At 41.8% G+C, this 144,179-nt stretch overlaps 4 protein-coding genes across 15 annotated transcripts; all 4 read right to left on the bottom strand.

Annotated features, from left to right (window-relative positions):
- Positions 1-15,058: 15,058 nt before the first annotated feature.
- On the bottom strand, positions 15,059-18,211 carry LOC307064968 (serine/threonine-protein phosphatase 6 regulatory subunit 2-like; the record flags this gene model as incomplete). Its single annotated transcript, XM_079721686.1, is given in 8 exon segments — positions 15,059-15,358; positions 15,438-15,458; positions 15,461-16,446; positions 16,449-16,523; positions 16,526-17,617; positions 17,840-18,070; positions 18,073-18,106; positions 18,110-18,211. Coding segments are annotated over 8 exon segments (2,841 nt in total).
- Positions 18,212-27,955: 9,744 nt separating this feature from the next.
- ECM1 (extracellular matrix protein 1) lies at positions 27,956-33,766 on the bottom strand (the record flags this gene model as incomplete). Of its 2 annotated transcripts, none has more annotated exons than XM_079697135.1 (10): positions 27,956-28,431; positions 28,864-28,951; positions 29,121-29,341; positions 29,856-30,230; positions 30,499-30,821; positions 31,932-32,012; positions 32,107-32,184; positions 32,290-32,391; positions 32,472-32,534; positions 33,697-33,766. In XM_079697135.1, 10 exons carry the CDS (start codon positions 33,764-33,766, stop codon positions 28,201-28,203), a joined length of 1,632 nt encoding a protein of 543 aa, XP_079553261.1. In that variant the 3' UTR covers positions 27,956-28,200. The 2 variants fall into 2 exon arrangements, with proteins under 2 accessions (XP_079553261.1, XP_079553262.1); XM_079697136.1 differs by lacking the exon at positions 32,107-32,184 and adding an exon at positions 31,169-31,225.
- A 580-nt stretch (positions 33,767-34,346) lies between these two features.
- Positions 34,347-45,560, bottom strand: TARS2 (threonyl-tRNA synthetase 2, mitochondrial; the record flags this gene model as incomplete). The annotated part of the gene is given in 19 exon segments (XM_079724930.1): positions 34,347-34,720; positions 35,717-35,831; positions 36,343-36,415; positions 36,586-36,687; positions 36,899-36,999; positions 38,698-38,775; positions 38,958-39,095; positions 39,313-39,475; positions 39,954-40,171; positions 40,474-40,572; positions 40,763-40,909; positions 42,095-42,173; positions 42,427-42,491; positions 42,610-42,727; positions 43,509-43,633; positions 44,537-44,660; positions 44,972-45,168; positions 45,434-45,466; positions 45,468-45,560. Coding segments are annotated over 19 exon segments (2,217 nt in total). The 3' UTR covers positions 34,347-34,571.
- Positions 45,561-46,796: 1,236 nt separating this feature from the next.
- Positions 46,797-136,029, bottom strand: RPRD2 (regulation of nuclear pre-mRNA domain containing 2; the record flags this gene model as incomplete). Of its 11 annotated transcripts, none has more annotated exons than XM_079697008.1 (12): positions 46,797-46,890; positions 54,447-57,207; positions 60,650-60,850; positions 63,055-63,315; positions 64,571-64,853; positions 75,297-75,472; positions 76,937-77,063; positions 77,656-77,708; positions 79,230-79,307; positions 80,170-80,270; positions 99,233-99,362; positions 135,825-136,029. In XM_079697008.1, 12 exons carry the CDS (start codon positions 136,027-136,029, stop codon positions 46,797-46,799), a joined length of 4,470 nt encoding a protein of 1,489 aa, XP_079553134.1. The 11 variants fall into 11 exon arrangements, with proteins under 11 accessions (XP_079553134.1, XP_079553137.1, XP_079553139.1 ...); XM_079697015.1 differs by lacking the exon at positions 46,797-46,890 and having other exon boundaries at positions 55,797-55,885; positions 56,026-57,207; XM_079697018.1 differs by lacking the exon at positions 46,797-46,890 and having other exon boundaries at positions 55,797-55,885; positions 56,788-57,207.
- Between the last annotated feature and the right edge of the window lie 8,150 nt (positions 136,030-144,179).

The raw sequence follows: 144,179 nt of genomic DNA, 5'->3' as shown, positions 1-144,179 counted from the left end.
CACTAACTCATTTAATCTTTGCAACAGCTCTCTGAGATAAGGAACTGTGATTATCATTCCCATCTGATAAGAAACTGAGGAGCTAAGTGGCATAGCCCAGGCCTCTGACCCTGGAGTCTACACATCTACCACTGTGCCATGCCACCTCTCGTTAATAAGCAGGGCTGTGACTACCCATCAGTCAAGCCCTGATTGACACAGTGGATCCACACAGTGGCTCACGGCTAGGAGCTAACCCCAAGTCAGTGGTTCTTGCCTTTCTGGATCACAGACCCTTTTGAGAATCTGGTGGAAACTATAGACACTTCCCCAGAAAAATGCACAAGCGCGCACACACACACACACACACACACACACACACTTTAGGAAATTTACACATCCCCCTCATAAGCCTTTCCATGGCAAGTGGGAGATGGGGACAGACCTCTGCAGTGAGTGCTGCAGCCAAGGGATATTCTCCAGTTTGGAATGAAAGGGCAGGCCTTTTGAGTTCTACAAGGTTTAATCTATTGAGAGATTAAATAAATTAAATAAAATTCCATATCTACTTTTACTTACTTTACCAGAGACCAGAACAGAAGGCAGCCTGTCCTGAGAGCCCCCATCTTTGGATCAATCTAATTACCCAACTTCTTTCCCACACCCAGACAGCTGACCACTGCTGGAGGAAATCTCGTAATTCTGCCGACTGATGCCAATGCACATACACGGTTTCTAATCCCAGTTGGGTCTTTAGCACTACTTGGCAACTCTTACTTTTCCCAGATGAACATTCATACCCAGTTCTCACGATGGTCATTCCAACCCTCTGTAAGGATCCTTTTTTTTTTTTTTTCTGGCTGTGTCACGGGCTTTCTCTAGTTGCGGCGAGCAGGGGCTACTCTTCATGGAGGTGCGCGGGCTTCTCATTGCGGTGGCTTCTCTTGTTGCGGAGCACAGGCTGTAGGCATGCGGGCTTCAGTAGTTGCAGGATGCGGGCTCAGTAGCTGTGGCTTGCAGGATCTAGAGCGCAGGCTCAGTAGTTGTGGCGCACGGGCTTAGTTGCTCTGCGGCATGTGGGATCTTCCCGGGCCAGGGCTTGAACCCGTGTCCCCTGAATTGGCAGGTGGATTCTTAACAACTGCACCACCAGGGAAGCCCTGTATTGATTCTTTGAGCTTTAAGAGTTTTTGTCTGTTAGAAGAAGAACAGTTGCACAAATTTAAATTCACATCCTCCAGGGTTTTTATCTAGTTTCTCCCTCCACTTGTGCTCTTGATGCTTTTATTTGTCTACTTGGATAGTTATTTATTTATAAGAGGCTGCCATGCCTGGCACTGGGCTGGGCTCTAGGACACCTACCATGGTCTCTATTCTCATAGAGCTTACAGCCCAGAGAGAGACTATCATTCAACAGATATTAGAAATATGATGAGGGGCACTAAAGGGAAAGTAGAGTATATTATTGAATGTATTGATCTGGAGGTTTCAGAAAGTCTTCCCTGAGGAAATGTTATTTAAACCTGAGTGTCGAAGGATGATATGTCAATTAGGAACACTTTGGACTGCACATAACAGAAAACCTGACTAACAGTGAAACCATAAGAATATTTCAGAAGCTTGGAAGCAAAGGGTTCCAGGATTTTTAAGTGGCTCCACAATATAAAAAACCATGAGTTGGCACTTCTGCAATTTTCTTGGCTTTTCCCTCAGTCGTAAGAGGGGTGCCACAGACTCAAGTGTGACTTCCTTCCATAACATCACCCCAAAGCACAATAAAGAGAAAGGGCTCTGGTTCCCGATCAGCTCTCTTTTAAAAGGGCACAAAAATTCATCCACAAGTTCTCAGGAATTTTCCTCTTGTGTCTTTTTATTCCCTCAGAAGTGGGTCATATGCCCACCTCAGGCATAGAAGAAGGGGGTTACCATGATTGACCTAGCCCAATTATGATTCATCCTATAGCACAGTGAAGATATTGCTGCCTATTGGATCCCTCAAATGAGGGTCAAAGGGACCAACAGTTCTGGATATGGAAGCCTAGATAGTTCAGACAAACCCTCATACCAATAAAACCAAACCAAACCAAAACAAAAACTTTACAAAGTCATCTTAAAAGCATCGGAGAAATAAGGAGATTTGAAGAATTGCTGAATTGAGATGCTGAGATACTGAAGAGCATGAGAAAGTGAAGTGAAACCTTCCCTAAAGGCTGCTTATGCCTTGGGGTTCTTGTTTTGGAAAAGGCTGAGCTGCAATACTGGCAGCCTCAAGGGGCTAGGGTGAAAATTTCAGACTTATGTGGTTCCAGATTGCTAGTGCCCTCAGGAGCTGGCAAAATAAGTTCTGTTTAGTGGAGATGATATTATCTTGAGCCTCAAGGAATTTCTATAAATAATTTCTCAAAAACTATGTCCAGCACACAGATATAACCCAAGGGTATAAAACAGCATAAATAAGAATAGGGGGACTTCCCTGGTTGTCCAGTGGCAAAGAATCTGCCTTACAATGCAGGGGACGTGGGTTCCATCCCTGGCTAGGGAACTAAGATTCCACATGCTGCGGGGCAACTAAGCCTGCGTGCCGCAACTATTGAGCTCACGCACCTCAACTAGAGCCCGTGTGCTGCAAACTACAGAGCCCATGCGCCACAACACCTGGAACCTGTGCGCCACAACTAAAGAAGAGAAAAACCCGCATACCATAACTAGAGAGAAGCCCGCGCACCACAATGAAGAGCCCATGCACTGCAACTAAGGCCTGACACAGCCAAAAATAAATAAAATAAATAAATAATAAATAAAATCTAAAAAAAAAAAAATAGAACAATAGGTACCATAGATAATAGAGAGGCAGATGCCACTATATCTTTCACTTCCTAGCCTCAGAAGTGACATACCATCAATTCTGCCATGCTTGTTGGTCACATAAACAACATGAGAGAGGGACTACACAAGGGTGTGAACACCAGTAGGCAAGGGTCAGTGGGGACCATCCTGGAGGCTGCCTGCCACAATCAAGAACCACACAAGGTCAGGATGCCCTCAATCTCTGCTTCCCATCAGTGTTTTTTTGGAGTCTATCCAGGGGAGTAAAAAAGAAAAATAAATAAAAGACAAGAGGATTAGAAGGAAGAAACAAAACTATTGATACTCATAGTGGTTGTGATTGTGTGCATAGAAAATCCCAAAGACTCTACAGTTAAGGCACATCTTCTTTCCCTCCCACAGTCACTTCTGGGATGCCAGCGCCTAAGATCACATCCTGCAGTTCACGAGCCAGTTCCACTGCCAGTTCCACTGAAGGGGAGTTACAATCCACGGCAGATGTACAAGGTTGCCCTGAAAAAGTTGAAGCCAATCAACAGAGACAGGAAAGGATAAATCTCCAGATTTTTTTTAAAAAAGTCTAAACAATATAAAAAACGAGGAAAAGCAAAAGAGAGAGTTAAATAAGAAAACAAACAAACAAACCAATAATGGTATGTAAAGAATACCTCAAAGAAAAGGGAGGAGGAGGAGGAAGAGAGGAAGACTTACTAGAGAAAACAAGGAGGGTTTTGGTGCAGCCTTGGGTGCACAGGAGATAGGAAGTCACGTCTGGGACATTTTACATCAGGTTTATCAGTGGTCCTTGTATCAATACTAACCCTCAAAATAGTTTGTAAATGACTTTGTAAATGTATATTTTCAGTAGCCCTGGAAACATTAGGTTTTTTTTTTTAATCTTTTTTTTTTATTAGTTTCTGCTTTATAACAAAGTGAATCAGTCATACATATACATCTGTTCCCACATCCCTTCCCTCATGCATCTCCCTCCCTCCCACCCTCCCCATCCCACCCCTCCAGGCGGTCACAAAGCACCGAGCTGATCTCCCTGTGCTCTGCGGCTGCTTCCCACTATCTATCTACCTTACGTTTGGTAGTGTATATATGTCCATGCCTCTCTTTCGCTTTGTCACAGCTTACCCTTCCCCCTCCCCATATCCTCAAGTCCATTCTCAAGTAGGTCTGTGTCTTTATTCCCGTTTTACCCCTAGGTTCTTCATGACATTTTTTTTTTAATTCCATATATATGTGTTAGCATACAGTATTTGTCTTTCTCTTTCTGACTTACTTCACTCGTATGACAGACTCTAGGTCTATCCACCTCATTACAAATAGCTCAGTTTCGTTTCTTTTTATGGCTGAGTAATATTCCATTGTATATATGTGCCACATCTTCTTTATCCATTCATCCGATGATGGACACTTAGGTTGTTTCCAGCTCCGGGCTATTGTGAATAGAGCTGCAATGAACATTTTGGTACATGTCTCTTTTTGAATTATGGTTTTCTCAGGGTATATGCCTAGTAGTGGGATTGCTGGGTCATATGGTAGTTCTATTTTTAGTTTTTTAAGGAACCTCCATACTGTTCTCCATAGTGGCTGTACCAATTCACATTCCCACCAGCAGTGCAAGAGTGTTCCCTTTTCTCCACACCCTCTCCAGCATTTATTGTTTCTAGATTTCTTGATGATGGCCATTCTGACTGGTGTGAGATGATATCTCATTGTAGTTTTGATTTGCATTTCTCTAATGATTAATGATGTTGAGCATTCTTTCATGTGTTTGTTGGCAGTCTGTATATCTTCTTTGGAGAAATGCCTATTTAAGTCTTCTGCCCATTTTTGGATTGGGTTGTTTGTTTTTTTGCTATTGAGCTGCATGAGCTGCTTATAAATTTTGGAGATTAATCCTTTGTCAGTTGCTTCATTTGCAAATATTTTCTCCCATTCTGAGGGTTGTCTTTTGGTCTTGTTTATGGTTTCCTTGGCTGTGCAAAAGCTTTGAAGTTTCATTAGGTCCCATTTGTTTATCTTTGTTTTTATTTCCATTTCTCTAGGAGGTGGGTCCAAAAGGATCTTGCTGTGATTTATGTCATAGAGTGTTCTACCTATGTTTTCCTCTAAGAGTTTGATAGTTTCTGGCCTTACATTTAGGTCTTTAATCCATTTTGAGCTTATTTTTGTGTATGGTGTTAGGGAATGATCTAATCTCAAACTTTTACATGTCCCTGTCCAGTTTTCCCAGCACCACTTATTGAAGAGGCTGTCCTTTCTCCACTGTACATTCCTGCCTCCTTTATCAAAGATAAGTTGGCCATATGTGCGTGGGTTTACCTCTGGGCTTTCTATCCTGATCCACTGATCTATCTTTCTGTTTTTATGCCAGTACCACACTGTCTTAATTACTGTAGCTTTGTAGTATAGTCTGAAGTCAGGGAGCCTGATTCCTCCAGCTCCGTTTTTCGTTCTCAAGATTGCTTTGGCTATTCGGGGTCTTTTGTTTTTCCAAACAAATTTTGAAATTTTTTGTTCTAGTTCTGTGAAAAATGCCAGTTGTAGTTTGATAGGGATTGCATTGAATCTGTAGATTGCTTTGGGTAGTAGAGTCATTTTCACAATATTGATTCTTCCAATCCAGGAGCATGGTATATCTCTCCATCTATTTGTATCCTCTTTAATTTCTTTCATCAGTGTCTTATAATTTTCTGCATACAGGTCTTTTGTCTCCTTAGGTAGGTTTATTCCTAGATATTTTATTCTTTTTGTTGCAATGGTAAATGGGAGTGTTTTCTTGATTTCATTTTCAGATTTTTCATCATTACTGTACAGGAATGCCAGAGATTTCTGTACATTAATTTTGTATCCTGCTACTTTACCAAATTCATTGATTAGCTCTAGTAGTTTTTCGGTAGCATCTTTAGGATTCTCTATGTATAGTATCATGTCATCTGCAAACAGTGACAGCTTTACTTCTTCTTTTCCAATTTGTATTCATTTCCTTTTCTTCTCTGATTGCTGTGGCTAAAACTTCCAAAACTATGTTGAATAAGAGTGGTGAGAGTGGGCAACCTTGTCTTGTTCCTGATCTTAGTGGAAATGGTTTCAGTTTTTCACCATTGAGGACAATGTTGGCTGTGGGTTTGTCATATATGGCCTTTATTATGTTGAGGAAAGTTCCCTCTATGCCTACTTTCTGCAGGGTTTTTATCATAAGTGGGTGTTGAATTTTGTCGAAAGCTTTCTCTGCATCTATTGAGATGATCATATGGTTTTTCTCCTTCAACTTGTTAATATGGTGTATCACATTGATTGATTTGCGTATATTGAAGAATCCTTGCATTCCTGGAATAAACCCCACTTGATCATGGTGCATGATCCTTTTAATGTGCTGTTGGATTCTGTTTGCTAGTATTTTGTTGAGGATTTTTGCATCTATGTTCATCAGTGATATTGGCCTGTAGTTTTCTTTCTTTGTGACATCCTTGCCTGGTTTTGGTATCAAGGTGATGGTGGCCTCGTAGAATGAGTTTGGGAGTGTTCCTTCCTCTGATATTGTTTGGAAGAGTTTGAGAAGGATGGGTGTTAGCTCTTCTCTAAATGTTTGATAGAATTCGCCTGTGAAGCCATCTGGTCCTGGGCTTTTGTTTGATGGAAGATTTTTAATCACAGTTTCAATTTCAGTGCTTGTGATTGGTCTATTCATATTTTCTATTTCTTCCTGAGTCAGTCTTGGCAGGTTGTGCATTTCTAAGAATTTGTCCATTTCTTCCAGGTTGTCCATTTTATTGGCATAGAGTTGCTTATAGTAATCTCTCATGATCTTTTGTATTTCTGCAGTGTCAGTTGTTACTTCTCCTTTTTCATTTCTAATTCTATTGATTTGAGTCTTCTCCCTTCTTTTCTTGATGAGTCTGGCTAATGGTTTGTCAATTTTGTTTATCTTCTCAAAGAACCAGCTTTTAGTTTGGTTGATCTTTGCTATCGTTTCCTTCATTTCTTTTTCATTTATTTCTGATCTGATCTTTATGATTTCTTTCCTTCTGCTAACTTTGGGGGTTTTTTGTTCTTCTTTCTCTAATTGCTTTAGGTGCAGGGTCAGGTTGTTTACTCGAAATGTTTCCTGTTTCTTAAGGTGGGATTGTATTGCTATAAACTTCCCTCTTAGAACTGCTTTTGCTGCGTCCCATAGGTTTTGGGTCGTCGTGTCTCCATTTGCATTTGTTTCTAGGTATTTTTTAATTTCCTCTTTGATTTCTTCAGTGATCACTTCGTTATTGAGTAGTGTATTGTTTAGCCTCCATGTGTTTGTATTTTTTACAGATCTTTTCCTGTAATTGATGTCTAGTCTCATAGCATTGTGGTCGGAAAAGATACTTGATACAATTTCAATTTTCTTAAATTTACCAAGGCTTGATTTGTGACCCAAGATATGATCTATCCTGGAGAATGTTCCATGAGCACTTGAGAAAAATGTGTATTCTGTTGTTTTTGGATGGAATGTCCTATAAATATCAACTAAGTCCATCTTGTTTAATGTATCATTTAAAGCTTGTGCTTCCTTATTTATTTTCATTTTGGATGATCTGTCCATTGGTGAAAGTGGGGTGTTAGAGTCCCCTACTATGATTGCGTTACTGTCGATTTCCCCTTTTATGGCTGTTAGTATTTGCCTTATGTATTGAGGTGCTCCTATGTTGGGTGCATAAATATTTACAATTGTTATATCTTCTTCTTGGATCGATCCCTTTATCGTTATGTAGTGTCCTTCTTTGTCTCTTCTAATAGTCTTTATTTTAAAGTCTATTTTGTCTGATATAAGAATTGCTACTCCAGCTTTCTTTTGATTTCCATTTGCATGGAATATCTTTTTCCATCCCCTTACTTTCAATCTGTATGTGTCTCTAGGTCTGAAGTGGGTCTCTTGTAGACAGCATATATATGGGTCTTGTTTTTGTATCCATTCAGCCACTCTGTGTCTTTTGGTGGGAGCATTTAGTCCATTTACTTTTAAGGTAATTATTGATATGTATGTTCCTATTCCCATTTCCTTAATTGCTTTGGGTTCGTTATTGTAGGTATATTCCTTCTGTTGTGTTTCTTGCCTAGAGAAGTTCCTTTAGCATTTGTTGTAAAGCTGGTTTGGTGGTGCTGAACTCTCTCAGCTTTTGCTTGTCTGTAAACGTTTTAATTTCTCCATCAAATCTGAATGAGATCCTTGCTGGGTAGAGTAATCTTGGTTGCAGGTTTCTCTCCTTCATCACTTTAATTATGTCCTGCCACTCCCTTCTGGTTTGTAGAGTTTCTGCTGAGAGATCAGCTGTTAACCTGATGGGGATTCCCTTGTGTGTTATTTGTTGTTTTTCCCTTGCTGCTTTTAATATGATTTCTTTGTGTTTAATTTTTGACAGTTTGATTAATATGTGTCTTGGCGTATTTCTCCTTGGATTTATTCTGTATGGGACTCTCTGTGCCTCCTGGACTTGATTAACTATTTCCTTTCCCATATTAGGGAAGTTTTCAACTATAATCTCTTCAAATATTTTCTCAGTCCCTTTCTTTTTCTCTTCTTCTTCTGGAACCCCTATAATTCGAATGTTGGTGCGTTTAATGTTGTCCCAGAGGTCTCTGAGACTGTCCTCTGTTCTTTTCATTCTTTTTCCTTTATTTTGCTCTGCATCAGTTATTTCCACTATTTTATCTTCCACCTCACTTATCCGTTCTTCTGCCTCAGTTATTCTGCTATTGATCCCATCTAGAGTATTTTTCATTTCATTTATTGTGTTTTTAATCGATGCTTGATTCATCTTTAGTTCTTCTAGGTCCTTGTTAACTGTTTCTTGCATTTTGTCTATTCTATTTCCAAGATAATGGATCTTGGAAATAGAATCTTGGATCAGCTTTACTATCATTATTCTGAATTCTTTTTCAGGTAGACTGCCTATTACCTCTTCATTTGTTAGGTCTGGTAGGTTTTTATCTTGCTCCTTCACCTGCTGTGTGTTTTTCTGTCTTCTCATTTTGCTTATGTTACTGTGTTTGGGGTCTCCTTTTTGCAGGCTGCAGATTCGTAGTTCCCGTTGTTTTTGGTGTCTGTCCCCAGTGGCTAAGGTTGTTTCAGTAGGTTGTGTAGGCTTCCTGGTGGGGGGGACTAATGCCTGTGTTCTGGTGGTTGAGGCTCGATCTTGTCTTTCTGGTGGACAGGTCCACGTCTGGTGGTGTGTTTTGGGGGGCCTATGGCCTTATTATGTTTTTAGGTAGCCTCTCTGCTAATGGGTGGGGTTGTGTTCCTGCCTTGCTAGTTGCTTGGCATAGGGTGACCAGCACTGTAGCTTGCTGGTCGTTGACTGAAGCTGGGTGCTGGTGTTGAGAAGGAGATCTCTGGGAGATTTTCGCTGCTTGATATTATGTGGAGCTGGGAGGTCTCTTGTGGACCCGTGTCCTGAAGTTGGCTCTCCCACTTCAGAGGCACAGCACTGACTCCTGGCTGCAGCACCAAGAGCCTTTCATCCACCCGGCTCAGAATAACAGTGAGAAAAATTAGAAAGAAAGAATTAGTAGAAGAAAGAAAGAGAGAGGGAAAGAAAGGAAGAAGGGAAGAAAGGAAGGAAGGAAGAAAGAAAGAAAGGAGGGGGGGAGGGAGGAAGGATGGAAAGAAAGAAGGAAAGAAAGGAGGGAGGGAGGGAGGAATGAAAGCAAAAGGAAGAGTGAATGGAAGAAGGGAGGGAGGGAGGGAGGAAGGAAAGAAAGAAAGAAAGACAGGAGGGAGGGAGGGAGGAAGGAAAGAAAAAGAAAGTGGAAAGAAGAAGGGTGGGAGGGAGGGAGGGAGGAAAGAAAAAGAAAGAAGGAAAGGAGGAGCGGAGGGAGGGAGGGAGGAAGGGAAGGTAGGAAAAAAAGAAAGAGCAGGTAAAGTAAAATAGAATAAGGTATGAAATATAGTAGCGTTATTAAAATTAAAAAGTAATTATTGAAAAAAAAAAAAAGGACCGATAGAACCCTGGGACATATGGTGGAAGCAAAGCTATACAGAGAGAATCTTACACAGAAGATTACACATACACATTCACAAAAAGAGAGAAGGGGGAAAAATCAAAAATCTTGCTCTCCAAGTCCACCTCCTCAATTTGGGATAATTCGTTGTAAAAAGAGGAAAAGGGCGAGAAGTCTGAAATCTTGCTAAGTCCACCTCCTTAATTTGGGATAATTCGTTGTAAAAAGAGGAAAAAGGGGGGAAAGTCTTAAATCTTGTCCTCAAAGTCCACTTCCTCAATTTGGGATGATTCGCTGTCCATTCATGCACTCCACAGACGCAGGGCACATCAAATGGACCGTGGAGCTTTAATCTGCTGCCTCTGAGGCTGCACAGAGAGATTTCCCTGTCTCTGCTCTCACAACTCCCAGGTCTCAGCCTTGGACCTGGCCCCGCCTCTGCGCGGAGGTCGCCGGAGGGTGTCCATTCTTCGCTCAGACAGGACGGGTTTAAAGGAGCCGCTGATTCGGGGGCTCTGGCTCACTCAGGCAGAGGGGAGGGAGGGGCGCACAGGCGGCAGAGGCCGGCGTGACGTTGCAGCAGCCCGTGGCGCTCCGTGCGCTTTCCCGGGAAAGCCGTCCCCGGGTCCCGGGACCCCGGCAGTGGCGGGGTGCACAGGCCCCCCGGAAGGCGGGGCGGACAGTGACCCGCGCTCGCACACAGGCCCCGCGGCGGCGGCGGCGGCGGCGGCGGCGGCGGCGGCGGCGGCGGCGGCGGCGGCGGCGGCGGCGGCGGCGGCGGCGGCGGCGGCGGCGGCGGCGGCGGCGGCGGCGGCGGCGGCAGCCCCAGCGTCCCATGCCCGTCTCCGAGGTCCGCACCTTACCCGCGGCTCGCGCCTGTCTCCGGCGCTTCCCCAAGCAGCCCTCTTAATGCCCTCTCCTCGCGCACCAGGAAACAAAAGGGAAAAAAGTCTCTTGCCTCTTCGGTAGCTCCAGACCCTTTCCCCGGACTCCCTCCGGGCTAGCCGTGGTGCACTAACCCCTTCAGGCTCTCTTCCTGCCGCCAGCCCCAGTCCTCTCCCTGAGCTCTGACTGAAAGCCGATACCCGAGCCTCAGCTCCCAGCCCCGCCCGCCCCGGCGGCCGAGCAGACAAGCCTCTCGGCCTGGTGTGTGCCTGAGGGCACCGATCCTCTGTGCCAGAATCTCTCCGCTTTGCCCTCCACACCCCTGTTGCTGTGCTCTCCTCCGCTACTCCGAAGCCTTCCCCCTCCGCCACCTGCAGTCTCCGCCCGCGAAGGGGCTTGTAGTGTGTGGAAACCTTCCCTCCTTCACGGCTCCCTCCCACTGGTGTAGGTCCCGTCCCTATCCTATTGTCTCTGTTTATTCTTTTTTTCTTTTGCCCTACCCAGGTATGTGGGGAGTTTCTTGCCTTTTGGGGGGTCTGAGGTCTTCTGTCAGCGTTCAGTAGGTGTTCTGTAGGAGTTGTTCCACGTGTAGATGAATTTCTGATGTATCTGTGGGGAGGAAGGTGATCTCCGCGTCTTACTCTTCCGCCATCTTCCTCCGGGTCCAACATTAGGTTTTTTAGTAGCTAAAAACAAATTTTCAAGAGGGAGGAAATTCTACCTCACCTCATTATTTTTTACAAATTTAGATAAATGTAAACGCATGTGTGTGTGTGTGTGTGTGTGTGTGTTTTCAGTACGTGGGCCTCTCACTGTCGTGGCCTCTCCCGTTGTGGAGCACAGGCTCCGGACGCGCAGGCTCAGCGTCCATGGCTCACGGGCCCAGCCGCTCCGCGGCATGTGGGATCTTCCCGGACTGGGGCACGAACCCGTGTTTCCTGCATCGGCAGGCGGACGCCCAACCACTGTGCCACCAGGGAAGCCCTGTGTGTGTGTTTTAAATGAGGCTGTTGATATCTCTGCACAACCATAAATTAGTGGCATATCAAATTAAGGGAGACAGGGCTTCCTTGGTGGTGCAGTGGTTGAGAGTCCGCCTGCCGATGCCGGGGACACGGGTTCGTGCCCCGGTCTGGGAAGATCCCACATGCCCCGGAGTGGCTAGGCCCGTGAGCTATGGCCGCTGAGCCTGAGCATCCGGAGTCTGTGCTCCGCAATGGGAGAGGCCACAACAGTGAGAGGCCCGCGTACCGCAAAAAAAAAAAAAAAAAAAAATTAAGGGAGACATATCACCTTGACTGCAAACTTAACATTCCATAGGCAGGGAAGGGGAGTAGTTTCTATAATGGATAAATACATTTTGGTGAAATACAAAGCATAAATCAATGGCAATTTGGAATCATAATTATGTATTTAACATGTCTTAAGTATTTTAAATGGTCTATCTTCTATACCCATGTTTAAAAAAATAACTTTAGGGACTTCCTTGGTGGTGCAATGGTTAAGAATCCACCTGTCAATGCAGGGGACACGGGTTCGATCCCTGGTCCGGGAAGATCCCCCATGCCGCGGAGCAACTAAGCCTGTGTGCCACAACTCTTGAGCCTGCGCTCTAGAGCCCGCGAGCCACAACTACTGAAGCCCGCACTCCGTAGGGCCTGCATGCCACAGCTGCTGAGCCAGCGTGCTGCAACTACTGAAGGCCCTGTGCCTAGAGCCCGTGCTCCACGACGAGAAGCCACCGCAATGAGAAGCCCGCGCACCGCAACGAAGACCCAATGCAGCCAAAATAAATAAATAAACAATAAATTTAAAAAGTAACTTTATTAAAGCCTATTCTGCATATAATTTAATTCACCTTTTTCAAGTGTACAATTCAATGACATTTTTAAAAGTTTACCAAGTTGGGTAACCACCACCATAAATCAGTTTAAAAATATTTTCAGGAATTCCCTGGCGGTCCAGTGGTTAGGACTCTGTGCTTTCACTGCTGAGGGCCTGGGTTCAACCCCTGGTTGGGGAACTAAGATCCCACAAGCCGTGTGGTGTGGCCAAAAAAAATTTTTTTTTCATCACTCTAATAGGATCCCTCATGGCACATTTACTCTTTTTTTTTTTTTTTTTTTTACGCGGGCCTCTCACTGTTGTGGCCTCTCCCGTTGCGGAGCACAGGCTCCAGACGTGCAGGCTCAGCGGCCATGGCTCACGGGCCCAGCCGCTCCGTGGCATGTGGGATCTTCCCAGACCAGGGCACGAACCCGTGTCCCCTGCATCGGCAGGCAGACTCTCAACCACTGCGCCACCAGGGAAGCCCTGGCACGTTTACTCTTAATCCTGTTCTCCCACTCCTACCCCAGGCAACCACTAATCTACTCTTTGTCTCTATAGCTTTGCCTTCTCTGGATAGTTCCTATACATAGAATCATACAATATGAGGTCTCTTGTGTTTGACTTCTTTCACTGAGCATGCTTTTTGATGTTCATCCATGCCATAACATGTATTTTGTTCCTTTTAATTGTTGAATTGTATTCCATTGTATGGACATACCAGATTTTATCTATCCATTCTCCAGTTGATGGACATTTAGGATGTTTCCAATTTGGTTTCCTTTTTAGCTATTACATTATGGAATAATATTGCTAGGAACATTTGTGTGCAAGTCCTTATGTGGATATATATATGTTTTCATAGCTCTTGGGAGGACACCAAAGAGTGGAATTGCTGGGTCATATGGTAAATATATTTCAACCTTTTGAGAAACTTCCAGTTTTCTGAAGTGACTGTACCATTTTTTATTCCCATCAGGAATGTCTAAGGCTTCCTGTTTTAACACAACCTTGCCAACATTTGTTTTTATCTGTCTTTTGTTTTGGTGTGTGTTTTCTTTGGCCGACACGCGGGCACGAGGGATCTTAGTTCCCCGACCAGGGATCAAACCCCCGCCCCCTGCAGTGGAAGCGTGGAGTCTTAACCACTGGACCACCAGGGAAGTCCTTCTGTCTTTTTTTTGTTTTTAATGAATTTATTTATTTATTATTTATTTATCTGTGGCTTTGTTGGGTCTTCATTGCTGTGCGTCAGCTTTCTCTAGCTGCGGCGAGCAGGGGTTACTCTTTGTTGCAGTGCGCGGGCTTCTCATTACAGTGGCTTCTCTTGTTGCAGAGCACATGCTCTAGGCACAAGGGCTTCAGTAGTTGTGACTTGTGGGCTCTAGAGCGCAGGCTCAGTAGTTGTGGCGCACAGGCTTAGTTGCTCCATGTCATGTGGGATATTCCTGGACCAGGGATCGAACCAGTGTCCCTGCAATGGCAGGCAGATTCTTAACCACTGCAGCACCAGGGGAGTCTCTGTCTTTTTGATTATAGCCATTTTAGTGGGTGTGAAATGGTACCTCACCGTGGTTCTGATTTGCATGTCCCTAATCACGAATGATATTGAGCATCTTGTCATATGCTTATTAACGGGTTTTGTATCTTCCTATGTGAAATGTCTATTTAAATCTTTTGCCCATAGTTTGATTGGATTGTTTGTTTCTTAGTACTGAGGTGTAAGAGTTTGGCTATTCTCTTCTGGATATACACCATGCTGTCCTTTTTTTTTTTTTTAATTATTTTTTTTTTCGGTGAGAATAACAACTTTTATTGGGAGTTGTGGGATCTGGGTGCCCTGTCAGATTATCAGAACAGTAACATGAGATAACTCTGCACACCCCCAGGACAGCTTGTCCCTGCCCTCCACGGCAGGTGCAGGGTTAGCCCCCCACCCCCAGGCACTGCTGGGCCCTCCGCACCCCGTCCTGCAGCCCGTGGCCAGCTCCTGCCAGGCGCCCCCACTGCCCACTGCGGAGGGAAGCCTGGGACACCCTGCCAGGCTGCGGGGGGCTCGTTTTATTTTTAAGTCAGTCAAGTTTGCAGCCCGGCTCAAGGCCAGCTCCCAGGGCCACCAGGCAGCTAAAACCCTGTCTGGCCAGCCCAGCTCCAGACCAACATTTGTCCCCAGAGCCTCGGAGACCCTCTCCTGCGCTGGATAAAAAGTGCAAACATGTGGCTCTATCTGCGTTTTTTAAATAATGGATAAAAACAGGCTCAGAGCCTGTGGCGCCCAGCCCAGCCCTCGGTCCTCGCAGCGTCTGGAGTCACGGCCCCCCCCAGGCAGAGCCCCCGTCTGAGGCCTTATTGCTGTGCATGAGGCTGGACCCTCGAGGCCCACCCAGAGTCAGGCAGGAGAAATGCAGGCTGGGCCGTCTGACTGGTTCCAACTGCCAGCTTTACCAATGCAGCATTTATTTTTAAATTAAATTAAATTAAATTAAAAAACACGAAGTGCGTCACCAGGTAGTTTTCTTGGCTGGGGCGCCAAAGCTGGGTGGCAGCAGCAGCATCACATAAGGCCATTTAAGGCAGCTCCTGCAGGCAGCGGCCCGTCAGTCTGCCTGTCCTTTGTCACTGTCCCTAGGGCAGCTGCCGTGGAGACAGCTGGGCCAGCTGGGGCTGCAGTGGTGACGGCCACAGCCAGCACAGGAGAGACTGCCAGGGTGGCCAGGGAGGGACCGGTGTTGCTTGGTACTGTGGTGGCTGCCATGGCAGCCTCAGGAAGGACGGCCACGACCGGGGCAGAGGTCACTTCCACAGGCTCAAGGGAGGCCAGATCTGGAGGCGTGCTGGTGGCGCACTCAGTCCACTCTGTGGGCCACACAGGGCCCAGGGCCCTTCCCTGGACACCTCACAGGCCACATCTGTCCACAACACTCCCGCCCACACCTGGGGACTGACACGGGAGGCAGGGGGCGGCCTCCTGACCGGGACCCATACTAACAGCCTCCGAGGCAACAGCCGCCATCTGCTTGTCCTCACAGCTCTTGGAGGCCACCAGGGGCGCCTTCCTGGTAACACATGCATTCCAGGCACCCGGAGTGGTCGGGCCAAGGGTTCTCTCTGGGCCCTGGTTCAGGCCACCCTGGGCATCACCATGACCTCTGTCCACCGGGGAGCTGCACCTGGGCCCCGACTCAGAGCAGCAGAAAGGCTGGAAGCCAGCAAACTTGGCCCAGCCTTTCTCCTCTGGAGCCAAGGCACTGGGGGAGCTGGCCACCCACACACTGGAACCCACGCCCATCGCCACTGCCGGTGCTGGGACTGAGGCCATGGAATTCTCCGGCTCATCAAACACCGTCCACGGGGCACCTGCTTCTGAGCCACCCTCAACACGAGGACCTTCCTTCTGGGCGGCAGCCCAAGGGGCACCCGCCCGAGCCGTGTCCCTGTCTGCTCTCGAGCTCTCCTCCCCACCCTGGCCTCGGCGCTCCGGGTCGTCCTTCCGGAAGCTCTCTGAAGCATGAGGGCCCCCAAACCTGGCTCTGGTCACTTGGGCCACACGGTGTGCCTCCTCGTCCTCCCAGAGGTCGTCGTCCTTGTCGAAGGGCTGGATGTGGTCACTGAAACAGGCCTCCAACAGAGCGGCACCGGGGCTGTCGACGCTGAAGTTGATCTCCACGATCCTGTCAAATGGGGCGTTGACGCTGTTGTCCTGCTCAGCAAACTCCTTGTTGCTGAAGCCAAACTGGTCCACGAAGGTGGCTGTCATCTGCTGGACCTGGTACTCGGAGAAAGCCTGCTGAAGGGACAGCTCATTAGGGAAAACGCCCTCCACGTCCTCTTCCTCACCTGAGGGGTGAAGATGGTGGGTGCTAACCAGGTCCACCGCGTTCCTGTGGTTGGCCTCCATCAGCGTCTCCTCCACAAAGCTCTCCCAGCGCCCGCGGCAGTCCCAGGGAGCCCTCGGATGACCTCGCTGAGCTGGGTCTGCATGGGGCCCCCCTCCAGGTTCTGCACCACCGTGTTGGCGATCGGGTGAGGTGTCCCATGTTCCCGCGCCTCATGCCACCCGCTGCCTGTGTGTGGTCACTGGCTTCCCAGGCCTCCAGGATCCTCTGGACCAGGCAACACTTCTGGAACAGGTGGGCCACCATCGTGCTCTCGGGGCGGCTGGCGGCAGGCTGGGGGGTCTCTGGGTCCCTGACGGAGGGTGGAGGCTCCACCCCGTCCTCAGGTCCACTGGCCAGAGCCCTGTCCACCCGGGCAGTGTGGGACAGGATGGCGGCCATGCACAGCTCCACTTGGAAGTGCAGGAAGTTATTCCAGGAGTACTTACCAAACAGGTCCAGCAGCAAGCCCATGGTGTTGAGCCGGCAGAGCTCCTGGTTGATGCTGGGCATGTCTGTGTGCAGCAAAGCGGCCACGAGGCGGGCTCTGTGCGGGTTGGCTTTACCCAGGGGCTCCTCCAGCACGCTGATGGTGGTCAGGATCGCTGTTTTCTTTGGCGGGCTGAGCAGAAGCTGGTGGAAGTCCTTCAGCCATGGCTCGATGCCACGCAGGATGCTGGAGCTGATGGCACACAGCCTGTCCAGTCCCTGGGAGCAGGAGTCCAGCAAGCCCTCCATCCCCGCCCTCCTGGGCTCAAGCAAGGTCAGTAACACCTGGGTCCCACTGACGAGGCAGAGCTCAGTCTGGGCTCCGTCAAACATGTTCTTCAGCAGCTGCTCCATGCAGTCCTGTGACTCCAGCACCGTGAGGAGGGGGTCTGGCTCCGGAGGCTCCTGCAGCTGGCTGCCCTGCTCCCTGCCCAGCCTGACGATGTCGCAGAGCGTCTGAGAAGCGTTGGACTGCCTATCTTCATCCTGACTCACATGGATCAATTCCACGAGTCTCTGGATGATCTTCTCTTCATTAAGCCAGTGCAGGACCTCCTGCCGGAGCCCCGTGGGCTCTACGCAGCTGACCAGGTGCAGCAGCAGGTCCATGAGGGCCGAGGTGCCGATGTGCTTCAATACCAGGCTGAGGAACTTGTCCTTCTTCCTCAAGAACACAATCACCTGTTCAGTTCTTCTTGCAATGAGACTGCCAATGGTCTTGCTGAAAAAACTGGCGAGGAGGGGCTTCCCTGGTGGCGCAGTGGTTGAGAGTCTGCCTGCTGATGCAGGGGACATGGGTTCGTGCCCCGGTCCGGGAAGATCCCACATGCCACGGAGCGGCTGGGCCCGTAAGCCATGGCCACTGAGCCTGCGCGTCCGGAGCCTGTGCTCCGCAACGGGAGAGGCCACAACAGTGAGAGGCCCGCGTACCGCAAAAAAAAAAAAAAAAAAAAAAAAAAAAAAGTAAAAACTGTCGAGGAGAGGATTGAGGGGCGGCTCACAGTTCAAGAAGTCGTAAAGAAGGTTGAGCCAAGTCTCGTCTCCTGCCAGCCGGTCGTTGATCTGTGGCACGTCACACGTCAGCAGCTCACAGGCTGTATTTGGGTACTTGAAGTGGACCTTCTCTTCCATGTCCAGGGCCGGGTCCTGTGTGACGAGGCTCACCAGCTCCTCCAGCTCCTCCATGCTCTGCTGCCTGCACAGAAGTCCAGCAGCTTCCGGTTCTGGGCCCTGCACTCCTACAAGATGTCATCTTCGTCCATTAACTCTCGCAGCGTCACGTCCTCCTTATCCAGCAGCTTGTTGACGTGGGACGTGGTGTTCAAGTCAAACTTCCAGAACATGGTGACGGCCACAGAGCAGTGTATTTGGGGAGAAGCTTCGAGAACAAGTTGAGGAGTGGCTGTCCTTCTATGACACTGGAGAGATTTCACGAAACAATCTTCATGTCATGAAGGAGGTGTTCAGGCAGGGGAAGCAGCTGCCGAGATTACTAGGAAGCGGCATCTTCTAGACTCTTATCCAACAGCCAAATGAGAGGAACTTCAAGTTCTGCCTCTTCATTTTTTTCTGGTTAGCATAACCATCAGACAGAAGGCAGCTTCCAAAGAGAAATGTTGTCCATGTAATCATGCAGTTCCATGAACAGAGCCCTGTAAACTGAGGACAAGGAGCACCCTCCGCATAGAGCTGCTGTGAGGATGAACTGAGCTACCCGATGAGGAGCCCAGAACAGGGGCTGGCACACTTTCTCCTCAGAGGTCCTGACTTCTGTGGAAACTCCTTGTTTAAATTTTGTATTTAGGCAAAATATAAAAACATTTGGGATTTTCTCTTGTAGTATATGCAACTTTAAGAAAAATTTTTTCATTCAGTAGATTTATAATCTCTTCATCTGCCCCGCGGGCCGGGCATTGCGGCGGCTCCTCGGGGGCCTGGGTGAAGGCCAGGGCGCGGGCGGGCGGCCTGGGGTGGGCCGCGAGCACATGGGCCCGGCCGGGCGATGCGGCCACGGACACGGCGCCCGCAGACTCAGCGCGGCGGGCCGGCGGCTCGGGACCGGCGGCTCGGGACCTGCTTGGGCCGTGGGCGGCGCTCCGGTCGCTCCAAAATGGCGGCGGCGGGGGCCGGGCGCGCCCATGCTGTTCTTAAGTAGAATTGCCTCTTACACACAACTATACTATGGTCTTGGATCTCCCTCTCAGAATCATGTGCTATCCTTGACATCTTTGGTAGTGTAGTCTAGTTTTTCCTAATAACGTTGATATGTGCTATGAAAGCCTAGAAATTTTTATTGAATATATGGTGTGTATAATATTAAAATTAAAAATAATTTTAGAAGTACATTGTCTCTATTAGTTTCCTATGGCTGCTGTTACAAATTACCACAAATTTAGTGGCTTACAACAGAAAGTTATTCTCTTACAGTTCCAGAGGCCAGAATTCCGGAAGCCAGAGTCTTATAGAGCTAAAATCAAGGTGTTAGCAAGGCTCCTGAAGCAGCCTTTTGGAGGGCCCAGGAAAGAATCTTCTGCTTTTTTCTTCCAGTTTCTGGTAGCTGCCTACATGAATCACTCCAATCTCTGCTTCCATAGTTGAATTCCTTCTCTTTTGTTGTCATATCTCACTCTGCCTCCTTCTTATGAGGACCTTTGTAATTACATGTAGGGTCTGCCCAGATAATCCAAGATAATCGCCCCATCTAAAGGTTCATACCCTAAGTCACATCTGCAAAGTCCCTTTGGCCATGTAAGGTAACATTCACAGGTTCCAGAGATTAGGACCTGGATATTTTTGGGGACCACTTGTCAGCCCCCCTGGATGTTGTCCAATAGAAATATAATATAGTGTGTGGGATTTCCCTGGTGGTCCAGTGGTTAATACTCCGTGCTCCCAATGCAGGGGGCACAGGTTAAAACCCTGGTCGGGGAACTAAGATCCCACATGCCACACCATGTGGCCAAAAGTTAAAAATAAATAAATAAATAAAAAGAAATATAGTGTGAGACAAGCCACGTATGTAGTTTTTAATTTTTTAATAGTCACATTAAGAAAAAGTAAAATGAGACAGGTAAAATTAATTTTAATAATATATTCATTTAACCCAATATACCCAAAAGATCATGTCAACATGTAATCAAAAGAAAAACTATTAGTGAGATACATTGCATTCTTTTTTTCATGCTGAGTCTTTGAAATCTGGTGTTTTTTTACACCAGGACATTGCACTTCAGGCTAGCCACATTTCCAGTGCTTGAGACCCACGAGTGACTGGCAGCTACTGTACTGGACAGCATGGCCAACTACTGTACTGGAAAGTCACTGTAATAACTGTTCAGAAAACACTTACAACATGGCTCTTCTATTTTCAATACTTACATAAAAGAATCTGTACAAATTTGTGACTGATCATTAAACAGTAGTCAAGATACTCTTAAAAAAGAACGAAGTGGGAGGGACTTGCCCTACAGATATCAAAATTTGTTATAAAGCTACAGACTGTGTAGTATTGTGCAAAGATGAACAAATAATAGAACAGAGGGTCCAGAAAGAAACCCATGCACATATGGACACTTGATTTATGACAAATGTGGCTCTGCAGAGCAGTGGGGAAACAGCAGTCTTTTCAACAAATGGTGCTGGGATAACAATCTCCAAATGGAATAAAATATGAATCATGACCCCAGTATAAACAAACATCATCTCCTGGTGGATGCTAGCCTTAAATGAGATAGGCCAAACGATAATACTTTTCAGAAGATAGAATAAGAGAGGATTGGGGCTTACCTGGTGGTTCAGTGGTTAGGAATCCACCTGCCAATGCAGGGGACACGGGTTCGATCCCTGGTCTGGGAAGATCCCACATGCCGTGGAGCAACTAATCCCATGCGCTGCAACTACTGAGCCTGCGCTCTAGAGCCCACGTGCCACAACTACTGAAACCCCTGCGCCTAGAGGCCGTGATCCGCAACAACAGAAGGCACCGCAATGAGAAGTCCCTGCACCGCAGAGAAGAGTAGCCCCCGCTCGCCGCAACTAGAGAAAGCCCATGTGCAGCAACGAAAACCCAATGCAACCAAAAATAAATAAATAAGTAATAAAATAAAATAAAAGAATGAGAGAGGATCTTTGTGATCTGAGGGTGGGAAATTTTTAAAAAACATGGAAAAAGCACTAAACATATTAACAATTACATTAAATTTAAGAACATCTTTTCATCAAAGACACTATTAAGAGGGTAAACAAATTTCCAACATATTACATGCCAAAAAGTTAATATCCAGAATAAAGAACTACAAACCAATAAGGAAAAGTCTAATAGAAAAATATGCGAGAGACTTGAGCAGGCATCTGACGGAGGATATCCAAATGGCCAATCAACATATAAAAACGTGTTCAACCTCATTTAGAGTCACAGAGATGCAGATTATACCTGCACTGAGATAGCAACATAAATTCATCAGGATGGCTAAACAGGCAGACAACCTTAAGAGTTGGTGAGGATATGGAACAAGGGGAACACTCATACCCTGTTGGTGGGAGTAAAAATTAGTACAACCACTGTGGCATTATCTAGTCAGGTTGAACAGCTTCTATGACCCAGCAATTCAACTCCTAGCTGTATATTCAACAAAAATGCATACAATATGCACCATTTTCATAGTATCATATTTGAAATAGCCTAAAACTGGAAGCAATCCAAATATCCTTCAACAGTAGAATGGGTAAGTTGTGGTATATTTCTAAAATGGAAATCTATATGAAAATGAATAAACTATAGGTATATGAAATAACATGAATGCATGCTTTATTTTTATTTTTTATAATAAATTTATTTATTTTATTTATTTATTTTTGGCTGTGTTGGGTCTTCGTTGCTGCGTGCAGCCTTTCTCTAGTTGCAGCAAGCAGGGGCTACTCTTCGTTGCACTGCGCAGGCTACTCATTGCAGTGGCTTCTCTCGTTGTGGAGCACGGGCTCTAGGCATGTGGGCTTCCGTAGTTGTGGCACGCGGGCTCAGCAGTTGTGGCTCACGGGCTCTAGAGCACAGGCTCAGTAGTTGTGGTGCTCGGGCTTAGTTGTTCCGCGACATGTGGGATCTTCCCGGACCAGGGATCGAACCTGTGTCCCCTGCATTGGCAGGCGATTCTCAACCACTGCGCCACCAGGGAAGCCCTGAATGCATGCTTTAAAAGCCAGACATAACAAAGAATATATTCTGTCCCATTCCATTCTCATAAAATTAAAAAATGGGCAAAATTAAATGATTGTGCATTATTCACAATAGCCAAAAGATGGAAACAACTGAAGTGTCCATCAACAGATGAATGGGGGACTTCCCTGGTGGGGCAGTGGTTAAGAATCAACCTGCCAATGCAGGAGACACAGGTTCAAGCCCTGGCCCGGGAAAATCCCACGTGCCACGGAGCAATTAAGCCCGTGCGCCACAACTACTGAGCCTGTGCTCTAGAGCCCATGAGCCACAGCTACTGAGCTCATGCGCTGCAACTACTGAAGGCCGTGCACCTAGAGCTCGTGCACCGCAACGAAGAGTAGCCCCTGCTCGCTGCAACTAGAGAAAGCCCGCGCACAGCAACGAAGACCCAATGCAGCCAAAAAAAGAAGTATCTACAAATATTGTACATGAGATTCCTAGAACAGGCAAATTCATAGAGACAGAAAGTGGATTAGAAGTTACCAGGGGGACTTCCCTGGTGGTGCACTGGTAAAGAATCCGCCTGCCAATGCAGGTGACACGGGTTCAAGCCCTGGTCCCGGAAGATCCACATGCCGTGGAGCAACTAAGCCCGTGCGCCACAACTACTGAGCCTGTGCTCTAGAGCCCATGAGCTACAACTACTGAAGCCTGCACACCTAGAGCCCGTGCTCCACAACAAGAGAAGTCACCGCAATGAGAAGCCCGAGCAGTGCAATGAAGAGTAGCCCCCACTCACCACAACTAGAGAAAGCCCGCGCACAGCAACGAAGACCCAACGCAGCCACAAATTAATTAATTAATTAAAAAAAAAAAGTTACCAGGGGCTGCGGAAAGGTGGAAATGCGGCGTAATTGCTTAATGGTTATAGAGTTTCTATTTGGGGTGAAAAAAATGTTTTGGAAATTATATGGTAGTGATGTTTGCACAACATTGTGAATGTAATTAATGGCACTGAATTGTGCACTCAAAAATGGTTAAAATGACAAATTTCATGTTCTATATATTTTACCACAATCTTAAAAAGTTAATAATGGAATATATTGAAAACCATTGCATTGTACACTTTAAATGGGTGAATTGTATGGTATGTGAATTATATCCCAATAAAGGTTTTTTGAAAACCTAAATGATTGTTTTTAGGATTCATATTTAGGTGGTAAAACAATAAAGAAAAAGCAAGTAAATGGTTACGATAAATATCAGGACAGTAGGACAGTGGTTACTTTGTGAGGGTTGAAGGAGTCTATGACCAGCAAGCAGTATTATGGGGGATTTCTGGGGTGAAGGCAATGTCCTTTTTCTTGAACTGGGTTGTTGTTGCAGGGGGGTTTCATTTTATGATAATCCATTGAAATATACATTTATGTTTAGTACATTTTAAATATGTGGATTATTTTTCACAATGTTTTTTTTCTAAATTTAAAATTCAGCAAGGGCACTTCCCTGGCACTCCAGCAGTTAAGACTCCTTGCTTCCAATGCAGGGGACACGAGTCTGATCCCTGGTCGGGGATCCCACATGCTGCGCGGCCAAAAAGTAAAAATAACTTAAAAAGTTTAAAATAATAAAATTTAGCAAGAACAAAGTATTGGGGGGTTGATGTGGATGGGTCGTTGAGTAGATAAGAAGTGTTTGTTAACCAATTGAGCAGAGGGGGTAAGAGAGTTCTATGCGGACAGAGCAGCATGGGAAAGTCCCTGAAGCACAAAAGAGTATGGTGAACCTGAGGAACAGAAAGCCCAATTCTGACAGGGCTTAGAGAACAAGAGGAAAGAGGTGTGTGTGACATGAAGTCCAGAGACTGGGCAGAGGTCAGATGGCAGAAGGCTGGGGAAGCCATATGGAGGTGTTTTAAACCTTGTCCTAAGGGACCAGTGGGATGTCATTGAGGGGTTTTAAAGCAGCAAAGTGACCTGCTCAAATCAGTTAGCAGGTCTGTCTGCCTGGAGTGCAGGGCATGGATTGGACAGGCTCAGGGGAAGGAGCCAGGAGACTAGTTGGGAAGCTGTTTCAATAATCCTGAGGGTTGATGGAAGCTTGGACTAGGGTAGAGACAGTGAAGAGGTGAGAAATGCAGCATCCTTGTGCCCTGTGTACATTTAACAACTATATGCAGCATTATCTCACTTTTTTTTTTTTTTTTTAAGATCAACAGGTTTATTGAAAGACAAGAGCAGAGCCCCTCCTCTCCCCCTGAGGTCCTGGCAGCACTGGCCTCAGGCTCTGAGCTTCCACATGTCCTGCAGCTGGAGAGAGTGCTATCTCATTTTTGTATGTAGTTGAAAATACTTTAATGTTATATTGTATACCCTATTATATACTGTACATTACTATACACTGGCTTATACATACATAGTTGCACATACATTTTGTTTACAGAGTTGTGCACACAAAACCATGGCTGCTGTATTTATTTATTTTTTTTTAACTTTTGGCCCTACGGTGCCGCATGAGGGATCTTAGTTCCCCGACCAGGGATTCAACCTGTGCCCCCTGCAGTGGAAGTGCCAAGTCTTAACCACTGGACCGCCAGGGAAGTCCCATGACTGCTGTATTTTATGAGTGATTTAAGGGATTTCCAAAGGTTATGTTGACTATGTAACTTTTGCCTTATGTACTGACTTTAGAACCTAACCTTGGTATAAGGTGCAACTCCATTGTTGCTGGATGTAAGAGATATTTAGGAGATTTGGTGACTGATTGGAATAGAAGGGAGAAGGAGAGGGGCTAATTAAATGACACTCCCAGGTCTGTTGCCTAAATACCTGAGTAGATGGTGGTTCTGTTTATTGAGATGGGGTTTACAGGGGTAGGGAGATTTGGAGGGTAGAGATGATGAGCTCCTGTCAAAAATGCAGAAAAAGGTTGACAGATTGAATAGTGAACACCCATATGCCCACCACCCAGATTCTACAGGTCACTTATTGCTACATTTTCTTTTTCACATCTCCCCATTTACCCAGAGGAATTCATTTTTGAACAAGCTGAATTTGTGCTAAGGGACTTCCAAGTGTCGTGTCTAGAAGGACATTCAAAGAGCAGGCTACACATGCTGCCTCCTCTTTTTCACCTCCCATTCACAATCAATTCCCTAGAATTTGGCTTTTGACATCTTCCTCCTGAAGGTGCCTTTCCCTAAGGACACTGACTACTGAGGACTCCAAAACTGAACACTCATCATCCTCCTGTAAAACTTGCTCCTCATCCTGCATATCCTTACCCAAACCTCAAACTTGAGAGTCTTCCTAGACATCTCCTGTAGCAAAGAGGTTCTGTCAATCCCATCTCCTAAATGTCTTTAAAAGATGTCCCTTCCCTTTTCACCCTCTCTACCATTAACAAAGTTCTGGATTTCAGAGTTTCTCAGTTTTATTGATATTGAAGAATTACAATTTCAACCTCAGAACAGGTTCGGGTTTCTACCCTCTCTCCAGCTCATCTACTGCTATCCACTTGTCTGTCCATCTAATTTATCTTTTTTAAAAATAAATTTGTTCACATCACTTTTCTTTTACAACCCTTTATAGGTGCTTATCCCCAAGTTGGCGTGACTTCTATAGTGCTTCAAGATCTTCCAGAAAGCCTGAAATTTCCAACCTCATGCCTAGCTACTCCCCCACACTATTTTTACTACTTAGTGGCTCTTCAAATATACCAACCACACTTCCTGCTTTATTTCCTCCTCCAGAAGACCTACCTGAAAGCCAGGCTAGGTGGCTCCCAAAGAATCCTGAGAATATCTATCATTAGATATTCAGGTCTCCATAGAGCTAAAAATCCTTGAGGATGATTTTTTAATATTCTTTATAGCCAGAATACTGAGCACTCTGTTTAACACAAACATACACTCTGTTTACTTTAGCTGAACTTTGCATACACCCAGTGCTTTGTTCATCCTCTCTTTCCCTTCCAGCAAAATCCTACTCAAGCTTGCATTCCTCCATAAAGCTTTCCCCGGCCCCTCCAAGTAGTTAGGGTCTCTGACTTCTTTATCTGAACTTAGTACATTTTATTTTACTTATTTTTTTCTTCCAGTTTTATTGAGATATAATTGACATACAGCACTGTGTTGAATTTAATATATTTTAAGTTTTTCTATACAACGAATTGCCATAAACGTTAACACGTTCACCATTTGGTAACTAACAGCAATCCTATCCATGCTTCGGGGCTCTGTGGAAAGCCACCTCCTCCATTTAACAGTACCCCGATTCCTACAGATAATTACTTCTTTTTAACTCTCAGTTATTGATGCTTATATCTATTTAGCACTTGATATTCTTTCATGATAGCTGCTTACTATTGTTTTCTTGGTTTCCTTCCTCTCCTCCCCGGTAGACTGTAAACTCCTCGGGGCTGGGACTGTGGTCCAACTCGTCTCGGATTCCCTCTCCAGACTTGGTGGGGCGCTTTGCAAATGCAGTACGAAAGCATCTCCGGGAAGCTCCTGGAGGGACAGAGCCCGTTAGTGGTGCCTCTGCCGGCGGAGCTGCCCGCCCGTCCCTCCACCGGCAGGGGCTCCGCCCGCGAGCTGGTTTGGACCCGTACACCGAGGGCGGACGAGCGCACGGGGTCGGGGAAAGAGCGCGCCCTGCCTCTGCCAGCCCGGTCTCTGGCGCCCAGAGGTGATCAGAAAGGGGCGTCGAGAGCGCTACCCGAGCGCGCGGCTGGGGTCACGCAGACCCGCGCTAGCCGGGGTGCCGTCGCAGGGGCGGGGCACGGAGTGTCTCTCTCCCGCTCATTGGCCCCCGTGCTGACGGACAGGCGAAGGAGCTGCTAAGACGCTGATGGGTTAAAAACTGCTATGCGGGCAAAAGTGTAAGTAAATAAATAAAAGGCGGTGGAGGAGCGGAGGGAACGGCGGGTGTCAGTTTTAGAGCTGCTGGGGCTCATCTAGTCCCCGGCTGGGGAAGGACGGCAGTCCCTGTTTCACCCTCTTCCTCCATAAGCTGGGCCGGGGACGTCCTGCTTTCTGGAAAGTTGTCCAGGCAGCAGAATCACAGAGGACTCGTCCCCACGGGACTAAGCCTTCATTCTAGTTCTTTCAGCTCCAGCCTGGAGGCTCCAGTTTCCTGTGGTCAACCTCGAAGGGCCACAGGGTCCCGCCACCCTGTGGTCTAGCTCCGGTCTGGGTGCTACGGCGCCCTCCCCTCAGGCATTGGCACGACACTGTCCGAACTGAACTGGCCTCCCAGGTTCCTGCCTGGCTGGCTGCTGACTAGACATCGTAAAAGGCAAATATGAACACATATTCTGCTTGAAACCGCCGGCAGAGGTGCCAAGATGCCCTTTAAGCCGGGCAGATGAGTCATTCGTGATGAGCTCCTGCTTATCTTTCCAGTCTCATCTGGGAGGAACAACCACCAGTCAGGTCCTTTCAGCCTTTGTGCTTCTGCACGAGTTGCCCCTTCGCCTGGTCCGTACCTGCCCCCTTGTACCCTCTACTTCTCCTGGAGAAGCTCCGACCTCACCCCTGCAGAGGCCTTCCCTGGTGCACCCCTACTGCCCCAAGCCCTACTCCCAGCTCTGGCCCGGTTATCAAGTGCTCCGAGCATACTGGCACTCTGGCAGCCCTGTACCACAACACTAATCACACCTGCTAGGTTCCTGGAATGTGAGCAACCTGAATGTTTTCCGAATGTGTATCCTGCAGTCTAGCACAGTGCATATCGACAGGAGTTCAATCAATGGAATAAACACATGGACTTCAAGGATCAGAAGTGAAGATTAAAAAATGTCAGGCAGGGCTGTGCGTTTTGGGGGCTCACCAAAGACATGAATCATATCTTTTTCACTTCTGAATCCTGATAGCCAGCTAACAAAGTGACATTCCTTTTAAATGTGTGAATAAATTCAAGATGACAAATACTGAAGTTCAACCATTTAATTTTGGTCCCAACAAAGCCTGTGGAAAGACTTCTGCTCAGTTAGTGGGGGTGGGGCAGTGGGCCTCAGGGGCCAGAAACTGAAGAAAATCGGGCAGGTTTAGGAGGGTGTGTTTGTGTGAGACAACAGACACCATGAGGCCAAATCCAAGAGGTGTTTACTGTAATGAGTATTGCAGGAGGGTGGGGTGGGGTCCCCTAATCCGATCCTCCAAGGCTCTGAGGTGACTCACTCTTCCTTGGGCTCAGGGGTGGGGCTGATATTTGTTCCCCAAGTTGGGCCCTGCTCCCCCTGGTCCTTGGCATCCCTAATGTCTCCAGCCACTAGAGCCACATTACTCAGATAATTAGTGTTGAAGCAGTTCATCTGTTCATCCCCAGGACTCAGTTTACAGCAGAAGGCAGAGTCTCGCCAGAATTTACGTCGGGGACCACACAGGTCATCAATAAAGGCTGATTTCTGATGAAGGAGTAAAGCAGACATGATAGGGGAGGAAGGTTGTCAGAGGTCAGGCCTGGTTCTTTGGATGTCCAAAGTCCCTATTCCCTCAGCTTCTACTGCTCTCTCCCTAGATCCCTTCTGGGGCTCAGAGAGAGTACAAGGCTGCCTTCCACAGCTAGATGCCTTGTGATGGACAGATGTGAACATCTGGAAATGCCAGAAGCTAGAGGCCCAGAGAAGGCATAATAGGCATTTAGAGATGGGGAGCAGGTCAGGTCAGGTCAGGAGTGAAGGCTCCTGGAACCAAGAAAAAAGATCTCCCCAGTAGTCCTCATTATTTCTGCGGGCTGATTTGAGGTACTAAAAGAAGGGGTATCCTGCAGTTCCAGCCCTCTCACTCCCCTCCCCTGTGTTCCCCTGGAGACTATGACCCCCTGCCCTCACACTCACCTCCTCCTCAGCACAGCAGGCCTGCTCCGGAAACGGCAGGTCACAGCAGCGGGCAGTCACGTTCTGGATCAGCCCAGGAATCTCCTTACTATGTTGGTGGGAAACGGGTAGGGGTCAGGGTCTTTGGGTGTCTCCAGGCATCAAAATGGTGCTTGCAGACCGTGATTTTGCTCTTCCCAAGAGTGCCCCAGAGGGTGCCCCAAAAGGGAGGTTTTGGAGAAGGGAAAAGAGTTGGGGAAAAACTGGGCAAGACTCACTGCTTGGTGAGAACTCTTTGATTTCCACAGAGATGACTCATGAAGTTGGGGGTGATTCGGCTGAGGTCCAGGGTCAAGATGTCCCGGTCATAGTTGGGATAGGGAGCCTGCCGGGCAAAGCACTCATCTCGGGCAGGGCTAGGAGGGTAGTGGCAACACGAGTAGTGGTGGGTATTTGTAGCCTTTTCCTGATCACAGTAGCCATTAAGGGTATCCTCCCACTGTGGGCCAGAGAAAGGAAAATCAGAAGCCTGGACACTTGGCCCCCCTGACCCACTGCTTCCCTCACTGCCCTACGCTATGAGATGAGGGACTCTCAGCCCCAGGTGCCAAAAGGGAAGGGCAAAGAACCAGAGGGCAAGGAGCCAGCTGTAGATGTATGGGATTGGGAAGGTGGAAGGGTAGAAGAACAGATGAGGTTCGGAGCTGGCCACAGGAGATGTGCTGGAACGGTAGACAGACAGGGTCAGGTGAGGACAGAGCTGGACAGATGGATGGCAGACAGGTACATGTGTAGGGTATTGGGTGGACGAGGCCAGGAGTGCAGGATGAAGGTGCGCAATGAACAGACTCAGACGAAGAACACAGTGGATGGACGGACATTCACAGGCAGATGAATGGGCAGACATGCTCACAGGGGGTAGGTATATGGATGATGAATAGGCTGGTGGGATCAGAGGTCAGAGACAGGAGGGCAGGCAGACAGGCTCTCAGGATGTTGGGATGCCCACTTACCGCCTTCCATGTACAGGTGTGGTTGTTCCCCTGCCGGCAGCAGTGCTGGAACTCCCCCTCCAGCCGGGTCAGAGCCTGCAGCTGCCTTTGGATGGGGTCAGTAGCTGGGAGGTTGCGTGGCACACAGCGGAAGCGTCTTAGCTGGCAGATGTTCTTGATATTGTCCAGTGTGGGTAGCCCAGGGGGAAAAGGCAGCTCAGGACCCAAGGAAATACCAGGCTGGTGGCTTGGGCAGGTCTGGAGCTGGTAGTGTGGCCGGGGAGCTTCGTCTTGGAAGCAGGAGAATCGAGCCTCCCCCTGACGTTTGCAGCACCAATGGGCTCGGGTCTTGACAGAAAACTCAGCCTCACAGAACCGGGTCATTGCGTCCTCCCACTAGAGCAAGAGGACTAGATCAGCCTGTTAGCCCACTCTCCACATACCTGTTTTCCTCCCAGGCTCCAAACAGGACCCTGGGTACGCAGATAATAAAGAAGCAGAGGCTGTCCTCTGCTCTTCTGGCACAATGAGAAGGCCCGACGTAGGGCCAATGAAAGGGACCTGAGGTTCCTGCACACCCAGGCCTAGGCCTCTAGTCCTTGAAACACACACATACTGTCTGGGGGTTAAAGGACATCCCCAGGATCAAGAGCCCAACCCTTACCACGACTTTTGCACAGTCCAAGCGGTTGGTGTTGCTGTGACAGCGGCAGCAGCGGGAATATCCAGTCTCCAGCAAATTGAGGGTCTCACCCTGACGAACAAGGTGGGAAAAGCCAGTCTGTGGCAGGTTCCAAGGGCCGTACACCACATGCTGACGATTAGGAAGGCAGATCTGGTCCAGATTGTCCGGAGAAGGCCGCCCAGGGGGGAAGCCATCCAGCCGGTGGCCCCAGCCACCTTGGTGGGGGCCTTGTTGGCAGTGCTGGCCTGGATTCCAAGACTCAGTCTCTGGGGGGCTGTGGTCCATGAAGGGAGCCAGCTTTTCTAGAATGGGGAGAACAGAATGGGAAGGGGGAACATGCAGAGGGATAGAGAAAGGCTGGATTGAGTTGGGAGGATTGAAAGAAGTTGGGGTTGAGGAGAAAGTGTTGGGAGGATATAGACGAAAAGGGGACAAATGAATTCGTGGCTCTTAACTTCAGAATGACTGACCTAAAGGAAAAGAGACCTGAGTCATGAAAGGTGTCACCCTTATAGCTCCCTGACCCCGAATCACGCCTGTTCCCTTTGCTGCTTCCCAAGGCTCAGAATACCTGCTCCCCCACCCCACTACCCCGACCAGGGTCTGAGCATTAAAGCTGGGGGATGGACAGACTAAAGCTGTCACTCACTCTCTCTCTGCTTAGATTGGAAGGTCATCTCCTCTTGATAAAGGAAAGATGGGTCTACTGGGGTAGAAGGATGCGTAAACAGCATTCATGTTGGGACATCTCTAGAAGACAGGCCAGTTCCCATTCATAAAAAGTAACTCAATAGAGGGACTTCCCTGGTGGTCCAGTGGTAAAGAATCCACCTTCCAATGCAGGGGACGCGGGTTCGATCCCTGGTCAGGGAACTAAGATCCCACATGCCACAGGGCAACTAAACCTGCATGCCACAACTACTGAGCTCACACGCCTCAACTAGAGAGCCCACGCATTCTGAAACCTGCGCACCACAACTACAGAGCCCATGTGCCCTGGAGCCTATTGCGCCACAACTAGAAAAGAGAAAAAAACCCACATGCCACAACTAGAGAGAAACCTGCACGCCACAACGAAAGATCCTGCATGCCTCAACAGAGATCCTGCGTGCCGCAACAAAGACCCAACGCAGCCCAAAATCAATCAATCAATAAAATTAAAAAAAAAAGAAATAGCATACGCTTTAAAAAAAAGTAACTCAATAGAGAAAATAAATGCTACTTTTGTGTCATGTAATCTTATAATTTTATAAAATAGGTATTATTTCCCCAATTTTACAAATAAAGAAACTAAGGCTTGGAGAGGTAACTTACCCAAGGTTATTACACAGCTAGTAAGTGGCAGAAGCCCCAAAGCCCATGCTGTCAGCCACGGGTAGGCAGGAGGGTAAAGAGGGGAAGGAGTCACTTACCTTCCTTCTGTTCAATAGGGACCTGGGGAGGGGATAGCTCTGCTTGTAGGGGGATGGTCTCTTGAGGGAGAGGCGGATCCCCTGCAAGATAGGGGTGAAGACACAAAAGAGCAAGGCTCAGGCTGATGTCAGCAAGATGTAGTGGGTGGGAGTGAGGGAAAGGGCAAGCACTCACCTTTCTTTTCCACAGGGAGTTGGGGAGGGGGCAGCTCCTCTTGGACAGGGATGGCTTTCTGAGATGGAGATGGCTGTACTACAGAAAGCGGAGTGTGTAAGTAGCCCACTCCTTCTTCCCCTCCCATTCTGAAGATCAGGAAGTAAGTCAGACTAGAAACCTAGAGACGCAACTGAGACTTACCTTCACTCTGTCCTTCAAAGTGAGGGCTATGCTGAGAGGTGTCAGGGTGATCCATGGGGAGACCTCTGGTCAGAGGTGGGGAAGGGGGTGCAGCATAGCCAACTACCAGCAAGAAGGGAGATGGTCAGAGCCTACATTTCCTCCTGGAGCCCCAATCCCATGCCACTCCCCCAAACTCTTACCTTCTTGAAGGGGGTGGGTGAGGTGCACTGGCCCCAGCTCCCTCTGCCCTGAAGCCTTGATGCCTGGAAGAGGAAGGGTGAGTCAGGGGTGGTTTTGAGGGGCCCTTTCCTGGCCCTGGGCATGGGAAGGGGAGGCAGTAGATGTTAAGAGCTTAGAAAAGATAACCAAGACACCAGAGCCTCTCTGTACTGCTCCTGCCCCATGTCCCCTAAGCCACCCCCCAAACACACCTGGTCAAGGCCGACTGGGTGTGATAATCTGACAGCCTCACCTCTGCCACGCTCAAAGCCTTTGGTCTCCCAAGTCCAGGCCTAAAGGGAGTGTGACACATGGGGCTGGGGAGGAAGGCCTTAATCTTGTGTGTCTTTCCCTTGCAGCTTCTGGGCTCTCTCCACAGTCCAGACCTTGAACTGGCTAGAGCCTCACCTGCCCATCTCCTCCACCCTCCTGCCTACCACAGGCCCTTTAAACATCTTTGGGCCTTCTGGTAAGGAGCCCACACAGAAGTTGAAGTGCCTCCCCTTCAGCTAGTCTCAGATCCCCCTTAGTTCAGGTCTCAATTTAGGACCTGGGAAACTGGGATGGTTCAGGACTCCTGAGGCAATTCACCCCACAGCCACAGGGAAAGTCATCACCTGTAGCTGATCTGCAGTCACAAAAGACCAGGACCTGGGAAGGACAAGACAGGGCCTTCCAGATAGATTAGATCTATGACACTCTTGCAATAGTTTCCCACAGTAACATTTTGTTTGGCATCCAAGCAGATAATGTGTGTGTGAGCTAGAGAGTGGCTGTGCCTGGTCCCCTGTAGATGGATGATGCCCTCTCTTCTCCTAACCAGGTAGGGAGTCAGTCAAGGCTCTCTGGGTCAGTAAACTGGTTTTGAGCAGCCTGGAAGCTTCTCTTCTTCTCACTTCTGGCTAATAGGTGCCACATAAACATCAGGTCCCTCACTCTGTGAATGCATCCACCCCTGCAGTTGTCCGTTTGACTCCAATATGTTTCTTGGCAGCAATCTCTAGGAGCTCCTTTCTTTCTGTACCCCTGCTCCCCTCCCTGGTTAAAGGCTCCAGTGCCTAGGCCCACCACAGGCCTGCTCAGAAACAGGCAGCCAAATGGGGCATCCTTTTGCTGGTGATGAGCCATCCGGGATGGCTGGACCCAGGCCCCAGGCCCATGCTAGCCAGGCCCCCTTTCCAAGTGCTGGCTCCGACCCCAACTCACCTCCCTTAGAGGCTACAGAAGCAACAGCTAAACAGGCCAAGACCAAGGCTGCTCTGGACGTGGTCCCCATCCTGTGGCAAGGACTGGTCAGCAGCCACCCAAGTAGGTCCTCTCAGGCAGATCTGATTTGAAGAGCTGGGCTTCTGGGAACCTGCTTCTCCAGTTGCTGTTACTGCTGTTGTGAACTTCAGGGCTGGTTCCTTCTCCTCTTTATAGTCTATCTGGGGATAGCTACCGCCCTCCTCAGCTTCCTGCCATGACTCAGTCCCAGCTGCTCCTCCTCTGGCAGACACTCCTCCCACACACCCTGAAGGCTCCTGACAGGATTGAGAATGGTGAACCCAACCCCAAGAGAAACTGATTCTGAGAATCCTGGAGCAAGAGAGGTCTGAGACTTTGTTTTGTGCTTCAATTTCTCCATTTGGCCTTCTTTGGAGAATGGATCTGACAACCTGCTGAATTGGGGCTGGGGAAACAGGGCACTGAGGAGTTTAGACAGGGGAACAGGACAGCTATCCCAGGGAGCTCCCCGACCAGTGAGATCCATGGGCTGCCCCTTTTAAATTACCCCAACCCCCCAGGACAAAAGAGTGGGAGACAGAGTCAAACTCCCTTTTATGTCCCCATCAGGAGTCAGAGATGAAGACACATTCCCAGTAGCTTCAAGTTTATTATTTTTAGTTTCACTCTCCTCACATCCAAACAGCTACAGCTTCCCCCAGACCAAATCTCTTTTCATGAGAGCAGATTCATGCCTCCACACAAGTTCTGAGGGGTCTGGGGGACTTCAGACTCTTGCCAGTTAGGTTGGGCCCCTCTGTGTTAAGGGGGCCTGATAGCTCCTACAGGTCTTTGCCACATCTATACACAAAAGCTTAGAAAATTTCTTCAGCATTTGGGACCCTGGTGTTCTGTAGCTCCAGTAGCCGCTGTACAGCCTCGGCCAAGTCCTGTTCCCCAAGTCGACGATTATCTCGAGTCCGAATGTTCACTGTTCTCTTACTCTGCTCTTTCTGGCCAACCACTGCAGAAAGAGGGGGGGTTTGAGAATCTCAGGGAAAATTTATCCAGAGGATATCTCCTTTTGCTATGCAGAAATTTAAGAGACCGAAATCTTTAGGAAGAGCAGAGCTCAGACATGGTTCCGGGAAAGGATATATTTAGCTATCTCTTGCTCTCCAGTTCCCTGGTCATCCTGAGGAGATAAAGAAATATTCCAGACATTCTCCTACATGCCTTATCACTTCCACTCAGGATCCCAGGAGTCAGAGATAGTCGGGTCAGCCAAAGAAAGACAAACAGATCAAGAAGCAGATCCAGAGAGAGAGAGAGAGAGAGAGAGAGAGAGAGAGAGAGAGAGAGAGAAAGAGAGAGACAGAGAGAGAGTGAGTGTGAGAGTGTGAGTGTGTGTGAGTGTGTGTGTGTGTGTGTGTACATTAGAGAAAGGGGAGGGTGGCAGGGTGGATGACACACGTCCAAGTCCAAGGGATCATGGGCAGCTTGATCCAAGGCTGGCAGGATGAGTGGATGTGTAAAACTAGAGAACCAGGTAATCTGGCTGAGACGTTCCTACTCCTTGCCTTCAAGACAGAACTCTGAACCTTGGAAAATGAAAAAAAGGAGCAAGGTAGGCCTAGACTATTTTTCTTAAGGCCTTTCTCCTCATCCCTTAGGGCTGACTCTATCTAGGTGTAGAATAAGCAAAGCTAACTAATTAATGCCTTATTATCCCTTCCTGTTCCTTTCTGATGCTCCCTTGGCTAATTATTAACAGACACCAAGAGCTAGGGCGGGGGTCAGAAGAAAACTGTTCTGAGGGTCAGAGTTGCTGGTCAGGGGGTGAAGGAGCCTAGGGCCCAAATGGCTCAGGAGTTCTGAATCCTGGCTCCTGCCCAGCTCAGGTAATGAGCTGCAATTTACCCAAATACGCGGATGACCAAACGTAGTAGACAGGGAAGAACAACATACAGGCCAAGTGGAAGAGTGCAAGGCTCTGAGAGCTGTGCTGACCCGGTCTTACCGAACTGAAAATTGTAGTGGGCAAGCTGAGCCCGGCGGATCCTCCGGCCGAGGGTCAGTCCGCAGTCAGCGTCCAGGTCGCCAACCAGTCCTGCAGCTCGCAGGCTCCGCTGTGCCTGGGGTAGAGGATCATTGACAGGAACCTGATTTAACGGAAGGCTGAGGAGCTAGAACAGTCTGATGCCAGCTCTCCTCAAGCTCCCCCATCTGCCCCTCCTTCCTCTGCCTCAAGGCTCTCCAGTTCTCAGGGACAAACCCTCCTCACTCTATACATTGAGGCCTCTCCCCAGCGCCCCAGCCTCCTTGTCGGCCTCCTCCTGGAGCCAGGCCTCCCTGGACTCTGCCTGTTTCTAGACACCACTCTACCCAACCAGCTGCTCGACTCTAGTACTGTCCATATCCTTACTTCTCTCCAGAAAGGGAAAATAAAACAAACATTTCTCCAAGCCCCCTTTTGTGCCAAGTGCTCAATTGTCAGCATTCAACATTTATTAATTTGAGTGCAGTCTTGTGATTCCAAGTGTCGTGCCCCTTTCACTACCCCATGTGGCCTCTGCTACCCATTGCTCGTCCCCAGCCTCCCTATTAGTCTTGCTTCGGCCCCCATCCTCACCCTCAACTCCTCACCTCCCTGGCATATTCCTCTTGCTCAGTCCCCACAGGTATAACCACCACCTGGAATGGTGACAGCCATAGTGGCCTGATTGAGAGAACAGAGGAAGGCAAATTATTTATCCTGGCTCAGACCCCAAGTGTGGCTGCAGGGAGCAGATTCTAGAAGGAAACAGAAGCTGGAGTCTGAAGGGAGCCAGGATGTGGAGCATGCACTACCTGAGGGCCAGAACAGGAATCGGGGGTCGGAGGTCTCACCATTTTCCCCCGCAGCTTTCCGCCAGCACTCCCAACATCCTTTCCACAGAACCTAGCACTGCTCGATGAATGAGGACTGGACGCTCCAGGGCCCCCGCCTGCCTTGGAGGGAAAGGGGAGGGGGTTGGGTGGAATGGAAACGTGTCACACAATGTGCACCCAAGATCACCGTCCAGTTTCCAAGAATCTTCAGCCCTGGCAAGGGAGGGTGTGGAGGATGTGGTTTAGTTTCTAGGGTCAAAGGCTGAGAGGGAAGTTGTTCTCCACCTATTCCATGGGCCAAGGGAAAAGGGGACAGGACAAGGTTCTGTACCCCTTGTACTGGAGGTCAAATCTCAGGGGCAGTTGGAAGTCAAGCTGGATTGTCCCACACTGATGGGGCCGACCCAGGGCATCGTGGAGGTGCACGTCAATCTGGAGGAGACAGAAGGGAGGACATGAGAGAAACCAGAACCAGTATCCTCCATTATGCATGCCACCCCCTGCTGCCTAGCCACATCCCAGGCTGTGTGGAGAGACGTGTCACCCAGCTGCATCGTGCTGTCCGTCACTCGCTGCAGACTCTGGCGGTGGCTCTTTCCACTTAATAGTGGTGTATTATTAGGGAACATCAACATTCACATGAATGGCCCATCCTCACCCTGGCCTCTCAATTCCTTGAGTTCTTCATCTTAGAGACCTTCATCCGCGCCCACACTATGGCTACATCCTTCATGCTGTCATCGCCCAGAATGGCTGTACCTCTGAAACAGTCCATCAGACACCTGCTCTGATTACTATCTCTTGTCCTTCCAGCTCTGACACTTATTCCTATTAATGGCTCTTCAATCTCTCGGCTCCTTAACTCCTCATTTTTCTTCCCGTTCACAGGCCTCTCAGCCTCTCCCACCCGTTTCTTTCCCCATGAAGATGTAACCACTCTCCCTGGTTCCCTGGTTTCACTGTTCTTCTGTCACATCCACATGACAAAACCCCACCCTGGTGGCACCCTAGCCTCCCACCTCCTTGGCCCTGGAACAGAAGTGCCCAGTGCTGCCCAACACGCCACACCACACAGACGCAAAAACAGCGATTGATTGCAAGTCACTGTTGTGAACCTCAATTGAACCCTTGCTGCTGCCTGCAATCCTCTGGCTGCCCTAATCAGCTCTGCATCCTGTTCTCCTCAAGGATTTTCAAGCTTTCTCCTCTCTTCCCGTCTTCAACCCCCGCACTGACAACTCTCCTATTCCCCACTCCTATCTCAGCAAATGGTCCTGCCTCCCATCTCATGGAGAATTCTGATAGTTGGTATCATGAGATGGGAAAATGTCTCAACTTCTGTCACCACAACTGTAAATATCCTGGCACCTACCCCCAAGCCTTTCCTTCTACCCTCTAAACAACAGCACAGGTGGTTCTTTCTGTGGAGGGCTCTGGATCCCACTCCTCAAGACTCCCCAGAAACTTTCCTCTACTGAAACCCCTTCTACAACTTCAACTTCTCCCTGACCCAAACAGGCTCCCTCCCATCACAGCATTTAAACATTCTCAAGTCTCTCCCTTCATCAACATCTCTTTGGATCTGCCAGCTACTCTCCTTTGCATTTATAAGAGCCAATGTTCTGGGAAGTGTTAGGTTCATTCATTCACTTCTAACTCCATGTCGTCCCCACTTTACTGAAAAATGGACCCTCAAAACCTAACAGCCTTTTCACTAAATCCAGGAGACACTTTACAGTCCTTTTTCCCCGACTTCTTACACCTCTTCCAACTTGCCATGTGAGTTTTTACTCTTCGCCCCAGCCTCTGCCTACAACGTTCCCTCCTGAAGCACCTTTTTACTTGGCCAACGATTGCTTTTCAGATCGGAGAGAGATTCCTATGGGAAGCCTTTCCTGACCCTCCTGAGTAACGTGCCCCCTTAGTACCTACACAGCACTGATCCCACGGTGCTGAAACACCCTATTTACCTCCCAGGGCCCTCACCAGACCTAAGTTCCATGAGAGCAGGAGATGTACTGCTCTTCTTTATATCTTACACAAATTTAAAAACATTCCTTCGTATTAAACAGTTAATAAACTAAACAAAAAAAGGAATAAATAAGACTCTAACCACGGTCCCCAGCTTACCTTAGGCCCATAGAAGGCACCATCTCCAGGGTTGAGGTCCCAGGGTTCTCCAAATTCTTCTAGGGCCTGTTGAAGGACCTTTAGAGGAAAGGATACAAGAGAGGAATATGTCATCTTAAACTTTATGAGCAACAGATCCCTCTAGTTCCCAACAGTGACCCTCTCAGCATATGCCTCTACCAGGGACCCTGATTCCCATCTCCCCTCTCCTTCCATCAGAGACTGGTTTATCTGCCTCTGCTTCCCTACCACCTGCTCACCTGCTCAGCCTGGTCCCAAAGGCAAGGCTCTCCCAGGAAGCCAGATGGCCGGGTAGACAGTGCCAGGTGGAAGGAGAACCCAAGGACAGTGTAGACAGAGCGGAGGAAATCAAGACAGCCTCGGATCTCTGCTTCCAGCTGGGGGAATAAGGGCAGGTGAGCTGCGTGCTAGCTAGAGCTCTGGGGTGGTGGTAGTTTGGGGAAAAGAGGGCAAAAGCATAAAGGAAAGGTTGCGATAGAATGTAGCTAAATTATCGTATATAAAGAGGGCAACTGAGGGTCAGGAACGTTGGCAGTTCACAAGGAGAATGAAAGGCGGCTTAGAAATGCTTTGGTGGAGCTGGGGAAGGGTCACCTGATCGGGTGCACAGAAGATGTGAGCGTCATCTTGCTGGAAGCGCCGCAGCCGGGTCAGTCCCCCCAGACTGCCAGAGGCCTCGGCCCGGTGCAAGGCCCCGAAGTCAGCCAGTCGCAGGGGCAGCTCTCGCCAGGATCTGGGCCGGTGGGCGAACATCAGGCTGAGGTTGGGGTGGGGAGGAGTCAGGGCCACAGGGAAAACTAGCCCCTGAAGACTGCTCCTCCGCCCAGGCTGCTTGCTTCCCTTCTCTGCACCATCAGCTAACACGCTCTCCAGCCTTGGCATGCCTGAGTCCTGTCAATGCCACTCATCACAATCTGGGCCCTGTCTGGTTCAAAAGTGAATCTCAGTAACAACAATAATAGACATCACTTACTGTGCCCCTGTTCCGTGATAGGCACTGAACTGAAAGAAGAACCTTAGACAGCAACTCCAAACCCTTGATATTACACATGAGGAGACTGAGGCTTAGGGAGGTGCAATGATTTTTCCAAATTCACATAGGGAGCTAGAGGGCAGATTCAAGACTCAAATCAGGTGTTCCAATACGATTGCAAGTTTTCTACAACTTAGTACTTACTAACCAGCTGCCTAGCCCTAGCCCTGGGAGGACCCAGGTCTCCTGGATCCCAGCTCACCAGTGCGCAGGACAGTTCATGGGCTTGAGGGCGAGCGTGCCTGTGGGATGGCTGGTAGAGTGGTCACTCTGGGAGCCGGCATGGCTGTCAGAGCCTGGGGGCTGCAGGGCAAACATGTCTTCCCGGTAATGCTCCCAGTGCCCTGACAGTTCCCAGAGTTTCGTAGAAAACAGCGTGGGGGTTTTCACTTCTGAGAAACCACGGCGGGTGTACTCGGCCTAGAGAGGAGGGTACAGACATGGAAGGCCAGAGTGACTGGGGGGAGAGGAAGCAGGATGGCGGCTGTGTGATTCTTCTGGGCCCTCAGGTCATGCTGAACACAGCTACAACCTAGTACGCACCATCCTCCCTCGCTATGCTCCACACTGTAGACCACACATTTCTAGGCCCTTGCTAAAAGTCACTAGCACTTTACGATATTTATGTTTAAACTTCTAATCCCCCTCTTTTAACACCTGGCTTCTTCTAGGCCCTCAGTCCCTCCCCAGTCTTCCTTCCCCTGAACATGGGTCCTCCTTACCCTGATAAAAGCCACGAGTACATTATACACCCTTGTCCCTCGAGGCAGGAAGAAGCAACTCCCAGGGCTCAGTTCATGGAAGAAGAAGAGCTCCTGTTCCTGGAGTCGGGAACGGCAACGGTCACTTCAACGGGGAAGCAGGGGCTTGGCAACCCAGAAGAGATAACTGACCAAGCTGCTCAGTCTGTGGGATTCCGAATCTGCTCTCAACTTCACAGTCAGGTTCCTTCATCTCTCTCCAACCCTTATCATCACCCCCACCCTGCCCCCATTTTCCCAGTCTCTGTACCTTCCCAATGCGCCGGTGGTCCCGTAACTCTGCTTCCTCCCTCCACTCTTCCCAGGCCTTCAGCTCCTCTGCAGTGGGGAAGGAAATTCCTGACACTCTCTGCAGTGTCTCTGGGGTGCTGGAAAACCTCCATAAGGATGATGAGTTCTGTAGGAGGACAAAGGGAGTCAAAGGGAAGATGAGGACAACCTCTCTTTCAATCCTCATATGATACTCTGAGCATAAGCATCACAGGTATGACACTTGACAACGATCCCATCTCATCTCTCTCTCTACTTTTCCCACCATCACCACCAGGATGGCCCCTGCCATCCTCCAGACACCCCCTGCCATGTATACCACCCCGGAGGTGCCTGAGCCTTGATTTCTACATATGTCCTGCTGAATTCTAACCTTACCCTGCCACCTCTTTTTGTCCCCATTCTCACTACCACTGCCCTACCAGCACCCGTGTACTTTGTTCCTTTCCCTTCTAATCAATGACTGCTCAGGGAAGTAACCCTAAGTTCTGGTCAAATATTAGTCTATCCATCCCCTTATCAACCTCCCATACAGCTGCTAGAAAACTCAGTCTCCCACACTAGGTCCTGTTCCTGGATCCATGCAATTCAAATGCCTCTGCTTGTTCTTTCCTTGAACAATTGTATGGTACTAATAAGAAACAGCCTGCATTTTATAGCACTTTTAACTTTTCCTCAAACGCTTTCTCTTGCATTAGTTGGTTTTGTCTCTATGATGTGGATTTACTGGTAGGACAGGAATCAACAGCTTCATTTTATAGATGGGAAAAACGGGTAAGGAGATTTACCCAAGGCCGTATACTTCATCAGTGGCAGAGACAGGACTAAGAGCAGATGCCTAGGTTTTCAGTCCAGGGCTTTTTGCTCTGCACATCTGCCTCTCCCCTCTCTCCCTGCTCCTATTCTGACTAATAGCTCACCTTGCCCAGGAGCAATATTTTCAGAAAGGGCAGGCCTTTGACTTAAGAGTATTCTCTCTGTGCCTGTCAAATGGTGTTCCACACTGGCTCTCTCCACAGGAGCCTTCCCTACATGACCATGTCCAGCCTGTTCATGCCCTCCCTCGCCATCTCCCTTAGTGCTAATGTCTGACTATGGACTCGGAATTGGCTTCTGGGCCCTGGCAGGGTGTCCAGTATCTGTTATCAGATGGGGATTTCTAAAAGGCAGGGACAGAGTTTCTTTCTATTTCTCGATTCCCCCCATAGCTATCAGAGCAGAAAAGGGGCTGACAGAGAGGGTCACCTTCCCACTCCCCAGCTCACTCCAGTGAAAACAGTAATCTCAACCTAACCCAGCCCTCACAACTGACCGTTAGCAGCTTCAGGCCTCCAATCTGTCCAGTATGCCGAAGGTGGGGGCCTCTGCACAGATCAACCAACATACCACACCTGGGAGAAAGAAGGGGCCAGTTAGTGATTTCCAGATTCTTGAGCTTCTAGGATTCTCCCTCTAGGGTGTTTAGCTGACAGAAAGAGACGTAAAGAACTATTCCACAGAGAAAGCAATGGGAGATAAAAATCAATTCCCATTTCTTTTTTGGGAGCAACAGATTACCTCTATCTTCTTTCCCTTATCCCATTTCTGGCCTTCTTTAGTGCATCCCCACCTCTCCCTGTTTCCCTCAGTCTTGACAGCTCTCACCCATATACTGTTGCCGTTGGACCTGTCACTTTCTCCTTGATCAGGTGAAGCTTAAAGGGGTTATCCTGGAAGAAGGGAAGAGTGAAGACAAGTCTTTATTCCCACGAAGAAGTCCTGAGAGAGAGCCACTCCTTCCCTCACGTCTCTAGATTATCCTCCTAAACTTGTGTGTCTCCACCCCACCTTGAAGAGCTGCCGAAGCTGATCCTGGGAAGCCTCTAGTCTCCGGAAGGGTTGAGCAGCAGCTGCAAGTTCCTGACAAATCCGTTCCAAAACAGGCAGCTCTGAGCCCTTGATTGTCCTGGAAAGATGAGGGTTGGTTGGCTTCCATCCTCTAAGGAGCATCACCTGGGTGTTGGCCAGGGGATGAAATCCTGCCTTCCAAAAACATCTAAGATTATTGGCAAAGACAAACAGACTAGGGGAAAACAAATAGGAAATCAGGTACAAAGTTTACAGCTGGAGCAAAAGCTCTCTGTACGAAATTAAATGTTGTGTGCAGGCAATCTGGATAAAGAAAACTAGAGCAACAGTAATGAGGGGTGAAGTAAAAGTTGAAGAATTCATAAAAGCTAGAGAAGGTAAGTTTCAAGCAGATTTAGAAAAGGAAGGACATGAACTAGTGGAGAAAGTGGTACCTATGTCACAGTTGAGGCATGGAGGGACCTGCCCCTAGCTTTCTTTCTCCTCCAAACTGAACATGCCTGAGGCCCCAGAAAAAGGCCTCAGAAAGCACCCCAGGAAAGAGGTACAAACTTTCAGTTATAAGGTGAATAAGGTCTGAGAGACTAATGTATAGCATGGTGACTATAGTCGATAAATTCTGTACTGCATAAGTGAAATTTGCTAAGAGCAGATCTTAAGCATTCTCACACACACACAAAAAGCATGTGCTAATTAACTCGACTGTGGGAATCCTTTCACAATGTATACATGCATCAAATCACCATGTGTACACTTTATATTACAATTTTATTTGTCAAATATACCTCAAAAAAACAGAAAAATAAAGTAAAATATGGTGAAATCTTTGAAAAAGAAACCACCCCAGAATCATTCTCTTCCTTCCTTGCACTACTCACCGTTCCTTTCCAAGGAAGAAATCATGGTAAAAACCACATCCTGTGCTTGGACCTTGACAGAGGACAGCACCTAGAAGTTGTTCAGCTGCTGCCCCCAGGACATGGGTACTGGAGTGCCAGAATACCTGGGTTCACAAGAACGGAGGTCATGAGTTCATAACCTTCTCCTTTAGCCCCTAGCTCTCAGATCCTCTCCTCAGAGAAGCTGGCATGAAACCAGTATGAATAACTATCACAAAATGGGGAACCTGACTTTGGGGTGACCACCAAATAGTAAAAAGTAAAACGAAAACAAAAACAACTGAATAGAAAAGAAAGAAGGCCACTAGAAGCAATGCACAGAAGACAGTAAGCCTCACTCCTCAGTGCTTCCGGTTCTAGAGCATAGTAGGAGGCTAGTCAGTTTTCATGCCATCCAAGCTGACATGAAAAAGTGGAGAGGAGGCCAGGCGATGTGCTCGGTTGTGCAAGCCACATTAAAATTAAAAATATGCTACAGATGACTTATAATGCATGTCTCAAGAGTTGGAGGGCTGGGCTTCCCTGGTGGCGCAGTGGTTGAGAGTCTGCCTGCCGATGCAGGGGACACGGGTTCGTGCCCCGGTCTGGGAAGATCCCACATGCCGCGGAGCGGCTGGGCCCGTGAGCCATGGCCGCTGGGCCTGTGCGTCCGGAGCCTGTGCTCCGCAACGGGAGAGGCCACAACAGTGAGAGGCCCACATAACGCAAAAAAAAAAAAAAAAAAAAAGAGTTGGAGGGCTAACGTGGCATATTATCCTCTATTTTCAACTTTATATCTCTCCCTTTCACTAGCACAATGATCACTGCTTAACAGACCCAGGCTAAGTAAAAACTTTCACCCTAAGTTTCCAGCTTAGCCAGGAATAATCAAGACAAGCAATCTGCGGTAGGCCTCCCTCCCAACTGCAAATGGAGAAACTGAGGCAAAAGAAATAAATGCTAGAAGTGCCCACTTAAACATCTCTTAGTTTAGTAGCCACTGTATCCCTGATAAGGAAGAAACTTACTGCTTTCCCCTCTGCAGAATCGAATGTCAGAAATCTGAGGTCAGAATCTGTCTCTAAGGGCCGCTCCAGATCATAAGGTTCTCCATTCACTTGAGCAGCCACTGCAGTATCTGCCAGTTTAGAACTTTAGCAGTGGGGGATGGGGAAAAAGACAAAAACAAGGTTACCATCCAACGGGGTAGAGAGGAACTAGTCTCTTAGCAACTCCAAACTTGAAAGGGGAAATGTGTTACCAGAGCAACAGAACCTATCGTTTTCCCCGATGCATAACAGAGGAAGGGCAGAAACTATGAAACTAATGCAGATAAAAAGGAATCAGCAGGAAAAGCTGTCTTGATGAGAATGGAATAAACATACAGAGCTCTTTCCCTGCTCAAATCGAGAAAGTACAGAGATAGAAGGATTATCCTGGTAGGTACAGAATGGGCCTGATACCTGATCTGCTGGGCTAGTTGGTAAGGGGTTGTGTTCCATGCCACAGCATCCACTTTCTGGCCTCCAGGAAGTGATATCTTGATAGTCCGGTGTTCCTTCTGTGTCATGCTTGCTAACCTCTTTACCTGAGCAGTCCATAGCTCCTCAAAAAGGCCAAGCCGCTCTACCAACCAGTGTGGAGGGGTCGGCACAGCTGCCTGGAGGGAAAGATGTTAGGAGGTAACACATGTCCCACCATTCCTTCTTGGGATTGGGGACAGTGGGAAATTAGAACATTTAAGTGGCCGTGGTCCTAATCCCTAGTCTTTAAAAGGACTGGGTGATAACGGGTCCTAGGCTGGGAGCCCTAGGCCCCCCAGGCTGCTGACCCTAGGAAAAAGATGGCGCATCTAAGGGTTAGAGTAGCCGGGTCTGGAGACGCAGGGCAGGAGTAGAGGGGGTCAGGCTGGGTTGAGAGCCTACACTCTGGGATTCCGCTGGGGTGGGTCCAATGTGGTTCGGAATTTTTGGGTACCTCACGCACCATGTGCAGCCCGCAGGCTTGTAACCCTGGGATCCGAAGCCGCCGCCACCTCTGATACGGCCCCATTTTCCTTCAGACCCGTCCTACATCCTCAAACAAATGATCGCCGCTTCTCCATCGCCAGATTCCTCATTGGCTTCCGGCCCAAAAATGTCCATGCCTATTGGTTATTACAGCTGCCACTCCAGTCTGGGACCACCTCCAGGAACTCCGAAGAGGTACACCCCACACAGCACGAGCAGCGATGCGGGTGGTTCCGGCTGACCGGAAGACCTAAACTGTTACACATATGGGCAATTCCAGAGACCTGCAGTTTCAGACCAAAGTAGCAATAAGATATCCTGAGGCTTTGAGGGCAGGGGCAGGAAAATTCTCCAGAGTGCGAATGGGAGAAAAACAGATTAGAAAGGGTAGTCATTTTCTTTTAACCATTAAGTTTTCTTTTACGTAGTCTCCACTGGCAGGTAGGAAACAGGTAAAAGCATAGACTTTGGGACAGGACAGACCTAGTGTAAATCCTGGATCGCTATGTAATTTTGGATAAATTAATTTCTGATAAGCTTCAATTTTCTTATCTATAAAATGGGAATAATAATAGTTATCATTCTGAATTGTTGAGGTTAATTTTATGTAAATCGTCTAATATACAATAATGGGCAACAATAGCTACAAGCTATGAGAACAAATGAATATAACCGCTTTGGGGCTAGAGCGAAAAATCTGCAGAGGGCACTCCTTGGAGTCCCTTCATACTCATCGTGCTTAAATAGGGGCCTTAGAAACCTCTTAATCTTACAGATGAAGAATTTAAGGTCAGAGAAGGTAAGTGGTTTAAGGCCAAACAGTAAGCACTGACGCTGGATTCTGAATCCACATCTTGTATTCTTCTACCACACCAGACTTTCTCTGGTAATAGAGTTTACTCCAATGCAATTCCCTCTTCACTTCAGAAAGAAGTGCCTGACCCTAGAATCTTAGCTCTCTGCTTCCTACACAAGACCTTTGCCTCTCATTCCCATCCTAGCTCTCAACTTCCTTTATCCCTTCTCTTCCCTCTCCCTGCTATATCCAGAACACAGTAGTAGGTATATTTGATTTGTTTTACACAATAACAGTTGAAACACAACCAGATATGTAGTAAAGTATGAGGGGAAATGAATTTAGGTACAGCTGTGAGGTTCTCAGTAATTCCCATTAGTCCCCTCACCTGGGGGTGGGGCTGGTTGGAGTTGGTTCTCAAGTTTCCAATGGTGATGTTATCAAGGATTGTGGAGGAAAAGCTGTCAGAGAAAGATGTTTAATCTAAGTTTCCAGAGGTTCTGAGAGAGGCAGCAGTTGATCTGAATCACAGGCACCACTCTGGATCTTGGCTCCATCTTCTGGTATGTTACACACCCTGAAATACAAAAAGAAATAAACAAGACTGTGGAAGAGGAAGATTACTTGTGTGTGTGTGTGTGTGTGGTTGGGAGAAGGTAGGGAATTCAGAAAGTGTGACAACAGGCAGAACTTTCCCCATGGCTCTGCACCAAAAGGGACAGGGGAGTGTTACATTGCAGGCAACAAATTGGTAGCTGCTCAATAAATAATTATTGACTTAAGAATGCACCAATCACTGTACTGACTCGAAAGTCCAAAGTATTCATATACTGATACACACCTTCTTCAATCATTCTACTTTGTAAGGATAGTAGAGGGATGGTGGAATAAGTAGATTACACTGTTATGGTAGCTCCAGCACTCATCCCTCAAACATTTACTGACTGCTTACTGTATGCAATGCACTGAGCTGAGTGCTCAGGAGGTGCCAATCAATCGACTACTATATCATCACCTGTTTTGCAGTAGAGGAAGGAAGGAATGTCAAGTTATTCCATTCCGCCCTGTGTGGCCAGCAAACCAGCAAGCAGGCAAAAGCAAGCTAGCTAAGGCCAACGCATTAAGCACTGGTTCTTCACAGTGATTTTGATCTATGACTAGCATGTCTCAGCCTCGGAATTTTACTATGTGCCAAGTGCCATGCTTCACTATCTCATTTAACTCCTAGAACCCCGACAAGTAGTAGCTCTTCTTACGCTCCCTTTAAAACACTGAAAATGACTCAGACAAGTCAAGCTGCAGTCCGTCTGAAACCAAGGCCTGTGTTCTGCCATGCTATGCTGTCTCTCAGGGACCAGGATAATCATAATGCATCATATTTGGTAGCACAGCTCCTTTTTTTCTCTCCAGGGTACACTTCTAGGAGCCTTTGGGGCCTAAGAGGTCTTTAATGTAGGGTGGAGAGAAAGGTCCAATAAAAAGCCAAGAAAAGAGGCAAAGAGGCATCTTATCAAATATCCTCTACCACACTAAGGTTAAGGAAAAAGAAGAGTTTAGGAAATAATGGCAGAAGATTTCACAGAAGTCTAGGGAAAAGGGAATCCTCAGTAAAGGGTATACTAGACCCTTAATTTTGGGAAATTCTCAGCTTTACTCCACTTTTAGAATAGACATCCTGTTAGCTAAAGCTTTGGTTGAGGAGGTATTGTTTTTATAACGTTAAACTATTTGTAAGAATTCTCTCCATTGAAGGTAAAGTACATTTCCCACTTGCTATCAGGATCAACACATTACCTCCAAATCTTAGTTTTTAGAAGCAAAATTTCCCTGCACCAGAGAAATTTTAAAAGATATTGGAGGTAAAAGAGAGAAATGTAAGAAGGTAAAATACATAAAGAAAGGTTTACATCATTGCCACCAAATGCTTTTGAGGCCCAAAGAACTAGCCAAGTGGTTAAGCCTACAGTAGGTACTGTGGGGAGTTTAGGTTAAAAAAAATTTTTTTTTCCCTTAGTAATGAAGATCTAGGACGCAGCCAAACTTTAACTTTGCTTTAAAGATGCTACAAAGAGAAAGTCCAGCCAAGTTTGCTGAATAAATCAAGAGGGGGAAGCTTCCTACCCAGAGCATGGGGATAAATTGAACTTTGAAGACAAAACCTTTGGCTCACCTAAAAGTCTCTACTAACATTTCCCTTTCCCAAGACATTTCTTGAGTCTGAGAAAAAAGGAAACAGCCACCCCCACCCTGACTTTTAAATGACCCTGGTTGGTCAGGTCAAGACCAACGGAAAAATATGAAGTCTCCCAAACACAGGAGTCTGTGCCAACTTAAGTTTGATGCTGAAGTAAAAAAAAACAAAAAACAAAAGCAGAGAGCAAAGTACTCTGAAAGAAGGCCCTAGCTACATCTACGGAAGACTACATACAACTATGGCCCACTACCCAAAAAACCAAGATTTCAAATTAATACTTCATTAATCTCTACTGCCTTTGACAATGATTGGCTACCTAGAAAATGGGATCTTAAGTATTGCCTCATGTGGGTGCAAAGGATTCCTAGCCAGGGGAGGAGAAAACAGAAGGAACTGGATGCTGCCCATCTTCTTTCTACCCATTCCAACTGAAATACTCCAAGAAAAATGTAGGAAATTTCAAGTCTTATCTCCTTCCCACAAATTATGTGGCAAAGGACTTAATTCTCAAAAAGAAGGGGATCCAATGGGGAAGGGAAAGGAGGTAATGTGGTTGGAACATCTAATTTGCTAGGAACCCCAACAGATCCAGGGTGTACTGGTTTAGCCAACACCCTTTTAAGTCAAACACAAACAACTGCAGCCTGTATTTGTTCTCTCTGTTGGCACTGCTCACTAGCCCCTCCACCCATATCTGTGTTCTCAACGTTTGACTCTTGCCACAGTGATAACAAAAGGACAGGAAAAAAATAAAATAGAACCGTAAGGTAACTGTAATATGTTTCTAGATAGCTCTCAGCCTTCTTATCCCCTTCCCCTGAAACTTGTAACTAAGCATTAAAGGTTTCTTCTGTCCTCCCCCAGCAGTTCGTCAGAAACTGATATTTTACATTGCACTTGCTCCTTTCCTTTAAGGCATTATGTGCTTCTTCCTACTTCTACGTGGGGGAAGAACAGGATGTTTACTTAGGAGCCATCTCACTTATGGGTATCCCTCTTGCAGCTTTGTCTGTGCAGACTCAATGAGTTATTACTCAGCAATTGTGAACAGCAGCTGACCGGATTTGTCCAGTTACTCATAAACAAGTATGAGAAACGCCTCAATACCCTAAAACCCATTCAGATAGTGTTTGTGTTATTCTGTCTATATACATGAGGGGGTAACTCATTCCTTCTATACCATATTGGCTTAAATAGAACAATTTTGGGGAAGTTATGTATTTTCAACATGCCCAGAAAGGCCGATGAGGAATTCTAAAAGCTGTTGCTTCTTTGGGGTGGAGACAGGAATCAGGTGGGCAAGTCAAGGTCCCAACTGGGGACCAGGAAGTAAGGGTGAGCCAGATTCCAGAAGCAGCTAGCATAGTGGTACACCCTACCTGCTGGGTGTGTTCCTAGGCTGCTGCTATTTCTGAAGTGTCTGGTGACACATCTGTATCTTCACATATTCAAAGCTGCTATTTAGAGCATTCTACCCTGCCAGTGACCCAGCCTGGTCTAGACGCAGCAACTCTCTTTACCCCTTCAGCCAACACTCCAATTATTAAGCCTCACTGGGTTATGAAAAAGGGATGGGGCAAGAGAGAGGGGTTGAGTGTAGCTTCTGTATGACAGACTGTCAATATACAAGAAGGGTAGATGTGGGCAAAGCATTGGCCAGAAGGATCCCTATCACCACTACCCCAATTTTGTTTTGCTTTAAAAATGCTTCTTCGCTCACAACTGTACGACTTTTTGAAGACATAACACAAGTTATCATCCATACAGTATACCCACTTCATTACCAACCATTCCCTGAACATCTTGATCTCACCCCACCCATCATCCCTTTCAAAATTGAATTTCATAAAGGATCAAAGAGAAAACCACAAGGCCATAAAGATCTCAAGAGGCTCAGACTGCCTTCAGTGACACTGAGTGCAGAAGTCAAAGGGGACGACAGCTGGACAAGATCAGTGCGAGAGGGGAAAAGTCAACCACACAACAAAGGAAACCATACTTTATTGAACAGGAAACAAAAACAATTTTGGGGGCAAAGAGATTAAAAAAAAAAAACAACAGAGGAATGCCTGGAAGAGAGGGAAGGGCAAGTGGTCACAAGGAAGGGATGAGATGGGTGGTCTGTGGCATCTGTGTTTGCCTTAGAACCGTGCAGGCACATACACCAGCCCCTTTACCCTCCATGCACTCTTAGACCAAAGGCCAATACAATTGTATCTTCAGAGATATATCCAGGCTTTTCTTCCTGCATTCTGTAGCTGGTTTCACCTTCAGCCCTGGACAGTCATGTAGGGTCTTTGCTGGAGAAAATTTAGGTCTTTCCAACCATAGGCCTGTTCCACAAAGCAGCAGTTTCAACTCCTGGAGAAGTTCCCTCCTATTTGCACTCACCAGAGAAGCCAGGGGCCCTTGGTCAAAGCCCCAGATCTCAAAGAAAAATGTCAAACCTTTAGAACTAGTTATTTTATTAAATGATATTAATACACATTTCAAAAGGATTTCATTGTTGTTGCCTCTAAAGCATGTACTTGTTTTGCTTTCCACACTGAACACGTGAGAATACCAATCCAACATATCTAATTTTAATCTTAACAGGCAACCCAGCCCATTCAAAAAAAGGGGGGAGGGGGAGGAGGGGAAGAAAAAAGGGGAAAAAGCAGTAATTTACAGCGGCTTCAAAACAATAACAGCTGAAGCTTAATTCTGCATGAACCAGTAACTTCAGGATTGATAGTGAATATTTTGCAATTAGAAGTTTAGCATATTCACATTATCTAGATAGGTTTGCTGTACCATATATATCACAAACATTGTATTCCTGGGATCGGAAAGGATAAAAGGCCTATTCTCTTATCATTTTACCCTCCCTGGAAACAAACCAAATTCTATTTATTCTCAACTTTTGGGAGGGCAGAGGGGAGCAGGGAGACAGGTTTCATCTAAGCTGACTGAAGAGTAAACTCTTACAAAATACTCAAGGACTCAATTTCTGATACTGTATCACTGGGTTTTAAGTGGTACCAGTGTATTCATGACCCCCACCCACTGATTCTCTGTCTGTGATTTTACAGTGAGCACCAAGGACGTTAGTAACAACCTCACATATTCTGCTTGCATATGAATCATGTCCTTGCCAAGATACACTATGCTATGCTTTCTTTAAAAAAATCTTGTTTATTTTTTAAACTCAGGTTGAAACACAAAAGTCAGAGCATGGGCACGGAGTTTTAAATCACAGACAAAGAATAAAACCCCTTTGTTTCATGTTATGAATACCAGAATTGTCTTTTTTGTTTCACTATATCACATATATACATTGTTGTCTTCATTTACTGCTGTAGACAGATTTCCTTAAAGTTAACAACAGCTGACAAGTCACATACAAATCCTCACTTCCATCTTGAAACAAATGCACTGAGGATTTTGTGGCTTAAAAAAAAAACGCTCCACAAAAAAACCAACCCTTAAAAGTCCATCTTTTAAACTGTACAAGGTCCTTCTTTCATGGATTAGCTATCATGCTTTTGAGGACAACAGTCCTGCCCCAACATTCAGGAAGCCACTGTCCTGACAACCCCGCATTTTCTGATAAAATCAAATGGTCAGAGAGCCTTTTCAAGTAAACACTACTTTTAGCTTAAACAAGAGCAGCAAAAAGAATTCACATTCTTTTATCCTAGAATAAAAAAAACATCCCACTTTTCTGCAAAGGAAAAAAAAACCTATCTCAGTTTCAAGTCAGAGAGAACTCTCCCTTTCCCTCCCCCCACCCCCACCCTCACACTCTCTTATACTTTTCTCTAAACCAATGTCTTAGGACTCAAACTGTACTGTTTCTTTGCTTTGCTACACTATATACCCCACCCCACTTACAAGGTCATGGTATCATGCATTTTTGCGGGGGGAGAGCTACAGGGCAGAGAGGCTTGAGAAGGTCAAAGAAAGAAAGAACAGTTGGCTTAAAACCAGAAACGCATTAGGAAGATGAATGACTTGCAGGATCCTAACCAAAGAAAACATGGTGAGCCCAAATAAATAATATGGAATAAATTACACAAAAACTCCCAAACTATGATGCACACCTGGTTTAAGCTGCTCTTTATCTGAAAAGCAAGTTTATTCTGAGACAAATAATCACCTTCTGTCACTACACTGCCCACTCTCTCCCATCTTTAATATTTCGCTGGAGGAATCCAAAGCAATCCCCATACTTCCTACAGTTACTCCTATACTAACTTGGAAGAAAATATGAAACTTGCTAGAATTTCCTTTTCTTTTACTCATCTGGCTGGAGATGACCAGTGTGTACCTGGGGGTAAGACACTAAATAAAAAATAGTAGTAAAGCAACATTTGCCCTTCAGTGTCCCTAGATGTAAAGATATAAACACTCAGAATGCAGTGATTGTCTTTTTCCCAGTACTAGTCGTAGAAATACAAATAAGAAGCCTTTCAGTTCAGGGACAAGAAAAGCACTTTCTCGTGGAAAATGACTAAGGGCAGAAACATCATTTTCTATTGAGGGTGGGAGGTGAGGTTAAGGACTGAGCCTTGAAATGTGACAGGCTGCTATCTGTAGAGTGGGGTAAATTTGAATTTATCGGGTCCTCCTGTTTCTCTGTAAAGATACATATAATAATATCCACTTGTCACTAAGACAGATCTAAAGAGGTATAATATAAAGAAAGATGCTACTGAACTTCCTCCTTCGAAATACCAAGAAGAGGGGTGAATACAGGACTAGGTCAAGGGGAAAAGAAAGATAAAGACAAATATTTCCCTTTCCCTTGTAGTTAACTTTTGCTGAAAACTACCAACAAATGTCACTTACGTTAGGGAGGCACCATGGTAAAAATGTCTACTTCTTATTAAAAAATACAGGGATAATATTTGATAACATTTCAGTTACACCTTCATATCAATTGTCAACTGTAGTGACTTTCTTTCTGGCTAAAGCAGAAATGAAAACTGAGGGAGGAAAAAGTCAAGAAAGAAAAGCAGGAAGCAAGAGCTTGGTGCAAGATGTGTGAAACTACCTCAGCAATGTTTCCTTGTTTATGACAGATGGGCAGGTCACAACACACCATTTAACAGTTCCTTTCTCTAGCTCTCTATATTGTAGCTACTCCTTATTTTAACCTTTAAATTATATCCAGCCCCCTTTCTTTCACTCCAAGTATAAAGAGGAAAATTTACTAGGATAAAATGAGGTCCGTATCTCCTCAAAGTTACTGCCCGATAGTACTTTAGAAGAGGAAAAAAAGAAGAAAAAAAAAAGAAGCTCTAGATTTCAGGAGAGCGGTAAAGAACTGCAACATGCCTTTAAAAACAAAACAAAGCAGAAGAAAACAACTTGACAGGCCCAAGTTCTCCCAGGTTTCTCCCCTGCAACATCTCCTGGCTGTCAGCAGGCCACAGAGCATACAGGGAAGAGAGCCACCCTGGTTACAGCAGTAACGGAGCTGGAGAGAGAAGGGGACAGGAATCCTTCCACTGACTACTTTTGACATGCCAAGCCCAAAATAACATCCCAACATTGCACATGTTATTATCTGTACTGATGGAAGTTTTATTTCAAATGTAATAATACTCTTCCATAGATGGGGTAAGGTAAGAGCTGTTTTCCTCCCCACCCCTCAAACCCCCAGCCAAATGAAGTGGCTTTGGTTGTGTTTCTTTGCCCCCCACCCCCTTAAAATACAAACAAGTTGGAGAAGGTGGGTCTAAGTGCAGTGGGAGGCAGGACTGGATGGAATAGTGAAATGTGAGCATATGCACATGGGACTTTTTAATCTGGAAGGGAGGTCCTCTGTCATAATAAAAAAAAAGAAAAAATAAATCAAAGGAGGGAAAACAAACAAAAACAATAATAAACCAAACTCCTACTTCCAATTCTCTCTAGACTGTTCAAAATGCCTTTCCCTTAGTTTCCATCAGTACCTGGGAGGGAAGAATGGGCGTTTTGGTGCAAAGAACGGAGGGCCCCTAGCGAAAGGTGGCCTGGGTCTCTTTAAACTGTGAAAAGGGTCTCTGCTGAGAAAAGGTTCCCTAGGCCGGAAGTCTGGCCGGGGACTCCGCAAGATCATACCACTCCGGTTGATGGCGTCTCTGTGTGAGGGACCCAAGGGGGGGCCGCTGCTGTTGCTGCTGCCTCCCCCACCTCCTCCTCCATGGGCTGGGCCCAAGTGCTCCAGAGAAAGGGAGGGTAGGCTCAGGCTCTCGCGTACACGGCTAAGGCCAGGGCCGTTGAGGTCCCGTTGGGTGGGGCCCCCATGGTCCCTGGGTCCTGGGAGCACCCCAAAATGATCAGCCAGGGTCCCTTGAAGGAGGGAACTATGGTCCTTGGGAAATACTGCCACAGCCCCCGCCACTCCGTGCTCTGCCAGTGGTGGGGTCGGGAAGGGTACAACCCCAGAGTGGTCAACAGGAGGTGGAGGAGGAGGAGTGGAAAAAGGGACGCCACTCCCGCCACTGCTGCTATGTTCCCCAGGGGGCGGAGGAGGGGGCGGGGTGGGGAAAGGAACTCCGCTGTGCTCTCCAGGAGGAGGTGGGGCAGCATGGGCCAGGGCTGCCTCCTTTGTGAAGGGGTTCGAAAGATCCACAGAGGGTAGATGAGTGGGTGCATCTCGAGAGAAGATACCACCATGATCCTTAGGAGGGGCAGGTGGGGCAGATGATGGCCCCACTGGCTCTCTCTGGAAGGGTGTCCCATGTTCCAATGGGGACGGGGGGAGATGATGCTCAAATGTTGAGTTGAAACTGTTGGAACGAAAGCTGCCGACACTTTCCTGAAATTGGGGTGCTCGTTCTTTGTATGGTGCTGTTTTAAAGCCAGTGAGGCCTCCGCTGCCCCCACCCCCAAGGGATGCCAACTCAGAGGCACTTGAGGGGCCATTGTCAAAAGAGCTGCCTGAGGTGCTCAGATCAAACCAACCCACCCTTGAAGCCTCACGCCCATGTCCTCTATTTCCCTTCCCAGGAACTCGGATGGACTCTACAGTCTGTATTGGCTCCCCTGACATCCTCCTATTGGATGCATTATGATAACCCAAGGTCTCTATAGGGGCCCCCTTTTCTTCCGTACTGTCAGGCAAGTCTAAGCAGGAGGAGGAGACTCGGGTCTCTATGCGGTAGTGCTCTTCTTGCTGCTGCTGCTCAGTGGCTGTCAAGCTGGGCTGGGAGAGGTTTGAGAGACTGACACCATCACTTGAAGTGCCCTTGCTGGGGGCCTGGCCAAAATGTTTATCATCTGAGGGCTTTCGTGAGGCATTTTTAAGCATATTCTTAAACTCAATCGTCGATGTGGTGGAAATGGTGGAGGCCAGGACTTTCTCCACGCCTGACGTGGGTGGGTGGCCCGTGGGAGCAGCAAGGGTATTCTGCGGAGAGAAAAGGGAACGATGTGGAACTGGGTGAGGAGAGTCTGGGTACTGCTTCTGTGGCAAACTGAGATGCCCAGTGGTAGACTGAGACAAGCTATTGTGGTTGGAGTCAGGGGTGAAAAATGAATCATTCTTACTCGGTGATGGTGACCGGTCAGACCCAGGTTCATTCCCTCTTATGCTGAAGGCACCAAAAAGCCCAGGGGAAGACGAGAGACGGTCACAGTTCTCACTAGAGTCCAGGAGGGCCCTTACAGATGGAGGGAAGGCAGGCTTTACCCCAAATTCTTGGCCCCTGTGGCTATAACTGGACAAGATGGGCTGGTACTCGGTGGTATCAGAAAGCTTGCTTGATTTCAGGATAGATTTGGCTGGTTTCTTCTCTAGGTTCATCATGGCAGAGGGTGGAGGCCCTGAATACTCAAAATCTCGGTAATCTTCATCTTCCTGGAAAGAAGTATCTGGATAGAATTTCTCCTGTGAAGAGTCCATCAGGGAAGATGGTCTCTCCATTCCATCAGAAGGCTGCTTATAGGGTGATTCACTGCCCAGGCCAAAGGGTCGATATGTAGATACAGAATTGGAGAGCTCTCGGGGGTAGCTTTCCTCTCTCCCAGGGGGTGGTGATCTTGTACTGCTGGGTGTTGAGGAACCAGGGCTAATGATCTTAGAAAGCAGGGACATCGTATCTACACTGCTGGATGTGGGCTTGTCCATCATCTCATCCTGGGTGGGTGTCCCACTCCGTTCATCCCGCACAGGGGTTCCATCAATGTTGTCGATTGATGTGCTAGTAGGGCCACGCTGGAAGTCTGAGGGATGGCTTTCTGCTGGGGCACTGGATCCCAAACTGCTCAGGATTGGGATGTTTAAGTTTAAGCCACTGAAACCAGGATTACCTTTTAAGAAGTTGTGGATCTTCATTTCCAGGCTTGGGGAGGTGGACTCTGACTCCAGCTTTGGCTTGGAGATCTCTGAAGATTGGCACATGGCAACTTCAGTAGGTGGGGCAGCAGGGCTAGTATTGTGGGTACCTGTAAACCCCAGAGTGTTGGATGGTAGCTTGAAAGTAGAGCTTGGGAGCCCTGGGCTTTGCCCAATTGAGGCCTTGCTGGCTGAGGTTGAAGAGACTTCAGAAGTTGATGAATTAGGGGAATAGCTGAAGCTTTTCGGAATAAAGGATTGGGTATTGGAGGGCAGATTCCTTCCTTTTATGCTAGAGACTGTGGTGTTGGCAGGGGAAGCCGAAGTGCTCTGGGATGCAGCTTCGCTGGACGGAACTGGGTTCCCAGTAACACTCTGAAGTAAAGATGACAGGCCTGTAGAAACAAAGATTAGAGGAGTTAAAAAGAACTCCCTACCTTCCAATGAAAACAATGTAGGCTAATTGGATATTCTCATTCATTCCAGTGGGAACTAGATAGACATTAAAATATGAGATCAAAGGGAATCCAGACCAAATAAGTAATGGCTAAATGTCATAGAAAACACTGGACCTATTTATCAATATAAGAAGAGCAAATTACTGAAATGTTTCTAGTAGTCATGAAACAAGTCCAACATGGCAAAATAAACGGCAACAGGATGGGGGAGATTTTAGTGTCAGAATCATTCACAGTTTAAACAGGACAAAGCAGGAAAAGAAAGGGTGCAAAATTACTTTTAAAATAACATTTTAGGCCAGTATTTCTTAACGTTTGGTCTGTGGAACTGTTCCTCTAAACGCAAATAGATATTCTGCCCTATCCTTCCTTTCCAACCTCCACAACTGTCTCTAACAAGTTAACCTACACTGTTATTCTCAGGAGAGAGATAGCAATATGCAAATTGCAGGAATTTATTTGAACTGGGACGCTTTTTTCAAGGAGCATCTCTTGCCACATTGGTGGAAACAAAGCTTTGGTTGTAAAAATTTTAGTTGTAAAATGTAGCAATAATAAATACACAAACATACACCACAAAGCTTATACAGCTAGACCATTGGGGCACTGATTCTTTCACAAGAAAACATACAATCCCCTTCTTATAGCTTGGAAAATTCAAGGATTATTCAGGCTGACACTGATGAGATTCAACCCCACTCACTGACAGACAAACTTTCTCAGAAGCACTGAGAAAGAATTCTTTGGGGCAAAGAAGACTGAAGTTCACCAAAGCAAACTGCTCTTGCAGAAAAATGCTTGGAAAAATACTTGATAAAGAGATAACAGAAGGTCCTTTAAATTCAATCACATTTTGGAAAATTTCCTCAATTTCTGATCACAAATGAAAAGTTTATGTATACTTCACCTGAATTTACAGCTTTCAGTCATATACTAAAACTGTTCCTTCATAATGATGTGAAAGAAAATAATATTTCATATGATACTTCAATTAATGCTTCTCCAAATTTTCAATTTTTATCCTTATTTGCTAAGAGATTTAAGGTCTTAAGAATTTTAAGGTTGCTCCATCCTTATGACATTTTCAAATGCCATCAACTTCTAAATAATGATGCATGGCTTTTATTATCCAGTGTTTGATAATATCCAAATAATTGAAATATTGTTTATTTCAGTTATTATCCTCCTGAAAAAAAAAAATCCATGTTTCATTTCCAAAAAGGTCTATGGCTATATAATTTTCCCCTTCCTAACAGTTTGATTTAATTCTTAGTAGTAACTGCTCTTACCAAAACCAGAAGTCTTCAAGCACCAGAAAGTGAGATATGATAATATCATGATTTAAAAAAGATATTTCAGTATTATCTCTCAGCTGTTGTGAAATAAGTTCTTCAGAAGACCATCTTCTTAACAAAGATACTACTCAGATTTCTGGTAATAGCTGAAATAATCTCTTACTCCTAAATATTACTTTTCTTCAATCTTAAACCATAGTCTATGGCCTCTGCCTACTGAAGTCATTCTTTTGTACTGAAAATCAGTCAATAATGGTTGTGGGTGACACATTCAGAGCAAAGTTCTAAGAGATTTCCTTTATGGTCTTTGAAGAAATGTACCTATTTAAGTTGCTGGACACAGTTCTTTTAAAAGGCTAGGAGAGGGGCTTCCCTGGTGGTGCGGTGGTTGAGAGTCTGCCTGCCGATGCAGGGGACACGGGTTCGTGCCCTGGTCCGGGAAGATCCCACATGCTGCGGAACGGCTGGGCCCGTGAGCCATGGCCGCTGAGTCTGCGCGTCCGGAGTCTGTGCTCCGCAACAGGAGAGGCCACAACAGTGAGAGGCCCGCGTACCGCACAAAAAAAAAAAAAAAAAAAAAAAAAGAATAAAAAAAATAAAAATAAAAGGCTAGGAGAATTCCACTTTCCATAAGGAACTGAAAGGTGATAAACTGCCCTGTTATTCCACAAAGCTTGTTTCCTGAGATTCCCACTTTTCATTTTGTCATAACACACCTAGTTCTGTTCAAATTTTGCCTGATGAGAAGGTCCACATGATACTATTGTTACAATCTGCTGAAAGAAAAAGCTTCTTCTTTAAGATCTAAGTATTATATCTATATAAGAAGTTAGAATACAAGTGAGTTCAAAATTTTTACTATAACTATAGGATGGTGATAGAAGAGGGAGTGGAAGGGAGAAACCATATAAACATGCCAATCTCTCAAACTAATTATCCCTGAAATCAGTAGTATGAGATGCACTGTAGCATCACCATTAATTCTTTTGCTGGTTCCAATATGTAGAGCTGTGGATTACTATTTCACAGTATTTAGTTATGTGTAACAAAATTCTCTTACATGGTAAGACAAAGCTCACTATAATACAGTGCCTTGCGGATACACTTACAGAACAGTTTAGGAAGTAAGAAAATTAACAGATACCTGTACTGCTGCTCTCTATTCATATAAAGCAGGATCTCAGCACCACTGACATTTGGGCAGGATACTTCTTTGTTGTTGGGACTGTCCTATGCATTGTAGGGTTAAGCAGCATCCCTGGCTTCCACCCACTAGAGGTACAGCACCCCCACCCCGACCCCAGCTGTGACAAACAAAAACGTCTTCAGACATTGCCAAATGTCCCCTGGAGGCTCCTGGTTGAGAACTATTGATAAAGAGTAAGTCACTATATTGAAGGTGTAATTCACTGCATAATTATACTGAGGTTGGTATCTGGAGGGTCTGAGAACAAAGAGCAAGGTAAGCTTTATGAAAAAATGTTAGAAGTAGACAGTTTTAGCACAAAACAAGATAATTAGCAAAGCTGAAGAGAGTGGTTCAAATAAGGTAGCGATAATAGCTAGGCAGAAAATCAGAAAAGGTATGATATCTATAGAGGCCTCTATAAAACATTAGGACATAAAAAAAGATAATCATAAGAGTTCTGATAGTAGATTGATCTTTCTTACTGTCTTTAGCTTCAGTTAACATTAAAATGTGTAAAACTCAACCTGTACTAACTTATACTAAGAGGTTGGGATACATGGTTTAAGTGAAAGAATACTGGACTCCAGTCAAGAAATCTGGCTTTTAGTCTCAGCTCTTCACTTAACAGACAGATGTGTGATCTTAAGCAGGTCACATTACCTCACTGAGTGTTAACTTCCTCATCTGAGGAGGGTATCGGACTAGAGGATATTTAAAGTCTCTTTCAGCTTTGACATTTCAGAATCCTATAAATGCCGGTTTGTACATGATAAAGAGAATAATGAATTAACTGTACTATACATTTCATAGCATTGGATTCCTCAGAAATGGAATCCAGGATTAAGCCAGAGACAAACATTCACGATTCAAGTCCCTCTAGCGCATGTCAGTTTACCTTGCAGTGCAGGGGCTGACTGTGTCTGGGTTTTGGAGAGAGCAGACAGAATGCTCTCTGGGGTGATCTCCACCTTCGAGAGGATATTTGCTAGAGGGTTATGAGATGTTGTCGTGGCAGGTGCAGGTGTTTTCAGACCACTGGTGAGGTTGCTGGGACTTGCAGGAGTTCCTGGAGAAGGTCTTGATGCAGGACTGACCCCTGGTGGCAGAAAGATTAACTCAAGAAAATGCAATTCAAAATGACCTATAAATTCATGATACTTTCCAGTCACTTAATTGAATATGGTATGTTTAATAGGAATTCTTCTGTGAATGATCCACAAATTGTCCATCTTGTACAAAGAAAAAATCTGAAAATTAGATTAAGACTTGCTCCTATCTACTTGGAACACTGTTAAATTAGATAAGTATTAAGTCATTTTTTTTTCATATGTATTTACTAGTTTTCAGAGCCCCAACAGAAAGAGACCAGAGAACCTATTTCTTTTTTCTCTACCAAATGGAACCTACACCTCAGACTCCTCTAAGTGCTCAATAGATATTGCTGGCTAATTATGATCAGACTTGGCCACTGCATAATTCTATGTGATAAGTAAGTTATTTCCTTTTGAAATGGACTTTAAAATGAGGTTATATAAGCAATCTTTACATTTTTACATTTTAAAATACTGGGTTGATTCTTAACATAGGAAAAATGGTATATAAAGAAGAAATGATTTTTGATTTTTTTAACAACCAAAAATATAAACAGGTATTTCACACACAAAAATGATAAGCATATGAAAGAAATTTTAACCACATCTTTAATCAAAGGAATGCAAACAAACAATTTTTTTAAGACTGAATTTGACAAAGTATAAAACAAAACAGGTTGGAGAGGTTGAGGAACAATGGGAACTTTCATATACTTGGTACATAAAATAGTACGTTTTTTGGAGATCATTTTAGTTATAACATGAAAAGACTTAAAAACCTACATGCTGAATTTTTTAGAGTCTTTATCTTTTAGAAATAAATATTTAGTTATTTATGAAGAAATGAAATAATTGGGATTTTCTTCAAAATAATCAGTATTGAATAGGGCATAGCAGAAACAAGATTGGCCATGTGTTTAGTGTTGAAGATGAGTGATGAGCATGTAGAGGGGCTCTGCTTTATTTATCTTCATTAAAACTTCCATTAAAAAAAGTCCCATATACTTATCAACCCTTTTAAGAAGGGTTGTGCATGAAATTTTAGCATCAAGGTTGTTCATTACAGTATTCTTTATAACAGCGAAAAATTGGAAACACACTAGATGTTCTAATAAAGGCTTACATAAATTATTGAATGCTATTAAATGATACAGCTGAATGTTTAATGACTTACAAAAACATCCATGATATGTAGTTAAATTTTAAGTAGCTGCTTGCAAAAGAGTACAGTTGTCCCTCAGTACCCGTGGGGGGTTGGTTTCAGGACTCCTGAATATACCAAAATCTGTGGATGCTCAAGTCCCTTATAAAATGGTATAGTATTTGCATATAACCTATGCACATCCTTCCATATACTTTGTTTGTTTGTTTGCCGTGCCACATGGCTTACGGGATCTTTGTTCCCTGATCAGGGATTAAACCTGGGCCATGGCAGTGAAAGCGCCAAGACCTAACCACTGGACCGCCAGGGAACTCCCTGTCCTTCCATATACTTTAAATCATCTCTAGATTACTCATAATACATAATACAATATAAATAGTTGTAAATACAATGTAAATGTTATATAAATAGTTGCTGGGGCATGACAAGTTCAAGTTTTGCTTTTTGGAACTTTCTGAAAAAATTTTTTCCCCAAATATTTTCAATCCATGGTTGGTTGAATCCTTGGATGTGGAACCTGCAGATGCAGAACCGGTGAATATGGAGGACCGACTGTATACGCAATATGCTTCAGTTACTGAAAGAAAAATTATTACTAACATTTTATCTCCCCAAACACACACACATACACACACACACACGCGCGCGCACGCGCACACACACGCACACTTGTAAGGTTAAACACAAGTGGTTTCCTTTGGGATGGCAGAATTATGGATATTTTATTCTTTTAACTTATCTTCTAATTTTTCTATGATAACCATGTAGTGGTACGTATGTATGTATCTATTTATTAATTAATTATGGCTGCACTGGGTCTTAGTTGCAGCATGCATGCGGGATCTAGCTCCCCGACCAGGGATGGAACACAGGCCCCCTTGCACTGGGAGCATGGAGTCTTACCCACTGGACCGCCAGGGAAGTCCCTATTTTTATTTTTTAATTAAAAAATTACTTTTAATTAAAAAACAGAAACAAAACCCAGATTGATGGTTCAATTAGAAAGGTGGAAATAAGCCTTTTATCTTCTTTACTGGGGCTACTTACCAGTATTTTTCATGACTGATGTCAGGCTGCTAAGGATGGAACTGATCTTTGCCAGATCCACATTAGCCAGGTTTGGCAAAGCCAGTGCTGGAGTAGGGGAGAGAAGAGAAGTATTCACAGGCTTTGGAAGAGGTGGGGTTGCTGTCATGGTCACAGGCACTGGAGTACATGAAGAGGCCTTTGAGATACTTTCTGTTGGCTTTGTAGGTACAGCAGTGGATACAGCTGACTTCTCCACAGGTTTTTCCTTCCTGTCTTCTACTGTTTAAAAAAAGAAAAGAGATGGTATTGCATCCTACTACTTTCCAGACTCTGCTTCCAATATGAATTAACATGTCCTAATATTTCCTAAAAAGTACTATGCTTTAGAGAAAAATCATTCACTTCATGATTTTTTTAAAAAGTCATGCTCTTTATAATTTATGAACCTTCCCACCTTTAATAGCTGCTTAAAATGAATTCCCCAAATACATCTTTTATCTTACATTTAATGATTTCTTTACATCTTCTTAGTCTCTGTATATTAAATTTGTACATTTCTGGAAGCATGTTATTATTTGGTACACATTTGTGGTCTGTCTTTCAGTTTATGTCATAAATTGTCCTGTCTTTTCCTTGCCATTATTAACCTGAGAGCTTTCTAAGAACAGAAACCCTGTACATATGTTAATGTATTATCCTTTGGCCTCCTGAAGTTGGTCTACTGGGGGTGCAATCAGGCACTAATGCAATGTTTTAACTCTTGATGCCTCTGCAATACATTCCTCTTAATACTTTAAAGGCAATGCACTATATGGATAGGGCATTAAATCCAACCTAAGTCAAACTGCCTAATAAGAATAATTATAAAAGCTGGGGATGTCAGAGAAACAATTCACCAATCCAGGTTAATTCTGAAAGTGTGGTTAACAAAATGTGGCTTTGGAATCTTGAAGGTCAAGAGTGACAGAGAATAAGGAATTCCAGCATAAGTGGCCCTCCCTTTAGAGCAGTGCTGTTTAAAAGAAATGTAATTCAAGCCACATATGTAAGTTTAAATTTTCTAGTAACCATATCAAAAAAAGAAAAACAGGTAAAATTAATTTTAATATTTTACTTATCTCAATATATCACCAATATTTTCATTTTAATAAGTTATAAATATAAACAATTATTAATGAGATATTTTCACTCTTTTTTAAAGCACTAAGTTCCTAGAATCCAGTGTGTATTTTGCTTTGTTTTTGTTTTTGCCACACCACGTGGCTTGCAGGATCTTGGGTCCTTGGCAGCGGAAGCACAGATTCCTAACCACTGGACCACAAGGGAATTCCCTGAACAGCACAGATCTTAAGCAATGATTCTCAACGTACGTGGCATACCAAATCCTGAACCACTGCTCTATAGACAATACTACCTTGGTGTTCTAATTTTACAAGGATTAAACCATCTTTTAATACCTGCCTGTGATAGATTTATTGGTGGGGAAGGCAAAACAGATAAGGAGCAAGTTGTCTACTAATCATATAGGACATACCAATGATTTTTGACCCATCATCTTCCACATCTGAGAGTTCCATGTCTTCCACATCACGATTATCTGTTGCAGGCTCAGGTGTGGCAGATTTCTCACTCTCCATGGTTGGTGACTGGGATTCCTCACCTCCCATTCCTTGAAAAGGAGACTCAGAGCCAGTTGGGGAGGGAGCATCCATGCTTGGGGAAGGGACTGGTGATTCCTCAGGATCAGGAAGGGTTGACTTCAATTGATCCAGCTTTTTCTTTAAATTGTTCACTCGATTAGCGAAGGTTTTATATGCCTAAAAGAGAAAAAGAAGAGTTTCCTCCTCTGAGAAGTAACCAAGAAGCTACCATTTTGACTTGATCAGATTTCTTCATTATTATTTTTTTTTTTTTTTTTTTTTTTTTTTTTTTTTTTTTTTTTGCTGTATGCGGGCCTCTCACTGTTGTGGCCTCTCCCATTGCGGAGCACAGGCTCCGGACGCGCAGGCTCAGCGGCCATGGCTCACGGGCCCAGCCGCTCCGCGGCATGCGGGATGCTCCCAGACCGGGGCACGAACCCGTGTCCCCTGCATCGGCAGGCGGACTCTCAACCACTGCGCCACCAGGGAGGCCCTCTTCATTATTATTAACTACTATATCACTGGTATAAAACAAGAAAATATCATCTGTCAAGCATGGAGTAGTTTCCAATCTCTGCTTTTTATATTCCCTACGTCAATATTACCATCCACAGTTGCCCAAGTTAGAGACTTAGAAGTTATCTGCAATTCATCCTCCCTTGCTCCTCTGTATCCCTCCAAGCAACCAATATTTATCAAGAGCCTAAATGTGCTGGCCACTCTTCTAGGTACTGGAGATACAGCAATGACTAAGAAGACGAAAATCAAATCAATAAATAAAGCATAGCCTGAGAGGTCAAATACTATTGATTTTTTTTAAAAAAAGAAACTGTTTATTTTAAAAGTTTTAGGTGTACAAAATTACTGTGAAGATAAAATAGAGAGTTCCCATATAACCCACACCCAATTTTCCCTATTAACACCTAACATTAGTATGATACATTTGTCACAATTAATAAACATTTGTCACAATTAATAAACCAATTTTGATAATTATTATTAACTAAAGCCCATACTTTATGCATATTTTCTCAGTTTTTATCTGATGTTCTTTTTCTATTCCAGGATCCCATAATTTAGTAGTCACATCTCCTAGGCTTCTCTTGTTTGTGATGGTTTGTTAGACTTTCCTTGTTTTTGATGAACTTGACAGTTTTGAAGAGTACTGGTCAGGTATTTTGTAGACTGTCTCTTAACTGAGGTTTGTCTAATGTTTTTCTCATGATTAGACTGGGGTTATGGGTTTTGGGGAGGAAGACCACAGAGGTAAAGTGTGATTGTCATCATATCATATCAAGGGTACATACAATCAATACAATGTACCACTGCTGTTGTTAATCTTGATCATCTGGCTTAAATCCTATTCATCTGATTATCTTAATTGCCAGTGTCTTGAAGCTGTGTGTCTTTTTCTTTTTTTTTGTTAAGGGTCTTGGAACAATAGATTGTGGAATCATTTTGGTTGGTTGAACAAGAAGCATTATTTAAAAAATGGAGTGGAACGGAAAATAATAAGCTAGAATTGAGATTTTTGTTTCATAATTGAGTAGTTTGTAGCACAGCAATGCTCCCATCAAGAACAACTAGAAAAGCCAGATATATACACATACATATCTATACACACTCACACGCATGCACGCACGTGCACACACACATATTTGAATGTACTGTAGAGTGCTAAGGCAACGAAAACCCAAGTGGCAAATTCTATAGCAGGGGAAAACCATGAGGAGAGTCAAGCTGACATTCTGCAGCTGCCTTTTCTCTCAGGGTCCTGCTGATTTTGGGGAGCTAGGCAAGAATTTGAGAATTCAGGCAAAAGGAAAAGGCAGAGGGTTACTACTAAATAATATAAAGAAAAAAGGAGAACTTTTAAAAGTCTTGCTGGCCTGTAGAGATAAATTAGAAAAAATTAGCAAGGCCAAAATTTTGATGAAAGAGGAAGGACAGAACTGGCTCAACAATATGCTATTGCTTATCCTTCAAGATGTTTGCTGATAGATAACCAACAAGGACCTACTGTATAGCACAGGGAACTCTACTCAATATTCTGTAATAACCTACAGGGGAAAAGAATCTGAAAAAGAACAAACATATGTATATGTATAACTGAATCACTATGCTGTACACCTGAAATTAACAGAACACTGTAAATCAACTATACTCCAATTAAAAAAAAAGCTATTTGCTGAATTATGAAGTTTGCTTAAGAGGGAATTAAAGAAGTCAAGCAGAAAAATTCTGAAAAGCAAAGCAGAGTTAAACGTAGTCTCATGGTGCAGAAGAGACAAGGATTAGTGTTCAAATCACACAACGAAGGAGGGGCCCTAGTGATGTCACAGGCTCTCAGTGGGAAAAATCTGTGACTTAGAAGCTGGATGAACCAGAGGAAATCAAAAGTTTGCCCAAACTGCAATTCAGCCTGAAGTCAGTTGAGTTTCACATTTGATTAATATGATTAGCTCTTGGACTTCCCTGGCGGCGCAGTGGTTAAGAATCCGCCTATCGATGCAAGGGACACGGGTTCGATCCCTGGTCTGGGAAGATCCCACGTGCCATGGAGCAATGAAGTCCATGTGCCACAACTACTGAGCCTGTGCTCTAGATCCCGCATGCCACAACTACTAAGCCTGCGTGCCACAACTACTGAAGCTTGTGTGCCTAGAGCCTGTGCTCTGCAACAAGAGAAGCTACTGCAATGAGAAGCCCATGCACCACAGTGAAGAGTAGGCCCCGCCTACTGCAACTAGAGAAAGCTGTGCACAGCAATGAAGACCCAACGCAGCCAAAATAAATACATAATAAATAAATAAATTAAAAAATATATATGATAAGCTCTCACAATATCTGCCTAGCAAAGGAAAGGGTGAATCCTTTCTGGAGGAAGAGAAATCACTGAGACTCCAGAAATATTTTCATATACAATGTTCAGTATTCAATAAAAAATTAGCAAGCATGCCAAGAGATAAAAGACAGACACTATGAACAGACTCAAAACAAGTATAGCCAACACTGGAATTACCTAGCAAAACCCAAATAGCTATGATCTCTACGTTCAAGAAAATATAGAAAATCCCATCTTGAACAATTCAGTCCAAAATTCATTAGCAAGCGTTGAAGCGAAGCCTTGGTCGCCTAGGTTAGGTAACGGAGCCAAAATGGGGTGAGGAAAATGATTGCATGGGAGGAAGGCATTGCATGGGATGTTGAAGCCTAAGCAAGATAAAAAGAAAGCCAACAGAGATGGCTGGGAGGGATGGAAGTGCTGGAAAACTGGTTATACACATGGGCAATGATCAAATAAGTGATTATGTTGAAGATAAGGGGAGCAAGATTTTACATTTTTAGAAAAAGCAATTATAAATGTGGAAACGGAGAAAACTAGAATGAACCTCGTAGTGTTAGACTGGGATTGGAGATAATAGTGTGAACTCATGGTTTTTGACATATATAGACAGATACAGAAATATATATAGATGTAAATGTATGTATAAAGGTTAAATACACACACACATACACACACACAGACACACACACACACATTTCCTACCTCTGTACACTGATATGGTCTGGAAGCAGTGATATCCCAATAGTAATAAGTACACCTAGAACTCAGATCTTGGTTTCGAAATACCGTTTTTCACTAAAAGGAACCAAGGCTCCTTGGAGAAATGACTGATTCCTGGGCTGGACAGAAAAGTGCAAGATAAACCTGGAATACCTTGCTCCAAAAATAAGGAAACACTCAAAAAATGATGGGTATATGTCAAAAGAACACAGAAAGTGGCTTGAAAGGAGCTCCCACTGGGACAATTTGAGCATCAAAATAATTATTTTGCAATAAATCAGTAGTTAGTAATGAATTAGAACATTGACTAAATACGACTGAGTCCATACTGATATAAATAAATGAATAAACTGAAACTGAAGAGGAACAAAATATTTGCATAGTTTCAAAACACCTCCCCACAAGACACTTATTAATTAGTGTATAGTTTCCTAGTGTTGTGGTACTTTATTACTGAGTGGCTTAAAACAACAGAAATTTATTGTCTCATAATTCTGGAGGCTAAAAGTCCAAAATCAAAGTGTGAGCAGGGCTATGATCCCTCTACGACTGAGCAGAACCCTTCCCTGTTTTTTCCTAGCTTCTGGTGGTGGCCATCAACCCTTGGAATTCCTTGGCTTGCAGATGTATCACTACAATATCTGTCTTGGTTGTCACGTGATATTATTCCTGTGTGCACCTGTATCCAAATTTCCGTCTTCTTACAAGGACACCAGTTATATTGGATTAAGGCTCATCCTAATGACCTCATCTTAATTTGAGTACATCTGTAAAGACCCTATTTCCAAGTAAGGTCATTTTCACGTGTACCAGAGTTAGGGCTTCAACATTATCTTCTGGGGTACACAATTCAACCCACAGCAATTACCAAGTGAAAACTTTTCAGTGGACAAGCTGGGAAGATGCCACACTAATAAGATATGAAAGGGCATGTTACAGGTAGTAAAACAAATCAAACTTGTGTGCTAACTGAAAGGATGAAATGAGAACACAATCACTTCTGTGATATTCCTACTGAAGATATATAACCTCAATCTGATCACAAAGAAACATCATATAAATCCAAATTGGGGGACACTGGACAAACTATTTGACTTGTAATCTCCAAAAATATTTAGGTCATGAAAATTAAAGAAAAGACTGAGGAACTGTTCCAGATCAATGGAAAACGGGAATGCAATAAATGCAACTTGTGATTCTGGACAGGAGCTTTTGTTATAAAAACTGGTCAATTTGAATAGGGGCTGAGGATTAGATAATAATGCATGAAATGTATCAATTAATTTCATGATTAAACAGCTATACCTTATGGTTATGAAGGAGAAAATAATTGTCTTGGAGGAAAATACTCATGAAAATATTTGTGGGTAATGGGGTGTCAACAACTTCTTTTCTTTTTTGGAGGGTGTGTGTTTATTTTTATTTTATTTATTTATGTATATATTTACTTATCTTCATTCTTTTTTTATTAATTTTTATTGGAGTATAGCTGCTTTACAGTGTTGTGTTCGTTTTTGCTGTACAGCAAAGTGAATCAGTTATACTTATTTTCAAATGACTCCCCCCCCAGAAAAGGTCTTCATAATATACTTATTTCTTTAAGTTTGAGTGTTACAAAATAAAACAAAGAAGACTGAAAAAAAAATGAGAGAGGAAAAAATGAAAATAGACTGACAGAATTTTACCAGAAAAATCGAATTATTTCTGAAGAAAAATCAAATGGCAATTCTAGAACTGAAAAATAAGCCAACTAAATTAACTGATGGGTTAAAAAATAGATAAGATTCAGCAGAAGGGAAAGTTAATGAATTAGAAGACTGGTTAATAGAAAATATCTAGAAGGGCAGCACCGAGGGGAAAAGGATAGAAAATACAGAAACTAACATAAAAAGACATTTGGAACACTGATGAGATCTAGTATACAAATTAATAGAGCTCCAGGAGGAGAGGAGATATAATGGAATAGAAACAATACTTGGCAAGAAAACATCCCAAAATTTATAAGAAATATTAAGCTACTCATTATGGGTTGAATTGTGCCCCTCAAATCATACACTGACAGTCCTAACTGTATACCTCAGAATGTGACCTTATTTGGAGATAGAGTTTTTACAGAGGTAATCAAATTAAAACAAGGTCATTAGGATGGGTCCTAATCCAATATGACTGGTATCCTTAACAAAAAAGTGAAAATTTGGAAACAGAGGGAAGGCAATGTGAAGAGACATAGGGAAGAAACAGCCATCTACAAGTTAAACAGGAGAAGCCAGGAACAGAATCTTCCCTCACAGCCCTCAGAAAGAATCAACCCTGCTAATAACACCTTGATTTTGGACTTACAGCCTTACAGTATGAGACAATAAATTAATGTAGTTTGAGCTACCCACTCTCAGGTACTTTGTTATAGCAGCCGTAGTAAATTAATAGACCACGGACTCAAAAAGTTCTGCAAACCCTAAACCACATGAATATGAAGAACACTACACCTAGGCAGATCACTGTATAACTACTAAAAACCAAAGATAAAGAGAAAATATTAATAGCAAATCAAATGCAGTACAATAAAAAGGCTAATAACACTAAATAAATACTGACTACATAAAACAACTATAGAATATGTATGTGTATAATTAAAATATATAACAATAAAAACATAAACATATAAATCTGAATGGTGGAAATAGTTCCTTTGATGCTATCTCCAAGGAAGCTATGAAGTTAAAGACCTAAGCAGTGATTTCAGCAGCTGCCCAGTGCCAGGCAGAGTTTAGAGTTTATGCACTGTCAATTTAGAGAGGCTTGGTAAACACCTTCACTTCCTATTAAAACCCCACAAAGGCCATGGATTAGGAGTAAGGACCATGTCCCAGGACTAAGGGTTATGTCCAAACAAACCTAAAACCAAGCCTTCACATCACAGTGATCCACTGATAATTTAACTGATTGCCAGAAAAAAACTCAACACTTTTTAAAGGTAAAATGATACAATTCACAGTTTTCAACAAGTATCACCCAAAAGGTCTCCTATAAAATGAATTCTTAGACAAGCAAACAGATAGTATATATAGGTATGAATAAAGTACACACACACACACACACGCACACACACACAAATCACAGAAAAAACAGTCAATAGGAGTATACCTAGAAATGACCCAGATACTGGAATTAACATATAAGGTCTTTAAGACAGTGATTACAAATACTACGTTAAAGAATTTTTAGGAAAAGATGAAGAACGGATGAATAGATGGGAAATCTCAACAAAGAAAAGGAGCTCTAAGAAAGAACAAAATGAAAATTCTAGAACTGAAAAATACAGCAGACTGGGCTCAGTAGAACAAAGAATATTTGAAGACAAGTAAATATAAAGTAGCCAAAAATCAGTCCAGAAAGAAAAAAGAATGAACAGAACAGACAGAAATCTAAGAACACATGGGACGTATAACTGGAGTCCCAGAAGGAAAAGAGAGAGAATGAAAAAGAAGGAATATTTTAAAAGATAATTGTCAGATAGGTTCTAAAACTGATGAACAGTATTAAACCACAGATCCAAAAAGGTCAGTGAACCCCTTTTATCCCTTTGTAGCAGGATGAGTACAAAGAAGAAATCTAGGCACAGCTGACTTCTCAAGGGACGACAGGTAGAGAAACATTTTTAGGTAATGAAAGAAAAAAACTGGCAACTTATAATTCTTTATCCAGTGAAAACATTTCTCAAAAATGAAGGTAAAATAAAGACATTTTAAGATGAGTGGCTTAGTAAACAACCGAGAAACAACTGAGAAATCCATCACCAACAGTCCTGCACTATAAGAAATGTTAAAGACTTTAGGCTAAGGAAAATGATCCCAGAGGGAAACATGGATCTGCAAAAAAACATGGATCTGCAGAAATAGTAAAATAAAAGACTATTTCCCCCTTAATTTCTTTAAAAGTCTACTCACTATTTAAGAAAAATAATAAAAATTATACTATATAAAATATACATAAGTAAAATAGTTAACAATAGCATAAAGACCTGGGGGAAGGGAATCCTACTACTGTTAAGGTTCTTACATTATACATGAAGTAACAGAATATTAATTTAAGGTTTTATTATAACAATATTAGGATAGTAATATTAAATTAAGATAATTTAATTTAAGGCAATAAGTTAAGAGTATCAGATTTGATTAAAAAACAATAAGCCTAAAACCAAACCAAGATCCAACTATATGCTGTTTGTAAAAGACACATTTAAGTATAAAAACTTGTGAGATGTGGGACTTCCCTGGTGGTCCAGTGGCTTAGACTCCGAGCTCCCAATGCAGGGGGACCAGGTTCGATCCCTGATCAGGGAACTAGATCCCACATGCCTCAACTAAGAGTTTGCATGCCGCAACTAAAAGATCCCGCATGCCACAACTAAGACCTGGCACGGCCAAAAACAAACAAAAAACTTGTGAGATGCAGCTTAGAGAGAAGTTTACTGTATCAAATACACATATTTTAAAAAAGCTGAAAATCAATTATCTAAATATTCATCTTAAAAATCAGAAAAAGTATAGGAAATGAAATAATATAGAAGAAAGAATATCTCCCAGTGTGTACTGCATATAACAAGAGTTAAGTTTTATTTTGTGAAACTTTTGCTGTATATGTGCACGTGTGTGTGGTTCTTAGTTTCCATGTAATATCTTTCTTTCATATGGACTGTGGTCAAAATCTTTTTGAGAATATTGCTTTAAGGTTTAACTGTTTCCACAAAAGTCAACCTGGATTATTTCAATAACCTACTAACTTGTCTCCCTACCTCTAATAGTCTCCTATTCTCCATTCTGCTATCTTGATTCCAAAATGCAGACTTGATCACATCATCAGCAAAATTAAAATCCTACAACTGCCTTCCATTGCTTTCAGGGTAAAATTCAAAGACCTTAGAATAAATATAGGCCTTTCAGGACCATGTTCCTGACTCCCTCTCCAGTTTTATTTATCACTTCCTCATAAATGCCTAGCTATAAGAAACTACTTTCAGGTCCACCAATTTTGCCATGCTCTCTTTCATTCCCATGCTTTGAAAATGCTCTTCAGAGAATATGGTCTTTCATTTAGCTAATTACTGCAACTTCAGAGTTTAGCTCCTTTGGGAAAAATTTTCTCCATATCCTCCATTCCCACTCCCAAATTCACTAAAGCACCTATTCAATCTGTTCTCTTAGCACCCTATAGTTACCTTCATTATAGCATTTATTACACAGAATTGCGATTATGTGTGCTCAACGAATGCTTGCTGAACAAACTTCTCCCAACCATTTGCTAAGGATCCTCCAAAGCAGACTAAATGATTTTATATAATTTCATAAATAAGTAACGATGGTTCACTTTTCAAAAATTATAAAATGGTCTTTTGAGTAAAAATGGTAAACTAATCACTCCTATTCAGTGTCTCTCCCTCCTGGGACTCCTATAAAATGAATAGTAAAGGAACACAAAGATATAAACCAGTAACAAGGAAAAGGTTTTGTAAGAGTAAGAAGTAATGAGGCAGGGTAGAGAAAAATGAGGTTAGGAGTATGCAGAAAGGGAGTTATACCTGGGAAAGGAGCTGATCTGTCTTGCAGAATCCCTGAGAAGTTTTGATCCAGGAAATGATGAGTATAAAAAAGTGGAGTGAGTACTGGGGTTGAAATCAGAAATTAAAAGTGTGAATACCTTGGGGACTTCCCTGTGGTGCAGTGGTTAAGAATCCACCTGACAATGCAGGGGACACAGGTTCGAGCCCTGGTCCCGGAAAATCCCACATGCCACAGAGCAACTAAGCCCGTGCGCCACAACTACCGAAGCCCGCGCACCCAGAGTCCATGCTGTACGAGAAGCCACTGCAATGAGAAGCCCACACACTGCAACAAAGAGTAGTCCCCACTCGCCTCGACTAGAGAAAGCCCATGCGCAGCAACGAAGACCCACCACAGCCAAAAATAAATAAATAAATTTATTAAAAAGAAAAAATGTACTATATACTGGGAATTCCCTAGAGGTCCAGTGGTTAGGACTCCCTGCTTTCACTGCCGAGGGCGCAGGTTCAATCCTGGTTGGGGAGCTAAGATCCCACAAGCTGGGTGGTGCAGCCAAAAAAAAAAAAGTACTTCAAGTATTATATACTTTTATAACCATATATAGTGATTAGAACTAAAAAATAAATAAAAATAAAGTACAAAACAGTTTCTTTCAGGGGCCATTAGACAAATGTCTAATTATCAACCCCTCTTCCCGTTGAGGTGGGGAGAAAGAGGTTCCTTAATTGAGTTGATGAAATTCAGAAACAATGTTTCCATCTAGTATCCTGGGTTTAAAAATATATATATATACAAACTTCTGCCCAATTTTATATCCCGTAACAGTAACTTGGCACACTCCCACTGAAACGCTAAGACATAAGGCTTTAGCAAAGCTTAATGGTCACGGTATTCACGAGCTTTAGCATCAAAAAGACCAAGGTCTTAATTCAGACACCTTCACTTGCTAGTTATAATACTACCTTGTACAAGGTTACTAACCCTCTTCAAAAGTAACTTCTTCGGGACTTCCCTGGTGGCGCAGTGGTTAAGAATCCTCCTGCCAATGCAGGAGACATGGATTCGAGCCCTGGCTTGGGAAGATCCCATATGCCGCGGAGCAACTAAGCCTGTGTGCCACAACTACTGAGCCTGCGCTCTAGAGCTCATGAGCCACAACTACTGAGCCCACGTGCTGCAACTACTGAAGCCCACGCGCCTAGAGCCCGTACTCCACAACAAGAGAAGACACCGCAATGAGAAGCCCGCGCACCGCTATGAAGAGTAGCCCCTGCTCGCCGCAACTAGAGAGAGTCCACGCACAGCAACGAAGACCCAACACAGCAAAAAATAAATAAATTAATAAATAAATTTATTTAAAAAATAAAAGTAACTTCTTCATCTGTGAACTGGAGATAATAATGCTTATCCTAATAGAGTTAGATAACACATATAAACAGTCACAGATATATGGCAAGCAATTGATGTAAGACAGCTTTAATCATTACTTACATTGGCCACCACTTTTACTTCTTTGTACTGTGCTTCATAGAAAATTCCAGCATTTTCAAGTGCTTCTGTTAGTGACGGCCCATTTTTCACCTGCTTATCTAGTCCATTCACAAATTCCTCCAGCTTGGCACTTGCCTCTTCAAATTCTTTGGAGAACTTCTTCCCACCTGTCTTATCTAAAATAACAAGAGGAAGTATTCTGTAATATTCTTAGTCTCATAGTTACACCTTAAAGAAGCTTCTCTAAATCACAAAACAGATTATTTAAATGGTTTGTGTGATCCTGCTGTAGTGAAGCAAGAGTGCATGATGAACGCACTTGTAATTAAGGTAAAGAAAAGAAAGTTCAACTAAACGAAAGTTTGTTGACTGCTTTTATTCACAAATTTGATGTCACACTGCAACTCAGGAATAATGGAACGAGGCTCAATTCTGTACACTTATACCATTAACTTTTATACTATAGACTATAATAAGATATATCTCTTAGATGAGAAAACAGAGGTTCAGAAAAGTAAAGATCAAGTGACTTCTTTGTGTATCAGGCTTAAAAATTATTCTTTCCTATCTGAAGATCTCTGGTAATTTGATATTAGAAGAGTACCATGAATTATTTTTCAATAGTGACATTGTATGACATTGTAAACTGTTTCTTACTCTCCTAAGTACTTTTTTCCCAGTGATGTTGGAATATGGCCTTAGGTGTGGATATAAATTTAGGCTTTGCATTTTATCAGCTGTGTAACTTGGGCAAGCTTCTTATCTCCTTATGAAGCCTCAGATTTCTCATGTCCAAAACAGAGGTTTTTAACATGCTTCTGAGTTGTTGTGAGGACTAAATTAAATAACATATGTTCAATTTAAAGCATGGCACAAGAACAAAGTAGGTGCCAAAACAAGTAGCTGGTAGTCATTAACTCATTATTTCAAAAATACTTATCAAATGCCTATTATGTGCCAGGTATTGCTCTAGGCACTAGGATACAGCAAGAACAAATAAGGATAATTTCTACTTTCATGACATTTACATTCTAATAAATTAATATGATTATTATTTATAATCTACAATGTAAGGAAAAGAGAGCAAGTCACTAGATTTTATGAGGCATTACAGTGACCTTAGTTATTTATTATTATTATTTTTTTGGCTGCACCATGTGGCTCGCAGGATCTTAGTTCCCTGACCAGGGATCGAACCCAGGCCCAGAGTGGTGAAAGTGCCACATCCTAACCACTGGACCACCAGGGAATTCCCTACAGTGACCTTATTGAAGAGTACAGCCAAACCGGTTAATCACTCATGTGAAATACCCCTAACATAATCCAATACATCAAGAAAGGACTAGAAGTGGGGAAAAGGACAGAATTTACTTATTTAAAAAAATTTTTTTAAATTTACTTCTTCTCCAGCTTTATTGAGATATAACTGGCATATAACATTGTTTAAGGTGTGCAATTTGAAGGCTAGGAATTTACTTATGAAATTGACATGCATGAAATCACCATCTGGGAAAGAGGCGCCACAACTATTCTCTGTAACATGAGGTTGTCTTTATGGAAGAAGTCAGTCTGATCACTTGAAGATGACATATATAGAAAGAAAATCCAACTTATTCTATTTAAAGGGATGTAGGTATTACCTTTTAAGCATTTGAGAGTTTCTGTGCTGCACACATCCACCCTCATAGTTGACAGCTGTTTTTCTTTCAATTCTATCTGATCTTCTGAGCGTTTGTACAGCAACAGCTCTTCAATGAGGGCCTGAGACTGAACACAGACCAGGGTCATATTTAATTTATGAAATCATCTACTTATTCTACCTTTCCACACTAAAGTAAAACATGAATAAAACCTAACAAAGCCACGAAAGGCAAAAACCCTTCATATTTCCTCATAATCAGGAATATCAAATATCAACATCAATTCTCATGTCAAAACCATATTTTCAGTTACATACTTTAAAAGATCCTTTTCCTTATTTATTCAAAGCTAATTTATGGATAGAGTTAAGATTGAAACAGACAAAGGTCCACTTATATCTTCTTTAAATTTTAACTAGATAAACGGTCTTATTATGTTAACTTTAAGCAAATTTTAATTTAATACAGTTTTACAGAAAGATGAATCCCTTGTTGGGATTCAACACAAAATCCAACCGGTAATAGATATTTCAGAAGAAGGTTACTTCGTCCTTTAGAGGTACAGATAAAACTCTTAAGTTTTAGACAGTTTGAACATGTTTAAAATGTAACTGATGTATAATTGAATAAAAATAAATCTTTCAGGATGGACTATACAGAAAACTAACGCAAAAGGGGTGAATAATATTTTGGCATGTTGAACATATTCTGTAACTTACTCGAAATTCAGCAACTATCTTAGACTTGAGAGCAGCTTTTGGATTCGTGGATGCTGTTGGAATTAAACAAAAGGTCATTTAAGAATATAGACACAAAATGTTGACTAATATTCAGGAAAATTTCCAGTTTTATAGTTAAGGGTGTACTCTTTGAATATATGTCGAACATGCACATTTAAATCATGGTATAAATTCCTAGAATGAATAGTGGAATATGAAATTTGAACACTCCCAAGCATGGTAAATATAAAAATACACTATTTAGATAGGTCTAACCTACTTACCTCCAACATACCCTGTAAGTCTGAGGTCCTAGAATTATTGATTTGGAGATACTGAGATACATGAAGTACCTTTTTGCCTAGTCTGACTGAGTGTAAGAAGATTTTAACACCTCAGATTAAGAGTGTTCAGGAGCAGGACATCCAATTAATCCTGCACACTGGCTGAAGAAAATTTACTTAGAAGCATCAACTCTATTCCTATGTATTTAATTTTGGATTTCTTTTTCTGCTGACTCAATTCATAGCAAAAATAGGCAGGGAAAGTTCTAAGTAAAATACCACTGTGGTTGAACTTTGGCTGAAATGATGACTCTTGTTGTTCCTAAGCATGCAACTTATGACCAAAAGGATGTGAGAGGACTCCCTTAATCATGATGAATATCACATGCTTGCTGGAGCAAAACCATCCCAAGTGTCTTGTTTCACCTCCCAATTCTCACTGTCTTTTACCTTGTTCCCTCCACACCTTCAAGTCTTTCTCAATATTCCTCAGTTTGGCCCACAGCAGCCTATCACATGCAGTTTTCCACTCCCTTGATCTCATGCTGGGTAAACATGATAAACACAGCAGGAGCTCCTGTTAGAGAATGAGCTTCTGGCCAGGATTTGAGGCCCATGTCTAATCTGGTAGAGTATATCCCCAAATCTGAAGGATTTCATGGCTCCCACAGAAACGCTTCTTTTTTTTTTTTTTTTTTTTTTTTTTTTTTTTTGTGGTACGCGGGCCTCTCACTGCTGTGGCCTCTCCCGCTGCGGAGCACAGGCTCCGGACGCGCAGGCCCAGCAGCCATGGCCCACGGGCCCAGCCGCTCCGCGGCATATGGGATCCTCCCAGACCGGGGCACGAACCCGCATCCCCTGCATCGGCAGGCGGACTCCCAACCACTGCGCCACCAGGGAGGCCCAGAAACGCTTCTTAATGCCTAGTCTCCTCTTCAGCTCTGTTGTTTAACGCCAGCTGCCTCTAACTTCACATATCTTTGAACCTGAAAGTTAGCCTGGGCACTATCATGTATTTTTTTTCTTCTTTCAATCCCCCAACTACTCTTGAATCTTCACTCATTTAAACCCTTTTTCTGCATTTCCTTTGTTTAAAAGTAGTTCTATTTTTATTTTTTTAAAGAAGTAACTTCATGATGGCTTGTTTAGTGTAAGTCACTGGGAGCCTCCCAGGCCTGGAAAACACAGGCTTGCCCATGGTTTATGCCAGGTACGATGTCAAATGGTCTACATTTTCTTCTGCTCCAAAAAGAGGAGGTAATTTATATTAGTTGAGATTTTGTTCCTTACTTTGTGATTTCTTCCACTGCTTATTCGGTTGTTTGTTCAGATTTTCTTTCAGCTGCTTCTGAGTTTTGAAAGTGGTACCTGGAAAACATTTCAGTTTTTGCAATCTGGCGTTATGGGAAGCTGTTCTGTCTGTCCACTTCAGTGTCAAAGTTGTAGCATGAAAAAAGGCAATCCGAGACTGTGTGTTGTTTCTTTCTCTCCTTTTCTTTCATTTTTATAAAAAGATAAAAATACCCACCAGATCTAAGAAGCTGTCAAATAAACATGATTTTACATCAATGAAATAACAAATTTTGAGAATAGGGTAGAAGCTTAAAAACACCAGGTAACACATTCAAATGAAGAATTTAACAGCTTCTTAGAAGATGCTATTTTTAAAGCAAATTTCTAGTCAAATTATGGTCATGGTATCAGATATCACCTACTGCTATTCAATGACTTAATTACATGTATCTAATACATAGGAACTAAGTAATTTAAATAACACCAGTACACAACTTACTGCAAATCTAAACCAAAAGAGAGACTGAAGAATGCCAATACATGCTTACTATCAAACAGCTTATTGAAAACTGAAACCCTGTCCAAAAATTGTCCCATAAGTAAGAGGACAGGGCAGTAATTATTAAACACAAAAGATGAACGGTTTAAAGCACTCAACTAAAGTAAAGCAAATGCAGGAAAATAATTAGATGGTCAACATCACTTAATATGCTTGACTTTCTTTAGTCAATAAAAACGAAATTCAACCCTCCCCAAACCAATTCTACTTAAATTTTAAGGCAAACCGATTTTTACAATTATTTAATTTTAAACAAACAGGGCCAGATCCAAAAGTTTATTTTTCGTTATTAAGCAAAAGGACCAAATCTGTAAAATATATATAATTTTAAAGACTGAACAATGACTCAATCTCTTTTAGGAGAGAAAAAATACTTACTCAAAGCTTCTCTTAACGCCATAATCATTTCTTCTGGGTATACATTTCTATCTTCCCAGATTTTAAAGATTCGTTCTATAGACTTAGAGACAGAAGGATCCCTAAGAAGAAAGAAAAAGTGAGACAGACATATAAAAATGTTAACTTACATCTCAAACTAGAAATCTGAAAATAAAGTTGTCAACAAAATTATTTTCCAAATGTCTTCTCATGTTTATTTTAAAACACTTTTTTCTGGTGTCTAGGGCTAAAATCTTAAAAACTCGTATTCAACACTTTTTACTACTGACATAGATGAGGCTATGGATAACATATTGAAGTTTAAAAAAATTTACTGAGAGTAATATTGGTTCATAATATAAGTTTCATGAGTACATTATATTTCTACTTCTGTATACACTAATGATTATACACTCATGAGCATGCTCATGATCAAAAGTTTCAGTTTCCGTCCATCACCATACAGTTGACTCCATTCATCCATTTCACACTCCCTCCACCACCCTGCCATGCTGGTAACCACTACTCGGTCCTCTGTATCTATGTGTGTGTTTGGTTTGGTTTGTTCAGTTATTTTATTTTTAATTTTTAAAACATATTCCATGTATGAGTGAAAACATAAGGTACGTCTTTCTTCACCTGACTTAACTTCACTTAGCATAATACCCTCAAGGTCCATCTGTGTTGTCACAGATGGCACGATTTCATCTTTTTTTTTTAATGGCTGAATGGTATTCCACTGTGTGTGTATATATATATTTCTCTCACACCTTCTTTATCCATTCATCCATCGATGGGCACTTAGGTTGTTTTCCTATCTTGGCTGTTGTAAATAATGCTGCAATGAACAGAGGGGTGCATGTATCTTTTCAAATTAGTATTTTCATATTCTTTGGATAAATACTCAGAAGTAGGATATCTGGACATGTGGTAGTTCTATTCTTAATTTTTTGAGGACTCTCCATACTGTTTTCCATAGTGGCTGCACGGATTTATACTCCCACCAGCAGTGTATGAGGTTTCCATTTTTTCCATATCCTCTCCAACACTTGTTATTTCTTGCCTTTTTGATAACAGCCATTCTAATGGGTGTGAGGTGATATCTCACTGTGGTTTTGATTTGCATTTCTCTAATAATTAGTGATGTTCAACATCTTTTCACATGCCTGTCGGCCATTTGTATGTCTTCTCTGGAAAAATGTCTATTCAGCACCTCTGCTCATTTTTTAAAAAAATTAATTAATTAATTAATTAATTTTGGGCTGTGTTGGGTCTTCGTTTCTGTGTGAGGGCTTTCTCTAGTTGTGGCAAGTGGGGGCCACTCTTCATCGCAGTGCGTGGGCCTCTCACTATCGCGGCCTCTCTTGTTGCGGAGTACAGGCTCCAGACGCGCAGGCTCAATAGTTGTGGCTCACGGGCCCAGCTGCTCCACGGCATGTGGGATCTTCCCAGACCAGGGCTCGAACCCGTGTCCCCTGCATTAGCAGTCAGATTCTCAACCACTGTGCCACCAGGGAAGCCCCCCTCTGCTCATTTTTTAAACAGGTTATTGGTTTTGCTGTTGTTGAGTTGTATGAGTTCTTATATTTTGGATATTAACTCCATTATCAGATATTTGATTTGCAAATAACTTCTCCTATTCAGTAGACTGTCTTTGTTTTACTGATGGTTTCCTTTGCTGTGCAGAAACTTTTTAGTTTGATGTAGTCCCATTTGTTTATTTTTCCTTTTGCTTCCCTTGCCTGAGGAGACATATCCAGAAAAGTAATGCTAAGACCAATGTCAAAGACCGTACAGCCTACGATTTCCTCTAGGAGTTTTATAGTTTCAGGTTTTACATCAAGTCTTTAATCCATTTTGAGTTAATTTTTGTGTCTGTTGTGAGACAGTGGCCTAGTTTTGGGGGTTTTTTGTATGTTGCTGCTTTGTTTTTCCCACCACCATTTACTGAAGAGACTGTCCTTCCTCCATTGTATGTTCTTTGCTCCTTTGTTGTAAATTAGTTGTCCATAAATGCATAGGCTTATTTCTGGGCTTTCAATTTTGTTCCACTGATCAAGGTATTTGTTTTTCTGTCAATACCATGCTGTTTTGGTTACTATGGCTTTGTAATATCATTTGATATCAGGGTGTGTGATACCTACAGATTTGTTCTTTTTTCTCAGGATTACTTTGGCTATTCAGGGTCTTTTGTGGTTCCATACAAATTTTAGAATTTTTGTTCTATTTTGGTGAAAAACGTCCTTCAGATTTTGATTGGAATTGCATTGAATCTGCAGATTGCTTTAGGTAATATGAACATTCTGAAGTTAATTCTTTCAATCCATGAGCGTGGAATATCTTTCCATTTATTTGTGTCTTCTTCAATTTCTTTCAACAATGTTTTATAGTTTTCAATGTACTGGTCTTCCACCTCCTTGGTTAAATTTATTCCAGGTATTTCATTCTTTTTTGTTGCAACTGTAAATGGGATTGTTTTGTTTTCTTAATTTCTTTTTCTGCTAGCTCACTGTTAACACACAGAAATGAAACCAAGTTTTGTATACTGATTTCATATTCTGAAATTTTACTGTATTCGTTTATTGATTCTAATAGGCTTTTAAAACAAATTTTTTAAAATTAATTATTTATTTAGTTTTGGCTGTGCTGGGTCTTCGTTGCCACACGCAAGCTTTCTCTAGTAGTGGTGAGCAGGGGCTACTATTTGCTGCAGTGCACGGGCTTCTCATTGCAGTGGCTTCTCTTGTTCCAGAGCACGGGCTCTAGGCGCGCGGGCTCAGTAGTTGTGGCTCGCAGGCTCTACAGTGCAGGCTCGGTACTTGTGGTGCATGGGCTTAGCTGTTCCACGGCACGTGGGATCTTCCCGGATCAGGGCTCGAACCCATGTTCCCTGCACTGGCAGGAGGATTCTTAATCATTGTGCCATCAGGGAAGTCCCTGATTCTAATAGGTTTTTGGTGGAGTCTTTAGGATTTTCTATATATGAAATCATGTCATCTGTAAATAGTGACAAACTTCTTCTGTTCCAGTGCCTTTTATTTCTTTTTCCTGCCTAATTGCTCTGGCTAGAATTTCCAGTACTATATTGAATAAGAATGGCAAGAGTATACATCATTGCCTTGTTCCTATTCTTAGAAGGACAGCTTTCAATTCTTCACCATTGAGTATTATGTTAGCTGTGGGTTTGTCATATACTGCCTATATTATGTTGAGGAACATTCCTTCTGTACCCACTCTATTTTTTTTAAATAAATTTATTTATTTTTTTATTTTTGGTTGTGTTGGGTCTTCGTTGCTGCGCATGGGCTTTCTCTAGTTGCAGCGAGCAGGGGCTACTCTTCGTTGTGGTGCGCGGGCATCTCATTGCAGTGGCTTCTTTTGTTGCAGAGCACGGGCTCCAGGTGCGTGGGCTTCCACAGTTGTGGTGCATGGGCTCAGTAGTTGTGGCTCGTGGGCTCTAGAGCACAGGCTCAGTAGTTGTGGCGCGTGGGCTTGTTGCTCCGCAGCATGTGGGATCTTCCCAGACCAGGGATCAAACCCATGTCCCCTGCATTGGCAGGCAGATTCTTAACCACTGCGCCACCAGGGAAGTCCCTGTACCCACTTTATTGAGAGTTTTTAATTATATACCTGGGCATTGAATTTTGTCAAATGCTTTTTCTGCCTCTATCGAGATGATCATATGTTTTTTAATCCTTCTTTTTGTTAATGTATCATGTTGATTTACAGATGCTGAACCACCCTTGCATCCTTGGAATATATCACACTGGATCATGGTGTATGATCCTTTTATGATTCAGCTTGCTAACGTGTTTTTCCTTTTTTTTTAACTGAAGTATAGTTGATTCATAATGTTGCATTAGTTTCTTTTTTTCTTAAATTTATTTATTTTATTTATATTTATTTTTGGCTGCATTGGGTCTTCCTTGCTGCGTGCCGGCTTTCTCTAGTTGCGGTGAGCGGGGGGCTACTCTTCATTGCGGTGTGTGAGCTTCTCATTGTGGTGGCTTCTGTTGTTGCAGAGCACAGGCTTCAGTAGTTGTGGCACATGGGCTCAGTAGTTATGGCTTGCGGGCTCTAGAGTACAGGCTCAGTAGTTGTGGTACACGGGCCCAGTTGCTCTGCAGCATGTGGGATCTTCCTGGACCAGGGCTTGAACCCGCGTCCCCTGCACTGGCAGGCAGGTTCTTAACCACTGAGCCACCAGGGAAGCCCCATACAATGTTGTGTTAGTTTCTGATATACAGCAAAGTGATTCGGTTATACACATATATATTCTTTTTCCTATTCTTTTCCATTGTAGGTTATAACAAGGTATTGAATATAGTTCCCTGTGCTATACAGTAGGACCTTGTTGTTTATCTATTTTATATATAGTAGTGTGTATCTGTTAATGTCAAGTTCCTCATTTATCCACCTACCCTTTCCCCTTTGGTAACCAGAAGTTTGCTTTCTATGTCTGTGAGTCTGTTTTTGTTTTGTAAATAAGTTCATTTGTATCATTTTAAAAGATCCCATATGTAAGTGATATCATATATTTGTCTTTCTCTAACTCACTTCACGTAGTATGATAATCTCTAGGATCCATCCATGTTGCTGCAAATGGCATCATTTCATTCTTTTTTATGGCTGAGTAATATTTCATTGTATGTGTGTGTGTACACACACACACACACACACACACACACACACACACTACATCTTCTTTACCCATTCATCTGTCGATGGACACTTAGCTTGCTTCCACGTCTTGGCTATTACAAACAGTGCTGCTATGAACACTGGGGCACATGTATCTTTTTGAATTAGTTTTCATCTTTTCTGGATACATGTCCAGGAGTGGGATTGCTGGATCATATGGTAACTTTATTTTTAGTTTTTTTAAGGAACTTCCATACTGTTCTCCACAGTGGCTGCACCAATTTACAGTTCCACCAACACTGTAGGAGGGTTCCCTTTTCTCCACACCCTCTCCAGCATTTATTATTTGTAGACTTTTTGATGATGGCCATTCTGACTGGTGTGAGGTGATTCCTCATTGTAGTTCTGATTTGCATTTCTCTAATAATTAGTGATGTTGAGCATCTTTTCATGTGCCTGTTGGGCATCTGGATGTCTTCTTTAGAGAAAAGTCTGTTTAGGTCTTCTGCCCATTTTTTGATTGGGTTGTTTGTTTTTTTGATATTGAGCTGTATGACCTATTTGAATATTTTGGAAAATAAGCCCTTGTCAGTCTCATTGTTTGCAAATATTGTTCTCCCAGTCCATAGGTTGTCTTTTCATTTTGTTTATGGTTTCCTTTGCTGTGCAAAAGCTTGTAAGTTTAATTAGGTGCCACTTGTTTACTTTTGCTTTTATTTTTTTTTGCCTTGGGATACTGACCTAAGAAAACATTGCTATGATTTATGTCAGAGAACGTTTTGCCTATGTTCTCTTCTAGTTTTATGGTGTCATGTCTTATATTTAAGTCTTTAAGCCATTTTGAGTTTATTTTTGTGTATGGTGTGAGGAAGTATTCTAACTTCACTGATTTACATGTGGCTGTCCAGCTTTCCCAACCTCACTTGCTAAAGAGACTATCTTTTCTCCATTGTATATTCTTGCCTCCTTTGTTGAAGATTAGTTAACCATAGGTATGTGGGTTTATTTCTGAGTTGGCTTGCTAATGTTTTGTTGAGAACTTTTGCATCTATGTTCATGAGATACTGGCCTGTAATTTTCTTTTTTGTGTGTTGTCTTTGTCTGGTTTTAGTATCAGGGTGACCATAGCCTCGTAAAGTAAGTTAGGATGTGTTCCCTCCTCTTCAATTTTTTAAAATAGTTTGAGGAGGATAGGTACTAAATCTTCTTTGAATGTTTGTCTACTGCCAGGTTTTAAGGGTAGAAAGTCCTCCTACCAAAGATTTTTTACATTATAACTTATTTTCTTTCATCTCTCTTTTCATGATTAACATTTCTTTTTTTCCTCCTCTGTTTTGGTTTATTTATTAATTTAATTAATGCAAAATAGGCGTACCCTAATATTTCTTTTTAATGTTCAGCTGTGTAATTCATTTAAAGACCGCTGGTATATAAATGTAAGTTAAGCTCTAATCTAAACAGATTTCCAATTAATTGTTTCAATATCATAATTTCTTTTCCTAACTCATTTACTGTGCTTCCTCTAGAATATAATTATTAATCTTTTTCTTGGCTGTAAATTCTGCACCATTGATCCATTCTTACACTATACTGTCTTATCTTCAAAACTGTAGCTTATCTTCTCTCATTATGATTATACTTCAGGACATTTCTTTCTTTTTTTTTTTTTTTTTTTTCGGTACGCGGGCCTCTCACTGTTGTGGCCTCTCCCGTTGCGGAGCACAGGCTCTGGACACGCAGGCCCAGCGGCCATGGCTCACGGGCCCAGCCGCTCCGCGGCACATGGGATCTTCCCGGACCGGGGCACGAACCCGTGTCCCCTCCATTGGCAGGCGGACTCTCAACCACTGCGCCACCAGGGAAGCCCCCAGAACATTTCTTATATTCTCATTTGCTTATTTTCCTGGAGTAAATTTAGAGTAATGTTAAGTTCCAAAAGAGGTGACACTTTGGCATTTTAAATTTGAATTATATTAGGAGAATATATTAATTTAAACAAAGCATTATTTTCTAATTAATATCTATGAATTATTAATACATTATTCTTTACTGCAGCAAAGCATTAATAAATTTATATTCAACATTCCCAAATACAATTTATTCATAAAGGTCTCACATATTTCCTGTTAAGGCTATTCTTAGGTATTTCATATATTTTATTGCTAGTATGATTCACCATCCCTCTTACTGCTAACTTCCCAGAGTAAAAGTGATTCAGAAGTTTGTTGATGGTAAATTGTTCTCAGTTTTTGTTTCTCTGGAGATATCTTTATATGGTTTGTCTAGCTCTTGAAAGTAGTTTTGCTTTGTGTGCAAATCCATGTTTTTTAAAATTAATTAATTAATTAATTAATTTTTGGCTGCGTTGGGTCTTCATTGCTACACGCGGGCTTTCTCTAGTTGCAGCAAGTGGGGGTTACTCTTCGTTGTGGTGCACGGGCTTCTCATTGTCATGGCCTCTCACTGTGGAGCATGGGCTCTAGGCATGAGGGCTTCAGCAGTTATGGCACACAGGCTCAGTAGTGTGGCTCGCGGGCCCTAGAGCGCAGGCTAAGTAGTTGTAGTGCACGTGCTTAGTTGCTCCGTGGCATGTGGGATCTTCCCAGACCAGTGCTCGAACCCGTGTCCCCTGCATTGGCAGGAAGACTCTCAACCACTGCGCCACCAGGGAAGTCCCACAGATCCTGTTGACAACTATTTTCTTTCAATGTTATAAAAATATTTTTCGTAACTGCCTTCTGGTTTCACTGTTGCAGTTTAGAAGTCTGTTGTCAGTCTAACTGTAGTCCTTGTGCATGTGATCTGACTTTGTCTTTTCTCTTGACTACTTTGTTTTTTGTTTACTTTTTTTTAACTGTCATAAAATAATAACATAAAATTTGCCATTTTAACCATTTTTAAATGTACAACTCAGTGGCATTAGTTATATCCACAATGTTGTACAATGACCTCTATCTGTTTCCAACAATTTTCACTGCCCTAAACAGAAACGCTGTACCCATTAAACAATTAACTCCTTATTACCCCTTTCCTCCAGCTCCTAACAACTTCTAATCTCCTTTGTCTCTATGGATTTATCTATTCTAGACATTTTCTATAAATGGAATCATACAATATTTCCCGTATAACCACAATTCTACCTTCTGTTTCTATGAATCTGACTACTGTAGTTACTTCATATAAGTGGAATCATACAATAGTTGTGCTTCTGTGATTGGTTTATTTCACTTAGCATAATGTCTTCAAGATTCATCTATGTTGTAGCATGTGTCAGAATTCTCTCTTTTTTAAGGTTGAATGATATTCCGTTTTATGTATATACCATATTTTGTTTATCTGTTCATCTGAAAATTGGGCTGGTTCCTTCTTTTGGCTATTGTAAAAAGTGCTGTTATGAACAAGGGTGTACAAACATCCATTCGATTTCCTGCTTTCATTTCTTTTTTTGTATATACCCAAGAGTAGAACTGCTGGATCATATACTAATTCTATGTTTAAATTTTTGAAGAACCATCAAACTTTTTCCATAGCAGCTGCACCATTTTACATTCCTACAGAGATGCAGAAGTTTTTCCTCATGCTCTCTAACACTTGTTATTTTCTGGTCTTATTTTGTTTTTAAATTAGTTATTCTAGTAGGTGTGAACACTTTGGCTGCTTTTAAAAATCTTTTCGCTTTGTAATTTCATCACAATGAATAACTAGGTGTAAATTTTTTTATTAATCCTGCTTAGTATATGTTGTGCTTCCTATGTTTGAAGATTCATGTTTTGTTTTGTTTCATCACTTTCAAAGTGTTCTCAGCATTATCTCTTTGAAAGAACTCAGAAGTTCTCTCCTCCAGGATTCTCATTTGATGTTAATTAGGCTTTTCATTCTATTCTTCATTTTTCCACTTCCTTCTCTCTACTGCTGCATTCTAATTTCTTCAGAACTATTTTCTAGTTTAATCTCTTTTTCCCTTCTAGAATTCCTACTGGTTCTTTTGCCCAAATATCTTACCCATTGTTCATTTTATTCCATTTAATCTTTAACATCTCTTACAATTGTCTTATATACCCTGTCTGATAATTCTAATATCTGAAACTCACTGTGAGGGGATCTAAATCTGCTGATTCTCCTTTGTGGTGCTTTGTTTCCCAATGTATTTGGCGACCTTTGATATTTTTTTGATCTATGAGATTCCTGGTGATCTAAGTAGGAAATGTGCTCCTTGAGAGCAAATCTATACTGGAAGCCAGGGGGACTTATGACTCAAGACTACTTTATCCCCTTTCCAGAGCCCAGATCATGTGGTAGGTACTCTGAGATAGGCATACTAATTAATGTCAGCTCTGCCATTCTAATATGTCCACTGTTGTTGGTTCGGCTTATATTTTGTCAAGAATGTAATTGTTTTATAAAAAAGGACCCTTTGGAATAGATGGCTGGTCATTCAGCCAGAAGCCAAGTCATAATTATCTGTAAATGTCTGTTTACAGAGCTTCCTCCTGGCAGGAGTTATAACTTATTTACTGTTGCTTCTTCAGCACCTACAAAGTGTTCACTAAATAGTAAATGAATGAATGACAACTGGATTTTGTCATTTTCAAACCCAACTATTCATTATGAAGTCCCAACAGCTATTCACCGAAGTCTCAAGTAAAATATGCTGGAAAAACAGCAACTGCTAAGAAATCATAAAAATAAGACCAGGGTATGATATAGTAAAAAATAGCACTAGATGGGGAAACTAGAGGTTTTAGTTCTGGTTTCAGTGAGAAGTCTTTTGGGAACTAGGTTTCTTCATTTGTAAAATGATTTTTACTAAACAATTTCTGTTAGCTCTAAAATTCTTGGCTAGATTCGTTCTTTATATGAACACAGAACTCTCAAACTTCCACAATCCAACCATCTCTTGAATTTACAAATTCAACTAAAATAAAAAACCAAAACAAAATCCAAAATAGCAGTTTTACTTACCTTGTAATTCTAGACCTCTATTTCAGCCATTACTGATCACAACCTTAATTTCTACAGAACATACAATTATTACCACACACAACATAAAATAATTAAATATAAACTTTGTTGTTTGACATATAAGTAACAAAAAAATTGACTGACTTGCAGAATTGCTAGGATGTTGAATAGATGCTTCCTATGCTAGCAATCCTCGCCCCTGGACCACTTTTAAAACAGCAAGGTATTTGCAAATTATTTCAAGGCATAAAGTTGATAAGGAGTACAAGAGGTGCCCAGATATCACAGATAAAGAGAACTAGGGAATTTCCTGGCGGTCCAGTGGTTAGGACTCCGCGCTCTCACTGCCGAGGGCCCAGGTTTAGTCCTTGGTTGGGGAACTGACATCCCACAAGCTGCGCAGAGTGGCAACAAAACAAAACAAAACAAAACCAGAACCAAACAGCATAATCTTGTGCCTCATATCTTTTCTTTATCAGTAACTTATTTCTGGGACATCATCAGAATAATGTGCTATATATCTTGCAGGTTCTTAATAAATATTTGCCAACTGACTGAATGGAAGACCAAATACTGGGTCAACTCAAGGAGGAGGCAGTCGATACTTAATCCAAAAAACCTTGTAGCTCAGAAATTAGATGGAGAGAGATTTTTATCTCTAAAAACTTGCTACTCTGGGGCTTCCCTGGTGGCATGGTGGTTGAGAGTCCACCTGCCGATGCAGGGGACGCGGGTTTGTGCCCTGGTCCGGGAGGATCCCACATGCCGCGGAGCGGCTGGGCCCGTGAGCCATGGCCGCTGAGCCTGTGTGTCCGGAGCCTGTGCTCCGCAACGGGAGAGGCCACAACAGTGAGAGGCCCGCATACAGCAAAAACAAACAAACAAACAAAAAACAAAAAAAACAACTTCCTACTCTGTATCTCCTAAAATAATCCCCATTTATAAAACTTATCTTTTTTATTTGCCTATAACAAATGTTTTCCCTAGTGTGTCACTTGTCTTTAATTTTATGGTGTCTTCTATAATGCAGAAGTTTAATTTTGATGTACTTAAATTTACAAATACTTTTCTTTATTATCTGTTCTTGGTGTCTTAAGAGCTTTCCAAACTAACCCTTATAGTCATGAAAATATTCATATTTTCTTCTAACATTTTAACGTTTTGTTTCATACATCAAGGTAATTCATTTGAGATATATTTTTGTGTACTGTGTTGGGAAACATTTAACATTTAATTTTATTTTTTCCACACAGAAAGTCCATGTCCCAGAATCACTTATTGAAGAGTTCATCTTCCCCACAATGAATTGTAATGCAACTGCTACCATTTACAGAGGTCCCATATATGTATGAGTCCATCTGTGGGCTCTCTGTTTTGTTCCTTAAATCTATTTGTCTATCCTTGTATTAATACCATATTCTTTTAATTACTATAGCCAAATAATAATTCTTGATATTTCATAGGTTAAGTCCTACTTGGCTTTTTATCAACAGTCTTGACTACTCCTAAGACACTGACTCCTCTATATGAATTTTAGAATCAGTATAACGAATTTCTTTTTTTTTTTTTTTTTTGGTGGTACGCGGGCCTCTCACTGTTGTGGCCGCTCCCGTTACAGAGCACAGGCTCCGGACGCCCAGGCTCAGCAGCCATGGCTCACGGGCCCAGCCGCTCCGCGGCACGTGGGATCCTCCCAGACCGGGGCACGAACCCGCGTCCCCTGCATCGGCAGGCGGACTCTCAACCACTGCGCCACCAGGGAAGCCCTAACGAATTTCTTAAAATGTCCTACTGGGAACTTGATTAAAGTGTACTGTATTTACATGCTGATTTTTGTCTTTTTGAAACAGTTTATAATTTTCTTCATAAAGATCTCAACACACTTTTGTTCTAGGTACCTATAAGCTTTTGTTGTTATTGCTAATAATATCCCTTTTTTTAAATTGTATTTTAACTGGTTATTTCTGATATACTGAAATGCTACTGATTCCTATATGTTGATTTGTATCCAGCAACCTGGCTGAATCCTCATTAGTCTGTAAATTCTCTTGGATTTCCTATGAATATGATCGCAAAGTCTCCATTTATCTTTTTACCCTATATGATTCCCCTGAAAACATTTTATAGTTCTTCAACAACTATAAATCAGAATTTGCAAATTAAACAAAAATACAGTAAATACCATTCATATTAACATTGATTTAAAGTGATATTTAGTTGAAACCAAGTACAAGGTGCAATGCAAACATGATACTGAATATATACACTGAATTTAATACTGTTTTTAATTTATCAAGCCTATAATACTATTATCATTCAATTATTTCACCATTTTTCTCCATTTGAACTACTATGAACTTTTTTTTAGTGTATGTTGAAATTATTAGTGCCTTCAACTGATACAAACCATTATTTATATATTAAAGCCATCTTTAACCTTTCCTCATTAGCCTTTGATAAAGTAATATTACCTATGTCAAAATACAAACACATGATAACACAGCCACTGAAAATGAGTCACAGAACTGTTAATAAGGTAATCATACGGATGACACTGAATATGCTTAGACAATCCACAGACCCTTTAAACTATATCCATGGACCCACCTAGGAATACCTAGGCCTGTACTTAAGAAATACAGCTTTATAGCTCTCCATGGTATTTCCATCCATGCATCAAGCTAACCAACCACCTATGAGGTGACAAGCATTGTGCTGGGAGCAGAATGTCTGGGAGACAGAAACTGGTGACAAAAAGCATGTGTATCAATTACAAGGCAGTGTGTTAGGTGCTATGACAGAAGTAGAGACAGGTATAATGGTAGCAAAGAAGAACTGTTTAATCCAGACTAGGAAGTAGAAGTCAGGAAGGGAAAATTTCTTGAGGATACTAAGTGTATAAGGAAGTTGAAAGGACAGAGCAAAGAAAACTCTACAGAGTTCATACCTAACTGGGAATACTGTACTGCTCTATGGTTGATTATACAATTTGTTCTACTAGGCTGCCAATTTGATTTTCAAAAGGAATCAACTTCTTAAATTCATTTACTTAATACTGTAATTTGAAAACTGTTTAGTCCAAATAAATCTTACATTATGGAAAAGTTGCATATAATATATAATTACATGATATATATTATAAACAAATGATTAAAAAGTGAACAGCCATGTAATCACAACCCAGGTCAAGAAATAAAATATCGCTAGCTCCCCAGAGGACCTGAGTGCACCCCTTCAAGTTCACAATCCCTTCCATCTACCTGGGATGGTAGACTTTTGTGATAATTGTTTCCTTACTTTTCTTGGTTTTAACATATAGGTAGGTATAAACAAGAGTTCATTTTTTGCCAAATTTGAACTTTATATAAATGGATTCATACAATATATACATAAATATTCCTTTGTACTTTCAATCAATATTTTGTGAGATTTGTCTATGTCATTGCATATAACTGAAATTCATTGATTTTCCTTGCTGTCTGGTATTCCAGCATGCCACAGTTCATTCACTTTACTGTAGAAAAATATGTTTCCAAAATTTTTTTATTAGGGTTTTCACTTTATTAATTTATTTTCTGGCTGTGCTGTGCAGCTTGTGAGATCTTAGTTCTCCAACCAGGGATCGAACCTGGGCCCCCTAAAGTGGAAGCACAAGAGTCCTAACCAATGGACCGCTAGGGAATTCCCCAAATTTTTATTACCATAGACAATGTTGCTATGAAAATGTCCTTCCACTGATCTTGCTGCACATATGCAAAAGTTTCTCAGGGGTAAAAGCCTATGGTTGGAATCGCAAGATCTGTACATAAACTTTTAAAAATGAGGTTGTTTTATACCAATCAACCCTCAAAGCAACAGTATATAAGAGCTTCCACTGTGCCACAATCTTGCTAATGTTCATACTGGTGGACTTTAAGATTTATGCCTTATCTGGTACATATGTGTGCTGGTTATTAATTTACTGCCTCTCAGCTCTAACATGCCCTTCCCTTGTGGTACCGGAGCCAGACTCTGCAAACTCTATTTCTCCTTGGTTCAGTGTTGGACTCTGACAACAGAGAGCCCTAGAGTGACACTGAGAGGCTAGAAGAGGCAGTACGGATTCTTCTTTTGGTGTTCTATTTTCAAGTGGATCAGCTTAGAGGCATTCTGGGTGCATTTTAGCATAGCTTTTGTAGTTCAGTGGTGAGTGCTCTCTAGCCTGTTTCTTAACCACTAGTGACAGGTAGCATGTTCTTACAGCAATCCACTCTTTCCTCAGGTCTGAATCTTAGCTTGGGGTGAGTCCTTATTTACTTTTCCCTCAGGTTCAGAGGTAGTAGCTGCTTTCAGCAGATACTATTCCATGACACCTTAGAGTTAGTTTATTCTTTCTAGTAGTTAGCTACCTTTTACCCACTTAACGATTCTTCATGTAAAATTTTCCGTTTAAATTACTGATATGTGATTTCTCTCTCCTGATTGGGACTTAACTTATATGATATGTAATGAGATGTCTCAGCAGTTCTAGGGCTATATGACATGATATCAGAACAGACTGAATGCAAAAAGCAAGTAAGAAAATATAGCTATCTGATATTAAGCCAGACATTAAAGAGATCTGGCAAGAATGCAAAACACCACCACTCTTCTCACTAAAATTTTAAGTGTTGGTTATTAACGTTTATTGTTTTAAAAGTTATTAATAAATATTTAAATAATTTCTGGTTTGATTTCTACAAGTGCCAGGTAAAACTAAAATCTTCAAATTTTTTGTCTTTCTCATTATTTTATAATTCTTTATATATTCTGGATATGAACCTTTTGTTGACTGCATAAAAATATTTTCTCCCACTCTGTGGCTTGTCTTTTCACTCTTTTTTTAATTTTTTTTAAAGTATTTTTGGCTGCCCTGGGTCTTCGTTGCTGCGTGCGGGCTTTCTCTAGTTGTGGCGAGTGGGGGCTACTCTTTGATGCAGTGCGTGGGCTTCTCATTGCAGTGGCTTCTCTTGTTGCGGAGCATGGGCTCTAGGCGCCCGGGCTTCAGTAGTTGTGGTACATTGGCTTAACTGCTCCACGGCACGTGGGATCTTCCCGAACCAGGGCTTGACCCCGTGTCCCCTACATTGGCAGGTGGATTCTTAACCACTGCATCACCAGGGGAGCCCTTTGTCTTCTCACTCTTTATAGTGTTTTTCAATTAAATGGAAGGGTCTTCATTTTAATGTAGCTGTACTTATTAATCTTATGAGGTAAGGTCATGAAATATTCTCCTATATTGTCTTCAAAAGATCTGTAGTTCTTTCATGTTTAAGTATTTAATATGCAATTGATTTTTGTGTATGATGTGAGTGGGATCTAATTTTTTCTATATAGCCAATTTGTCCCAGCAATATTTATGAAAAAGTTATTCTTTTTCTACTACCTAATAGTTTCATACAGAGACCAAGTATATACACTGGTCTGTTTCTAGACTTTGTATTATGTTCTACCGGTTTCTTTGGCTATCTCTGGGCAAATATCACACTGCTTTATTTATCGTAGCTTTATAATCAGTCTTGAAATCTGGTAGAGCCAGTCTTCCCACCCTATTGTTCTTCAAGAGTTTCTAGGCTTTCTCTTTGTGGAGGAAGGGGAAGAAGGAGCTCTCTGCACTTCCATACAAAATTCAAAATCAATTAATAAAATAGGGGGGAAAAACACTACTGAGAGCCTAATTAAGACTGCTTTGGATTTATAAATCAATTTGGGAAGAAATGACATTAAATATTGAGTCTTCCCTATCCACAAATTATTTCTTTAGGTTTTCTATACTGTTTCTCAATTATGTTTTATAATTTTTTCAATAGAGATCTTATACATCTTTTGTTAAGATTTATTTCTAGATACAGTTGATTCTCATTAATTGCAGATTCTGTATTTGCAAATTCACCCACTTACTAAAATTTATTTGTAACTCCAAAATTTAGTCATCAGATGTGTTGTTTGGCTAGCAATTTTTTAGAATGTGATTTAGCTTCACACATTTAAAAATTGGGAGGCTTCATATAAGAATCTAGATTTTGACCTAGCTTAAAAAATGAGAAAGTCTTTGGAAGGTCTGAAAGCATAGGTCAACAGTGAACTCATATTTCTTTATGGCCATAGGCTAGGGTTGAGTAGCTGTTGCCCCTTTTAGATGGGTTTTTCCTTACAGTCCACCCACTTCACTCACCTGGGTTAACTGCCTGGAACTTCTAAACATTTGCCCCTCCTCAATTAAAGGAATTTAAACGATAGCCTTAAATTAAGAGAAATGAATTCACAAAAGGGTAGAAATGAGTCTAAAGTATAACCGTGAACAGAAATTTAAAAGGGGGATGAGATGGGGTTGTTTATGGAATACTAAAGCTCATATCCTAATACACTCTCATTTATCATATACTTTATAATTAATTTCTTTATAAGTGAGAATATATTCTGTTTCACTGATATAGTCTTCTACTCCTGATTCTATTATTGTTTTAAAATATATACAGATAATTGACAGGGGAACTCTGACTCTGATGTTCTTATAAACAATTATCTTGAACATATATCCTTCCACATCAAACCCTACTGAGATTCTGACTGGGATTACACAATGAATTTATAGATTATATATTGGGAGAGAATCATATTTTTAACAATACCAAATCTTTCCCTTCAAAAGTATGTATCGGGCTTCCCTGCTGGCACAGTGGTTGAGAGTCCACCTGCCAATGCAGGGGACATGGGTTTGTGCCCCGGACCGGGAGGATCCCACGTACCGCGGAGCAGCTGGGCCCGTGAGCCATGGCCGCTGAGCCTGTGCGTCCGGAGCCTGTGCTCCGCAACGGGAGAGGCCACAACAGTTAGAGGCCCATGTACCACAAAAAAAAAAAAAAAACAAACAACAACAAAAAAACAAGTATGTATCTATCTCTTCATTTATCCAGGTCTTCTTATAAAATTTTCTCTATAAAAGCCTTACATACTTCTTATTATATTTATTTTTGGGTGGGGTTTCCTTTATTTGTGCGGGGGAGGCAGTATTTTTTGTTGCAAAAGGGATCTTTTTTTTCTAATTACATTTTTTTTTTTTTTTTTTTGCGGTATGCGGGCCTCTCACTGTTGTGGCCTCTCCCGTTGCGGAGCACAGGCTCCGGACGCCAGCCCAGCCGCTCCGCGGCACGTGGGATCTTCCTGGACCGGGGCACGAACCCGTGTCCCCCTGCATCGGCAGGCGGACTCTCAACCACTGCGCCACCAGGGAAGCCCTCTAATTACATTTTTAATTGGTTACTGCTAGCATATATAGGAAATCTACTGCTTTTCTACGTTGAACTTGAATCTGGCTATTTAACTGAACTCTCTTATTAGTTGATTCTATGTAGGCCAGGGGTCAGCAGACTTCAAACCTCAGGCCAAATCTGGCCAGCTGCCTGTTTTGTAAATAAAGTTTTAGGAACACAGCCACACCCATTTGCTTATGGCTGCTTTTATGCTAGAATGGCAGAGTTGAGTAGTGGCAACAGAGATCCTATGGCTGGCAAAGCCTAAAATACTATCTGGTCTTTTATAGAAAAAGGTTGCCCACCCCTGATGTAGGTAATCCTATTATCTGCAAATAATGATAATTCTATCTCTTCTAAATGCCTTCTCACTATTATTTATTTATTTAGAAATGAATGGAATTTCAACATAATGGTGAACAGTAATGATGATAGAAGGCATCACTCCTGAAATGCTTTTATTGTTTCACCATTAAGTCTGATTTTATCATAGGTTTCTGAAGATATCCTTCATTGAGTTAAAAACATTTTCAGAGCTTAAAATTTTAAAGGACTGTACTTTATTCTGAGATTATGCCATTCCTATGTTTTTCTGTGAAATAGTAATACAAAGTAGTTGTTTTTTAAAATATCTTTACATGGTAAAATAAAAGGTGACAACCCTATATTAATCCATGAACTAGGTCATGAAATCTAAGTATAGGATACATTAGGTTAAGTTTTTAAGACTATAATGATATTTACAGCAGAAACGCTAAGTAGTGGAGATCATGTAGCACACTGCTTTTCTTACTCAAAATTATATTGGATTTATATATGTAAAGAAGCAGCACAGACTAGTGGTTAGGTGGCAAAGAACATAAGCTTCGGGGTCTAGACAGGCTTGGGTAGGAATTCTGCCAAATACCAGCCCCACTCCCCAACCCGGTAGCTGTGAGCGCTTAGGCAAGCTACTTAATGTCTCTAAGCCAGTTTCCTCCTCCTTAAAATGGGGGTAATAGTAGTAGCCACTTTAAATGTTGTTCTCAGGTTTAAACAACCTGAAGTACACAAAGTACTCTGTATAATAATAATAATATCTGGTCAATTATGACTGCTCAATAAATGTAGGTGATATTACTGTTATTATTTTATCTACTTCTGACGTGTATAAATCTTTATTACTTAGTATATAAAAATAAGACCACATTTTAATCTTTTGTAATACCAAAGTAGACATCTTAAGTTTACAATCCAAAGGAAGGAACAAGGATCATTCCATTCTAACTGAGTTAATACTAACAAATGGATCAATAAAATACGATAGTCATATATTCAAACATATATTATGCTAATAAGTACATAATTTTTTTTTTTTTCCCCGTACGCGGGCCTCTCACTGTTGTGGCCTCTCCCGTTGCGGACGGAGCACAGGCTCTGGATGCGCAGGCTCAGCGGCCATGGCTCACGGGCCCAGCAGCTCTGCGGCACGTGGGATCCTCCCGGACCGGGGCACGAACCCGTGTCCCCTGCATCGGCAGGTGGGCTCTCAACCACTGGGCCACCAGGGAAGCCCGATAAGCACATACTTTGAGGAAATATTTAGCTATTTTGATTTTTCCATATAATTGTTTATCCTCCAATTGTGTGTAGATGTGTGTGTTTCTCACACCAAGCAAAGAGCTTACAAATATGGATGAAACACAAGGAAAACACTATTAATACAGGGCAAAAATAAGATCAAATATAAGTGTTCCAGCACTTTGGGAAATGCTGGATACAACTTTGCTAATGGAGTAAATCAATACAGAATTAAGAATAAATATTTTCATTTCTCCCTAATTACACTGATTTCATGAAGGGGGCAAGATTTCAGAAAGACTCTGAAAGAAAAATGGAAATGTGTAAAAAACACAAAAACAGAAAAAGCAGTTAGAAAGAAGTACAGCCAGAGAGTATGACCAGGAGATACACTCTCTTGGTCAAGTTAGGAGAAAAGAGGCAGAGCATAAATAACAGACAAGGTTTCAAAAAGGGAAGAAAGAGTCTTTAAAAGAAAAGTGTATTACCAGGAAAGTTACAATGAACAATTTGGACAAAATATCCTTGGATCTTCAAGCATGTGCAACTATTACAGTTCTTACTAACGGGAAACTAAAATTCTAAATTTTCTAAGCTTAGATCCCAAAGAGGAGTAAGAATTTACTTACTTCACTAGAGCAGCTGCTTCAGGAAGTACATCAGCAAACGATTCACGGAATATGATTGCGTTTTTCCTTTTACAGTTCTGTATGACATCATTGGCAAGGTAAAAGAGATTCAAACGGTGGGGATAGGCAGCTGGAGATGACAAAAGACAATAAATAAGACCAAATGAGTCAATTTATACTTAGTACAACTTATTCCAAATACAGTGTTCTCAAACTGTGTAACTGCTACTACAAGGATGGATGATGAGTAAACAGACAAACGAGCTAATGGATCAAGTTACTGAACCTAATGCCTAAAAACCTTGACTGCTTCACGTTAAGTTTCTGTTCTAGGTATTCCTTTAGTAAATTTCTACTTCACTTTGTATGTATTTGGCACTAAAAAACCCATCAACTCTGGAGAAGCTCAAATAAAACAAAACTGTTCTCCCAAACATTTGGGAAGATAAAAAATTGAGTTGAAGTAGTTCAATTTGTTGCAAAAACACCAGGGTTAGTGGAAGGAGAATGGGTTTTAGAATCCAATCAGAATGTGACCTTAGGCAAGCAAATTGCTTAACCTCCTCTACATTATTATTGCAGACAGACTCTTTTCATCAACCAGTCCAGATATACCTAAGTCCTCCCATCTACTGGAAGAGAGGATCTGCTGCCACTTTCATCACTAGGCGAATGTCCTGGGAAATAAGTAATTTGAGCCCATAAACCCACCCACATCAACCTTTATTAAGGTCCAGGACAGGGCCCAATCAATTTACTATCTGGAACCTTGAGCAAAGTCACCCTAAGTTTTATTATTATCCTGAAAAATTTTACTGTCCATACGGATGATTCATCATGTTTTCTAGTCTCGACCTCCAATGCAGCGACCTCCAAGAACCACTTCTTTCTACATTTTAAAATCACCCTTTCTGACCACAACCGCCCATTCCATTATATTTGTCCTTCAGTTTCATCAAGATCTCAGTTCTTTATTTTCTCTAACTCACATATAGTCTCTTCTAGTACTCAATTCTTTCTCTACCAATTCCAGAGTCTTTCTGATCCATTATCGAAACCATTCTTTTTTTTTTTCCGGTACGCGGGCCTCTCACTGTTGTGGCCTCTCCCGTTGCGGAGCATGGGCTCCGGATGCACAGGCTCAGCGGCCATGGCTCACGGGCCCAGCCGCTCAGCGGCATGTGGGATCCTCCCGGACCGGGGCACGAACCCGCATCCCCTGCATCGGCAGGCGGACTCTCAACCACTGTGCCACCAGGGAAGCCCGAAACCATTCTTATATCAAAACCTTCATTTGCTTTTTATCCTCCTTACAATTTAGGCTTTCTATCACATGTATTCAACAAAATCCTAAATCTGGATCAATCTAACTGAATGACTTTACCGCACCTTTATTTCTGCCCCGGGGTTCTGCTGAAGAAAAATCATACCACCAGAAGTAATGAAACAATGTAAATTCAGTCCCTTCCTTCAGTGGGCCCTCCTCCCATATGTGTCTTTAATCAGCATCCTCTCTCAATTGCTGTAAGAGCTATTTCAAACTTTTACCACTCTTGTCAAGCGCCCTCTCTTACCACATTCTTTCTCACTCTCAGGAGATAAGCTTAATATGCTATTTCACAGAGAAGCAGAAATCATTAGATGGGAATTATGTTCTCTCAAAAAATGTACCCAGGGACTTCCCTAGTGGCGCAGTGGTTAAGAATCCGCCTGCCAATGCAGGGGACATGGGTTCGATCCCTGGCCCAGGAAGATCCCACATGCCATGGAGCAACTAAGCCTGTGTGCCACAACTACTGAGCCTGCATGCCACAACTACTGAAGCCTGCGTGCCTAGAGCCCACGCTCCGCAACAAGAGAAGCCACCGCAATGAGAGACCTGCGCACCGCAACGAAGAGTAGCCCCCACTCGCCGCAACTAGAGAAAGCCCATGCACAGCAACGAAGACCCAACGCAGCCAAAATTAAATAAATATATAAATTTATTATTTTTTTTAAATGTACCCATACGTAAACCCATCCAGATCAATTTACCTAAGTCAGTTAAGATCTTTCAGATCAGGGATCTGAAAGAGTGTTATATACTCACTGTCTCTAATTTCTAGTAACTCCATAATTACAGGAGCTACCTTTTTTTGTACTTAAAAAATATGCGGGCTTCCCTGGTGGCACAGTGGTTGGGGGTCTGCCTGCCAATGCGGGGGACGCAGGTTCGGGCCCTGGTCCAGGGGGGTCCCGCATGCCGTGGAGCAACTAAGCCCGTGAGCCATGGCTACTGAAGCCGGCACCCTGGAGCCCGTGCTCCGGAACAAGAGAGGCCACTGCGATGAGAGGCCTGTGCACTGCAGCGGGGAGTGGCCCCCACTTGCTGCAACCAGAGAAAAGCCCACGTGCAGCAATGAAGACCCAACGCAGCCAAAAAATAAAATAAAATAAAATAATAAAATAAATTTATTTTAAAAAATGCAATCTACCATGTGAGGAGCCTTATATAAATTATGCTATCTCATTTATGTTGCCATCACTTCACTCAAACAGCAATTACCAATATTACCAATAAACTCCAACTTATTAAACCCAAAGGAGATTTTTCATTAATATATTTATTTTATTTATTTATTTTTGGCTGTGTTGGGTCTTGTTGCTGTGTGCCGGCTTTCTCTAGTTGCAGTGAGCGGGGGCTACTCTTTGTTGTAGTGCGCAGGCTTCTCATTGCAGTGGCTTCTCTTGTTGGGGAGCGCGGGCTCTAGGAGCATGGGCTCAGTAGTTGTGGCCTGCGGGCTCTAGAGCACAGGCTCAGTAGTTAGTGGCACAGAGGCTTAGTTGCTCCGCGGCACCTTCCCGGACCAGGGCTCGAACCTGTGTCCCCTACATTGGCAGGCGGATTCTTAACCACTGCACCACTAGGGAAGCCCCAAAAGGAGATTTTTTAAAATGCTATTTCTACAAAGAACTATCATTTCCACCAGGCTTTGGCACACAGAATAATGTGCTATAGTAATCCCTTTTTGTTTCTGTTATAATCATTCTCTTAGTTCTCCTCTGATGTCTCTAGCTCTTCCTCCATATATATACACAGGTGGACATGATAGGTAGGCAGCTCTGCTTGTGATCATCCTCCTTTATTTATTTCTTTTTTAAAAATATTTATTTATTTGCAGGTCACAGGCTCCTTAGTTGTGGCATGCAGGTTTCTTAGTTGCGGCACACGGGCTTAGTTGTGGCATGCTAACTCTCAGTTGCAGCACGCGTGTGGGATCTAGTTCCCTGACCAGGGATCAAACCCAGGCCCCCTGCACTGGGAGCGTGGAGTCTTATCCACCGCGCCACCAGTGAAGTCTCCATCCTCCTTTAAATGTTGATGCTCCCCAGGGTTCTCTCCTGAGCCCTCTTCTCGATTCACCCGTAGCATAGAGTTGTAAGATTTCAGGTTCAAAATCAGATAGTCTGTTCTATTCCTGGCTTTATCACTTATTAGCTTTAGGATCTTATACATTACCTAACTTCTATATATTACTTTTTTTTCCTTTGCAAAATGACAAACTCATGGGTTGTTACAAGAATTAAATAAAACAATGTATGTAAAGCATTTAGGACTGTGCTTAGCAAACAGAAAATGGAATGCTATCAGCATAATTATCCACATTTAACTACTACCACCTAAGTACCAATGACTCCCATAACCATAGATTTCATGCTTGGATTTCCCTTTACCAGTCAATGCACACTCTACTTCAAAGTCTCAGAGATACCTTGAACTTGGGTTTTCAATATTTTATTAATAATCTTCCTCCTCTTCCATCTGTTACTGCTCTTGTATTTAGCTAGAATTTCAGCAGTCTTTTTTGGCTCCTCTTCTTCCCTACCTGACCCTCACCCCCTTTTGATAAATCTCCAAGTCCAGCCAATTTTGTCTCCAATAATATTTTTCAAATTTATCCCCTCTTCTCCTTCTCTTCCTACCATTGCTCTTTGCTGGGTCATCACTTTTGACCCAGACTACTACTGAAATAGCCTCCTAACTGGTTATCCTGCCTTGGACTTGGTCTTCTCAAATTTATTCTCTACATTGTTGCTAAATTCATCTTCTAATACGTGAACAGTATCCAACTATTTCTCAGATCAAATCTGTCAATGATTTCCAACTGCTTACTAGAAAATGCCCAAACACCTTAGTTTTCATTTACATTCTGGATCTTACCTTCTCTTCCAGTCTCATCTCTTCTGCCTTCAAATTCAAAATTCCACCTTTAATGAATTACTCACAGTTCCCAGAAACACACCTCTCTCTCTCCCTCTCTCTCTCACAGACTTTCCTTTTCTATGATAATCCATCCTAAATAATCAGTGTTTTCTACTCACCCATAGGAAAAAGTCAAAAATTTTAAATTTAATTCATGTCAGATTCTGACCCCTCTCTACCTCAACTTCCCAAAACAAATCACCCCAAACTTTTTTTTTTGGCCGTGCCACGTGGCTTGCAGGCTCTTAGTTCCCCCACCAGGGACTGAACTCAGGCCCTTGGCAGTGAAAGCTTGGAGTCCTAACCAGGAAATTCCTGCCCTAAACTATTACTGGAGAGATTAAGAGACTCAAGGTACAGAGCAATCTGATGTAACTAATTTGTGTTTCTGAAATGGATATAGGTTTGGACTAGCCAGTTGTAAATGACATTTTTGGATCAACTGAAGAAATGTGAATGTGGTCTGGATCAGATAAGATGAAAATTTATGGAAATGGAAATAAATCATCAACTGGGGGGAAAACACAGTAATTACAGAATGATCTCATGTTAGGAAAAAAATCTGTGAAAGAGATCAGAAAGAATATGGAGTTAAATTTTAACAGTACTGATCTCTATTTTTTTCACTTTTGCTTGCCTGTATTATAATTTTCTGTAATACATATTTGCTGCTTCCATTATTGATTAAGGAAATATAATCGCTTTTGTCCAAAAAGTTTAACTGATTGTCTTTAACTAATTTGTATTTCAGCCTGGACCTGTTCTTTGAACTGCAGACTCAAATATCCAACTTCCTACCCAACATCTCTCTTGGGATATTTAATACACAGCTCAGACTCAACGTGTGATATTCTGATCTCTTCCTCTTAATTCTCTCCTCCTATAGTCTTCTCCGTCCCAGTAAATGGCATTTCTTCTGTGGTGGCTTTTTTCAGCCAAAAATCGGGTCATCCTTGACTCCCCTCTTTCACACTCCATATCCAAACTCACAATGCAGATCTCAGTAATGCTACCTTTGAAATATATACAGATTTAGGAAGTTACAAATGCAGAAAGAAGAAGGTTAGAATAAACCCTGTGGTTCTGGACTGTAATTGGAAGTCTTGGTATGAATTCACAGTTATATATAGAAAACATGCACTTATTCAAGTGATAAAAGTTAATGTCACTATTAATGGGGCAGATTGACATTATGTTCCTCCAAATACATATAACGCTTTAAGAACACAGCATCACTTCTGTGGTATTCTTGCCCCAAACTGCATAACCTGAATCTAAAAACAAAAACAAAAACAAAAAAACAGACAAACACAAATTTATGGATTATTTTACAAGTTACTGGCCTATAGTCTTCAAAAATTTCAGGGTCATGAAAGATAAGGAAAGACTAAAGAACTGTTTCAGACTGAAGTAAACTAAAGAGACATGACAATCAACTCTAACAAATGACCCTGGATTTTAAAGACCATTATTGGGGCTTCCCTGGTGGCGCAGTGGTTGAGAGTCCGCCTGCCGATGCAGGGGACACGGGTTCGTGCCCCGGTGCGGGAAGATCCCACATGCCTCGGAGTGGCTGGGCCCGTGAGCCATGGCCGCTGAGCCTGCGCGTCCGGAGCCTGTGCTCCGCAACGAGAGAGGGCACAACAGTGAGAGGCCCAGGTACCGCAAAAAAAAAAAAAAGAAAAAAAAAAAAGACCATTATTGGGATAACTGGCAAAATTCAATTAAGGTCTGTGGATTCGATGGTAGTACTGTATCAGTTTTCATTTCCTGATTTTGGTGGTTGTACAGATGTTACGTAACAACTGTTGCAATGTACTGAACTGTGTCTCCCCAAAATTTGTATGTTGAAGTCCTAACCCCCAATGTTACTGTATGTGGAGATAAGGTCTATAAAGAGGTAATTAAGGTTACGTGAGGACATAATGGTGGGGCCTTGATAAGACAACATGAGTGTCCTTATAAGAGACATCAGAGGAACTCTGCCTCCCCCCAAACCCTCCTCCACCACGTGAGGACACAGTAAGAAGGTGGCCATCTACAAGCCAGGAAGAGAACTTTCACCAGAAACTGAACCCTGTCAGACCTTGATCTTAGCCTTTCCACCTTCTAGAACTGTGAGAAAATAAATTTCTGCTGCTTAAAGCCACACAGTTTGTGGTATTTTGTTATGGCAGCCCAAGCTTATTAATACAACTATATAAGGAAATGAACTGTTTTTAAGGACACTGAAGTATTGAACAGGGCATCATGTCTGCAACATACTCTCAAATAGCTCTGAAGAAAAGTGTGTGTGTGTGTGTGTGTGTGTATACGTGTATATGAAGAGAGCAATAAGAGATTAAAGTAAATATGGTAAAACGTTAATTACTGGGGAATCTGGTGAAAGGCACACAAGAGGTATTTGTAATATACTGCAGCTTTAAATTTGAAATTATTTAAAAATAACAAATTTTTAAAAATACATAGACTCCAACTATTACTTATCATTGCCTCCTGGTTTAAGTCATATCATCTTTTGCTTGAATTATTGAATTAGCCTCTTAACTGGTCTCCCTGCTTCTACCTTTGCCCCACTTCAGTCTAGATCCTTTCAAAATATAAATCTGATCATATTATATTGCTGCTTTAAATCCCTCCAATAATGGCTCTCGTCCTCACTCAGGGTAAAGATCAAAGTCCTTACTATGGCCCGTAAGTCCTAAACAATCTGACCTTGCATTATCTCTCTGATCCCCAGTCCTGGTAACCATTCATTCCATTCCTGCCACTCTGGCCACCTTGCAACTGCAAGACCTACAACACACCTGGCATACTCTTGCTTCAGGGTCCTTTGAGCTCTCTGCTCCCTCTGCTTGGAACATTCTTTCCCCATACAATCTCATGGTTTACTCTCTCGCTGCCTTTAAATCTTTGCCCAAATGTCACTTTCTCAGTGACCTTCTGTATTTCCCTGACCAGGAAAACTGCAACATCAAACCACCAACACCCCTATCACCCCTTCCCCCCCCCCCCCAATAAACTATAATTTACTTAGTTTATCTTTTGCCTGTCTCCCCCGATGAGGACAAGGATTTTTGTTAGTTTTCTTTAGTGTTGAATTCTCAGCACTTAAGAGCATGCCTAAGACATAGTAGGCTTTCAGTAACTATTTCTTGAATAAATAAATTAGAAAAAAAGGAGAAGGAAAATGTAAAGAAAAGAAAAACTACTCATGAAAATGAGTACTATAGTCTTCTATTCAGTTTGGTTAATAATCCCATAAGGTAGCTGGCTTCTGAGTACCTCCAGAGTAGATAGGGACCAGACTTCCATCTAAGATACCATTAGGTACTATAATTAGTGCACAATTTTAAGAATTAACCTTTTGTCTTAGGTACTGATTTTAGAACCCGAGTCCCGAGTAAATGACTTCAATGTACACTGAAAGAGCCACATCTAAGCTAAAAAATTCAAAATGGTCTCTCAACATTTGTAAAGTATCAACTCAGAAGTTCTTTGAATATTTTGCCACTAGGAACATTTGTTAAATATCGTTATATATAATTATCTAGAAATCTACTAAATCCAAACATTCCTTAACTCTAAACAGAAAACTACTCAGTGTTATCAATGATCTGTAAAGAGCCAAAAGAAAATCAGAATCTAAATATCCACCAGTAGTAGAGTTGACAATCATTAATCAAATATGAAGACCATACAGAAAATAGAAAAATGGTTTACATATTGAAAGTGAAGAAAACAAAAAATATATGTCAACCTTGCCTCTTGCTTCCCCTTACTTTTTACATTTAAGTCCTGTTAATCCTACCTTCTTATTACTGCGTATTTCTGAATTTAAGATAAGATTGTTTACAACATGCACATTTTATATACCACCAAGAAATTTAAAAAGTACTTCCAGTTAGCTGAATGAAACCATCAACTGTAAAATACATACTGCTTTCAAACATGTTAAAATGTGAAGACGATGTACATCCTAGAATTGATGAAGTACATTAATTTCTAGTTCATTTTTTCCCTCCCCATTTCTTTTGCCACTACCCTACTTCAGTTTCTCATCATTACTACAACAAACTTCTTAATAACTGATCTCTGTCTGTAGTTTCAATGCATTCTCCAGACTGCTGGGAATTAATCCCACCAGTATGCTTGTCCCTGTGTACAAGGATATTCTTGCAGCACTATTTCCAACAAAAGTCTGGAAATATCCTAAAAGTTCTTAATAGGGGCTTCGCTAAATAAATTCTGTTACCTCCATCTAGCTGAAAAGTATGTAACTTAAAAAACTTGTGTTTTTAACAGTTCATTTTATAGTTCATTTAGAACTATCTCCAAGATATAAAGCAAAAATAAGATATAATGGGTCTACTTTGCTAGTATATGTGTACAAAAAGTACAAACAAGCATATATTTCATATTTATCGAGAATACCTCTGGGAAGATATATAAGAAACTGCTAACAGTGATGCCTCTACAGAAGGAAACCAAGGGATCAAGAGAGATAGAGACAGTCATGACAGAGGAATTCATTTTCCATTGTACACTTTTTGGAATTTGACTTGGGCATGTATTTACTTATTCAAAATAAACATTAAAAATTAAAAACAAAACACCCCTATGCCACTACATTTTATGTCCTTCCTCAATACTGCTCAAGCACCTTGTATATAGATACTGTACTTTTTCACTTGGAATTTAAAACATCCATTTATAAATGTTTCCTCATCAGACCATGAGTTCTTTCAGCACACTGGCTTGGTACCTCAATGCCAATCAACTATTTATCAGGTATACAATTAATATCTTCTATTGAATAAATGAATACTAACCAAAGCCTCCTTTCTAAAATCATCCCCATCCAGGCCTCATCTTCCCCCATGCTCCAAATTATCTGTTTCTCTCTCATCAATTATCCCCAAATGTTTTGGGGTCTCCTAGATAATACCAAGCAATGATCTAGGATGTGAAGGAGACTGAACCTTTTACTCCTGTCCCTTGTTAACCAAATCCATCTTCTGTAAGTCTATATCACAGTCTTAAACAACAACCCCCCACCATTGCTCTTTCATAAAATTTACTCTTTCACGTTTACCCTGATTTCACTAACACGAAAATGCTGGTGAAAAGAGGAATATCAAATAAATAATGTAATCTGCCCCACCTTAGTGCTAAGGGGAGTCCTGTCTCAAATACATATAGCAGAATTCTCATTCCTTTCCGAGGATGGTATAGCAGAAAGAAAGCAGAAATTGGACTCAGACATACATCAATTCAAATTTTACCTCAATAACTGAGTCATGACCTTCACTAAAATTATATGTCTCTGAGCCTTTATTTCCATCCTTAAAATGAATATAATAGCTCAAAAGACTTTGCAAGGAATAAATAATATATGTTAAATGTCTGTTTATAGTACCTACTAGAGAACAAGTCAAATACTTCACTAACAGCAGTTGTTTTCTCCCAGTTTTCCTTCCCTGTAAGCTAGTATATATCAGGTGAGTATGAGGGAAAAATGTCATTTGAATAAACTAATCTAAATTAAGATATGTATGACAATAGTTTCTTTCTCTTTAACCCTGGCCTCTGAAAATGGGGAGAGAAAAGGCTATTTTATTCTTAGCTCCTCCAATTCCAGGACTCCCTTGCTCTATTCTGGCTCCTGACATCTAGGAGGCTTGTGAAACATCTAGGTTGCAAAAAAATCAGAAGCGGAATCACTTGGGAACCCTAGTGTTCGGAGAAGTCCGAGGGCTTCAACTCAACCGGTTTTCTTCTCAGCTGACCTCAGAAATACTTGGTTTGTCTATAGTAATACTAAATATAGAGATTTATATGAGTTGTTTAATTGCTTACACCTAATAACTATGCGGAGTAACTATGTACATATCATTTAATAAGCGAAATGTTTTAAAAAGTTGATTATAACCAAAACTCTGCTCAGGAACGATTCAAATGTTGGTTAATTAAATAGCCAAGCTGTCTGTTCATGGATTTAAAAAAATGTTCACACTATTTCTTCCATCTAAAATGACATTACTCTTCTCCTTTTATTATTTGAATTCTCATCTCAAAACCCAAGTCAAAACCCTGGTCCTCAAAGACAGCTCTTGAAACCACTTCCATCTTTCTTAACTCTGAACTTACACTGCTCTTATATTTAACATCATGTACTACTTCACACATTAGCTTTTCCTTGGCTTGATTGTAAACTCTTTGAAACAGAATTATATCATTTACTTCTTTTCCATCTTTCATAGTGCTGAATACAAACTAGCCATTTATTATGTTTTTGTTGACCGACTGCCTACTTCCATAGTCTAACTTGAGGCCAAAAAAAGCAGATTATTCCTTTTCATCTTCAATGAGTATTAGCACAACTATTTTTTACATTAATGAAGGGAAATACTAGTGTGGCTAATCCCAACAAATTAATTCCCAAAACATTTCCACTGTGCATTTAGAATATATCATATCAATTCTTTTAACAAATTTATCTTGGTAATTATGTACTTAAGTTTACGTCATGATAATCTACCTTACTCTCCACACCTTATACTTCTCTAACAGAGAAGGAAGAGAGATGCCACAAGTTTAGGAAAGAGTAACTTGTGAGAAAACAATCAACTTTTTATAACCAGGGTGTCATATGATATTTCAACATCAATGTTGCCACCACCACCAAGAAAGTATATGTGAAGCCAAGAGATATAAACTTATACATTTACCAAAAACTTAGAGGAATTAATTTCCATAACACTTTCATAATATGTCAGCCAATCAGCTGTCAAAGTCAGGTACTGTGCCCTTTTTTCTCCATCTATCTAATAACTATAGAAAAATTTCCAAGAAGCAGTATAATATGGCCTGGTGCAGCAGTTCCCAAATTCTGGCCATAGCCTGTGATGAAATTTCCATTGGTTTGCAGAGAAATGAGAAAAATGAGGACATAGCAGCTTATTTTTCCTAAAGCAAAATGTATCCAAGTTAAAGAATGGTTCTCTATTATCTTCTTCCTATTTTTCTGGTAATTAAAATATCTTTATGAAATGATGGTAATGATTTTAATGTCCTCAATTGGAAATATGAACAATCCTATTTCAGCACCTTTAGTTTTTCTATTTTCTTAAATTGATTGGCCCATGTCTAGAAACTACTAGTCCAATAGATCTCCTCTGATCCTGACTCACTGTGAGCTACCAAAATAAATGAATGCTTAAACACTTCATTGCTTAGTTTGCTTTTTACAATCAATAATTAGACTTGTGTGTTAACTGTGCTGGAAAAATTTCTTTCTTGAGATTACATGGACCCATGATCTGTGGATCACAAAAATGCCAGAAGCAGCATTAGTATATAAAGATGGTCTTTTATTTATCCCAAGAACTTAAGGATGGCTTTATCTTAGAAAATCTGTAAATATCATTCACTATATTTACAGAAAAATTCTTGATAAAATTCTGTCTGCTGAAGTAGATACGGTTAGCAAATAACAATTTCCGTTAGAAATAAAAAGGAACCACATAACTTGATAATGAAGTCTTAAATACAAAGAGTGAAGTACCATAGGGGTAAGACTATCATATATATCAGATCAGTTCTTCCACATTGATCAACACATTCAATAGAATTCCAGTCAAAATCCTAATAAAATACATTAAGGAATTTGAGAAGCTGATTCTCCATTTTATATGGAAGTGCAAAGGCCTAAGAATAAAAAGACACAAGGTAGAAGAATGTGGCCTCCCAGATACCATGACGTCATATAACAGGCTATGGAATTTGCGCAGGTATGGCCAAACTGACCATTAGAACCAAAAGGAGAGCCCATAAACAGATCTGTGTTAACTGACATTTATGACAGGGGTAGCACTGCAGATCACTGGGAAAAAAGGAGAATGCTATTCATTAAAGTAGATAGGACAATGGTGTTTCTACATGGAAAAAAAATGAAAATGAACTCTATCATGTCATATACAAAAATCAGTTCTGAATGGAATAAGGACAAATACAATAGGCTAACCAAAGGCTTCAGCAGAAAACACAGGAGAACATCTTTATGACCATAAGGTAGGGAAAGAGTTCTTAAACCAAACACAGTGTGCCAACCATAATAAAAAGTGGGTTAACCCCAATACATATATAAATCTAATATTATTAAAATTAAGAACCTCTCTTCATCAAAAAGACATCATAAAGAGAGTACAAAGACATACCTCTAACTGGGAGAAACTCCTTGTAACTTCTTATGTGGGCAAAAGAAACAAATGGGCATTTCACAAAATAGGAATCTTGAATAGCCAATCAAAACAGAACTTCATTAATAATCAGGAAAATCCAAATTAAGATCAGGAGACAGCATTTACCCGCCCCCCAAGCCTGGCAAAAAATTCAAGAGAGCTGACAGTACCAAGATTTGGCAAAGATGTGTAGAAACAGAAAGTCATCTTATTTATTGTGTTGGTGTTTTTTTTTTTTATTTTAAAATCAGGTTTATTATTGAGGTTTGATTTACACACACCAAAATTCACCCTTTTTTAATGTACAGGTATATAAATTTTGACAAATTTTGCGGTGTAACCCCCACAGTTATATTACCCCCCAAATCCTTCCTGCCCATTTTTAGTGAACCCCTCTCCCTACCCCCACTCTCTAACCATATAGTTTTGTCCTTTCCATAGAGTTATATAAATGAAAGTATATAATACATAGCCTTTGAGTCACTTAGCATAATACATTTGACATGTATCTATGTGTGTGTACCAGTACTTCATTTCTTTAAGTCTTTTTTTTTTGGCCACGCTGTACAGCATTCAAGATCTTAGTTCCCAGACCAGGGATTGAACCCGTGCCTCCTGAACTGGAAGTGCAGAGTCCTAACTACTGGACCGCCAGGGATTCCCTTAAGTCATTTTTTTTTAAATTGTGGTAAAATATACAAAACATAACATTTCATTTATTTTTACTGTAAGGTAATATTCCATTTCAAGGATGTCCTAAAGTTTGTTTGCATCACAGTTTGTTTGTTGAAGGGTATTTGGGTTTTTTTGGTTTTGGTAATTATCAATAAAACCACTATAAACATCTCTTAATAGCATCTTTAAAACAGCAAAATTTCATAATTTTGATGAAGTCCAGCTTATAAAAAATTTTTTTTTATGGATTGTGTTGTTGGTGTCGTAAGAAATCTTTGCCTATCCCAAGATCACAGACTTTCTCATACATAAAGGTGAAATACTGAAAGCTGCAGGATGTTCACTTTCACCCTTTCTCTACAACTAGACGTTCTAGCCAGTGCAGTAAGACAAGGGAAAGGAATAAAGGCATATAAATTGTAAAGGAAGAAATTACAACTGTCTTCTGTTGCAGAAAACATGATTTGTCTACATAGAAAAACCACAAAGAATCTACAAAATAGGTATAAGAACTAGTGAGTGAGTTTAGTAGAGTTGCAGAATACATAATAGAAAAAAAATTTTTTTAACGTAGAACCATTTATAACAGCAAGAAAGACTTAGGTAGAATCTAGCAAAATAAGATATGTATACAGAGAAAAAAATACAAAGCACTGATGAAAGAAATCAATGAAGACCTAAATAAGTGGAGAGATATACCATATTTATGGGTTGGAAGACTCAATATTGTTAAGATGTCAATTCTCTCCCAAATTAATGTACAGATTCAATATAATCCTAATCAAAATCCCAGCATGATTTTTAGAAAAAACAAACTGATTCTAAAATTTAAATGGGGGGCTTCCCTGGTGGCACAGTGGTTGAGAGTCCACCTGCCGATGCAGGGGACACGGGTTCGTGCCCCGGTCCGGGAAGATCCCACATGCCGCAGAGCGGCTGGGCCCGTGAGCCATGTCTGCTGGGCCTGCACTCCGCAATGGGAGAGGCCACAACAGTGAGAGGCCCGTGTACCGCAAAAAAAAAGAAAAGAAAAGAAAAAAAAAAAGTAAAATTTAAATGGGGGACTTACTTGGTGGCACAGTGGTTATAGTTAAGAATCCACCTGCCAAAAAAAAAAAAAAAAAAAAAAAAAGAATCCACTTGCCAATGCAGGGAACACGGGTTCAAGCCCTGCTGGGAAAATTCCGCATGCCATGGAGCAACTAAGCCTGTGTGCCACAACTACTGAGCCCGCGTGCCATAACTACTGAAGTCCACGGGCCTAGAGCCCATGCTCCACAACAAGAGCAGCCCCTGCTCGCCGCAACTAAAGATAGCCCACACGCAGCAACGAAGACCCAACAGGGCCAAAAATTAATTAATTAATTAATTTAAAAAATAATAATAAAATTTAAATGGAAAGACAAAAACCTAGAATAGCTAAAGTAATTTTGAAAATCTTGTTGGAGGATTCACATTACCTGATTTTTTATTTTTATTTTTATTTTTATCTTTTGCTGTACGTGGGCCTCTCACCATTGTGGCCTCTCCCATTGCAGAGCACAGGCTCCGGACACGCAGGCTCAGCGGCCATGGCTCACAGGCCCAGCCGCTCCGCGGCATGTGGGATCTTCCCGGACCAGGGCATGAACGCATGTCCCCTGCATCGGCAGGCGGACTCTCAACCACTGCGCCACCAGGGAAGCCCCTCATTACCTGATTTCAAAACGAGATATAGTAATCAAGGCAGTGAGGCATTAGCAAAAGGACAGACACAGATCAATGGGACAAAACAGAGTTCAGAAATAGACTCATATGGTTAATTGATTTTTGACAAAGGTGCATAGTCAATTTAATGAAGAAATAAAGAAAGGACAGTCTTTTCGACAAATGGTACTGGAACAGGTGGACATCCATTAAAAAAAACAACAACAACCTTGACCCACACCTCATACCATTTGCAAAAATTAACTCGAAATGCATTACAGACCTAACTGTAAAACCTAACTACAAAACTCCTAGAAGTTCAATGTCTGCAGGATCTGTACTGTTGCTCCTTTTTCATTCCTGCTATTAGTAATTAGCATCTTCTTTTTTTTTCCTTTGCCTGGCTAAAGATTTGTCAGTTTTATTGATCATTTTAAAGTACTTTTAATGGGATTTTAAATGAGAAACAAATTGACAACACACACTTGTAAAGTCAAGCAGTTGCATCCCTTCAATCTGGCGATTCCTCTCTTGCACATGTGCCCAAAAGTATCCATAGCAGCATTATTCATCACAGACAAATAACTATAATACAGATTGAATCCTGAATAGTTACAACCTTGAATGTAAGTCATAGAGATTATTTTTTAATTTGATGAGATCTGATGCAGACTTGCAAAGACATCCACTTGGATATGAAAAACAGCCTTGTTTAAAATTTTGAAGACAAAAAATTATTTCAAACTAATACCCAGCCACAAAACACATGTTAATAAAAGCAAACACACATACATGATCGTATGGCTGCTAAACCAGCTGGGTTCTAGGCCTTTTTCAGGTTTTCTATTTCTTAAGCCAATAAGGGTTCTATATATTAAGAATATATATATTCTATATATTAACCCAATATTTTTATGGACATTTTCTCCATTTCCTTGAGGCTTTAAAAATTATTAATGTAAAGCTGAAGTTGTATTTGTTTGTAATTTTAAAAAATCTATGTCTATAGTTAGTTCTCTTTTAAGAACACACTGGGTAAACAAAATGTGATATACATATATATAAATCTCACACATATAATGGAATATTATTCAGCCTTAAAAAGGACAGAAACTGACACATGCCATTAATATGGATGAACCTTGAAGAGACGTTATGCTAAGTAAAATAAGCCAGTCACAAAAAGACAAATACTATATGATTCCACTTATATGAGGTACCTAGAGTAGTCAAAGTCATAGAAAGAGAAAGTAGAATGGTGGTTGCTAGGGGCTATGGGATGGGAGGAATGGGTAGTTACTGTTTAATGAGCACAGAGTTTCAGTTTGGGAAGATGAAAAAAAGTTCTGGAGATGGATGTTGGTGATGGTTGCACAACAATGTTAACATATATAAGAAAAAAATAAGAAACTGTTAATAATGGAACTTGGCATATAGAGGAAGGTGATGGGTAACTTACTTTTCATTTTGTAACACATACATACTTTGAATTTTACAATGTACTTTTATAATCATAAAAAGTTTGTTAAAAAACAAACTAGTTAATGGCTCCCTAATTCTGTACACTGAAGTGACTTTCATTTGAAAATAACCCTCCCTTAATTACATAATCCATCATAGCTACCTTCTCACTTCTTACCTTCCCTACTCCTTCAAATATTTGGAACACTGTCTACTACAATGGCCAGATGTCTCTCCATGTCCTCACCTAGGACAAGCTATTTATTATTTTTAAAAAAAGTATATATATATATATATATGTCATTTAACATTAAACATATAAAAAGTATGCAATTTATTAGATGACATTCTTCTATAAAGAGCTTTTCTTTCTTGCCCCTCCCTTGTTCTCTTTCTCTTTTCTTTTAATGAATGTAACTATAGACACAGGGATTTTTTTCTTCATTCATTACTGTCATTCTTTTTGATGTACAAACTGTCTCACAGTTAGCCAGTAAAATCCCTTTCAAGCCAGCTCTTACATCTTTTGATATGATCTCATTCGTCTTTGGGCTCTTCTGAGAACTTCTTGCCCTCCAGCCAAAGATGTTCATTCCATGAGCCTGATGTTTTCTTCATAGGAAGATTTTACAAACTACTTACTCAGTCTGGTTAATACTTACAGAGCTACTCAAATTTTCTAATTCTTCTTGGGATTATTAATTTTTAAAGAAATTTGTCCATTTTCATCTGAGTTTTCAAATTTATTGGCATAAAGTTGTTCGTATGATTTTTAAATTTCTACTTTATCTGTAGTCATGCCCCCTCTCCATTCCTAATACTGTTTATTTTTGCTTCCTCTTCTTTTCTTCCTTGATCAGTCCTGACAAAGGTTTATCTTTTACTTTTTTTTTTAGTATTATTATTTTTTAAATTTATTTATTTTATTTTTGGCTGCATTGGGTCTTTGTTGCAGTGCGTGGGCTTCTCATTGCAGTGGCTTCTCTTGTTGTGGAGCACAGGCTCTAGGTGCACGGGCTCAGTAGTTGGGCCTGCGGGCCCTAGAGCGCCGGCTCAGTAGCTGTGGCACATGGACTTAGTTGCTCCGCAGCATGTGGGATCCTCCTGGACCAGGGCCCGAACCCATGTCCCCTGCATTGGCAGACGGATTCTTAACCACTGTGCCACCAGGGAAGTCCCTACTGGGCTTTTGGAAGAAGCAAGTTTTGTCTTTGCTGACCTTCTCTATTTTGTTTTTCTTTTGTACTTATTCTTTGCTCTTATTTTTAATCTCCTTCCTTCTACTCTCCTTGGGCCTATTCTGTTGTTCTTTGCCTGTTTTTTTTTTTTTTTAAACAAAAGATGCTTAGCTTATTAAGTTTCAGCCTCTTGCATTTAAGGTTACAAATTTCCCTTAGGTACAGCTTTACTGCATCCCAGCCCAGACTTCTTAACTCAAGACCCATATACCTACTTGTCTAACATGACATCTCCACTGAAGTATCTAGAAGATATCTCAAACTCAACATGTTAAAAACTAAACTCTTGATCTCTCCCAAATCTTGTCTACTCAAAGCCTTCATCACGTAGTTAATGACAACTCCATCCTTCTATCACTCAGGACACAAACCTTGGAATTATCTTTAATTCCTCCTTTTTCTCATACTGTCAGCAATTCGTTCTATCTTCGAAACGTATCCAGAAATCATTTACTTCTTATGACCTTCATCCCTGTCACTGCAATCTAAGCCATCATCATCTCTCACCTAGACTATCACATTACTCTTATAATAGGTCTCTCTGCTTCTGTCCATTCCTCCTTATAGTCTATTCTTGCCATGGCAGTGGAGAATTCTTTTAAAAGGTAAGTCAGAGCATGTTATTCTCTGCTCAAAGCTCTCCAATGGTTACTACTTCCACTCTAAGTAAAAGCCAAAGACTTTTCCCTATGTGATCTGCCATCTCCTTTATCTCTTTGACCTCATCTACTTTCACTCCATTCCAGCCATAGTGTTCTGGAACACTATTCTTTGAACATACCAGATATACTCATAATTTAGCGTCTTAATTCTAACTGTTCCCTTTACCTAGAATCCTCTTTCTCCAGATATGCACCCGGCTAACTCAGTGTCTTCAGGTCTTTACTCAATTCTCACTCTCTCAATGAAACCTATTTTAAGTGCTTCCTTTAATACTGCAACCTGTCCCCCAATCTCCACCGTTAATTCCAATGCCCTTTACCTTGCTCTTTTTACTTCTTTCCCATAAGATTTTTTCATTTTCTACCATAATAGGTAATTTACTTTTTCATTATATTTATTGATCCACAAGGTCAGAAATCTTGATGTATTCACTGATGGATCCCAAATAAACAAATGGTAAGCACTCAATAAAATGAGTTATTAGTTTTGATGTAGTGTTCTTATTACTATTCAGTTCTATGTATTTTTACATTTCCACTATGATTTATTCTCTGATCCATGAGTTATCTGGAAATGCACATTTTAATTTCCAAGCAAAGGGAAAATTTTTGTTTTGGTTATTAACTTCTAAGTTAAAAGTACCATATGGCTAAAGAACATGAATCTGCATGATATAAAGGATCTAAAATTATACTAATCTTGCATTAGGGGCCAGTACACATCACTAATTGGTTTAAATATTCCTTGTTTGTTCAAAAAAGAATGCACATTTTCTAATTTTAGAGCACAGGGTTCTCCATATGTGAGTCAGTTAAATCAGATATGGTAGTATACTATAAATTCTCTATATTTTTACATAGTTTGTATCTGCTTAAACTACCAATAATTAACGGCTACATTTTAACTCTCTCACTAGGATAACAAAGCTGGTAAATTTTCCTTTCAGTTCAGGCATACTTCAGAGATATCGCGGGTTCGGTTCCAGACCACCACGATAAAGTTCCAAATATAGAAATAAAGTGAGTCACATGAATTTTCTGGTTTCCCAGTGCATGTAAAAGTTATGTTTACACTATACTGTAGTCTATTAAGTGTGCAATAGCATTATGTCTAAAAAAAAAACAATGTACACGTCTTAATTTTAAAATGCTGTTTGGGGGACTTCCCTGGTGGTCCAGTGGTTAAGAATCGCCTTCTGGGACTTCCCTGGTGGTGCAGTGGTTAAGAATCCGCCTGCCAATGCAGGGGACACGGGTTCAATCCCTGGTCCGGGAAGATCCCACATGCTGCGGAGCAACAAAGCCTGTATGTACGCCACAACTACTGAGCCTGCGCTCTACAGCCTCTAAGCCACAGCTACTGAGCCTGTGCGCTGCAACTACAGAAGCCCGCACACTCTAGGGCCCGCGTGTCGCAACTACTGAGCCTGCATGCCACAACTACTGAAGCCCGTGCACCTAGAGCCCACACTTCACAATAAGAGAAGCCACTGTGATGAGAAGCCCACGCACCGCAACAAACAGCAGCCCCTTTTATTAATTTAAACATTTTATACATAATTATTTTATATTTTGTATCTTATCATTAATAGTTTAAGTCTTTAGGGGTTTGTTTCTACCAAATCTCACTCAAAGTGACTTCATTTCCTTGTGTTTGGTAATTCTCTGTTGAATTTTATCTGTGGGAATTCAAAGAGCCTAACCAGAAAAAGCTTTCTCTCAAAGTGTACTTGTAAGTGCTATGGCAGAGTCAGGGTAGTACTGACCTTGGTCCAATTTAGGATCATTCTCAGAGGGTTCTTCCACTTTGCTGTGGGCCAAAGGCTTAGTTTCCCATTAGTGCTAACATGGGCATTTGCCTTGGAGAGCAACCTTGCCTTTTCTGTTTGCTCACAGCTCATTGTTCCTGCTTCAGCTGACTCTTCACTTTTGTGAGAACAGACCCTTAGAGAGCGCCCTAACTTTTTTTTAGCATACTCAGTAATGCATTAAAAATTAAGCTTGTAACCTTCCATACACAAAGATACTGCCCCCTCAAGGAGGTGGAACATCAACTCTGCACTCCTTAAGTGTGTACTGTGCACAGTGACTTCTTTCCAAAGTGTATAGTTTGATAAGGGGGTGGGGGGAGACAGTGATTTTACAGTGAAGAAACCTGATAAATACTCCCTCAGCCAGGTGATCAAGGTTAGCATCATCAGTGATAAGTCACGTTGACAGGATACTCTTGACGTGATGTGATGCAAATGGCACTTTTCCTGTGTTTTTTCCAAGAACCTATAGCCCCAGTTAATCATGAAAAAATATATGTATCAGACAAACGTATATTTTTGTTTATTCATTTGGGCCGCGCCTAGCAGCTTGAGGGATCTTAGTTTCCCAACCAGGGATCAAACTCAGGCCCTCTTGCAGTGGAAGCGCGGAGTCCTAACCACTAGACCACCAGGGAATTCCCCAGACAAATCCATATGGAGGGACATTCTACAAAATACCTGATCAATACTCCTCAAAACGGTTACAGTCTAAAGAAGCCTGAAGTGACATGATGACTAAATGTAATGTGGAATTTTGGATGGGATTTTGGGACAGAAAAAGACATTTGGCAAAAACTAAGGAAATCCACAAATAAAGTATGGACTCTAGTTAATAATGACCTATCAGTATTGGTTCATTAGCTGTAACAAATGTACCATATACCAATGTCAGATGTTAACAACAGGGGAAACTGGGTGCAGGGTATACTAGAACCCTCTATACCATCTTTGCAACTTCTCTGTAAACCTAAAGCTATTCTAGAATAAAGTTTATTTTTAAAAGTTATGTTTGTTACAATTTCTGCAGGATTTAGTTATTTATTAGGGCAAAAAAAATATAGTCTCTCTGCAAAATGTCTAGTCTGTCATATCATCAGAAACAGAAATTGTCCTATTCACCCTTCTCCCCAGTGCAATCATGCCTTTTCCCAGACCCATGTTCCTTGGAAACTCCACTGGCAAACTTTCTCTTCCCTTAATTTCTGAGAAATTACTTTGCTCTGATCTTCTCCTCTACTTAGGACACCTTTTCTTCTGAAACTCTGGTGTTTCCCAAGTTCTTTCACTGGTACTTTTCTCTTCTCACTTAAAATACTGTGTCCCTTGAAGTGCTCATTCATTAACTACTACCAATATGACTACAATTCCCAAGTCTCCATCTCTAGTCCAAAGCTCCCTCCCAAATACAATATAGTAGTTATGAACATATTTAAGTTAGTCAGAACTAGTTTCAAAGCCCAGCCCCTATTTCCAACTGTATGACCTTTTCTCATCTATACAATGAGATGCTTTTCTCATCTATACTATGAAATAATAGTACCTACTTATTCAAAGGTTTTTCTCAAGATTACATGACAAAATGCACAAAAAACTCCTAGAATTGCATCAAGTATATAACTGTCAATAAATATTAGCCAATATTAGGATTATAAACACTATCAAAATGGTTAATTATCTATTAAACAATTTGTCTCAGATGCCCTCCAGACACTGCAACTCCATGTGTGCAAGCCTGCTTTTATCACCTATTTCCTCCCAAATTTCCTGTCACCCAAGACAGAATCCACAGGATCCATCTTCCAAGCTTTCCTCTAACTTCATCCCGTACATCCAACTGGTCAGCAAGTTCTGTCAAATTCTACTTTCTAAATACCTCTTAGATCTTATCTGTCCTCTCCACTACCACTTATATTCTTTCAAATCTTTGTCATTTGGTTGGATTATTATAGTGGCTCCTGAACATTTCCCCCAAACATATTATCATTTATTTTTGGAAACTGTAATATCAGTTTCAGGTATTGCTATTTTAAAGACCAAAATACAATATTTTTGTTGGCATAATACAAAAGCAGTTCATTCGTCGTCCTTGGTTGTCTTTATCTCTTTCCTACCTACTCATCCACCCCCATTCCTCTCACTTTCACCACAAACTCCTTACCCTACTTACTATGCAGTTCAGGAAACTCCCCTGACTCACCCCCCTCTACCCTTGTCACGGCCCACTTACAGGGAGAGTCTGAACCTGAGGGAAAGAACCTTCCATAACAAAGAATCTCTCCTAGGGAAAAGAAAGGATTTAAACTTCATTAGGGAAACGTTTCCCAAGTTGGCCAAGAAAGAAGTCAAAACTTTGGCAATTCTGAACTACTGAACATAGACAGGTGGTTCCGAAAGCACTGGTCAGGGGAGTTAAATATGGCAAGAAGATACTAAAGTCCAACCCAACCAGCTACATCACACAAAGCAATTATAAAGGTACCTCAGACAAAAAGACCAAAGTCAAAGGAAGCAGCAAAACCAGGAGCAGCTGATGATTTACATTACAATGATAATCTATGTTTAATATTTATGTTTTTATAAATTTACATTTTTACTTGATGTTTTAAAATATGAAATACATTAAAAATCTGGGCTCACAGACTTAACTTCAATTTTTGAATTCTAAAAGCTTTGAATAAATCCAAAAATATACTAATACCAGTATTACAAAAAAGTAATTTTGGTCCAGTGTTACAACCACTATCTATTGTAGCTTTTGTGCCTATACACAGTTACTTTGTTTTCAACATACCTTCCCTCCCCACCATGTCTTAAAAATCATGGCTTTTATTGCTTCTCTTTGTCTTTTCCACCCTCACTTGTCTATGTGTACTTCTGATTGTTCACTCTCTGCTTCTGATTCTTTTACACCTTTGTTTGTATTTGAGATGCCTTCTTTCACCTGCTTCACATATTTTTTGAACAACTGTTTCCTCCGTGAAGCCTTTCTTACTACACACAAATATAAACTGGTTCTCTCTGCTCTTTAATTGGGGGTTTCCTAGAAAAACATCCATAACAAAGCTTCCCAATGTGTGTTCCATGGAACAGTAATCACATGAGATGGCTAGAAAAGAAAGGAACTCCATGATCAAATAAGTTTGGAAAATACTGAATAGCCTATCCCCCACTCCTTCTGGAAAGTCATGAAGCATTTTATTAGAGGTACTAAAGTCTAGCAGCATGAAACAGGTTTAACTTTAACTTCATAGTACCTAAGCTTTGACAGTGACAACCTAAACTAAACATCACCACTTTCTAGAAAATGCTGTTGTACAAAGTCAAATTCATACTGTATTTTTTGTCTATTGCTATGTTTTATTTTCTCTGTATCTTATCCACATTTATCAGTTTATACGTATGTACTGTACATGGCAATCTGAGGATAAGAATGAATAGGAGAATAGAAATAAATTCTTATCCTAGTTTATACTAAACACAGTATATATGTGTAAGGATGACCTATAAATGGATTTCAAAAGCTGTTCACTTTTCTATTATCAGGTTTTTAAAGACTTTTAAAACAAAGTGAATTGATCTTCCAAAATGTGTCTTGAAATGAAATTTTCTTTTAAAAAAATCTTTAATTTCAAATTTAAAATTTTAAATGAAAATATGATTAATATTTGGTCTTTATTATTCCAACTCAAATTTTTATAAACCCCTTGTTTTTGATAGGTTATTTTTAAAAATCCAGCAGCACTAAAGATATTGCTGTCCCTGTGAAATCCTTCTTTGAGATGCATTTTCATATTAGCACAACGGCTATAAAAATATATGAAAAATTCTTAAATTCTATGAACTTCTAGAACTGCAAGATGTTGTTATACAAATAGGTACTTGAAATACTCAAAATAGGTAAATAGTTTCCAAATTAGTGTGTTTTCCAGGCATTCTCTAGTATTAATAAAAAGGCCTAGGGCTTCCCTGGTGGCGCAGTGGTTGAGAGTCCGCCTGCCGATGCAGGGGACACGGATGCAGGGGACACGGATTCGTGCCCCGGTCCGGGAGGATCCCACATGCCGCGGAGTGGCTGGGCCCGTGAGCCATGGCCACTGAGCCTGCGTGTCCGGAGCCTGTGCTCCGCAACGAGAGAGGCCACAACAGTGAGAGGCCCACGTACCAAAAAAATAAATAAATAAAAATAAAAAATAAAATAAAATAAAAAGGCCTAAAAAAATCTGTGTTCATTCCTTTGGATTATTAACCTTAAAATTTCACCTAGGGTATGCAGGATTAACTGGAAGAATTTAAAGCTTAAGCACACAGGCCTGCATGAAACACGGTGTAATAAAAATACATACCATAATTGCATTTAAAAACAACAATAGTTACCATTTGCTGAGCTTTCTTTATATATATATATATATATGTATGTATGTATATTTTATGAAGTGTAGTTGATTTACAATGTTGTGTTAATTTCTGTTGTACAGTGCTGAGCTTTCTAAATGTCAGGTAGTTTGCAAAGCACTTTATATGAATTATCTTTCTTTTTTTTTTTTTTTGGTGGTCCGCGGGCCTCTCACTGTCGTGGCCTCTCCCCTTGCGGAGCACAGGCTCCGGACGCGCAGGCTCAGTGGCCATGGCTCACGGGCCCAGCCGCTCCGCGGCATGTGGGATCTTCCCAGACCAGGGCACGAACCTGTGTCCCCTGCATCGGCAGGTGGACTCTCAACCACTGCGCCACCAGGGAAGCCCTGAATTATCTTTTTTAATACCACCAACAATCACATAAGGTGTGTTGTATTATTATTATCCCTATTTAAAGGCTTTAAGAGGTTAAGTAATAATTTTAATGCCTATTGGAGTCCAAAGCCCATGTACTTTGCCAATTAACCACTATACAATATTGTATATCCCCCTACATATGTAAATCTATGTAAACAAAACCATGTAAAACCTCTATAGCAACAATTCTCGAAGTGTGCTTTGTGGTCATATATAAGAAAATCATTAATTAAGCATTTTCTATGTTCTACACCATCTTCAAGGTGCTGAGGATGTCGTGGTGGGCAAAACAAAGTCCCTGCTGTGATGGGCTTACATTCTAGTTGGGGGTGAGAGGGGACATGCATCTCAGTAAATAAACAAATAAATAAGGTAATATTTTATAATGGGAAAAGGTATATAAAGAAAATAAAATAGGGTGATGCAATAAGAGAATGATAGGTAGGAGCAAAGGGGGGTAGGCTCTTTGGCTAGGACGATAGGGATCAACCTCTAAGGAGATGACATTTGAGCTAAGACCTGAAAGACAAGGACATTAAGGCAAATTTTTCATATAAAGTGGTAATTTATAAAATGATAGTGATAAGGCTTCCCTGGTGGCACAGTGGTTGGGAGTCCGCCTGCCGATGCAGGGGACACGGGTTCGTGCCCCGGTCCGGGAGGATCCCACATGCCGCGGAGCGGCTGGGCCCGTGAGCCATGGCCGCTGAGCCTGCGGGTCCGGAGCCTGTGCTCCGCAACGGGAGAGGCCACAACAGTGAGAGGCCCGCGTACCGCAAAAAAAAAAAAAAAAAAAAAAAAAGATAGTGATAATATAAATGGTAGTGTATTTTACATCCTTATTTGGCAAAATAAGAAGTTATCAAACTTATGATCTCACAAATTAAAAAACAGTAATTAAATGGTTATAAAATAACATCTGGTAACCCCTGGGCAATACACAGTATTAAGATGAGAGACAGTGGATGTGTATGTTGCAGAAACTTGATAAAGGTCATTCTACAACATATCAGTAAGTCAGTGAATTCTCAAACCTTTTGGTTTCAGGATACCTTTACCCTCCTAAAAATTACTGAAGACCCCAAAGAGCTTTTGCTTATGTGGGTTAGTTATATCTATGCTCTTTACTGTATAATAAATTAAAACTAACAATTTTTAAGTATCTATTAATTCATTAAAAATAGTAAAACCATTCAGTTAATAAGTTATACATATTTTATTAAAAATAACTATATTTGCAAGAGAAAAAATTTAGTGAGGAGAGTAGCACTGTTTTACATTCTTGAAAATCTAATGTTTGGCTTAACAGAAGACAGCTAAATTCTCATATCTGCTTCTATATTCAGTCTATTGCTATATACGAATTAATGAATTTTTTTCACCTCTGCAGCTTAGTGAAATCATCAAAATAGACAGGCACAGAACTCATAGAAACAGAGAGTAGGATGGTGGTTGTCAGGAGCCAGGGAGTGGGGGAATGGGAAGACGTTGGTCAAAGGGTACAAACTTGCAGTTATAAGATGAATAAGTTCTGGGGATCTAACATACAACATGGTGACTATAGTTAACAATATGGCATTATATACTTGAAAGTTACTAAAAGAGTACATCTTGCAGTAATCATTTTGCACTTTATGTATGTATCTAATCATCACAACTTACACAATGTTAACATGTCAGTAATATATAAAAAAGCTGGGAAAAAACAGGCACAAGGGCTGTTTGGGAACCATTATACTATATATACCACACCATGGAACACTACAAAATACCAACAGACTTTGAAAGAAGTGGAATGCAGTCTAGCACAAAGGTAGAGAGTAGGCTCTGGAGTCAAGACTGCTTAGATTTTAATTCTGGCTCTACTGTTTACTAGCTATGAAACTTGAACAATTAATTTTACCTCACTGAGCCTTCAAGTGCTTCAGTTATATCATCTATACATTTTATTTTCCCTTCACCAACGTAATTTTACATATATATCACTAACAGCCTTACTAAGTAATAAAAATTACATAATATCAATACCTCATGAATTGTTATATTAGATGAGATCACATGATAAGAACTCAGGAAATGTTAACTATTTATTACTAAATCTATTAGTGATAATGTTTGTGAAGTTAACTGTATTAACGATGGAAATTTAATAAAGAACATTGTTAAATAATAACAAAGTACTTGTAAGCAACTCAGGCTTTGAATCCACCGTATTTCTTGTATTTCTCCCACTCACTCTCACCTTCTGCCTTCAGAGAACAAAACCAAGGGGGGAAAAAAATTAAGCTTATGCTTAGCCACCCTGAAACCAGGCAGTTTCCCTTTCCTATACTATAAAAATGGTCTGACAATTTCCTCAAAATAATCAATTGACTTCCCTAAGTCTCGGTTTATAAGAATTTTAAGTGGGGATAACTCTTACCTTGCAGAGCTTATGTTAGGATTATAGGAATATATATATATATATATATATGTTTGATACCTAGTAAGGGTGCTCAGTGAATGATAACTTCACTCCAACCAAAAAGTGATAACTCTTCGAAACTGGTACAGCATATAAAAACTCACATTATCATACTTCCCAGAACAAGTTATTTTTGTTCAATTCTTATCTTAGTTACGAAACGTTAAGTTCCTTATAATTCCATCTCTTTCAGTGAGCGACCTAACATAAAGTTTTACATAGAGTAAGCACCCAATATTCCTAAATTAATTTTCTGAATTCTGTATCTTTGGACATAGGAATACAATATAAAAGAAACGTTAATAACTCAAGTAATACTGCCTCTTGGACAGAGATCATCATTTTAAAATAATGCGTTATGCTACCATTTAAAAACTATAATGACAGTAAAGGGAACACAAAAACAGCACAGGATCCATTCGGGTCTTTTTTTAATTAAAAATGGTAAGTTATAATGCCTAACATTAAAAAATCTTTTCCCTTCTAACAGTGAAACTTTCACTAAAGGAAATAATCAATCTCCTTTCTCCCCCCAGCCACCTCTGGTGGGTACCAAAGAACCATAGGGTGAAAGTAAGTGAAACTAATCACAAGCAAGTGAAGTGAAGGAAGAGAGATGAGAGAAAGATAAAAGGCTGCAACCAAAATTTAAACCCAGCATATTAAACATTTTATTTCTTTCATCAAACAGCCTCTATTTCAATGTTTCTAAGAGAACAAGAAAAACAATGAGTTTTTTTTTAGACTATCTTTATCTTAGCCAGAAAGACTTTAATGTTCTAAAGCACAAATGGAATTGTTGCCTTTTTCCAAAAGGAGTAACTAGGTTCTACTACTTCTCCACAAGATGTGCATCTCTCCAGTGTTCTATAACTAAAATCTGTGGATGCTGTGAAATCAAAAGCGCTACAAAGCACCAACTCCTTTTTGTGCCTTGACAAACAGATGAGAAACTCAGTCAAGGTGGTTTGTGCAAGTGTTAAGTTTTTGAGTAATTTTTTTTACTAGGGTCTCTGAGCTCCTTTTACACATTAAAAAACCTCATGTAGTCTTAGTTCTCAGATGAAATTTTAAAACAACTAACCCAAAATATTTTAAAGTACTGCTGTAGAACACTAAACACTTGGGAAAAGTGGAAAAAAAAAGATTAAAAAAAAAAGATCATAACTTGGGCTTCCCTGGTGGCGCAGTGGTTGAGAATCCGCCTGCCAGTGCAGGGGACATGGGTTCGAGCCCTGGTCCTGAAGGATCCCACATGCCGCCAAGCAACTGGGTCTGTGCACCACAACTACTGAGCCTGCGCTCTGGAGCCCGCGAGCCACAACTGCTGAGGCCCGTGTGCCTGGAGCCTGTGCTCCGCAACAAGAGAAGCCACCGCAATGAGAAGCCGGCTCACAGCAAGGAGTGGCCCCAGCTCGTCGCAGGTGAAGGGGGCCCACGCGCAGCAACAGAGACCCAACGCAGCCAAAAAATTATTTTTTTAAAAAAAGGAGCCTCACAGCCCCTTCAGCCCCCTCCTTATCTTCCCACCAGCTAGCTTCACACTTGCAAATTGGTTTCCATCACCTGCCTGGTGGACAGAGGCTATTGCCAGTTGTACCTTGAATCCGGAGACCAGGGATCTTGGAATTGTGGCTTTCTCTGTCCATGACTGATGCCAGGGGGGTTAAAATAATTAATTAAAAAATAAATAGGGCTTCCCTGGTGGCGCAGTGGTTGGGAGTCCGCCTGCCGATGCGGGGGACACGGGTTCGTGCCCCGGTCCGGGGGGGGTCCTGCATGCCGCGGAGCGGCTGGGCCCGTGGGCCATGGCCGCTGAGCCTGCGCGTCCGGAGCCTGTGCTCCACAACGGGAGAGGCCACAGCAGTGAGAGGCCCACGTACCGCAAAAAATAAAAATAAAAATAAAAAATAAATAAAAATAAATAAATAAATAAAAAAATTTTAAAAGATCATAACTGAATGACAAAAGCTTAGGAGAAAAGGGAGTTTGGATGCATCTATTATTTATTAGTTTATGAAAGGCAGGAAGCCAAATCACTAAGAATAAAATCAGAAGTCTTCACTCTCTAAGAAATTACACACATACATACACTCACCCCTTCTCTACCAACAGAACTGTAATTTTGGGGTGGCCTGTTTAAGGAAATGTTAATATTAGTAATTTCCACACCATAAAATCACTTGAAGTTTGTCAATACTGTTTCACACTTTGATTTATGGGAATGTTTATTTGCTATATAATTTAACATTTAGCTTACTATGCGATGTACAGCAAAAGTATGTTTTACATATTGCTTTAAATCCACCTAAGGCCATGTATATAATACAACCTTTCTGCATTTGAGAGACAAAGCAGCTAAATGAAGAATATAACAACTGCTTGTAAAGTTTCATAATACACATAAAAAGGTTCATTCAGTATACACCATTATAATAATCACATGTAATAATCATGGTAGCTCATGTTTTGAAACACTGTCAGAAAACATGGAAACTATCAACATCTCTATGAACCTAGGGCAATGGATGGAAGAAAAGGTGACCTAGGCATCCGAAGGGCAGAGAGAAGATTGATTGTGCAATAATTTTACAACTGGGAATTATAACAGACCTAATGCCTAACTAATCCAGAAGTGCCATTAAACCTAAACCAAGAGCAGAAATATGCTAGAGATCAAAATAGATTTATTACTTCTTTGGGGAGCTGAAAGTTTACCTTGAACCTCAGAAAGAACCACACACAATAACACATTAGACCAAGTAAGTAGAAAGAGGTATCTGAAATACCAGAATGCCCCAGAGCCTTCTCTCTGGACCTCTTCTCTATCTATACTTATTACTCTGTCTTACTACACTTACTTCTCTATCTACACTTACTTCCTAGTACATCTCTTCCAGGCTGATGGCTCTAAAGACAATTTACATACTAAGCAGATACCCTGTGGTGACTGTCGCACAACTTTGTGAATATACTAAAACAAATGAATTGCACACTTTAAATGAGTGAAGTTTGTCAATAAATGTCAACTCTTTCTAGTCACTCAGCCAAAAAAACCCCAGAGTCATTCTTGATAACTCTCCTCTCTTACCCCACATTTAATTCATCTAGAAAGCCGTTTGAATCCACCTTCAAAACAGGTCTAGAATTAAATTACTTCTTATAAAGCTTGTCCAAACCACCAATATTTTATCCCAGGATTACTTCAATAGCCACCTACTGGCATCCCTATTTCTGTGGCAACTAGAATGATCTTTTAAAAAGAGAAATCGGTTCACATCACTCCTCTGCCCCATCTCATTCAAAATAAAAGTCCAAGAATGCCAATAAAATTCTTTGTGATCTTCCCCTCCTGCCATATCACCCACCATAATCTCTGAGTTTATCTGCTAATCCTTACTTTCACTACTCCTTTCCAGCCACAAAAGCTTTCTTATTGTTCCTTCAACTCACCAGGCACACTCTAACCTCAAGACCTTTGTATTTTTCTGTTCTCTTTGTCTTGGAACATTCTCCTCTCACACTCTCCTATCTATATCGCCTATACCTTACCTTTCTGCTCAAATGTCACATTCTCAGTGAGGCCTTCCCTTAGCACCTAATTTAAAACTGCAAACTCTTGTAACACTCTGTATTCCCCTTCCCTGCTTTATATTTCTCTTTAGCACTCCTAATATTTTTTACCTTCTAATATATTTAATATTTTGTTTGTTTGTTGCTTGTCTCCTCTTCTGACAGTATAGGCTCTGAGAGGACAAAATTTTTCTCCATTTTATTCACCTGCTTGTGTCCCCAGTGCCTGGCACAGTAGGTATTCAATAAGTATTTGTTAAAAGAACTGAATGTAAACTAGGGATTTATAAGCAAAATTCATCTTGGAACTTAAAGTAAGAATGTGTACCTAGTCCACCTATATTTGTATACATGGGATATGTGATTAAAAAGCTACGGCAGTACTGTTATACTCTATATGTGTAGCCAACATATCTGCTACAAAGGATGAATTACAAGGAAAGTAAATGGTTAAAGGAATAGCTACGTTTCAGATACCAGAGCTGCAAAAAATAGTTCCAGACCCTCAGATTTGTGCAATATCAAATACAGGATTATAGACTTCACTCTCCACTGACCAATGGAGGTACCAGTGTGGTACCCCAAACTTTTTGCCACCAAAAAAGATTCTTCTATTATTTAATCTAAAACCTAACATTTAGAGATTTCTATCAAGTAAACAACTTTAGTAACTAACATGTTCAACTTGTTTTCCCTTTTTTTAAATTATAAATGACTATTAGAACTTCAAATCTATACAAGATAATCAGTTTTCCCACAGAAAGCAAAAATAAAAACAAAAATACCCACAAACCTTCAAAATCTAGACATTCTAGTTAATCTGCATGGCCTAATATTGTAGAAAATATTTTATGAATAGGAAAGGCTGTGTAGTACAGTGCCTAAGAGTGTATGCTCTAAATCAAGAATGCCTGGGTTGAATCCTGGATCCACCACTTATTAGCTCTCTAACCATGGGAAAGTTACTCAACCTCTCAGTGTCTCTGTTTCCCCATCTGTAAAGTGGGGATCATAACAATACCTACTTCAAAGAATTATGAAGACTGAATGAATTAATAAGTGTAAAATGCTTGGAACAGTGCCTGGCACATAATATGCACTTGATAAAAAGTTAGCTAGAAAATTATTACCATCTTCCCGGTCCATTCAAGGATCTGAGAAACCACTGCCATACAGCAAAAATAGTAAATTGCACTTTTCGAATTATCTGCAACAAATTAATCCTGTATTAAGAGGTTTTTTTTGGGGACAGTCCATGTTTATATAACAGCTTCTCTTGTGGAGAAAATACCAGATTGTACTGAGATTTGCTTCAAATGAGGAGGAGGAGAAGGGAAAGTAAAGGGGACAGAAGAAAAAAGATCGGCCATTAAAATAACTACTGGGACTTCCCTGGTGGCGCAGTGGTTAAGAATCCACCTGCCAATGCAGGGGACACGGGTTCGAGCCCTGTTCTGGGAAGGTCCCACATGCTGTGGAGCAACTAAGCCCATGGGCCACAACTACTGAGCCTGCGCTCTACAGCCCACGAGCCACAACTGAAGCCCGCGCACCTAGAGCCTGTGCTCCGCAACAAGAGAAGCCACCGCAATGAGGAGCCGGCGCACCGCAACGAAGAGTAGCCCACGAGCCACAACTGAAGCCCGCGCGCCTAGAGCCTGTGCTCCGCAACAAGAGAAACCACCGCAATGAGAAGCCGGCGCACCGCAACGAAGAGTAGCCGCCGATCGCCGCAACTAGACAAAGCCCGCGCACGGCAATTAAGACCCAACGCAGCCAAAAATAAATTAATTGATTAATTAAAAAAAATAATAGTAACTACTGAAGTGGGGTGATCAGTGGTGGCAGGAGTGTTATTACTTTTCTAATCTTGTACATACTTAAAGTCCGTACCAAAAACAGCTGAAGGGAAATCTTAACAGCTTTTCTGCTCTACAAATGATTCTACTTTCCTATAACCCCCTTTTCTTCAAAAACTCATTTCAATTTTCATACACCTTCTAAAATAGACCAAGCCATTCAATGGCTAGAAGCAAAACAACTTGGAGATATCATGAACACAGTATTTTCCATTCTGTCCTACTAGTTCTTCAGAGAACTTGCTATTATCACTACAGAAAGCCTGGTTCAAATCATCTCCCCCTGACTGGGAATGTAATTTCCAGCACTGTTCCCAAAACAAAGTAATTATTTCGAATAGTCAGGACCTTAAGACTATCTACATCATCGTTGCCACCATAATAAATAATCTGAACGTATATGTATATGCTAGGAACTATACTAAAATACGTGCATTATCTTCTTAAATCTAGACAACAAGCCTATGAGAGATAATTATCTCTACTCACAGATCAGAAATTGAGACTCACAATTTAAGTACTGTGCCCAGGTATTAACTGATGGAATTAAGATTTGAACCTAGGTCTATTTCTAAAGTCTGTGTTTTTCTATTTTTCCATACTTATTTCCATGTTACATTAAAAATGGGACAGATGAACAAAATACAGAAATGACAGTCTAGTCAAATTGCACTTCAAGCCCATATAAGAGCCATATTTTGAAACTGCCAGCAACCATACCTAACATTTCTTTTACTAAATTATAAACGCTGCCTTCTGATAAACAGAAATTAAAACAATTCAAGTTCTTGATTAACTATTTCACAAAATTATATTGGCAAATATTTACTGATTACTTATTGTGTGCCAAACACTGTTCTAGTTGCTTGGGGATGTAGCAGCAAAGAAGACATAGCCCTGTCATCTGGTGGAAGAAAATAAACAGTAAGCATATAAACAAATAAATAAAGTAATTTCATACGCTGAAAATAAAGTGATGTGTTAGAATGCAACTGAAGGAACCATTGGAAATAAGACCATTAGGGAAGGCCTTTCTGAGGAGGTAATATTTGAGCTTGGATCTAAATGATGGGAAGATAGGATTAGAAGAAGCCTGAGAGGTAGTAGGCAGGGCAGGTGGTGTAGGACCTTGTAGACCTTTTACTTGTAGTAAAAAGAAGTTTAACCCTTTAAGCCTGTTGCAATGGGATATCACTGAAGGATTTTAAAGTACAGAAATGACATGTTTATGCTACAGAAAGATCCCTTTTGAAAAATGATAGTAATGGAAGCTTCAATCAAACAAATTAAAACAAGTCTGAATAAAATCAGTAGAACCCACCATGGAGTGTGTCTTCAGGAAGACTACTTGCCTTCTCTAAGTTATTTCCTTTATTGTTTTTTTTAATTTTTATTTATTTATTTTTGGCCATACTGCGCAGCTTGCGGGCTCTCAGTTCCCTGACCAGGGATTGAACCTGGGCCATGGCAGTGAAAGCCCGGAATCCTAACCACTAGGCCACCAGGGAACTCCCTAAATTATTTCCTTTAAAGTGAACAAAAGTCTCTTATTACACATTATGAAATAAAGGATAAAAATGAAAATATCTCAGGAAGAGTTAACATAGTCACTTAAACTCCCACTGAGGTCTAAATATAAATTACTAAATAATGGATGCCAAAGAAAAAAAGGAGAAGCAAAAGTGGCATCAGGAAAATGGACAGAAAGGCTGAGAATGCCAAAGACACCTATTTCACAAATTTGCCTAAAGCTGACTTAAAAACCAAACTCGAACTAAAGTAATTCTAACACCAATCTCCTGAATATTTCTCTCAAAAGGCTTTATTTACAATAAGATAAACGATGTTCACTCAATGTAAACATAAAACAACTACAAATTACCCTTAACCATTTTAGAAAGTTAAGTTGCATTCCACCAGACCAAAAAAAAAAAAAAAAAATCAGGTTTACAGAAAGCCAAAAGCATTTAACTATACAAACTATATATAATGCACTTCAAGTGAAGTACTGTCTTCCTAGAGCAATCATTTTTTTCACTCTTAAAATATCAACAAGGGAAATAAGCTCAGGCACAATATCAAAAGTAGAGGCAGAAAAATTCTGGCTCCAGTGTATCTCGTTATCGCTGACTGGAAAAAACATATTGTAATTGCATTTGTAATCCCACAGGCAGGGATGGCGACCAACTTATCCTTGCAAATGATGTAACCATACAGTTAAAGCACCAGAGCCCAAAGGTAGAAAAAGTAAAAATGTTTTAAAACAGGAAGAAAAATATGCTTAAGGAGAATACGTCCTCAGGCTTGACCACTGCTTGCTACCACTGGTATACCAAAAACATTAAAGAATAATCATGAAAACATTACTTTACAAAGTTAAATGTGGCCATTGTCATCTGATATGGTGGAGTCAAATCCCAACTCCACCATTTTACTGTATAAACTTAAGCAGCTTACTTAACATTTCTGAGGCTTAGTTTCCACATCTGTAAATCAATTATTAAAAAATCTACTTCTTAGGGTTAGTTTAAGGTATAATGAGATACTAGATATATTGTAAATGACAAAGTGCTGGGCACATAGTAGATACTTACTATGTGAGTCTTTGATAATGACTGGTACTTGATATTGTATGTTCTAATTTTACCTCTTGGAAAGAAAGTAACTTTGATCTGCTATTGGTAAATATAGGTAATCCTGCCTTGGTTATACAACTCTTTCTGCACGTATTACTCAAAGAGCCACAAAACATCTCTCCCAACAATAACTTTATACACAAATGATTTGAAGTTTGGGGTCTAGGACTTTGTAAGTTTTATCCATCTGTTCCCTAAAAGTAAACACAAATTAAAACACTATAGGGGCAATAGCAAAAGTGGAATAAGAAGAATAAATGAATGATGGGTCTCACTGGTGACGTGCCATAGACAAGTAGCAACAACAGACCTAAAATTCAAATAGATATACATAGATTTAGAGTCAACCCTCTCTTCTCAGCAGGAAGCAACAAATGACTTCTCCACACTTTGTCCTAAAAGATCTGAAAGCTTCTGCAAACAATCCATGCTTCCTGACAGTCGAACAGACCTCTTTTCTGCAGTAACGCAGCAAAGTGAAAAAAACTCCACGATGTAGACAAAAAAGCAATTAACTGGGGTAAAAAAGTAGTACCTATTCAAAAAGCACACTTCCTGATTCTTTGTTTTGATTACCTACGAAACTAATTCCTATTCTTTAAAAAGGTATCTGAACTGGTTGAAAAGTAGCCGGATATGTTTTCCATTTTATGGTGTTAGTGGCGATACTGACTACGGTTGTTTCCGGTCAGTCTCAAGAAGCCTGTATTTTACTGTAGCAAACATAGCTACAAAAACCTCTCAGGTGGTCGCCTCAGCTCTATGTGGAGCTCACGTTACCTCTTCATCTAGGTAAGGCCCTTCTTATTACACATCACAAGTTTTAGGTCAGTGGAAAATAGAATGGTCCCACATATTCCAGCGAAATAGGTGCATTTACTACTGCTTAAAGCATAGCGTGTCTATCATCAGGAAAACAAGAAATCATAACACGTCAGGGCCTATAAGAAATAAACGGACGCGACAATTTCTGTGAAGGTTCAGTAAAAACAACATCACCTTACAAGGCTCTGAAACAACATGTAAATCTCAACAGATGCGGGCCCTACGGCCCAAGGTCACACCAAGTCAGTCGCTATAAAATCCAAGAAATGATGAGCCTCCTGCAGTTCAGGACAATCCTGGCTAGGAATAGGGTCTGAGTTTGGGTACACTCTGGTCGAAGCTTTAATATGAACAACCCCAACCGAATGCAGTGGCTCCACAGGGAAACCCTAAGCGTTTCGGGTAGTATTTCCTTCCATCCCCAGTCACCCCCCAGCACTCACATCTCCGAAGCCACTTCATCCAATGGTAGACGATAGTAGTGTGGTGTTTCTTGTTCTCTATACACCAAGACGACAAGCCTTGAATAGATTCCATGGTGTTAGTTACCGACTGGAATTTTCGATCCAACGAGGACTCCAGAGCCCCTGCCGAAGAGGCCGACGAGGAGGAGGCCTTACTGCCGCCTCCGCCGCCGCCGGCCGCCATCTTCCCGGTTTGCACAAGCGCTGCTGCTCCTCTGGCGGCCGCGGCGGCCGCGGCGACGGCGGCGGGAGCGGGCAAAACAATCACTGCGAGTGCGTGAAAGCCGCAGGTGGGGAGGGAGGCCAGGGGGTGGGGATGGTGCACGCGCTAGGCTCTTCTGGAGGTAGGACGGGAGAACCAGCTGCTGGGCACGCTGGCAGCTCCTACACGCTGCAGAGGGGCTGCGGATTTCGAAGGTTTATCGGAATTGTTCAAGGGGTTGTGTTTAAACCAGTCAGTAATCACGGAAGAATTGCGCAGAAAACAGGTCCTGCAAAGCCTTTCTAAACGCCTGGCCCGGAAATTAATGGTTTTATACTCTTCGGCTCTCAACGCTTAAGGCCGTTCCCCACACTCCTCTAAGAGCGGGCATGAATATCTTAAAGTTAATACTACCCGACTGCCCCTTCAGTTGCAGAAATCTTTCTCTCTCCTTTAGATCCTCTAGCACAGAAAGGCCCAAGGCTATCTAGTCAGGATTTTTTTTGCAACGCAATAGCAGCAAAGGGACAGCAACACTATCGCGCACGCGCTGCTTGGCCCCGCCCCCCTGCTTCCTTCTCAACCTAGAAAAAGCAGAGGGAGCTGTGATGGCGGGGCAATCTGGCCAATCAAGGGAGAAGAAGGAGAAGCGCGCGCAGAAGCCCACAAGCCCCAAGGGCTAAGGAGGCGCTTCGGTTATTCGTGCGCCTGCGCAGCAGGCCAGCGCGTAGCGGGCTGGGAGGAAAAACGGGGAGAGAAGGGTGGGAGAGGGAGTTGGTCAAACTAAGGAGAGGTTGGGGGAGGGGCTTCACCGCTCCGCCCCGCGTTTTGCTTCCTAGCGAGGTGTCTCTCTTGAGGCTGTCCAGCTCACACAGCAGGGCCGAGAAACTCCCACCGCTCAGTGGCCACTGTTATTTTCTGGCACCTGCAGCTGCCGCCGCCGCCACCGCTGCTAATTCCTTGGGGCACCGACGCGCCACAAAGTAGCTGGCAGCCATCTTGCAGTGCCTCAGAGGATGCGCATGCGCCAGCTCCTTCGAGCCATTCACTACGCAGACTCCCAGACCAAACAATTTTTTACACTCCCCTGGGACATTAACACTCACAGCCACTTGACTTTTTGGATTATAGGAAGAGGAAGTAAATGAAGTGAAACGAAAATTTTCCCCGTAGAATTTTCGAGACGCGGAAACAATAAAAGGCAAGATGTGATCTCACCTTCGCCAGATATGATACAGTCTCACAATTGCGTAATACATTATGGTTTACAAAAGCCTTAGCTATTTATTATTACATTGATTAATACAACCTAGATTAACCGTGCAACTGCATATGCCTATGTAAATTCTCTGGGCAGATTTGGAGACTTCTTTGTTCCACTGAACACATGAAGTTATTATATTTTAATTCTTTCACGTATTCCCAGGAGACTCACTTTTTTTTTTTTTTTTTTTTTTTTTTTTTTTGCGGTACACGGGCCTCTCACTGTTGTGGCCTCTCCCGCTGCGGGGCACAGGCTCCGGACGCGCAGGCTCAGCGGCCATGGCTCACGGGCCCAGCCGCTCCGCGGCATGTGAGATCTTCCCGCACCGGGGCACGAACCCGTGTCCCCTGTATTGGCAGGCGGACTCTCAACAACTGCGCCACCAGGGAAGCCCTAAACTCACGTCTTCTGAGGCAGGGAACCTGTTTTGTCAAGCTCACGTATAGTATTTGTTAATTCAACAAAAAGTTGTTGAACGTCTTGTGCCAAGTACAGTTTTAGATGTGGGAGAGTAACATAGCAAAATAGACAAAAATCCCTTTCTTGTGGGGCTTATTGGCAGGAGACCATAAAAAATACATGTCAGGGAGTAATAAGTTCTATGAAGTAGCATGAAGAGAGGGGTTGTGTGTGTGGTCCTTAAGGGAATGGGAATGGTGGTTTGGTGATCAAGGAAGGCTTCTGGAAGGAAGTGATACTTGATCTGAATGTTGAGCACAAGGTAACCAAGCAAATATGGGGGAGGGGGAGAAAAACATGCTGGCAGGTGGAACATCAAGTGTAAAGGACCTAAAACAGGAATGGCTTGATATATTAGAGGAAGGACAAGGAGGCCATTGTGGCTAGAGAAGAGGACAAGTGATAGAACATGAGATCTGAGAGGTGAAGGGAGAGAGTTCATGTAGGGCCTGGAAGGCCACTGTAAAGACTTTGGCTTTTAACTTTGAGGTGGGGAACACTTAAACAGAGCAGTTTTAAGCAGAAAAGTTACATAGCATTCTTTTTAAAAGATGACACTGGTTGCTATGTTGAAAATAGACTGACTGCAGAGCCACCAGTTCAGGAGGCTATTGGAGTAATCCAGACAAGGAAATGATGGTGGCTTCTACTAGCATGGCAAAAAAAAAAAAAAAGAGAGAGAGAAGTGGCGTCAGATCCTGGATATAGTTTGAAGGTAGAGCCGAAAGGATTGCTCATGGATTTAAGGGGAATATGAGAAGAAGAAAAAAAAAAAGAGTCAAATATGACACCAAGGTTTCTGACATGATTAACTAGAACAGTGTTTCTCAGCCTTTTTTTCCATTGCTGTTGACCCTAAAGATTCTTCTTAGATATTTTTTCCTATTCCCCCAACCCCCATGAAATGTTAATGCCACAGTTATATTGTATATCTGTTTATGTACTGTCTGTATATTTGTGCTTTATACAAGAGTAAGCATGAAGTATACTTTTTATTCAATGCAGAGTTAAGTGTGACTAAAATCTTTGTTAAAAATTAAAAAAAATTTTTTGATGTCTTTCTTCCATTGGATTCTTCTTCTTTTTTTTTTTGATATTTATTTATTTGGTTGCGCCAGGTCAGTTGCAGCTCGCGGGCTTCTTAGTTGTGGCATGCAAACTCTTAGTTGCAGCATGCATGTGGGATCTAGTTCCCTGACCAGGGATAGAACCTGGGCCCCCTGCATTGGGAGCACGGAGTCTTATCCACTGCGCCACCAGGGAAGTCCCAAAACTTAAATTTTTTTTTTTTTTTTTTTTTTTTTTTGCGGTACGCGGGTCTCTCACTGTTGTGGCCTCTCCCGTTGCGGAGCACAGGCTCCGGACGCGCAGGCTCAGCAGCCACGGCCCATGGGCCCAGCCGCTCCGCGGCACGTGGGATCCTCCCTGACCGGGGCACGAACCCGTGTCCCCTGCATCGGCAGGCGGACTCTCAACCACTGCGCCACCAGGGAAGCCCAAAACTTAAAAAATTTTAATGCTAATAATATTTAACTTTATAACTGTATTTGCTGAGTAAACTTTAATGTAATTTATGTATATAAATTGTAATTCACTGCATTACATATGTAAATTAACAATTTATATAAATACATAATAGCAATGAAATCAGTTTTTGATTTTTTTTTTTTTTTTGGCCACACCATGCGGCTTGTGGGATCTTAGTTCCTTGACCAGGGATCAAACCCAGGCCATGGCAGTGAAAGCGCTGAGTCCTAACCACTGGACCACCAAGGAATCAGGTTTTTAAAAAAAACTTTATTTATTTATTTATTTTTGGCTGCGTTTGGTCTTCGTTGCTGCGCACGGGCTTTCTCTAGTTGCGGCGAGCGGGCTTCTCATCATGGTGGCTTCTCATTGCGGAGCACAGGCTCTAGGCATGCGGGCTTCAGTAGTTGTGGCACACGGGTTCAGTAGTTGTGGCTCGCAGGCTCTAGAGCGCAGGCTCAGTAGTTGTGGTGCATGGGCTTAGTTGCTCCGCGGCATGTGGGATCTTCCCAGACCAGGACTCGAACCCATGTCCCCTACATTGGCAGATGGATTCTTAACCACTGCACCACCAGGGAAGCCTGGGAATCAGTTTTTAAAAAATCATTCAAAACTGTTATATTTCCAGCAGAAGTAAAATAATTGAAAAATTAATTTCTTAAAAAATTTTAGTGAACTTTTAACTTTATTTTATTTATTTATTTTTGGCTGCGTTGGGTCTTCGTTGCTGTGCGTGGGCTTTCTCTAGTTGCGGCAGGCAGGGGCTACTCTTCGTTGTGGTGCGCAGGCTTCTCATAGCAGTGGCTTCTCTTGTTGCGGAGCACGGGCTCTAGGCACACGGGCTCAGTAGTTTTGGCGCGCGGGCTTACTGACTTTGCATACAATTTTTGTATCTTCCATGAACTCAGTGTCATTGCTGCTTGTGTCACACCCAAGAAAATGATAGAAATTAAATAAGGAGTAAGATTTTGTTGGGTAGAGTTGAGCTTTGGAAGGTGACAAAGGTGATATTAATTGTAATATCTAAGACTTTTTCATCCCCCAAGAGCCAACTTTTTCCCCACGTGGGGTGATATTGCTCCCTCGGAGAATGGATTGCCATTTTCTCAGCCAGACCAGGGGAGGAAAGGGGAAGGAGAAGTCCTGTGAGAAATGAGTAGAAATCAGGATTTCAGTTAAACATCTTGAGTTTGAGGTACCAGAGGCATAAATGGCACCAGATATTGTGAGTCTAAAGTTCATTAAAAAGTTCTTGGTAGGAAACATCAGTTTAAGAATTGTCAGTATATAGATGATCTTAAAGCCGTGAGATGGATGAGGTTGCCCAGAAGTGAGTGAGCGTAGATAGAATAGAGGACCAAGGACTGGGCTATAAGGAGCAAGTTTCAAAGGATATTGAAAAGGAACGACCAGCGAAGGAGAACCCAGAAAGTAATGTTCTGAAAGCCATGTAATGAATATTTGTCAAGCAGGAGGGAGTTATTGTGTCAGGTGTTGCTGCATAGGTTGCATAAGTTGAGGACTGAGATAACCACTGAATCTGGCAAACACAGTAGTCACTGGTGGTCTTGACAAGGGCCGTTTCCAGGAAGTGAAGTGATTGGAGAGGGTTCTAGAGAGAATGGGAGATGTGGAGTTATCATGTGTAGACAACTCTTTCGAGAAATAAAATGGGAGCAGAGAAATGGAGCTGAAGCTGGAGGGAAATGTGGGTTCAAAAGGTCATTTCTTTTTTCCAAGGTGGGAAATAATGTAGCTATTATCAGATGCTACAGTTGATACAGGATAGAGATGGGGCAATTGCTGGCTGATTTCCTTGAGTAAGTGGGAGAGGATAGCATCAGGTGATAGGTCCATAGACAGTTCCTTTCTTGTAACAGGAAGGTAGAATCTAGGTAGAGATTCAGGTAGGTTGATAGATTTGTTGGTGAGAATGTGCAGAAATTCTCTTCAATTGCTTCTCTTTTCTCAGTGAAATAGGTAGGCACTGCAATAGGTGCTGAGGAAGCACACTCTTAAAAAGCATCAAAGATCTATTAATTGCGAATTCCAGTGCACTGTTTACAGTCTCAGCCTTCAGCTTTTTCTGTTAGTGCAATGGTTTAGAGTAAGACACTTAGAACCAGACTGCTCAAATTCAGGCTCTGCCACTTGCCGTTGGCAATTTACTTGTGAGTGGCAATTTACTTTACTGCCACTTGCCATTGGCAATTTACTTGTGAGTGGCAATTTACTTTACTGCCACTTGCCATTGGCAATTTACTCTCTGTGGTGCTATAATTATTAAATGAGTTAATGTGTGTAGAGTGCTTAAAGTAGTGCCTGGCTTAGTAAAGGCTTGATGACGTTGATGTCAGCTATTATTTATTATACTTAAATCTTTCTTAAAATTCATTTCCCTTTGCTTCTGTTAAATATACAATCATTAATCAGATCCCACTAAATGGATCCTTTCTCTGCCCATTACTAGTTTTCTTACCCCCTTGTGTTTGCCAAAGTTCCATTTTTAGCCCTTCTCTCATTTTCCTGCTCATTCTCTCCCAAAGATTAAATTTATCACCTGCATTCAGATTTATTCAAGTTGGATATCCTAGTTATCTTTGATTCTACCCCTTCAACTAATTATCAAATCTTGTAGACTTCTACCTAGATATTTCTTGAATGAATTCCCTTCTTTTCATTCCCCTTGCCCTCTACCTAACGATTATCATCACCTTTCTACATATTAACAGCGTCACCATCAGCTTCCTAGTATATCTCTTCAGCTTATATACATTACCAGACTAATCTCCTAGTTTTCCCCTACTCAAAAAACAAAACCAAACAACTTCTTCCTTGTTATGTACCAAGTTAAGTAAAAGCCCTAACTTTTAAGACCCTCCACAATGGTTCCAATCTAACTTCCCAGTATTATCTCAAATGCCTTTCCTCCAAGGTTCCTTGGGCTCCGAAGTGTTCCTTTTCCTTAAATATATCCTGTAATTTTCTATTTATAATTAATTCTGCCTAAAATATCCTCTTCTATTACCAAAATTCTACCTATCTTTCAAGAACTATCTTAAATTGCCTCTTTCAGGCAAACTTCCCTGATCATTCCAACTGGATCGAATCTTTTGAACAGTAGCATTTTCTGCCCTGAATAAAATTACATGTATCTTAACTACAGAATATTGCATTGAATAACATGCAAAAGCACCCTGATTGCTAAACAGTGTTAGTTATGACTGAATTGTCTTATCCAAAAAAAATTATTTGGTATCTATATTACAATGATATTGCCATTGTTCAAGATATTTCTGGAAATTCATCAAGGTAAGCCACAAATAGGAAGGACAAATCAGTCCAGTAACTTTATATTTGCATTTTTTAACAAAGAAAGCTATTATCTACCTTGACCATCTCACTTAATTCTCCATGATAAATTCCAAATGACTTTTAAAGTTCTCTCCAGAACGCTACAGAGGACAAATAACTGCGGTTAACTAAAGATATACGTATAACTTGAGATTATGAAAGAAATTACTAAAGTTCACAATGTATTCTAAGTGATAACTGCATCCCAAGATAGGAACTATTCTGAGTCTAGCATTCATTTGAAAGAACACGTCTGTCCCTACCACCTATTTCACAAATGAAGCAGCATGTGTAGGGACTAAGTTTGGGTTCTAGTCAAACTTGGGTTCAAATTAAACTCCATCTCTTACTAGCCATAACCTTGGAGCAAATTACTTACTCACTCTTAGCTTCAGATTTCTCACCTCTAAAATCTACTTTCCTCATAAATTTGTTCTGATAAAGGAGGCAATGCTTATCGAGCACAATGCTTAATACAGTATAGGATCAGATAAATTAAAAAACCACCACCACCCTGAAGCACAGGGAGTTAAGACTTAAAACAAGGATTAAGTCTCATTATGGGTACAGTAAGCCCCCTACAGATGAACCTTCAAGTTCAGAACTTTCAAAGATGCAAACATGCCCCTGTATGCCAGCTGTTGTACTGTACTACTGTACTTTTCAAGGTACTGTACTGTAAGATTCAAAATGTTTCGTTATGTACTCCTGTGTGAAAAGTATTACAAACCGATTACAGTACAGCAATTGTGTGAGTTGGGTTTTGTTGGATGTACGAACAAGTTGGACTTATGAACGTGCTTTCGGAATGGAACTCATTCTTTTATGTAGGGAACTTACTTAACTTTATAATGAACAAAAAGACTCCTGGGCTTCCCTGGTGACGCAGTGGTTGAGAGTCCGCCTGCCGATGCAGGGGACGCGGGTTCGTGCCCCAGACCGGGAAGATCCCACATACCGCGGAGCGGCTAGGCCCGTGAGCCATGGCAGCTGGGCTTGTGCGTCCGGAGCCTGTGCTCCGCGACAGGAGAGGCCTCTGCAGTGAGGCCCGCGTACCGCAAAAAAGACTCCTTTTAGGTCTTCAGCAAACAATACATTTTTGAAGTTGTGTATAAATTATTTACACGCATATTTGTAATAAATCCTTTAATAAAAGCAAAAGCACTTACTTCTGACAATTAAGTTTTCCCCTGGATTTGCTTAAATCACGAAATATCAATTCTCTAGCTCCTAAGTCTCAGATATAGGCTTTTTTTAGATTTCTTCCTGCTCTAGGAATTAGTAATGTCACCTGTCTGGGTTATAGTTTGCTTATCTCTAAAAGAGAGGTTGTATAGTTTTTCCTTAAGGCCTTTTGCAGTCCCTTGTCTCTTTCCACCTTTTTTTATCCTAGCACTCTCTAATACTGCCTTAAAATTGGAACTCTAACTAGGGCCTGAAAAAGTGAACTTTTTAATTTTTAAAATTTTTATTTATTTTTGGCCATGCCACGTAGCATGTGGGATCTTAGTTCCCCAGCCAACGATCC

The sequence above is a fragment of the Hyperoodon ampullatus genome (genome assembly GCF_949752795.1).
Source record: "Hyperoodon ampullatus genome assembly, chromosome: 2".
Classification (NCBI taxonomy): Eukaryota; Metazoa; Chordata; class Mammalia; order Artiodactyla; family Ziphiidae; genus Hyperoodon; species Hyperoodon ampullatus.
The sequence above is the reverse complement of the archived record's forward strand: the minus strand, read 5'-3'. Positions and strand labels throughout refer to the sequence as shown.